This window comes from Ictalurus furcatus, chromosome 19 (assembly GCF_023375685.1).
Source record: "Ictalurus furcatus strain D&B chromosome 19, Billie_1.0, whole genome shotgun sequence".
Lineage (NCBI taxonomy): Eukaryota > Metazoa > Chordata > Actinopteri > Siluriformes > Ictaluridae > Ictalurus > Ictalurus furcatus.
The window spans coordinates 8402025-8546203 of NC_071273.1; the positions used below are offsets into that span (position 1 = coordinate 8402025).

At 38.3% G+C, this 144179-nt stretch overlaps 2 protein-coding genes across 3 annotated transcripts; both read left to right on the forward strand.

Moving 5' to 3' along the window:
* The first annotated feature begins 25835 nt into the window (after positions 1-25835).
* Positions 25836-80084, forward strand: nell2b (neural EGFL like 2b). Its single transcript, XM_053650016.1, has 18 exons — positions 25836-25984; positions 30028-30201; positions 30316-30412; positions 30647-30719; positions 32104-32186; positions 32839-32967; positions 33098-33200; positions 37155-37246; positions 37705-37807; positions 41001-41135; positions 42970-43095; positions 47036-47158; positions 48769-48864; positions 66845-66985; positions 69396-69589; positions 71021-71197; positions 76776-77003; positions 79593-80084. Exons 1-18 carry the CDS (start codon positions 25836-25838, stop codon positions 79632-79634), a joined length of 2265 nt encoding a protein of 754 aa, XP_053505991.1. The 3' UTR covers positions 79635-80084.
* Positions 80085-112319: 32235 nt separating this feature from the next.
* On the forward strand, positions 112320-126494 carry LOC128623588 (twinfilin-1). 2 transcript variants are annotated; one of them, XM_053650706.1, is made up of 9 exons: positions 112320-113339; positions 115494-115571; positions 115689-115862; positions 117775-117870; positions 119348-119452; positions 122206-122331; positions 123563-123713; positions 125062-125183; positions 125266-126494. In XM_053650706.1, exons 2-9 carry the CDS (start codon positions 115533-115535, stop codon positions 125431-125433), a joined length of 981 nt encoding a protein of 326 aa, XP_053506681.1. In that variant the 5' UTR covers positions 112320-113339; positions 115494-115532; the 3' UTR covers positions 125434-126494. The 2 variants fall into 2 exon arrangements, with proteins under 2 accessions (XP_053506681.1, XP_053506680.1); XM_053650705.1 differs by having other exon boundaries at positions 112321-113339; positions 115684-115862.
* The last annotated feature ends 17685 nt before the right edge of the window (positions 126495-144179 follow it).

Consider the following 144179-nt stretch of genomic DNA (forward strand, 5'->3'; position numbering starts at 1 on the left):
GGCAGATAAAAGCAGATAAGGACAAAGGTGGCAAAAGGACAGAAAAAGCCAGAAAAAGTGGTCAAGGGCAGACATGGGTGTACAAAGGTGGACAGAGGTGAACAAGGGCAGATAATGACACACAAGGGCGGTCAATGGCGGCCGAATGTAGACTGAAGCTGCATAAGGTGGTCAAGGGCAAACAAGTGTAGACAAAGGTGGACAAGGACAGTGGATTATTTTACATAGATCATTGCAGTGTATGTTTCTTTTCCCCCCCCAATGGTAGCTCTAATCACAAAACTACCTGACCTTTGATCCTCTGTTACAGCAGTACCTGGTAATGTTTAACAGTTTAAGCTGAGTGCTTGGTAAATAAGGAAACATGTGATCTTTTCCAGCAGGTGGTGAACTGGAGCTGTCATCACAAAGATTAATTGAAACCTGTGAAGCGTCTATAATTATGTCACGATCTGCCTTCTGCTGTTCTAAAAGCCTAACACCATGGCTAAAAGTGCTATGTGTACATTTTCAGGGAAGTCACACATTATATATATTTTTCCTCTCAGACCAGGGCATAATGTAAAACATTTGAGTGTGTGTGTGTGTGTGTGTGTGTGTGTGTGTGTGTGTGTGTTGATGATATAAGTGCTTCAATAAATCCTATAAATTTGATGGTAAAATCACAGTAATCTGAGCTCATGCTGTAGATATAACTATCCATCACAGACAGCTCTCGGTCTCCTGTGTTCCATTATGAAGAACCTGAGTCGGAATAGAGGACACAGCTCCCTGTGTATATTGCATTTAATGCTGCCATCTGTCTGTGATGCCTCAAGCTATAATAGCAGGTGCTGGAGGGTGCATGCCGATGACTCCAGTGATTAGAAATCAACAATTCACTTCTCTCTCTCTCTCTCTCTCTCTCTCTCTCTCTCTCTCTCTCTCTCTCTGCCAGTACAGTTTGATTTGAAGCATTAGATACCATTTCTGTCCCCACAGTACTTTAATATATAATGGTCTCTGTTGATATAGTGTAATTGCGTTTTTGACTCTGGTACCCCAGGGACTTGATGTGTGAAATGTAATACTTGCTTGTCCCTTGTGGTAAGGAAGTGCCTTTATGGACTTTTCAGAAGGTGCACATACACACCACCACCAATATCTTTGTCAACATCAATCCATTTTATTATTTGAGAAGTAAGTACAACAATAAAAGGTTATAATAAATTGAAAAAGAACTAAAAAAAAAAAAAAAGCATGACTGAAAAGATTAACATGGGCTTTAAATACAAAATACACATACATGTGTATATAGTGTTTTTGTGTATTAAAAGGTGTATCAACGTCCCTTGACTTTCGTGCCAGATGATATATATCAGCTCATTTATTTCTTGCCAATCTGCTATCTACTCATCCAGAACCTAGGTTCATGCATCTGTAACAAATACATCGTTCCAGTAGGCGAGATTACTACTACTAATAACGATATTTATTCAAATATGCAAAACACTGTTGATAAATGGTTGGTTAGCAATAACTTAATATATTTCAAAACTAACCAGGTTTATTTAAAGAAAATACAATGTCCCGTACACATTCCTCAGAGATGCACTGTTGGATACTTCTGTCAAATTTTTTGCTCCAGATTGACCGGGTTGAGGTCAGACACCTGAAAAACCAGTTCATTACTGACAGCACTGCCTATTTTCTCACTTTTTTTCTTTTTCACAGCTTTGAAGTGAATTTTACTCACTGAAAATGAAGCAATAAATAGCAACATTAAATAAGATGTAATTACTACAATAATTGCGGTGCACCAGATTACAGTAAACATGCATATTTATCATACATGATGATCTTTCATGACCTTGAGTGTAGTATAGATTTATCACACAGCTGTGTTCTCTACATTAACATTGCCATTTTGTTTTTGTATCATTCCCGTGTTTTCTGTGCAGGTCAAGACTGGGGTGGATATAATAATTAAAGTGTTAGAGAGGTCAATAAATGGGGGCAATGGCTCTCTCAGCATCATCTATCATTCCTCCACCCCTCCCCCTCTCTCTCTGTGTTGTGGAATGGCAATGAGTGTTGTGTTTTGCCTTTGCAAACTCATCAGCAGGTAACAGATGTGTGCTTAATACCCTCTGATGGCGCTTGAAGCCAACAGTTGAGCAACATATTAAATGCTCTTCAAAGTGGGTTGTAGCTGCATCAATCCAGCTGTTCATGTGGAATACATGAATTTCTTATTTCACTAATGACTTGTGCTACACGTTAAAGGTATAAAAGATTGACGCAAGGTCACAACCATCAAAGCTAGGACATTCGGTGCATGATGATAATATCAGAGGACTGACATGCATTCATAAATGATATGTGATTTATTATATTTGTAACAGAGTCAGCTAGAAAGATTCAGATGCTCCAAAAATATATCATATAATTGTCTATTAAAAAATAAAATAAAATAAAAAAATAAAAATAATAATAATAATAATAATAAAATAAATAAATAAAAATATATATATGCCTTTCTATAACTTGTACTTATAACAAGGGAAGATATTTTGAAGGAAAAATATCAGCTGCTCTTTTTCCAATCTTCAACTGTCCAGTATGGATGAACCTCTGCCTGCTATAGCCTCCGATTCTTGTTCTTGGCTGACTGGAGTGGAACCCGATGTGGTCTTCTGCTGCTGTAGCCCATCCATCTCAAGGTTCAACATGCTGTGCATTCTGAGATGCTTTTCTGCTCACCACGGTTGTACAGAGTGGTGATATGTTACCATAGCCTTTCTGTTTGAACATCAAACCAGTCTAGCCATTCTCCTCTGACCGTCCGTATCAGTAAGGCACTGAAATCCCATTCTGAGGTTTCATGTGAACCTGTATGTGCAGGATTTTAATTAAACATTGCACTGCTGCCACATGATTGGCTTGTAAGATAATTACATGAATGAGCAGGTGTAGACATGTTCCTAATAAAGTAGCCAGTGAGGGTATATATTAATTTATTCATTCATTTTCAGCTACTACCCAGATAGCAAGCACATTTGGGCCGATTCAGGTAGAAATGCGCCACTGTCGGTTAAATGCCGGTATCGGTGGAAAGGTAATTGCCCAGAGCCCTTCAGACTGTTCACACCACTTCTGGCTGACAGACGGTTTTTGCTACGTGGGCCAATCTCGACTGGAAGCAGGTGTACTCGTGGCAGCTCCATACTCGGTGTAGCTGTGTGTGTATACTTTCGTCCCGAGTTCGTTAAGTCACAGTCAGGTCGATAAGTCACTTTAAAGTGTCTGGGCCGGAGGAAACTAACGGTATGTGTCGCTTTTCAGTGTGTGGGCCAGTTTTGGGCCGGGGACCCAGGCGTACACTGGGCCAGAACTAAAGCAAGTATGTGGCCCACATGTGGGCCAGACAAATTTTTCAATCTGTGTAGTTTACCTTGTCAGGGTTAAAAGTGTATTCTATGTGTGAGGCAGTCTGCTTTAGCCACATTTACCTCAGTGAAACACTAAAGCAATAAAAGCAAAACAAAAAAAAGTCTCGGCTGATCGACTGATTGAAAAATCGGTGTATTAGTACTTCCCGTTCCAAATCAGTCTTCTCTCGTTATGTACCACAGTCTACCGGAAGAGGGCAGGAATGAGTGTGTGTGCGTGTCAGTGTCTGTTACACTGAGCTCGTGCAGCGCACGCACTCCCTTCACACCCGGGCCGGAAAGGAGTGTCTATGCACCTGCCTCTCTCCTGGTCATCCCTCTATGAGAACCGGACATTTACGCCCTGTTGCTTTTACACCGGACCACACATGGTGTCTCTTGTGGAATCATATCCTGTTCTTCTGTATTCTCCTCCACTAAGTTTCTGCACTGTTGGGATGCTCGCGCGCGTGCTTGTGTTCCAGAGTGCTCAGTAAAGGCGCGCCTCATCGCTCGCGCACCAGCAAATGGACTAGTCGTTTTTTTCCCCCCTGCTTTTTTATTTTTATTTTATTTTATTTATTTATTTTTTTATTATTTTAATCACTTTCATCCACAATGGCTTTATTCCAGTTCTGTTTTGCACTCTGTGTACTATCCGGTAAGTGAATGAATTGAACTGTTATATAATGATATAGTGAGCGTCCAGGCTCCAGGTTCTGATGATAACGCAGCCTACTTTAATTGATTGGCGCGAGCTCGTATTCAAACAGACTCACAATGGCGTCAGCGTTATGCAGTTAGCTTGAATTTCATCTGGTCTGATGTACTGTTCCTCTTGTGTTTGTTTGCTTCAGTGTGTGCTGTGGAGCTGGATCCTGCTCTGCGTGTGGACATCCTGAAGGAGCTGAATGTAGGAGAATCTTTCACTGGAGTTTCCCCAGTGCAGGGTTTCCACATTGACACCACTGCATTTCTGTTTAAAGGTACTCCATTACACAAGTGCGCTCACATTTATTATCATACTGTCATTCCTTCCATGCATAGTGTCTGCACTTCATTCAGTTTCAATATATATTAGGAAAATATCAGATGTAGGATAAATGACCTCCAGATCACTTGAGAGCAGAGCATTACTGTAAATGAATGACGACTTCTCAGGACGTATTGTCATTCTCAATCGTTACTCATTTTCTACATAAAATAAATAATAATAAGAAAAAGAAGTGAAAAATGTTTTAGGACCAGACTCCACTGAATGCCTTAGAATTGTTTTTTTTGTTTTGTTTTGTTTTGTTTTTTTTACCATATTATTTAATTTTTATTTTTTTAAAAATGTATTATTAAAATTTTTTATCATGCAACAGTCCTAAATTGCATACATTTTGTGTACATTTCGGGGGAACAGTGCTTTAGTGGTTAGCACGCTTGCCTTGCACTTCAAGGGTTGGGGGTTTGACTCCTGCATCAAACCTATGTGTGTGGTGGGGGCGGAGCTTGCATATTCTCATTGTACTTTGGGTGTTTCCTCTAGGTACTCTGGTTTCATCCTCCATTTCAAAGACATGTGTTGTAGGCTGTTTGGCATTTTCAAATTGTGTGTGTGTGTGTGTGTGTGTGTGTGTGTGAGATTGTTGGTATCCTGTCCAGGGTGTCCCCCACCTTGTTCCCCAAGTCCCCTGGGATAGGCTCCAGGCTTTCTTCAATCCTGTGTTAGAATAAGCGGTAAAGAAAATGGATGGCTTTATTTCAGGCACACTCATGGACAATCCATTCACTTTTTAATATTTGATATTTAGACTGAATTCATCAATCCATCCATCCATTTTCTGTACTGCTTATCCTACACCGGGTCACAGGAAGCCTGGATCCCATCCCAGGGGACTTGGGGCACAAGGCAGGGGACTCCCTGGACAGGGTGTCAACCTATCACAAGGCACAATCACACACCCATTTACACACTACAGACAATTTAGAAATGCCATTCAGCTTACAACACATGTCTTTGGACTGGGGGAGGAAACCCCCAAAGCACGGGGAGAACATGTAAGCTTCGTGCACACAGGGCAGAGGTGGGAATTGAACCCCCAACCCCGGAGGTGTGAGGCAAACGTGTTAAACACTAAGCTACCATGCCTCCTGATTGAATTCACGTATCATACAATTCTAAGTTTAAATAAACAAGAGAAAATCTGAAGAATCTGGATATGTGTATAAATAATTTATGCACGAAAGGGTTATGCAAAGCAACTTACACATTGCACTGTATGGTTCAAGTACATTGTCTGACCAGCTACCAGCTGCCAAAACACAGGCTAGAGCTGGCAGACCGTCTTTATCAACTGGTGAGTTATTTTCCAGGTTACTTATCTTATTACTGAACTAAATTAATCAATAAATGTTTGAGATTTTCCATTTACCTTACTGTTGTGTTATTTTCACAAAAATGTAGCCATAGTAGCAGTTATACAGAAAGGGTTTCCTTTTTACCAACACGTACCAGCTGACGAAGATGGTCTACCAGTTTGACCAGCTTGACCCATGGTTTTCCAGCTTGTGTCTGCTAAGACTAAACTGGATTTTTTTTTTTAGCAGGTTGAGGACTAAGAGTCTTGATGAAGGGTTCAGGAGTGGCTTTCGGGCAGTCCAATTATTTTTCCCCTTCTCACTCTATCCCTTTGGCTGTCTCTTGTATTATTGAACTGCACAGCATAAAACAGCCAATGATTAATTCTTTCATGAAATTCATTCTTTGGAGAATGAATGCAGCTGGTTAAAACCATTAAAAAGAAATGCCACTGAATTTCATGAAAAGATGTGACAGAAACATGACCTTAAGCTGTGTTACACTACATGGCCAAAAGTTTGTGGACACCTTACCAATCACACCCGTGTGTGCTTTTTGAACATCTCATTCCAGATTTATTCCCCCTTTGCTGTTATAATAAACTCCACTCTTCTGTGGCTTTCCACTAGATTTTGGAGTGTGACTGTGGGGATTTGTGATCATTCAGCTACAAGAGTATTAGTGAGATCAGGTACTGAGGAGGTCTGGGGTGCAGTCAGTGTTCCAGTTCATCCCAAAGGTGTTCAGTGGGGATCTTCCACTCCAACTTTGACACACCATGTCTTCATGGAGCTCGCTTTATGTTCAGGGGCATTGTGATGCTGGAACAGGTTTGGGCCTCTTAGTTCCAGTGAAGGGAAATTGTATTGCTACAGCATATAAATACATTCTATACAGTTGTGTGCTTCTAACGTTTTGTGGAAGACCCACATATGGGTGTGATGGTCAGGGATCCACAAACCCATGGCCAAAGAGTGCATCTTATTTATTTATTTATTTATTTATTTATTTATTTATTTATTTATCTATTGTCGTGAAACTAAAGTAATGTTAGATATGCTCCACTACAGGAGTATTTTCCAGAAATGTTGGGGGTTGGCCTTGAGGGCAGTGACATTAGCTCAGTCAGGGAGCAGGGCTTGCTCATTCCCACACTGTCAAAACACACCTTTGTGCTGGTCTATCAAACACAAACATGCTCATCTACCTGACACTAGTGAGAGATCACTGAACATCAGGCCTGGTAAATGTATAGTTTTAGAGATCAGGTAGTGGCGAGAGGTTTACCGGTACACTATAAATAAGAAACCAGACAAAACTGAGGATTTTAAAATATTGTTTCCTCTTGGGTAGTTATAAACCATGAAGGCAGCTGATTTATTTGTCTTAACAGATAACCTATTGCAAAGCTCTTGTACGTGTGCCCATGGCTTCTAGGGTTGTATTTTATTCATTCGATCCATTTATTTAATTATTTATTGTTTCACTTTCATAGTTTTCTATATTTTCTGCATTTTCTCCCACATAGTTTTAATCCTGAGGTAGACTTGGTCCACTTCTATACTTGCACTACTGCAACTCAGTGAGAACATGATTAAACCCTGATTCATCCCCAACTGGAGGAAGTGAACCAGACATGCTGCATATTTATAGCTCGTGGACGTGCTGCTAAACTGACACACAAGACTCAAACTAAGGACAGAGCTGTGGTGTTGCAAAAATGTCAGTACTTTTTTGAAAAAACAAAAGCTGGATACTGTTACTGATGTTAAGCTAGTTATTTGTATATAATTACCTGTAATCTCCATGCATGCTTTGCGAAACATTTGTTTATACTGTTCACTGCTGCATTTCTGAGTCTGGAAAACTACAACCCCGATTCCGAAAAAGTTGGGACAGTATGGAAAATGCAAAAAGCAAACAAAAAGAGTCATCTGAAAATTCAATTCAGCCTGTACAACATTGAAAACACACTATTAGTTTTACTTTGTGAACATCATTTCTGAACGTATACACCCATTTCAAATCTGATGACTGCAACACACTACAAGAAAGTTGGGACAGTTTACCACTGTGTAACATCACCTTTTCTTTTAATAACACTTATTAAGCAGTTGGGCACTGAAGACACTGGTTGGTTAAGTTTAGCAAGCAGAATTTTCCCCATTCATCCATTATACATTTCATCAGCTGCGCAACTGTACGGGGCCTTCATTGCCTTATTTTGTGCTTCATAATGCACCACACATTCTCAATGAGAGACAGGTCAGGACTGCAGACAGGCCATGCTAGCACCTGCACTCTCTGCTTACGCAACCATGCGCTTGTAATCTGGGCAGAAAGTGGTTTGGCGTTGTTCTGCTCTGGATGGCGGCATATGTTGCTCCAAAATCTTTCTGTATTAATGGTGCCCTCACAGATGTGCAAGTTACCCATGCCATGGGCACCGACACACCCCATACCATGACAGATGCTGGCTTTTTTTCCAAAAATTATTTGAAATTATTTGACTCATCGGACCACAAAAACACGACTCCACTGTGCTACTGTCCATCTCAGATGAGACCGAGCCCAGAGAGTCGGCGGTGCTTCTGGACAGTGTTGATGTATGGCTTCTGCTTTGTATAGTAAAGCCTTAACTTGCATCTGTGGATGCAGCGGCGAATGGTGTTGATTGACAAAGCTTTACCAAAGTGTTCCCGAACCCATGTCAGGATATCCATTACAGACTCAAGACGGTTTTTAAGACAGTGACATCTGAGGGTTCGGAGATCACGTGTATTCCAAAGTGGTTTTCGGCCTTGCCCTTTACGCACCGAGATTTGACCGGATTCCTTGAATCTTTTAATTATACTGTTTACTGTAGAGAAATGCCCAAAATCCTACTGACTTGTCTTTGGGAAATGCTGTTCTCAAAGTGTTTTTTCAAAGCTTATTCGCTGACGTATCGAGCCTCGACCCATCCTTGTTCTTGAAGGACTAGTCCTTTTTTGGAAACTCCTTATATACTATGATTAGACGATTGCCTCACCTGTTTCACATCACCTTCTTATTTCAACTTGTCACATTGCTAATAGTCCTAAATTGTCCCTGTCGCAATGATTTTGGAATGTGTTGCATGCATCAATTTAAAAATAAACATTTATCTTAAAAAAAAAAACAACAACTATGCAGTTGATTAGGTAAAACATCAAATACCTCGTCTTTATACGTTTTTTTTTTTTTGTTTAAATACAAATCAAAGTACATTTACAAATCACTCCTCTTTGTTTTTATTAGCATTTTCCATACTGTCCCAATGTTTTCGGAATTGGGGATGTATATGAATTAGTGAAATTGCAATTGCACAAAATTGTTTTGTATGCTCTAACCTTCTACGTTAAACTTGTCACCTGGATCTGTTGACATACAGACATTTCTCCCTCTCAAAATTACACACCGGATCCATTTATTTTCACTGTAGTTATTAAATAAATAATAGTTGCTACTGAATAATTCATAGCAGCACTTACTGAACTACATGCTTTAAGAGGAATAACTAAATAATGAGCTGAAGCCTTAAGGGGTTAAGCAAGCCTTAACCTCATTACTCATCAGAATGTGTTCAGCCAGTCATATTAACAAGGCATGTATCCCCATTGCCTTAAAACAGTTATTGTCAGGCTCTTGATAAATAAAAGCTAAATGGCCTTTGTTGTATTTAATTACTTTAGTCCAATCTCCAACCTTCCAATTCTGCTGGCTATAATAATGGAAAAGTAATTAAGCAGTTGTCACAATTGAGGATAGTAGTGAAAATATTTTCTTCATATATCCCAGGCATTATTTTAATAAGCATAATACTTGTATGAGGTTTGCAGTTTACGATTGCAGGCTTTTCCTTTTACCGTTCCAATTAATAAAAGACAGAGGTTCCCAGGGGCGTAGGGGGAGTTAACCCTCCCCAGTAATCAGAACTTGCAATTACAACTCCCACAATATTTACACCTCGATCAAGTGAAACATATGTAGAAATCATTTATTGTGTAACATTATTGGTGTTTTGAATCGGTTGTGAGTTTGTCATAATAATAAATGAGATAACAATACTAAACCCTCCACCTCCGTTGCACAAGTTGGTATTGCCCAACAATTGCCTCGCAACACAACTACAGTTAGCTTTAAAGATGACGTGAAGCTATTTTACTTTGCTGGACAGAGAGGGACAGTAAAAAACAAAACAAAACATGTACCCAGAAGGAGGTAGGATAATATGGTGTAATGTAGCTAACGACGCTCCACATATATTGTAGCTATCTAGCTAATTCATTGCAATTTAGCCATAACTATCAATATAACACGTTAGCAAAAACAGCCTTGCGATATGTTAGCTACATTTTATTTTAATAGTTCCCATTATCATCAACAACAAGGTTATTCACACTGGACGTCGTGTTCACCTGTACACTACAGTGGCATGTTAAAATCTCACAATAAATTATGTGTTTAAGTTTTAATCAGTTACAATGTTCATTCAATTGGACTATTCTTATGCCCCGTGATTGTTTTAATGAAACAATCATTTGATCATAAATCCTTGTGGACGATAGATAGCTAGATGAGGCAGATAGATGGATGGGTAGATAGATAAGCAGCTCGAGATTACGTAATGACTCTGCAGATATAATAAAGCCGATTTAAAAAAATATATTTTATTTTATTTTTTTATTAAAAAATATCAGGAAGCGTACCCATTCACATTTCAACCCACCCAATGTTCAACCCAAATCCTTTGGCATTCCTCTGATCAGCTAAGCAGACGCAGATATAACACACAACACTGCAAACCCTGGATCTCAGTTCAATCCACTTCTCAGGTACTCATAGCTATGCTTTTAAAAGGGATAAGCCATCTACTTTCCAAGTTCAAATATATATTGTCATGGCTATTGCTTGACTACACAATTACGACAACACCATTAATATTAAACAAACAGGAAATCCTACAAGTTATAGAGTCTCAAAAAATCTAATACTCTATAATAGCCTTGATTTTAAAAGCAAAATGTTTAAAAGGAAAATAGGCTTGGTGGCCAACAGGCATAATTTGTCCAAAACCCTGCTACAGAATAATGCAGTTATAAATGAAGAAGTTGGAAAAATTCTGGTGTAGTATAAAAATTAACTGAGAAGCAGGATGCTTCATGCAGACATCTTTCATTAACAGTACAATAAAAATATTTTTGAAGCTCTAGGACATTTTGACTATTAAATTTTGATTATTAAGAAATGCCCACTGGATCCTCTCCTTTACCTCCTGATGCAATTTGCTTGCACAATTGATGAAGACTTCTAGTATTTATATAAGGGAAGGTCACTATTTCATTTCCCAAATGTATTTTAAAATGACATTGAAATAGTCAATTCACAGCAAACATCTGGCTGAAAAGCTGCCAGGCTAAGCGTGCAGCTGCTTCGGAATGGCACAGATCTGCTCTCCACTTAATCTTCATCTCTCATAAAATATGGATCATAAGAGCAGCTGAACAGCAGGCAGGATGGTAAACAGGCCAACAGCCACCTGTGCTGCTCCACAAGTAAATCCATTACTACGTTTAGTAACTGCTATTACACAGCAGATATGGAGTGCTGTAGGCAGAAATGGGTGAAAATAATATAAAATTCTGCAACTGAAAAATATATCAGAACAAAACGCACAATTTTGTAGTAGGGAATAAAAGATCAGTATTGCCACTGTAGTTGATTAGTATAACGTTAGAGTTCTGGTGAAGGAATACTAATACTAATGTTAGTTACGTGCCTTTCAGAAACCACTAGGGTTATATAATAATAATAATAATAATAATAATAATAATAGTTTTGCTTCCAGAGTTTGCATGTTCTCACAGTGCTTTGGCGGTTTCCTCCGGGTACATCGGTTTCCTCCTCCACTACAAAGACATGCATTGTAGGATTGCCATTTCCAAATTGTATTTAGTGTGTGAGTGTGTGTGATTGTGCCCTGCATTGGGTTGGCACCCCGTCCAGGATGTCCCCCGCCGTGTGTCCGGAGTTCCCTGGGATAATCTCCAGGCTCCATGTGACCCTGTGTAGGACAAGCGGTATGGAAAATAGATGGATGGATGGATGGATGATTTTGCTTTTATTTCACTTGCAGTAGCTACACTACATTAATTTTATGTCTGGTCACTCTCAACCAGTCCCCTTATATCTGGAAACAGAGACCTTAATTGTGGAGGGAGATAACAATAAACTTCAATTTCATGTTAGTTACACCTACAAGTTGTTATACTGTATTTTAACCACTGAACATAATATACTTTCACTATTCACCATAAATTTCACTCCATCCATTAATAGACTTTCTTTAATGATTCAGGTTTAGTTTAGTTAAAGGAAGGCGATGGGCTGAGAATGACCAATCATAGACATAGAAACCTAAGTCTTATTCCAGTCAATAAAGTCCCAAAATTCAACTTGACTGATGAATGCTTGTGAATAGCTTTATGTGCTCACAATTCCTGACACCGTGCATGTTAATTTTTAATAACTACGCTCAATGACACAACTCCACATGCTCAGATCACGCTCTCAAGTCCAGATACTTTTTAATCACCATTGTTTGTTCTGTTACTTTATAATAGATGTACTCTGATTCAACACTGCCAGGAAGACAATTAAGTGGCAAATTGGCTTGACCATCTCATGCTTCAAGATAAGCACATGAATTCATTCATTTAATGAATTTAATGAAATCTATCAGTGACTCCATCCATCCATCCATTTTCCATACCGCTTATCCACACAAGGTCGCACCTTCTCGAAAAACAATGCAGCTGCTTGATGTTGTTCTAAGAGGCAGGATCGAGTTGCTGCTAATTTACTGGCTGTCTGAAACTGAAGCCTGAGGCTGGACGTTAGCTGTGTGTGTGTGTGTGTGTGTGTGTGTGTGTGTGTGTGTAAGTCTTGTGTTGAGGCAGTCTGCCAGCAGACACAGTACACCTCGTCTCTACTTTTAATGACATCATCCTGACCTTCCGTCTATTCTACTGCAGTGATGTACTTATTACCGGTACCTTCGCATAGAGTGACACACTTGAACATAAACTAACATACCTACACACACACACACACACACACACACACACACACACACACACATCTCTAGTATTACCCGGTGAACCTTTCTTTAGTTTGGTGGTGGTTAGAAGGAGAATGAAGGGATGATGTCTCCTTGTCAATTCCATGCTAATTGAAGCTGAGACATTTGTTTGCTGTGTCATTGCAATTATGCATGAATTATTTATCACATGCAAATATGTGCAGTTTTATGAAAGGAATGTGAATGAATCAGTGTGGGTTTCACTGTTTTACATGTGAGTCATAGATGACAGGCCAGTCAAGTGCAAACCACACAACCATGGCAGCCATCACCAGTGGTTTTTTTTGTTTTGTTTTTTTTCCATTTTTTTGCATCACATTTTGCTCAGTGGTGATGTTTTTAATAATGTGACATTTGTTAAGCAACAAAACAAATTTATGCTGTATAAAACAAATAAACAAACAAACAGACAAAAAAAAAAAGTACAGTTATTGACTCCCTTCAAGAGAATGGGCAAATATATAAAATAAATAAATAAATAAATGCCACACACATAATTATACACCATGATTCAAAATGTTCAATATTAAGTAACTGCTTAATATACTTTACATACTATTACTAAGGAACTTGCACTTAAAATATAGAATTCTCTTAATAATATTTTCTCTGACATAATGTAAAATGCTAAATCTTTCACTGCCTTAAAGAATATTTGAGAAATATTTGACGTCATTGAAAACAACAACAACAATCTGTTTTTAGTAAGTTTAAAAACTATCCAGAAACTATATTTTCACTTTTGACTATGCCTTTCCCAAAGGTATAAATATGATACTGCTGTAACATCCATGGTTGCAAAACCATCTCCAGCTTGCCCAAGGGCAACCTCAGCTGAATACAGACTCTGGACTTGAGCTCAATCACACATCACTCACACATTACTCATCTCATTTACCGACACAATTTAAGGTTTCAGGTTTGTCTACACACTTTGCAATGTCTTGCCAAATACATTACAATAATCTGGCCGTGTTTGATTGCTGTTCCTACCTTTCTATTTTGAGGTTGGGTATGCTATTTGTTCCTTTTTGCTGTGCTGTGATTGACTATTGACTGCTTGTTGAGCGTGTTGTGTTACAGTTGCACGTATCATGATAGGTACAGTAAGTACAGCTGACAGAGTGATGTAAGTGCAGAAAGTTGCCAAATCAGGAGGCAATCCTCAAAACCAACAGGCATGAGGTCAGGCGAACAAACTGGACAACCTAAAAGGAAAACCAATGAAACCATGCAAGATCCCTGAATGAATACACTAAATCAGACAGGCAAATAGAGTGACTCAGTAACATCCCAGACAAGATGGAGAATGACTTCACAATGAACATCTTTCTTGAAAGTGTGCAAATTGAAAGCAGATGTGTGTAATTAGAAGTCCAGTGACCGTGATCCATAGGTTGTTTGTGAGTTTAATGACTGGATGTGGAGTTTGTCAGGTTACTTGAAGAGTTGGGAACTGAGAGTTTTGCAGCACTCTTGACTGGGTGTAGAGCCGTGAGCGGGTCTGCCAAATCTCTATCTAACATTACAGTACTACATTAACTCAGTAACAATTTTTTTTTAAATTGGCCACCAATAGTTTTACTTTGTATCACTGTTTTGTAGCTTGCTACTATTTTTGTGAAACAGAGCAAATTTTTAAATTTAAACTTGATGTTAGCAAACTAGCTAGCTCTACCTACATATAGCTGTACTTATACGCGTTTTCAGTTTTGTTTTGGAGCTCGCTGCTGTTTTGTTATGATTGCTGATGTAACAAGTTATTAGGGCATGTACTGAATAATATAATCATAATATCAGGAGTATACTGATTAAACGCATGCAATAGGAAAACAAACACTTGTTTGTACCATACAAGGCTGCGGGCGGAAAATAAACATGGTGAAGGAGAACTCAAACATCAACGAATATACACAAAAGGAGACAATGAATTTTCAACGCAAAACGTTCTATGGTGGGAAAACAGTGGAATGAGATTCCTTGGCAATGGATGCAAAAGATTAGTAATCAGTATAAAACAAACAAACAAAAAAAACATGTAGGCAACTAAGGCCAAGTTTCAAACGCCTAGAGTAGATTATCAGGAATGGCATCAGTGAGCATACTGCTTTCCTGTACAATGCAGAGGACTGTGAGAATGGCAAAGGAGAATCCTAGAACAGGAAAAAAAACGTAGGAAAAAACAGGAAAGCAAGCATTTACACCATTCCAGGTCTAAGTAGAGTAGGGGAGGGCACAATAAAATCAGTTGTGCAGTCAGGAACTGCTGGCTGGCAGTGGCAATTGCAAAAAAACAGCTGGATGGTAGATTTTTTTTAGGTGATTCTGAAGTAATGTTCAGTAAACTGTAGAAAAAAACCTGTACTGTAGAAAACAGTACATTTTCAATATAATCCATTTACAAATCCAATGTCTACATGGCTGACATTTTTCACTGTTGATGCTGCTGCTGCTTCTGCTTAAAGTGTTTGGAGAGCCAAAAAAGCATATTTACTCATTGTCTAATTATCATGACCACTATAATTATTTTATTGTAGGACTTTTTAATCTTTTTAAGTCAAACTTCTTCATCCATTTTACCTTTCTTGCCAAAAACAAAACCAAAGTGCAGTTTATGAACATTTTCGGCCAAAAAATTCCCATGCCATCCCTAATACATATACCCAACTAGTGTTATATACTATAAACTTGTCTAATTTTAAACAAGTCGAACATTCATTGATAGGTTTTGTTTCATATTAATTAACTCAAAACATTCTCCTTTTACCTTGACAGAAAAGGGTGCTTTTCTGAAGAGGGTGTCTTTCAAGTGGGAAAATTGAGATGAAATAATGTGAGACTGGGGAAGGGGGCGGGGCTAATCAGTTAATATCGAAGAGTTCAAAACACCTGCACAAATTATTCCAGATTCACATGTCGATTGGCTTATCTTTGTTTTATGAAGCAGCAAAATGTGTAAAGATTGGTAGGTCTGGTAATATGATAGTAATTACAGTAGAAATATAATTTCAGTAATATAACTGAGTAAACATCATTTCATGATATAGTATAGAGCTAATGAAATTGCAAAAGCCTAGTTATCTAATCTTGTTAGACATTACAGGAAAATACTAGGTTCTTTTGTTCTCTATATGTCGGGATTTGGTAGCGGAGGCTGATGCAAGTGCAGAATTCTATTTATTTTATTGAAACACACAAAAACAAAGACTAGGAACATGAAACAAAACAAACAAGCACTAGATATGCATGGCAGGAACGTGAACACAACGTGAGCTAACTGAAATACAGAACGCCTACAAACGACGAAAGCTAGACAGTGAGACACAGAATCCAGAACTTACTGTAAATTAGGTGAAACAGGAAACAGGTGCGGGTGATAAGTGAAGCATGTGACATGGTCATGTGATGTGCTGGGGCTGATGGGTAGTAGTTCTGCTCTGTATTCTGCACTACCATGACACTCTAGAGAAGGTTTCATCAAATAGTATTAATGTTGAAACCAGAGAAGAAAATACACTACTATAGCGTGCCCCCATATATTTAAGCTCAAATGATCAAATTACAATTACGCATGTATCCATTTGACAGCATAGATTTTGTTGTTATGGTTCGGTTATGCTTTACTGACACACAAGTTCTTCTTGTCCCGATTAATTATTTTTTAAATGGTGCTGTAAAAGGAGACGCCATGTCTTCCCTCTCCATCCACTCTTCTATGTATAGAGGCCCTGTATATATGTATATAATCCTGAAAAATATATCATTATTTCCCGTCACACAGAGACATACTTTTTGAGTGCACACTTCCATTCTGCCATTAGCATCATTCTGTTTGGAGCTCATTCCTAGTTGTCAGCCATCTTTTATCTGGTCCCTCTGCATTTTGAATGACTTATTGTGGAGGGTGACATGAGGTGATTGATTATAAACTCAGCCACCAAAAGCAAGGAAGTAATGTGGATAGGCTAAAAAACACAGCTGAGATGGAAATTGAGATAATACCTTGAGACAATAGCAGTGGATGGTTACATTGTTTTATGTAGTGAACTGTGTGTGTCATTATCGAATTGTGATAGTGTGCTTTGTTTCGTGATTCATTACGTTATTCATCATCACTTAAAAACTAGTCCATCTGAAGTCCATCTGAATCAAACCACTGCACATTTCCTCCTTGTTCCAATTTGATTAGTCAGGTAAGAACACTTAGGTTATGGACCAAAATAACCTCGCTCAGATGGTCTCAGATGGATTCCTACTCTAGATTTGACCTGACTTTCAGGATGTGAACCAAACATGACATGCTTTTGATTGTGGGCTACATTTTTCAGTAGATGTGAGCTGCCAAACTGAGCTGTGAGGTACAAACTGAGCCAAATGACACAGATGAAGTGCTGCACAAATACCATGTGTTCTGGATATTTGGATCAATATAGAAAAAGAGAAAATAAAAGCTGGATATGATACACACACTCGCACACCTCGGCCAACTCTTTGTATTTTTTATTTTTGGTTTGTTTATATTGGATTTTGGATACAGTGGATTTTGAAACTAAACCAAACCGAACCAAAAGTATAATTTTGCGCTCGTTTGGACCGATAGGTGTAAAATCACCCTCAGAGACACTGTATAGCAAGTGATTGTTTATTGGGTCACAGAGCTAAAGCTGGGATGGTAAAACATGTACCTTCCTCATTAGTTTAAATATCTTTCATTGGAATATGGCATTGCTTATGAAAGCATGAGTTTCAGCTAGTTAGTGAACACATTACCTTGTGTTAGTTAATTTCAAAACAAATATGGACAAGTGGCTTATTAGTCGCAGTTAAGCCAGTTGTGAACAAAAGTCACGTGACTCTTGTCCAATTAACTGTAAGACCTACAGTACATGTACACTACATGTGGCTAACACTAGCTGCTGCAGGACCTGTGTGCAAATCACAAGCCTGTGATTGTCCTGACAAAAACCCCCACCCCATTATTGTTGGCTAAGTTGGTGCCCATGGTATGATTTTGAGCCCTGCATTAAAATCATTTACTGTAGCAGCAGAATAATTGTTTAGCAGTCAATCAAATATACAAAATGAGATAGATAATTTGCTTCATGTTCAGTTTTTTTGTTGATTTCTGTTGTTTATGTGGCCGCAGGTGATACTTAAAATGGGCAAATCAAAGCCATTGCAGGGTCCAGTAGAACAGAATCTGTGCAGTAGTGTCACCCAGTGCTGTAATACTAATTGAAACATTTTCATCTCATGTTATTTTGGACAAATGTAGGGTACCACTTTAGAACAAATTCCCAGGTTGATTTTTGTTCCCATTCTTCTGGACAAATATGGTGATTACCGTGATGGAGTTATACATTTTGTGCTTTTAAAACATGTTCAACAGCTTATGTCTGGACAGGAATTAGTGTTCTGACTAGATGATAATATTTCTATGTCTGATATACACTGCCAAACTGAAAATATTCTCCTCCTAAATTAACGAATTATTCACTATTTTAACAAACACCAAGACCAAGAGTGCCATTTTGTCTAAGTAGTACTTTCAATAACGTGTTAAAATGGTCTCTTATTGTACTGTAATTTCCCGGCTGAACAACAACAAAAAAAAACCTTTTAATGGTTATAATGGGAATTGCATTGGTTTTAATGGAAACTGTAATGGTTGCTTTGGGTCTCTACTGGTAATCGGTTGCCTTCTATTGGTGGCATGTTATGTCTAGTGGATACCAATAATGGTAATGTAATGGTTTTAATGATTAGCTGATGGTTTGTAATGGTATTTGTAGTGGAAACCATTAGAATTTGTGTGATGGTTTCTATAGTTTTTTATTTTTCAGCAGGGCTATTTTGTCATGAATAAATGTCATATAGAGAGAATTGACTAACCAGGAAATGAAAAGTCAACTCAGGGTTACTGAGCATTTCAAAAGCAGGCTAATTTTGTGCGAAAACCATTAACCTGGCAACCTTGGTTCAACCTTCTTGTTGTCATTTAGGACATATTAGAATTTTTGACATATTCTACAAATGTAATGTGGCCACATGCAACATTACTTAACTTCCATGTTTGAGTAATTGGATCACATAACTCATTTGACACTGGTATTTAGATGTTAATACCGGGTTTGAATTATCCCAAAGATTTCACGTGGTTGGAAAGGGGATTTATTATTTGTCATACATTATGCCAGCTAGCAAACTGGGTGCTAGCTAGCAGATGAAGTTATGACCATATGGTTGTGTTAAGCTCATACACATGGGAGAAGTATTTAACAGCAGGTCAACATTGGTGCCTCAGTAATACTATAGAATTAAATCTGACCTCATGCTAGCAGGTATTATGAAATATACCTAGCATTAGCTATAATCCACAAGACCACTAACATAACTGTAGTGTATGCAGGGTTAAAAGAAAGTACATAGAAACTATACTTAAAAAGGATTAACATTTAAACAATCCAGACGTGAATTTTAATTCACTGACTGGATGCTGAAGTGGCAGAAACAACAAAACAAAACTAGCTAGCATATTTACCAAGCATAACGCTAACTTACCTCAGCATGCTTTAGACTTGATGGCTAAGGATGTTTACTTGAAGACAGATTAGCAAAGTCTGTCTGTCTGAACAAACAGATTAGGCTCAGCTCTTTTTCACTCAGTTTAGAGATTCACTAGGGCAGAGTGTAAATAATGAGCAGAAGATGCACTGTTCTCCGTGTGTGTGTGTGTGGGGAACTGTAAGTGAATGTGGAGACAGGCAGAAGGCAAACGTCTGCAGTGTTTTCACAGCGCTGATTTAAACACTTTTCCCAAAGGAGACAGCCAACAACGTGCAAATAATGCTCTCTCTCTTTCTCTCTCACTCTCTCTCTCTCTCTCTCTATCTATCTATCTATCTACCTTTCACTCTTATACACACACTGTCTCTTTTTTCCCTCGTTGACTCTCTCTTTCTTTCATTCAGCTCTATTCTCACCACCTCACTCTGCATGCGTATATGTATGTGAGTGCCTGAGTAAGTGTGTGTGTGTGTGTGTGTGTGTGTGTGTGTGTGTGTGTGTGGACGTGCGTTACTTCTCTCTTGCTCACAACATTATTGAATAATCTCTGTGGATGATTTGTGTTGGTGCTGATGTGTGTTGGTTGACGTCAGTGGCTGGCAGTAGGTGATAAAAGCAGCCTTTAGATTTGATCACTTCAGAGAACCACATTACGAGATTACTATTCCTCCTGATCACAGCAGCAATTTGTGAGATGTCTTTGATGTATTAATGGTGTGTAAGATCTAGATCAACAATATTTGATAGAACTAATGGACTGAATATAGATGGTAATATGCATTTTAATTTATATTATGATTATCAAGGGAACTATATGCTGGGTATTTATCATCCGATTTTTTTATGACTGGGATTGTAACTCTGATGAATGGATGTGATTTGGTGCTACACTGGTGTCAAAGTTGGACCTGATGTGGCTCATATTTTGTAGTATCAAGTTGGATTTGGTTTGGTGCTGACTATTTAGAGTTTTACCATTTGGACAGTGAGTCCCTATTTTCTCCATTTCACTCATCAAAGCTCCTTAGAGCCCAAGGCTGCTATGGATAGCTGTCCATCTGCTGTACTTCCTTCATCTGAAACCTTCACTATTCAAGCATCAGCCATCAGTACTGCTCCCAAGCTGTCCGTCTTCTGCATTAAGGCTCCTTCCTGCAAGAACTAACTTTTTATTTACTGAAAATGTTCATTTAAATTCAATACAATAAAATTTTATTTATATAGCGCTTTTAACAATGGACATTGTCACAAAGCAGCTTTACAGAAATCCGGATATGAATTTAGATTTATTCCTAAAGAACAAGCCAGAGCTGACTATGGCAAGGAAAAACGCCACAAATGTATACTATAAATTCAAGCAGTACAAAGTGCATTGAAAGGATCTTCAGTATGAACATCAGTCATTTTTTATTTCATTAGTGTTTTTAACTTTAAATCAATAGTATCCATGTTATCCAGTTAATAATGAACAAGACTTGAGTGTAAACTGTTTTCAGTAAGTGCAATCTTTAGGCTATCCATGTATACCTAACTCTTGGCAATCTCCTCAAAAGCAGCGAGTGATTCTTAACTGAAGGAGGCTACAGGCAGAACTAGAGGAAGGATCAGTCCAGTCTGGTGGGTAGATAGAGTCAGAGTCAAAAATGATCATCACACCCATATGTGGTTCTTCCCCAAACTGTTGCCACAAAGTTGGAAGCACACAATTGTATAGGATGTCTTTGTATACTATAGCATTACAGTTTCCCTTCACTGGAACTAAGAGGCCCAAACCTGTTCCAGCATGACAATTCAATTCAATTTTATTTGTATAGCGCTTTTTACAATAGACAATGCCCCTGTGCACAAAGCGAGCTCCATGAAGACATAGTGTGACAAGGTTGGTGTAGAAGAAGTCGAGTGTCCTGCACAGATCCCTGATCTCAGTCCCACTGAACGCCTTTGGGTGAACTGGAATGCTGACGGTGTGCCAGTCCTTCATTCCCGACATCAGTGTCTGACCTCACTGATGCTCTTGTAGCTGAATGATCACAAATCCCCACAGTCACGGAAAACTTTTTTCTAGTGGAAAACTTTCAAAGAAGAGTGGAGGTTATTATAACAGCGAAGCGGGACTAAACCTGGAATGGGATGTTCAAAAAGCACATGGGTGTGAATGGTCAAGTGTCCACATACTTTTGGCCATATAGTGTATCGATCATATAGTAAAGTTGTGTGTTTGTATAAATTTCCACCAGATTTAGCATTTAGATAATGCTGATTGTCTTTGTACTCACATGGGTATGCTGGTAAATGCCAATCACCTTTAAAGCACCAAAAACATTCACAGCACAACTGATTTGGATTTAGTGATGACCATAAAAGGCAAAACTCGCAAAGAGCTGAAAATAATCCATTGTGTAAATATCCCACTAAAGCAGCTCAGCCATTACAGTGTACACATACGCACTAGCTCTTTCTCATTTTATATGGCATCATTTCTTTTGTCCTAATTGAATGTCTAGTTGTGTTTGTGTTCATTTATAGATTTGTTTTGAATAGCTTTGAATTGCTCTACCTTAGTATTTCCAGAATAGGCTCCTGATCCGTTGTGACTCCAAGTGGCTACCGAAGATGAATAAATAAATGAATGAACCTAGTAGTGTCTACTAAACATGAATCGGACAACTACAGAGGCATTATTATGCACCTGACATTATATTATTAGTTAATAATCAATAAATTGACTAAAAAAAAACTCAGGAAATACCAGGCGTACCAAATTCTTTGTCATTGTTGGGAGACAATAATAGCAGTTATAATCACAATGTCAATGTTGGTATAATGTTTTACCTGCTTCCTATGGTGACAGTGCTGTTGTCGTAGAGTGCCTCAAGGCCAGTTCACAATGAAAACATTTCTGAGATGCTGTTATTCGTCCATCTTACAGAGCAGATCCTTTTCCATTCTAACCAGAGTTTAAATTCAACTCATTGAAATGCATGAAATCACCACCATTCTGTCCTGATGCAACATCCATAGAAATTTATTCAGCACTGGAAAATTGATCTCTCAGCAAGTAAAGATGTTTTGAATAAAGGAAAGGTAATCTAATATTTACCATTAGGAGATTATTATTACCTAACAAATATATTAAACCTGAATATAAATATAAATATAAGACCATTAAACCTGATTCTTGACGTATTTACTCTTTTCAAGTTTGAGTAAAATGCTTAGAAATAGGTTTAAAAATCTTATATTTGTTTAAAAACAATGTAACTAAGAGAAATATTAATTGAATTTGCCTATATTCAAGATGTTTACTTGCTAAGATATCTTTTTTTTTTTTCCAGCAAAATCGCATATTTCCACTTTCTAAACTATATTTAAAATCATAACCAATCAGCCATAATATTAAAACCACTGACAGTTGAAATGAACAACATTGACTATCTCATTATAATGGCATGTGTCAAGGGGTGGGATATATTAGGAAACAAGTGAACAGTCAGTTCCTGAAGTTGATGTGTTGGAAGCAGGAAAAACGGGCACGTGTAAGGATCTGAGCCACCCCCCCCCCCCCCTTCCTTTGACAAGGGCCAAACTGTGATGGCTAGACCGGGTATTCCCGGTATGCAGTGGTTAGTACCTATCAAAAGTGGTCCAAGCAAGGACAACTGGTGAACCAAGGGTCATTGATGCCTGTGAGGAACGAAGGCTAGCCCGTCTGGTCCAATCCCACAGAATTGCTACTGTAGCACAAATTGCTGAAAAAGTGTATGCTGGCTATGATAGACAGTGCATCACGGGTTCAGGGGGCTGCATAGTCGCAGACTGGTCAGATGCTGACCCCTGTCCACCGCCAAAACCACCTACAATGGGCATGTGAACATCAGAACTGGACCATGGAACATTGGTAGAAAGTAGCCTGGTCTGATGAATCACGTTTTCTTTTACATTATGTGGACAGCCAGGTGCGTGCGTGTTGCTTACCTGGGGAAGAGATGCACCAGGATGCACTATGGGAAGAAGGTAAGCCAGTGGAGGCAGTGTGATGCTCTGAGCAATGTTCTGCTGGGAAATCTTGGGTCCTGGCATTCGCATAGATATTACTTTGACACGTACCACCTACCGAAACATTGTTGCGGACCAAGTACACCCCTTCATGGCAACGATATTACCTAATGGCAGTGGCCTCTTTAAGCAGCATAATGTGCCCTGCCACAGTGCAAAAATTGTTCAGGAATGGTTTGAGGAACATGACAAAGAGTTCAAGGTGTTGACAAATTCCCCAGATCTCAATCTGATCTAGCGTCTGTGGGATGTGCTGGACAAACAAGTCTGATCCATGGAGGCCCCACCTCGCAACTTACAGTACAGGACTTAAAGGATCTGCTGCTAATATCTTGTTGCCAGATACCACAGCACACCTTCGCAGGTCTTGTGGAGTCCATGCCTCAACGGGTCAGAGCTGTTTCGGTGGCACAAGAGGGACTTACACAATATTTGGCAGGTGGTTTTAATGATACGGCTAATTATTTTAATGTATGACAGTGTTAGTGCTATAATGATATTGTAATAATTGTAATAATTCTTATTTTCTGTTCACTGACCTTTTACTTGTTTTCTGTTTATTGCCTTTGGATCTCTGGATTTTGGAAGCCGTGCTTGTAATACAGCCTTTAAAGTGATAGAAAAGACAGAAAATACATTTTCTTGTAATTTCAAGTCCATAATTTTTGGCACCCTTGTGTTTAATTAGCCTAGTCTTACATTGAATATATGAGAGTAATGTATGCATTCATCTTCAGTAACCACTTTATCCTGGTCATTGTTGCAGTGGATCCAGATAGCGATAACACACATTCCCACGTACTAAAAATTTTATAAGGTTGTAGTAGGCACCCGGAGAAGCTGGTGCAATCCCATAAGGACAAAGAGAAGATGCAAAGGAACTGAACATTAACAGTACAATGGAAAAAATTAAGTACCTGGTCAGTCAGATTTAAGAAAAAAATATTACGTATAGTATATATAAAAATATTATTATTTTTCAGCAAAATGTTCTCATCATTGCTTATACTAAAATTAAACAAGTTTCTAATTCCACAGCAAAATCACCAGTGTTGATTTAACACCCACAGTGTTGAATTCACACCCTACAGTGTATATATAAGTCCATTGGACTCATATAAACACTCTGGGTGTTAATTCAACACTAGGGATTTTACTGTGTACTAGTTTGAATTATGTAGAGTGAGCGTGATCAATACACATGGTACTGACATAAACCAATTAGATTATGCATTACGTTATTAATGCAGTTAAACAGTGTGGTAGATAGTGCAGCGGTAATGTGGCTGTTGTAGAACACACGCAACCTGGGTTTGGGTGTCATGTATAGGGAGTTGAGACGGACACAATTGCAGTTCACGCATTTTATTCGAGAGGCAGGTGGGAAACAGGCAGAGGTCAGGTGATCAGTGAACAACAATGTCAAGGGGACATCCTAAAAACACACAAAAATGAGATACAGAACAAGATCAAGAACCAACTTAGCGAGCGCAGAAACAAAAGGTTTAGTAAAGACACGCAGAAAAACGCTGGACATTACTTTGCACAGGACAAAGACGAAAGGGGGTTTAAATATACAAACCAAAGAAGGGTGAAACTGAAGACAGGTGGGAGCAATAAGGACACATGAGTGAGACAGGACATGACATGAATCAAAACAAAAACACACATTGTAATGTAAACAAACTTAACAACATGGCTGTTATGCGCTGCTTGCAGAAGCACACAGCGTGAGGGGGAAATCCCTGACACTGGGTGAGAGTGTGGAGTTGAATCTTATTCAGGGCTTTGAGAATACATGATCAAATCTTGTTGGAATTAATCTAAATTGGGTTAATCTAACTTAGTTCAATCAGGTGGAACCCTACACACCTTTCAGTTAAGTAAATTCAATTATATATTTTTTTTGCCAGTGTACCTGAGCTCTGGATTGACTTGGAGAAGTGAAATAAAATGTACTTCAAATAAAACTTTCATTAGGCTCATATTTTAAGTGTGTTTAAGCTAATTAATCACAAAGGCAATATTTTTTTATAACCTTTCTTAGCCAATAATTTATCTTAGCTGGTTTTAAAAAAGCAGTGTAAAATTGAATCATATATCATTATTAAATGGTCATTTGTGCACACACTCCTTTTTAAAAGGAATGGGACATGCTAATTAGCATGTCTAACCACATTTTATAATGCACAGTTCTTATGCACTATTTTTTGCACTTGTGCAATAAACTGCACTGCTGATCCTCTCTCTCTCTCTCTCTCTCTCTCTCTCTCTCTCTCTCTCTCTCACAGGGATGAGGAGGAGTGTGCGAGCCTCAGCAGGAGTTGCAGAGCGAATTCTGCAGAAGCTCAGAGGCAGAGTGGAGATCTCCCTACTGCTGACACTCAAACAAGATAAATTCAACTCGGGAGTGTTGCTGTCCATCCATCATGGAGAACAAAGGTACATGCTGCACTGAAATGAGATCAGTGGAAGGGGAAACTGTCAAAAACTCTTGATTATTGTGAAGCTGTAACAAAACACATGAAGCCTCAAACATCTAAAAAGATGATATTATCCAGGTTCTTAAGTACCAGCTGCAATCACTTTTGCAGTAAGTTCATATTTTATTTTATGCATCTGTAGCAGTCTTTCAGACCAAATACATGTCTTTGGTATACATTCACATTTCATTTTGGAAAAATGCTTCCATAAAGTCCCAGCTGTAAATAAAGTACATTTATATTTAATTAAGGAACAGTAACGAGCTCCTCATGCTGAGTTTTATGTTTAAGATGTTTTATGAGGTTAATTGTATTGTGGCAAGATGCTGTAGTTCCAGTATCAGTATTAATTAATCCTTATAAATGAGTATAAATGGAATCTGATTCTACTGCAGTCTACTCCTAATAGTTTATAGTACATAACATCCTGATGGAAGTATTAATGCTTCTTCTGAGGTGTCTGAGGACTTTTCTGTGTAGCTATGATAAATTGCTTGGTGTCACAGCTTATCAGAGCTTCCACATCACACAAGAGCAAAACCCAGGGCTGGAGAACCTCCAGAGACAACCAAATATCAAATATCCTTGTACTTGGTTTTACCAAGCTTGAACCTTCAGCCATAAAACAGCCCCAAAGCATCACTAATCCTCCCCCGACATTTACAGTGGGATATCAGATGGTTTTCCGTGGATGCAGTCCCCTTATGTTAACAAACATGCTGATAGTGATCATGGTTAAAATGTTTGATTATAGTCTCCTCCTCCGACAACATAAGTTTTCATGTTTGGTTCCACACACTTGGAAGTTCGTGAGCTGCATTTTTTCTGTTCTCTCAGAAAGGGCAAATTATTCGCAGCTCATCCAAACAGCTTGTTGTTATGGAGGTGGCATCTGATATTTGATTTTGAAACAAATCTTTAAGGTCTCCTCAGTATACATGCACAGAGTCGACTACATGACAAAATGATCATCTGTGAGGATTATAAAATTGCTTTAGGGCACTAAAATGTTGCCCGTACATAATTTTTAGAATCAATGCTGACACGTGAGCCGTGGTGGCTCAACAGTTAAGGCTCTGGGTGGGTTAATGATCAGAAGGTCAGGGGTTCAATCATGGCTGACAATAACAACCTGGGATTTGCAAAGAAAGAAATTTTGCTGTAATTTATATTAGACATAGACACACCACTAAATCCCTCATGGTTCGCAATACCAGGAGACACTTATAATTATTTCACCATGCTGACCCAACTGTAGAATTGTGATGTCAAAGGGTTAGGCAATGATTAAGCAGGTATTGCTGATTGTCAAGTTTGATTGATTGATCCTCTGATTTCGATTGAGTATCTGATTGCATGGGTTCTTGCTGTCATGAAGATGGATTGGCAGATCAATGGGAAAATATATAGTTAAATAATCAGACACACACAGCCAGACAGTGTGATAGTTTAATGACTAGCTGGATATATGTGACATAATGTAATTGATTGGTACCACACTGGGGCTTTATAGCTAGAACGATGGCCAGCGATTCCAAATGTGTCCAAATTAATTATGAGCCACATCTAGATATAAATTCGTTAGCTGTCATTTTTAAGCTTTGGCACTGCAATCACAAGTGTGTAGCTGCACTGATCCATTGTCTTTAGAACCGGCCCATATTGTTACAGTTGGTCATAAACTGTGTTATTTTAAACCAGATGTGGGAGAGACCAAGTTCAAACCAAATTGTCAACAACAAAAAAAAGGTTTCATTAAACAAAAGTTGTTGTCACCACACTGTTTTTGCAAAAGTGGGAAACATAAAACCATGTACAGTCCGGTACATAAATATTTGGACATTAAGTAATTGTTATTTCAGCTGTCTACCACAGAATATTGGAGTTAAAATTAAATAATGGATATGTTCTCACCAGCACTTTTTATATGCGTAGCTGTTCAATAACATCAGATGTGTGTTATTCCTACATTAATTCACTTACAAGTAAGCAGAGAAAAGGTCTAGAGTTGATTTCAAATGTGGCATTTGCATTTTGGAATCTGTTGGTGTTAACTCTCAATATGAGTTGACCAAAAGAGTTGTCTCTGCCAACCGTGAGGTTGAAGATCAGATAAATGAAAAAAAAAAAATCTGGTCTTTTTCCAGTCTTGAACAGTCCAGTTTGGGTGAGTCCGTGCAGATGATAGCCTCAGATTCTTGTTCTTGTTCAGTAGTGGAAGCTGATGTGGGCTTCTGCTGTTGTAGACCATCTACCTCAAGGTTCGATGTTTTGTGCATGTTGAGATGCTTTTCTGCTCACCACGGTTGTAAAGAGTGATAATATCCATCCATCCATCCATCCATCCATCCATCCATCCATCTTCTACCGCTTACTCCTTTTCAGGGTCACGGGGAGTGACAATATGAGTTACTCTATCCTTTCTGGTAGCTCAAACCAATCTGCCCATTTTCCTCTTATCAAAGGCCAGATCTGTCGCTCACTCAGTGTTTTTTTGTTTGTTTGCACCATTCTGTGAAAACTATAGAGACTGTTGTGTGTAAAATTCCAAGGAGATCATCAGTTTCTGAAATACTCAAACCAGCCCGTCTGGAACCAGCAACCATGCCACGATCAACGTCAGAGATCACACTTTTTCTTCATTCTGATGTTTGATGTGAATATTAACTGAAGCTCTTGACCTGTATCTGCCTTACTTTTTTTGCATAGTGCTGCTGCCACATGAGAGGCTGATTAGATAACTGCATAAATGAGCAGGTGTACAGGTGTTCCTATGTTCCTATTAAAGTGGACTGTGACTATAGTTCTGGTGACTCAGGAGGCCACTGAAGTACACTGAACTCTCTGTCATATTCATGGTTTATTCACAGTTTGAAGTGACTTCTGCTTTGCGAAATGGTGAATTGTGGCCATAAAAGGATGCACATGGTCAGTAGTAATACTCATATAGGCTGTGGCATTAAAACAGCGTTTGATTGGTATTAAGATGCCCAATGTGTGCTGAAAAATCATTCCCCACACCATTAAACCACCTCCCCCCACCAGCCTGAATTGTTGACACAAGACAGGTTGGGTCCATGGATTTATGTTGACACCAAATTCTGACCCTACCATCTGCAGGTTGTGGCTGCAATTGAGATTCATCAGAACGGCAATATTTTTCCAATCTTCAGCTGTCCAATGTTGGTGACTCTGTGCCTCAGATTTCTGTTCTTGGAACCTGATGTGGCCCATCTACCTCAGGGCTAAATGTGTTGTTCGTTCTGAGATGCTTTTCCAACCACCACATGTGTAACGAGTGGTTACTTGAGTTGACCATTGTCTTCCTGTCAACTGTGGCTCACTGGAAGTTTTTCACACCGTGTAAACTCTACAGGTTGTTGTTCATGAAAATCCCAGGAGCTCAGCAGTTTCTTAAATACTCAAACTTTTTTCAATGTTGAAGAAAAACATGTGACCCGTGACTTGACAGAGCTGCTGTTGTCCAGTCCCTTCAGGATCACAGAAATGGACACAAAATCATCCAAAAACACTCCGCAATATTTGGAAGAGCTTGGCATTTTTGGAGATTTTGGGCAAAACAGGTCACGTGATGTCATCACGACACACATACAGTCAAAGCCCTCTTCGATTCACATGCGTCAAACGTGAGTACAGCTAAAAGTTCTCATTTAACAACAAACATCACTGTGAAAGACTGCAATTTCGCCAACTCAAGTAGTTTTTGTCAAAAAAGCACCAAAAAGTCAGCAAATTGCATCGCAAATTCTGAAGAAGAAAAAAGCGCAGAAAAATCAAGCATTTTTGCCCACAACAATCACAAAAAACCTCTGAAATCCTGTATGGACTGATTGTAGAAAATTATTTTAGTTTTATAACACCTTCTGACCAATCATAATTGAGAATCCAACAGACATGTGGAAAGTTTACTATTACGTATATAAAGAGATAAGAATGTATTCCTTTAACCATGTGCTAAATTGAAGCCAATCAAACCTACAGGTATCTGGAGCTTGAGAGCAACGGGCAGCACAGTGAAATCCGGCTGCACTACCGGATGGCAGAACAGCAGAACCGCACAGAGATTTTTCCCTACAACCTGGCAGATGCTCGCTGGCATAGAGTTGCCCTGACACTCAGCGCTACTCAGCTTGTGCTTTATGTAGACTGCAGCAGGTGGGCAAGATGCTGACATTATTTTTATATGGCTTGATCACTTTGTCTAGCAAGCATACTTTGAAACAAATAAAACCCAAAAATTATTTATTTATTTATTTATTTATTTTTTAGAATTTATGAGAGGATTGTGGAGACACCATCTATGGACATTCCTGCAGGTACAACTGTGTGGCTCGGGCAAAGAAATAACGTTCATGGATTCTTTAAGGTATGGTTATTGCTTTGATGTCAACTCTGTGTGATTTATATTCAGAAACATTTTGCCATGCCAATGAAGTGTCCTAAATGAGGAAACCCATTTTAATCTGGGGCTATGATTAAGCCAGCTTCTGTCAAAATGTTGACGTTAATGAACTTCTGTTAGACCTCCAGTGAATAGTTATTTGTGTCAGACTCTGTCTGCCCATATTTAGTTTTCTCTCTGCCTAATTCCCATTCCTAGGGTGTGATGCAGGAGGTTCAGTTGGTGTTCATGCCTCAAGGATACATCTCACAGTGTCCTGATCTCAACCGTAGTGAGTGCACATCATTGCAAAGAACACGTTCATATTTTTTACTAGGCTTGTCACGATAATTACTTTATCAACTTATCATACGATATATGGACATGACCTCGATCATTTGTGCTGCCCTTGATATTTGTCCATTGTGTTTACATGCACGTTTGTTTACATAAGAATGAATGTCACCAACCTTTTCGCCATTCGCTCTGCTTCTGTTCTCTCGCCTGCTTCCTTAACTTTGAATATTCGTTGAATTTATGATAAAAATGCACATTCTAATGCAAAAACTGCATTCAAATTTAAGATGTGTAGCAAGCACTAGCAACGATTTTAATTAAAACATACTGTTGGAAAAATGACACGCAAGATATTAACAATGCACTAACAATGTTTTTTGAAGAACAAAAATCTAGAAAGAATAGTTCTAGTGTTTCAAATAATCTAGTCGTTGTCAATAACGTCGGGGATTGAGTCGCTTAAGCTGCAAACACTGAAGCTGAACAGTGAAGTGAAGCGCTTTACTAGCGGGTTAATTAACTCACCCAAACACATCCTATACACATATGAGCTTAATCAGACATTTACGCACATCCTACACATGTATGAGATTAATCAGACATTTACACACATCCTATACACGTATGAGATTAATCAGACATATACACACATCCTATACACATATGAGATTAATCAGACATATACACACATCCTATACACGTATGAGATTAATCAGACATATACACACATCCTGTACACGTATGAGATTAATCAGACATATACAAAACATAAACCTAATATTACAACTTGCTTCTGCACAAAATGAACTCAAGTAAGGCGCTAGGTAGAACATTAAGTCACGTTGTGAATATGCTCTTTCCATAACAACGCACTAAAACATGCACAATAAATAACTAAAGCATAAAAAAATCACAATATTTACTATAGCAGTGTACTCATTTTAATGTTATTATTTCAAGAGATCAGGTTTTCACAACAAGGGCAGTCTTCACATGTTTTAGTTGATACATGTTCAAGGTAATATATAAAATGTGTGAATATTTGGTTTAATTTTTGCATTTTCTTATCAACTAAAATGCCGTTGACTAATATTCAATGCCATTCTAGTCAGAGTAAAGTTTAATAAAAATGTATGAATATAACATGCCGAAATAGTGACTACATTTAGTAGTCATTTGCTATTATATCTGTGGCATATCATGGTCTTAAAATGTCAATAATGTTGTTTATTGCAATTATTGTTATATTGCCAGTTATTGTGACAGGCCTATTTCTTATGTTTTTGTATGGTTATAATAAACCTGTTTGCTAGAATACACTAAAATGAGCTATAATTCATTTTAATTATTCATTAAGCTATCCTTTGTTGATGTTTCAGCTTGTCCAACCTGCAATGATTTCCATAGTCTGGTACAGAAAATCATGGAGCTGCAGGACATTTTGGCCAAAACATCTGGAAAGGTAGCTGTATTTTTGCTGTACGGAGCAGCCAAGATTGCCTACTGACGGAGTAGTACATTTCAGCTTGTAGTTGTTTATTAAAGCAAAAAAAATGTTTTATGTTTATGACAGATAAACCTTAGGCTTAAACATGCATTTTCTGCATTATTTAGTTTGTAGCATGCACAAATTAATTCTGTTACTTACGGAAAGGTTGGCTACACTGTGAAGATTATTTGGAATATCTAAATAAAAAATGGCACCCTAGTTATACAATCAGGCATAAACTAAAGGATGATCATAAAAACGTACTGGGTTTATGTGTTTATGTTGATTATCACTTTAGATTATTAGACACAGATTTAGAGCTTTATCATATAATACTGACTGAATAAATTAAATCTTTTTTTTTTCTTTTTAAATCCATGCATAAGTGTTTATTTCCAGAACAAATCGATCATTATAAATGATATTTCAGTCAACAGGCTTTATGGGTTTTGTTCAACATTTCATGTTGAAAACAAAATATTTTTAGGTGTTTCCGTCGTTCTTACGAGTTAAAAACGAGTCTAAATCCTTTAAATCTGGTTTGAACATGTGTGCAGGTGTCTGATGTACTGAGACTCTCTTCTTCTCTCCTCTCATCATGTAATACTGTTGTGTGTGGTGGCAGCTCGCCCGTGCAGAAGAAAGAATGAAGACTCTGGATGGCTGTTACTGTGAAAGGACCTGCTCACTTAACGGAGAGATCTACAGAGATGAGGATGTCTGGATAGATGGATGCAAGAACTGCACATGTTTGGTATGGGGTTTATTTATTTATTTATTTATTTATTTGCCTCCTATAAATAAAAGCTATTTTAGCCTCTGAAGCAATGCAGAAGGTTAGCACTGTCTATGCTAACTTTGTCTTAACCTTTTGTACTCTGTAGAATGGCAGTGTTGAGTGTGAGAGCATCTTCTGTCCTGCACCACAATGTCCTCCAGATACTGCGCCAGCCTACATTCCTGGAGCATGCTGTAAAGAGTGTCAGCGTGAGTATACACTCACAAACACACACACACACACACACACTAACACACAGTCACGGAGACTGAGCTAAAACTGGATGGAAGCTGTTAGCTGCTGATGAAATACTCTTTCGGAGCCTGTGTTACATGATGGGTGCTGGGGAACCGGAGACAGTTAAGGAGAGACATGCACTGTATTTAGAACTTCTATTTTTCACATTTTTACCAACTTAGGTTAGGTAGCTTGCTTTTTAACTAGGCATACACAAGATGGCTGCTGTGCATGTCCTGTGTTCATTCCGTGCATTGTTTATCAATGTCCAAAAAAATAATATTAACATACAGTAAATAGCAGGGGCAGTGTAGCAAGATGTGACGCAATTTCTGCAAACAGAGTTAACAAGCTAGAGCTGAGTCTGCAACCGCTTTCTTTTATCCAATTCTAGACAGTTTTTGTGTATGAATGCTAACTGATATTCCTGTTATAGATGTTATAGTGTTTGAGTTAAAAAAAAAAAAAAAACCTTTTCATTCAGCCACGAAAGGATCTGTTTACCAATTGTGATTTTCTAGATTATCATAATGTTCTACATGAGATTCAGAGGATTCACATGAGAGGATGGTGTTAAAGACAATCTAACAGAGCTTGGACATGTGTTCAACTGCTGTGTTCTGTTGCTCAGAGACAAATACGTGTCCCAAAATAGTCAGAATGAGATCGGTAAACATTTTACAGGATGACATGGAAACCTGACAGAAGGGATGTTTTGGCTTTGACATGCCATCTTGTGGATGTCACTTTTAATCCCCCAGACGTAAATACGGTATGCAGGCAAGTGTGTGAACAATGGTTCTTACATTGCTGCTGTGTCTACATGAACCATCATGTATATACCAGGAGTCTCATTTATTAACAGTATGTATGTGAAGTTTTGTGTGTAAACTATGTATACGCATGTTTACCCATGCTATGTATACGCAATGCATTTAATGTGAATTAACAAGTTTATCTTGTGCTTGAACATGTGTCTATGTTTATACACACTTTTTATGTATACACTTGACCATACATGAAAATAATTGAGACAGGCCTGGCATTTTCTAACCATCTACTCATAAATATTTCTTACTTAAATCTTAGACTACCACCACTCATAAAAAATACCAAATAAACAATTTTTTGTTTTACTCTACTACTCTACTCTGCTAGAAGCAGCCATGAAAGCCCAAGTCATGACACTACCTCCACCATGTTTGAATGTGTGGGATGTATCACCGGCCATTGTGTAGACCCGTGTGTACGCTATGTGATAAATACCATTTCTTGTGCATGCTGGCTTTTCGTAAGAACAAATGTAGAACTTAATTTACACATGTTTTGATAATGAGACCCTAGGTCTTATCAGTCTTATTTAATACAATTATCTTATACTAATAAAATGCCTTCTTTTTAAAAATCCTAGTTTCCATCTTCAAAATGCACTTAATTTTGACTGGAGAATGACTGCATTTGTCATTATAATTGGACTACATGGCCGTTATGTTTATAAATGTATAATTAGCCTACAAGAGTCTTTTAGACTTTAAAAAACATGTAAAATATAAAGTTGTATCCAGCTAGCAAAGCATTCGTAAATAGGAAAGAAACATTTTACAAACATTTCCTGTCTATTTGATCCATCTATCCATCCATTTTCTACACTATTTGTCCTGGTGAGGGTCACGGTGGCAGCATACTAAGTAGGGCAAACCAGACCTCCTTATCTCTTGGGGGATTCTCAGGCATTCCCAGGCCAGCTAGGAGATATAATCCCTCCAGCGTGTCCTGGGTCTGCCTCATGGTCTCCCCCCTTTGGGGCATGCCCGGTAAAGCCGCACAGTTAGCCTCCCAGGTGGCATCCTTACCAGATGCCCAAACCACCTCAACTGGCTCCTCTCGATCCGGAGAAGTAGAGACTCTACTCCGTGGCTTTCCCGGATTACTGAAGTCCTCACCCTATCCCTAAGGGTGAATCCAGCAACCCTGTGGAGAAACCTCATTTCTGCCACTTGCACCTGCGATCTCATCCTTTCCGTCATTACCCAACGTTCATGGCCATAGGTGAAGATGGAGAGGTAGATTTGACGTATAAATGGCCTTGTCCAAGGACTCAGCTCCCGCTTCACTACCATGGACCGATACAGCACCTGCAATACTGCAGACGCTGCAGCAATCCTTCTGTCAATCTCCCACCCCCCTTGCCATCACTCATGAACAAAACACTGAGGTACTTAAACTCCGCCGCTAAAGGCAGCTGCTACCTTCTAACCTGGAGAGGGCAATCAACTCTGTTCCGAGAGAGAACCATAACCACAGATTTGGATGTGCTGATTCTCATCCAAGCTGCTTCACATAGCGAAACACTCGAGTGCTTGTTGGAGATCACAGTCGGATGGGGCAAGAAACAGAACATCATCAGCAGAACAGCAGCGATGCCACCTCCAAGCCCCCAAACTGGATAGTCTCTTTACTTTACCACCATAGAGACCCTCGACCGCCGCAGCAACCTCAGCTACAGCGATAGATCTGATCTTGCTGGAGCTATCCAGCATTGCCTCCTGCACAGAGGGCATGCCCACTGGGTTGAGGAGATCCTCACAGTGTTCCTTCCACCTCTCAACGATCTCCCCAGTGGTGGACAGTGTTTCCCCACCCTTGCTGAGAACAGCTTGGGCGCTGTCCCACTGTTCCCTCCTAAGGCGCCGAATGGTTTGCCATAACAACTTTGCAATTCTGTCCAATAGTAATTCTCCATGGCCTCTCCAAACTCCTTCCATACCCGAGCTTTCACTGTGGTGACCTCCCCTGTTGCCGCCCTCTTGGCCAGCCAGTACTTCTCAATCAACTCCGGAGACCTATATGCGTGGATCGCTCGGAAAGCCTCCTGCTCTTTCCCCACCAGTGACATGACATTCCACATCCCACAAGCCAGTCTCCATCGCCAAGGTCCAGTCCATCTAGGTCTATCCATACTGCTGCCAATCTGGCATCGCACCCAACCCCAACCCTTTGCCTTGCAGGTGGTGGGCCCACAAGGCGGCTCTACGCATCCATTTCGGGCGGAGCCCAGCCAGGTTATGAAGCTTGCCTGGCCACCAGGCGCTCGCCGATGAACACCACCCCCAGGCCTGGCTACAGGGGTGGGTCCCGGTATCCCTGTTCTGGGCGAGGTTCTCTCTATCTTAAAAGTCACCATCGTTACTCTCCATTGGATTGTAACCTTGTTGTGGTGGAAGGGCTTGTGTGGTCCTGTGAAACTTGGAGCTATGTTGTCTGGAGGCTAGTACTCCTGGTAGGGTTTCCCTTGGCAAAAAGGTCTGAGCCGAGGCTCCAGAAAAATATCGATCCACCTAAAGACCCATGTGATGGTCTATTTGATGATAAAACAAATACCTTTTATTATTGGATGAATAGTGTTTTTTGTTGTTGTTGTTTCAGAAACCAGATTATAGACTAAGCAAGGTTATCATAGTTTACATGAACGGCATTAGAACATAAAGGAATATACATTTTATTATGATTGTGTCCTCCGCTTTCTCCTGTTTGCTTCTGTAACCCAAAAAACATGGCAGCAGGTGGATTGGCAACACTGATGCAAGGATAGGCTTTGGACAGGCTCCACTGCCACCCTGACCATGATTAAGCAGTTACTGAAGATGAATGAATTATGATTTTTGTTATAAAGCTTTCTGCCGACCTTAAATCCAAGTTAGCTTCCCTGCCATCACACAGAGAACGCACCGAATCCTCCAAACACGATTACACAATAATTCAAAGATAATGTGTAACTGAGCAGTGACATGTTTCAGTAAACGTAGTTAATGACTCTTTGAGTAATGACTAAATCAGTTACTCAACTCAGTGGAATGCTAACTAATCTAAAATGCTGATCATGTCTCTCCATGTCTCTCTTTCTCTGTGTTTGTGTGTGTCTCTAGCGCTGTGTGTTTTCAGGGGGAGGGTGTATGTGGAAGGGGAACGGAAAAGCATGCGTGACTCTACGGGAAACTGTCTGCTTTATGAGTGCAGGGTAAGCAGGAGCTGCATGAAATATTAACATTAATGCCTGATTCAAAGCATGTTTACAATAAAATCAGTCTACAAGGTTTGTCCTTGTTACAAATTTGAGAATTTTTTAAATATATCTAGATATCTGTAAATAAAACATGAAGTCAATTAGAGGTCAAAGAAGCTAATTCAACAATGTAACTTCCAGCTTCTTAGCATAATACTCAGTTTATTTTTACTGAATATGAAGTTTTAGACACTATTCTAAAATGAAAGATTCCAGATGCCAGATTGTTCATTAACTCCCTGCTAAGTTATAAGTAATTAAATGTTATGTTTTAGAACAGTTTACTGAAAGAGTGATTTTCTGTGTGTAGTTTATCTCATGACAGAATTTTAACACCAATTTAAGGTACTTATGTGTGTGTGTGTGTGTGTGTGTGTGTGTGTGTTTGTGTGTGTTTGTGTGTGGGCGGGCAGGACCGTAAAATGCGAAGAGTTGAAAGCATTGCTTGTCCAGAGCTCAGTTGCCCTGAATCAGAGCAGATAACCCTCACAGACCGTTGCTGTAAAGTGTGTCAAGGTAAGACACACACACACACACACACACACACACACACACACACACACACAGGAGCTGACAGAAAAACGTTAGTTCACCTGAAGGCACCTACTGGACAGAATAAATCGGAAGAAATAAGACTGAATGAATGCCACAAACCTGAAATGACTAAAACTGAATATTAACAATCTAATAGTAATATTCTATTAGATCTTCTATTAGTAATAATCTATTAGTAATGAAAGATTGTTCATTGTCTTCTCCTCTTTGAGTCTGGATTAATCATGTATACTCGATCACATTTCATCGGATTGCCATAATTTCACTAATTATAGTATATCATAGCTAATTAATGTGGAGGCGAGAGACATGGTGTGTTGCAATCACTCATGTGTAATACCAAAGGTGATTAAAATGACAAAAACACTCTGTTCCTGTTATATGATCATGCTCATGCTCATGGTCAAAGAAAATGAAACTGATTAATGTTACATTCGAACTAACTCAAAAGTGCTAAGTCTGAACTTTATTACGTAGTTACGTATAAGTCAAGTCAAGTGAGCTTTTATTGTCATTCCTCTAGCTTGTATTCATTGGAACGAAATGTCGTTTATCCAGGACCGTGGTGCAACACAAAACTGTATGCAAGACTACATAAAGTGCAAATACACAACAGTGTGAGACGAGTGCAGGACAATCAATACACATTATAATATATACACAGGACAATTTCAGCATGTTTGAGCTACAAACTGGGAAACAACATGGACGCCCCCACGAAAACGTGTTTGTTTTTTTAGCAACAAGTTAACCAGCTAAAATTAGCGATCATGAGTTTATTATGCATTTACATTCCCTAAACATTGAACTGTGAGGTAAGTGAAGTGATAGAGATGTGATATTTCATTTACTGGTGACAGTGTGAGCAGCCATGTTCACCTGATGACATATGCTGAACTCTGGGTTCCATTGTTGACTTTGATTTGTGCTTTGGGTCGTTACCGTGCTGGAAGGTGAAACTTTTCTTCATCTTCAGCTGTCTAACAGAGGCCTGCAGGTTTTGTGCCAAAATAAATTGGTACAGTGTTTACAGCTATCCATGATTCCCTGATTGACAACAGCCCCAGTCCCAGTCCCAGCTGAAGAGAAGCAGCCCCATAGGCTGATTCTTCCACCACCATGCTTTACCATGGCTATTGTGTTCTTTGGGTGATCTTTAGCTTCTAGCTTGGTGTCATCTAATTAAAACATTTTGCCACATGGTTTGGGATGCTTTATGCAGGCTTGGATTTTTATTTATTTATTTATTTATTTTTTGATTTTGTAAGAAAGTTTTTCTCTAGCCATCCTACCCCATAGCCCATAAATGTGAAGAATACAAGAGGTTGTTGTCACATGCAGGGAATGAATAGTACGTGCCAGATATTCCTGCAGCTCTTTTAATGTTTCTGAAGGTCTCCTGGCAGCCTCCCTGGTATGTCTTTGTCTTGTCTTTTTGTTTGGAGGGATGTCCTGTTCTTGGTAACGTCACTGTAGTGCCCCATTTTTTTCCACTTGTTGGAAATTCTTTTGCACCCTGCTCCTGGTCAATACCTTACGACAATGAGAAAATCATACAGAATCACCTGATCTTTATTTGACTAGTAGTAGATTTTTTATGTCCACTGCACAAACTACATAGAACAACATCATAACAGGAAAAACAAGACAGTAAACTTGTGTATGTAAAAAACCAAGGAGCCTTAGAACTTGTCACAGATGGTAGAGTTGAGTACAGAACTGAGGGTGAATAAGGTACATGACTCCTGCATTGATCTTTCTTTAAGAGACAAGTATGTGTAATTCCATCATGGCCCGTTTGCAGCCAAGGTTTCCAGGCCACTGGTTATGTTACACATGTTACACATGTTACACATATACAGTATAAAGATACGTTCTTATACTGTGCATATTGTATCTATGTGGTGGTCTGGGAAAACCCACTGGATGTTGCTGTGGCTGACAACAATTATTGGGTTTTGGCCAAAATTACTTAAAAAATGTTTTAATTTATTTTTGTAACTTGCCTAGGCTTTCTGCAGAGATCGTATTGGGTTACGTGGCAGTTTGTGGTAATGAACATGGTGGTGAAAACAGTCAGCCTGCCTAAAGATGTTGAAAACCTTGCTGCCTAAGTGTTATTTCCTCACACAGTAAATGTCAGGCTTGGATCAAGTTGGCAAATAGATACATGGCACAGTGAACCAGACATAAGACTAATTAATTCAGTTTCTAATCAGACACCATCTGTCAAAATGTCTGTGATGCTCCTGTGTGGCAAATAAAGTAAAAACTTTTTTTGGGTTTTTTTGGTAACCTAAAAAGTTATGGTTGAAATACGTGCAAAAGAGAAATGTATTTCAGATGTTTTTTTTTTTTTTTTCGGATTAGGGAAGCCTGTATTTTTCTGAAATAGATATTAGAACTACATACTAGAAAATTTCACCACACATATCCTCTTTATACACACACACATTTGCACATGTGTGTGTAGATTCTAAGACGCAGCCTAATAAGTACATAAGCTGAGATGCGCTTTTTCATTATTATTATTATTATTATTTTGCTACATAATTCTCTGTAAAAGTGTTTACAGTGAAATAAATAGAAATGAAGGTAGAAAGAAAGTTCTCCATTGCAAACAGCAGTCCACACTGCAGATCAAAAACATAAAAAAATGACTGATAAATCGATGGCATGTTTTTTTTGTATAATATTCCTTGTAGCTTTTACTTATTTGCACTTACTTATTTAGTTATTTGTTTGTGCTTTCTTTGAAAACTTTCATTTTTGACCCAAAGGAATGCGAAAACAATACTTTCTAATTATCTCTAATAAATCATAAGGGTAATGAAGGTATTTGAATAGAAAGTTTTACATTTAAACACTTGGAAACAGTTTCTCTCTGTCTCTTTCTCTTAGAAACACACACACACACACACACACACACACACACACACACACACACTTTTTTTCTGCTAATTAGTTCCTGTTTCAGATTGCTACCTCAGCTCGTTATAAACATAAACAGTGAGCATAGTCATTGTTTACCCGTTCATGTCCCTGACACCGCCAAGCTACTTTTAGAACACATAGACATTCCCCTACACACACACACACACACACACACAAACCAATGTGTTTTTAAGTGGTTTATCTACTGTCTCTCTCACAGGACATGATTTCTGTGCGGATGGCTACAGCAGCAGCTGTGTGGAGAACTCGGAGTGTGTGAATCTGGAGGCAGGAGCCTGCTGCAGCTGCAAAGATGGCTACCGGGCAGTGAGGGATGACAGCGCATATTGCCAAGGTACTTAATACATGCTCATGAAATGAGCAAACCTGCATCAGCAGATGTTTACAGTAATATCAGACACATTTGGAGCACATTTTCTGGAAATTAATTTTTTTATTAAGGCTGTAAAGCAGAGCGTATATATGAATCCATATATATATACACACACACCAGCCAGCCATAACATTAAAACCACCTGCCTAATATTGGGTAGGTCCTCATTGTGCCACTGAAACAGCTCTGACCCGTCGAGGCATAGACTCCACAAGACCTGTGAAGGTGTGCTGTGGTATCTGGCAACAAGATATTAGCAGCAGATCTTTTAAGTCCTCTAAGTTGCGAGGTGGGACCTCCATGGATCAGACTTTTTTGTCCAGCACATAACACAGATACTCGATCGGATTGAGATCTGGGGAATTTGGAGGCCGAGTCAACACAATGAACTCTTTGTCATGTTCCTCAAATCATTTCTGAACATTTCTGGCAGGGCGCATTATTTTGCTGAAGGAGGCCACTGCCATTAAGGAATACAGTTGCCATGAAGGTGTGTAACAACGTTTAGGTTTGGTAGTACATGTCAAAGTAACATCCACATGAATGCCAGGACCCAAGGTTTCCCAGCAGAACATGCCAACACAAGACTGTTGACTTGCTGCCTATATATATTCCACCCCTTGACAGGTGCCATTGTATTGTGATAAACAATGTTATTCACTTCATCTGTGAGTGGTTTTAGTGTTATGACTGAGGTATATAGATATACAGAACATAATGTATGTAGTATTTAAGTAAGAAAAAAGAAAGCAGCCTAAATAACCTCAAAATCTTAGATTCGGAATATTTGGTTAGCAGGTTATAACAGAAAATCAGGCAGCACTTTTTTCCCAGAACTTTAACTGATTTGTGCTTTTGACTGTGCTAAAGATCCATCTCATGCAGAGTAAAGAGAAAGCAGGCTCAGAGATTTCTAATGAGAGAAAAGTAGTTCTGGTGAATACTTACTGTCCCAGTAAATGACTATATCATTATGACCAGCATCCTTGTGTGTCTAATCAGTGCGCTGCTTCACATGCTGGAATGTTTGTGTGTGTGTGTGTGTGTTTGAGTGATTGAATCAGTAAATGTATTATGAGCGCTCATACTCAAAACCCAACATATGCAGCAAGTTAAATAGCACATTCGGGAGTCAACCAATTACAAGACAGGGGTGGAGACAAGGCATGAATAAAATAAAACCCCACAAATGGCAATGTAAAGAAACATTTAACAACGAGGAAGTGCGTGTCATAGTGCTGCGGGCTGCTCATGCACGCTGAGCGCTTCTGCACACAGCGCTTGACGCGAGGGGGAAATCCCTGACAGTGGCACAATAAACCTGGACTTTCGTTCCTTTATTTTCCACTAAGCATAGTCCCAGGAAGAAAAAAAAAAACCCAATAACAAAAGACAATTAGTGTATGTAATGAATTTAAAGTTTATTATGAGAAAATAATTTTATATTAAATAACAAAACCACAACAAAAATCATGTACATTACATTTGTAGTATTTGGCAGATGCCCTTATCCAGAGCGACTTACATTTATCTCATTTATACAACTGAGCAGTTAAGGGTTAAGGGCCTTGCTCAAGGGCCCAACAGTGGCAGCTTGGTAGAGATGGCATCTGAACTCACGACCTCCTAATCAGTACATTAAAGTTGTTTGTTGTGTTCCAAGAAAAAAAAAAGACTGTTAGGTCATTAGGAAGCAGTGTGTGAAACCCTTACATGTTCTAATATAATCCTAATAAAGTCTTGTGTGAGTTCATGTTGGTGCCGTGCTCATTCATTTTTGGGTGTTGGGTTGCAGATATTGATGAGTGTGCAGAGGGGAAGCACTACTGCAGAGAGAACACAGTGTGTGTGAACACGCCAGGATCATTTATGTGTGTGTGTAACAAAGGCTACATCCGGATTGATGACTATTCATGCACTGGTGAGTAAGCGCTAATTTTTCTTGGTAGTTTCTGTAAGGTTTCATGCGAGTGTGTGTGTATGAGCATGTGCAGAAGGCACGGCACATGAGTATGCATTGTGTCTCTAAATATTTTTTTTTTCTCTTTTTGTATAGCATTGTGTTCCTCCTTCTGCTAAATTGTTGTGGAATAAGCCTTCTGTTCTGTAGCTGGGGGCTTAATTGCACCAAGACGTGCTAAAGACTTCTTTGTGTTGTGTATCCCATTAGTTCCACTGAGTAATGTTATTTTTTTTCAAAAGCCAATCATCCACTCAGTTTAGAGATGCCTTGGTGTATATAATGCTATTACTATTCTCTTTGTTTTTAATATATGTTACCTCATAAATCGAATTATGAAAAAACCAGTGGAATTCAACCCTATTATTAATGCAAGACTGAATGCTAAATTGCTCTGCGCCCATTTCTTTTACTGAACCGATGATGGCAGCGTATAACTAATTCCAGCACGCGTTAGCTTTAGGAATGTTTATTACATTCCCTGTGCAAAAAAACAGGGAATCATTAGCACTTTTCAATTATTTATATGCACAACTGCCCACAGAGAACAGTGTCTATTACTCTTTGGGGATAATAATAAGATAATCTACAGGCTAGAAAATAGATTAAAGTAGTATTACCTGTAAAATTTCTGCAACAATCTCAGCAGCTCAGAGAACACAGCAGACCCATGGGCTTTTTTTTATTTGTGCTAGTGTCTTTGGGACCATGGATAGACAGTAATATAAAACTTTCTAAACAGAGCTTACAAAGTATGTACAGGACAGAGTGCTGTATTACAACACTGTAAAACCGGATAAGTTCATTTAACTCCAAAAATTTGAGGAAACTAATTACCTCAAAAATTTTCAGTTGATAAATCAGTTTCTTTAAGCCAAATACACTTAAATATAACACGTTTGAGTTAAAAAAAATTTTTTTTTGCTATATTTAAGTGTATTTCGCTTCAAGAAATTAATTCAAGTAAAAGGTGCTTTAACAAAGTGTTAATTATGAGGAGTGCACACATATGCAGCCAGGTCAATGTAAGTTCTTTCTTTCTTTCTTTCTTTCTTTCTTTCTTTCTTTTTTTCTTCCTAAAACATTTTTATTTGTTTTTCACTTGAGTGTGATTGGATGCTATATCTCATTAAAGGTGGAAAAAGGTCTGACATGAAATGACATGAAAGATCTGACATATCAAAAAACATATCAAAAAAAGTGTGTCACATTAGTGCTCCATTACCCCTCTAACACATATATCTTCATCAACCCCCATCCCCCCAACCACCTCAAAAAATTCAAATAAAATTCCACCTCCACAGTATCGTTTTTGATAATAAATGGAAAATTATAATTGAAAGTGAAATTATAATTATATTTAAATAGGCAGACATGTCCATATCTGATGTGCTGATATTTGGTATTTACACCACAACTACAGTAGTGCTACTGTAATAACATCCCTCCTTGCAACTAGAATGAGTGCATTACTGGTTTAATTGCTATCTTGAACATGGTTCCAGTTTCCCTGCTTTCATGTCATGTCTTTTGTGTGTGTGTGTGTGTGTGCGGGGGTGTGTGTATGTGTGTGTGTGTGTGTAAGTTTAATCACTGTGGATTCAAAAGAGTTTTAATCTGAAGTAATTAAAGCTTTATGAAGGCCATTGGTATCATTTCTGGCGGTTGCTATCATAATTAGTTTTTTTTTTTTTTTGCATTTAAGTTCAAAGTATCAAATTATTTTTAACTACAACGCTTCATGCAGTGGAGTGGAACTTTAAAAGTCAACCATGAACATCTAGGTTGTGGCTTCTGAATGCTCTGGTGCTCAGTGGTACTGTGAAGCCCAGATTCACAAGGTTTTTATGGGTGCATGATTATCTCTGATTTGTTAAGGGTACTTTTAAAGCTTTCTTATAAACTCTAAAAAAAAATAAAAAAATAAAAAAATAAAAAATAAAAAAAAATAAAAAAAATAAAAAACCAATAAAGTCTCAGCAAATTACTTCAGTTAATTCCCTTATGCAGAATTAACACGTTGTTATTGTGTCACTATTATTTACTATTATTTGTACTTTTTCATATATGTGGGCTGTCAGGTAGGTTTGTGTTGTGTTTGTATAGCTTGTTTAGTTTGTATAGTTGAATTTGTGTTATGTTTGTATTTCACTGTAGCTTTATGAAGCATTATTAATGTTTAAGTACAGGTAAAGTATATGGAACTTTGGACAGTTATGATGATTTATGAATACAGGCTAGTCTGTTGCTTTTGGGACTAGGCCCTGCTTAGTTGTTCTGTTCTCTCTGAAAATTGGAGAGGAGGAATGGAGTTAGTTATCTTTCTGATTACCAGCTAATGCTGTGTGCAGCTTTTGCAAAAAGATTTCATTAGAGCTCAAGCCATTTGTTATATTCTGAGATTACAGAGCAATTTGTTATATACTCTCTGTAAAACAAACAAGCAAAAAAAGCCCAGACATCTTAACAAGTGAAAATATCTTAAATATATTCAAATTAAGCTAGTCTTTCCTATTATAAGATTACAATAAACCAAAAATAAGATTATTAAAGCTATATCAAGTCATTTTTACTCATTTAAAGCCTTTCATTTTTTTTATTCTATTGGTATAATATAATATGATATAATATAATATAATATAATATAATATAATATAATGTAATATAGGGCACACGGTGGCTTAGTGGTTAGCACGTTCGATTCCCATTGTGGCCCTGTGTGTAAGGAGTTTGCATGTTCTCCCCGTGCTGCAGGGGTTTCCTCCGGGTACTCCGGTTTCCTCCCCCAGTCCAAAGACATGCATGGTAGGCTGATTGACATGTCCAAAGTGTCTGTAGTGTATGAATGGGTGTGTGAGTGTGTATGTGATTGTGCCCTGCGATGGATTGGCACCCTGTCCAGGGTGTACCCCGCCTTGTGCCTCATTCTCCCTGGGATAGGCTCCAGGTTTCCCCGTGACCCTGAAAAGGATAAGCGGTATAGAAGATGGATGGATGGATAATATAATATAATGTAACTTTTTGGAAATAAATGCTTAAAATAAACCCAAGAATAATTTAAACGCAGAATAGCATTTAGCCTCCTGTTAAAAATAAACAAATTGTAAGCATTAATGTTAAGCATTTATTTCTTAAAAGCAGCTAAATTATTCTGTTATACCCACAGAATAAGACAATTTATATATGTATTATATTAAATTGGGTATTATATTAAAGCCATTAAAATTAGATAATTAAAGCCATGACTCATTTCAAGCTTTAAATTGTCTTATTCTGTGGGTATAACAGAATTATTTATCTTCTTCTTTTTTTTAAAAGTTTTTTTTATTTTATTTATTTATTTTTTATTTTTTATTTTTTTATAAATATATAGTAATCTTAAAATAAATAGGAAACAATAGGAAATGCTAGATAGATTTGACTATGTTCAAGATATTTTCACTTCCTAATATATAATTTTTCATTATTGCAGTGTTGTCCATCTGGGATAAGTTTAACAGGTACACTGTTTCTTACTGTACATTGTTTCCTAATCCTGTATATACATTAATTCTTATTATATAATTCAGTGATCTTCTGACTTGTATATACAGCTCAGAGAATTTCAAGACTCGTTAATATTAATGAGAGTCATTTCCCTGTAGCCGAGCTCTTACTCTGTTCTCACACTTGAGAAATGACTGCTTTAGAATTTGAAGTTTTTCCTTTCGCTCTACACCCATGGGCAGCCTTTGGGCTCTTTTTCCCAAGCACAAATATTAATGAGCTCATGAGACACCTGATTTTTTTCCCCCTTGTAGGCTAGGTCAGAGGTTTCATTCAGGTTTTAGTTAGCTGATGGAGGTGTGGCTTAATGAGATGCAAATTCTCATAGTTCTGTGGTGCCTGTGTATATTTTCAGAGCATAATGAGTGTATAAGTGGACTACACAGCTGCGATGAGAACGCACTCTGCTTTAATACAGTGGGAGGACACAGCTGCACCTGCAAACCAGGGTACCTGGGTAATGGTACCGTCTGTAGAGGTGAGCTACCAACCATTTGCATAGCACCCACATCACCAAACTAGACATCCATGAAAGATGGATTAACATTAAAAACGTTAATGGATTTATCTATTATATCAATGGTAATAATGCCTGAATTCAAGTCTAAGGATGGGCAGGGACTGATGTGAGTGCCTTTAGCCCTCAAATACTTAAATCCTAGTAGTTGAGGGCTAAAGGCACTCACATCAATCCCTGCCCATCCGATGGTCTCGTTTTCTTCGATGGATAATCTCACCTGGACACTGTAGACTTGTCCCAACTATAATCGTGTCCACCTGACCATCTAATCACTGCCTTCCGAACAGGACAAAACTTTGCTATATTGTTGACTTACTGCATTGGAACAGCCTCTATAAAGATATGTTCAGTTAAATGTCAGTCTCAGCTCTATAATGTGAGTCTATTTAATGAATATTGAAGTTATTATAGAAATGACAGTTATTATAGAAAAGACAAAAAAATTGTCTTTATTGTTTAGGTGTGTAATGTGTCCATAACACACCTAAACAATAAAGACAATTTATTTAATAGACATGAATGAGAGGGTCATACGCACCGACCCCATCGGGGATTCCTATACGCCCAGTGTGGGGGAACGAGTGAAAGTTATATAGAGGTTTTAGAGCGCTAACGTTTCAGGTTACCCACTGGCCCACAGGATTGTCCAGTGTTGACACACACACACACAGACACACACACACACAGACAAGCCCAGACCTGAATCCAACAAAAAAAAATCTGTGGGGTGACGTGAACTCAGAGATGGGTTACTGCAGACCAAATCAGGGTTCTTCTGACTGAACACTTTTATCCTATAATGAAACATTTCTATCCTGATGATATGCTCTCTTCCAGACTGATAATGGTCCCATTTACAGGGCACGGGAACTCACTGAATGGTTTGATGAGAATGACAATGGTGGAAATCACATGCTATGGTCTATGCAGTCACCAACTGACCACCTATAGGTTTTGGGCTGACATGTTTAACAGAGGGAATATCTTTAGGAAGAATGGTGTTAATTTCTCCACTACCATTACTGAGACATATAGAATTAATGCCAGGGTACATTGAACCTACAATGGTGCTTGAAAGTTTGTGAAACCTTTAGAATGTTCCATATATCTGAATACAAAAAAAAGCAAAGGTTCACATACTTTTGCCACTCACATATATGGAATGTTGGATCATTTTCCTTAATAAATAAATGACCAAGTATAATATGTTTGTCTCATTTGTTTAATTGGGTTCTATTTGTCTACTTTTAGGACTTGTGTGAAAAGCTGATTACGTTTTAGGTCATATTTATGCAGAAATATAGAAAATTCTAACCACCACTTTCAAGCACCACTTTATTCTGGCGGCTCATGGTGGCCTGACACTACAGTGGCACTGAATTCTCTTTTATTACATGTATCACTAGCTGTCACAATTTATCATTGTCATTATTACCAACTGTTATCATTTTAATGTCGTAAACCTTGATCAATTATTAGAACATCCTTAAAGATGTATATTTTTTATCTGATTTCTCTTAATTGGGTTGGTCCTAAGTACGTGTATATGTTGGTCTTTGTTGCTGCAGCACAGTGTGATGGATTGTGCCACAACGGAGGCTCCTGCGTGGCTCCAGACACATGCGTCTGCCTACAGGGCTTTACTGGGAAGAGATGTGAAACAGGTGAGTTTGTGTGACCAAATGCTAGGTTGAACTCAGCTCACATAGATGTGACGAGATGTGGAGGAGACTGACAGAGGCTCTAAAACTGATCAGAACATCCATTAGCATCTGTAAGGTTCTTTGCATGATATTAGATATTGCATGACACTGGAAAACTCTTTTGAGGTAGAATCTGACACACAATTTATACAGTGCATTCTGGGGCAGCAGAATGAGGTAGAAGCTCTTACTGCCACTCTTTTATCGTGTAGGATGCTGTCTGTGTTGTTTAATATCTCTAGACCTCTGGTCATTTGTCTAAATAGGGGTTCCAATACTGGAAAATTACAGCCTCTAAATATATGTGAAATAAAAATGTAAAAAATTAAATAAATAAATAAATAGACATACGTTTTCAACATTACCGATGAGATCAAATGAAAAAACACAAGCTAATATAGCAGAGCTGTTAAAAAACATTGTACCAACATTAAAATAAGGGTGCTTTCACATCTGTTAGTTCAGTTCCTGCATCCGAGTGAGAGTGAAATTGATACTTTTGGTTTGTTTGCTTTGGTTTGTTTTCTTACCGTAAGCATTTACACAAATCAAAAATCAAAAAAAAAAAAATGTTGCTGAAGAGTTTATTGGTCATTCATTGGTCAGGAAAACACTAATGGAAAAAAGTAAACAAACTTCTGCAAATTGTGCTGGGAAATCCTAAAAATCACCCCAGCAGAGCTGCACTCTATACTAGTTACTAGTTTATAACATGTTGTGTATCACATCCACTGTTCATTTTCTCTTTTTGTTCATATGTTCGAATCTCACGTCACATCACATTTCCGCAGCACTCAGCTCAGTCTTCTGGCTCTGGTTTGCGGCTCGCGGCTCAGTTTAGCAGCTCACATCTACAGAAAATTGTCATCGCAACCCAAAACACATGGCGTGTTTGGTTCACTTAATGTATTTGGGTCGATTCAAGATCAAAATGCTTTTTCACTCTAATCAAACGGAATGGAACTCCATCAAGAAGGTCTCGGATCACTTGTTTCGGTCCGTACCTGAATCCAATTGCTGTGTTCTCCCCTGCACAAATGAACCACCCCAAAGATTAAAATGCACCAGGGTTTGATTCAAATGGACTAAACACTGCATATATGAAAGAACCCTAAGAAATCTACAGTAATTCAAATGCTATGGTATTACACCTATTCCTTTCACAGTCCTGAATATCAAGACTATATTATTCACAATTTTGAAATAGCCAGTGAAGTATTTAGTTGTATGGGAGAAATCCTGCCTTATTTTTAGGAATCTTTAGCCCTAGAACACTTAGGCTCTGATTTACTAAATGATGATGTACTGTATGTATCATTTACAGACTTGACAACACCCTCAAAAAAACATGGGGATGTTTTTAAAACAACATTTGGGATGTTTTCTTTTTTTTGTTTTTTTTTGAGTACAGTATAGTTTTAGATCTTCAAACAAAATACAACACAAAACAAAAGCAACCTGAGTAAACACTCAGTACAGTTTTTATTGATTTATTATTTTTTTATGGAAGCAAAAAAAGTTATCCAACACCAATGTGAAAAACTAATTGCCCCCTTAAACTTAAAATCTGGTTGTGCCACCTTTAGCAACAATGCCCTGAAGCAGCAAAGCATCCCCACACCATCACACTTCCACCACCATGCTTGACCATAGGTATGATGTTCTTTTTGTAGAATTCTGTGTTTGGTTTACGCCAGATGTAACAGGACCCCTGTCTTCCAAACAGTTCCACTTTTGACTCATCAATCCACAGAACATTCTCCCAAAAGGTTTGAGGATCATTAAGGTGTGTTTTGGCAAAATTCAGACGAAACTTAATGATGTTCTGGGTTAGCAGTGGTTTTCACCTCGCCACTCTTTCATGGATGCCATTTTTGCCCAGTGTCTTTCTGATAGTGGAGTCATAAACAGTGAACTTTATTGATGCAAGAGAGGCCTGTAGTTCCTTTGACGTTGTCCTTGGCTCCTTTGTGACTTCCTGGATGAGTAGTTGCTGTGCTCTTGGAGGAATTTTTGAAGGTCGGCCACTTCTGAGAAGGTTCACTCCTGTGCCGAGTTTTTTTTTTCCATTTGGAGATAATGGCTCTCACTGTGGTTCTTTGGAGTCCCCAACTTTGGCATAGTGTGTTACTGGGTAAGACCTTTTCATGCTGTTGAAGAAGTTCTATTTAATTGTTGATGTGATTGAACAGGGTTTGCAGTAATCAGGCCTGGTTGTGTCTAGTCCAGCTGAACCCCATTATGAATGCAGTTTCATAGATTTGGGGAATTGGCAACTACGGGGCAAATACATTTTCACACAGGCTCAGATGGTATTGGATAACTGTTTTTGCTTCAATAAATAACATTATCATTTAAAAACTATATTTTGTGTTTACTCAGGTTGCCTTTATTTAATCTTAGATTTTATTTTAATTTCTGAAACAATTTAGTAGAGATATACCCACACAAAAAAAGAATAAATCAGAATGGGACAAATACTTTTTCACATCACTGTGTCTGCCACACTTTCTCATTATATTCCAACAGCATGTAAACAGGGTCTTTGAAAGGGTTCTCATTCATACAGTATTTACCTTATTAACAAAATGCTATCTTGTGTCTTCCTGCTTTATACAGTTATACTGTATTTCTGACATGTCTCACCACCTTTAATCAGCTTTATACTTGAAGATAAAACAAAATTGACTTTTCTGGGAGACTTTTTCTTTAGAGAACTTGTTTTCTTAATCGCCCAGCGGCACCTAGTTTAATATTAATGAAGTGCTAAAAAAAAAAAAACATATGTAAAGCTAAGATTTTGCACAGAAATCCTTCTAAAATTATGTTTACGGCATTTGGCAGATGCCTTTATCCAGGGCGACTTACATTTATAGATGAATATAGATCACATTTATACAACTTTACACAACCTTCCAATCAGTCGTCCAATGTCTTAACTACTGAGCTACCACTGCCAAGTGTTACATTAAATAACAAAACAAAAAAATGGATCTAAGAGTTAACAGCATACAAATTGAATACACTGAGTTACCCCACATACCAAGACCCAAAACGTTCTCTCATACATACGCACATATGCACACACACAAACCCATAGATATTTATAGTAATACTGAAAGAAAATGGCCAGCTGGAGCATTCACAACATGACTGGCCGATCAGCAGGAGCCTTTTCCAGTACTACTGAAGAATGCAATTTACAAATTCTTCTTCTTGTAATCAAACTCATTGAAATCCATCACAATGACTAAACAGATTACAATTGTTTGTTCATTATTTAAGGGTGCGTGTAGAAAATTTAAGGGACCCAGAGCTGTGCCAAAACAGGTTAGGTAATGTCACTGCTTATTGCGTAACTCTGTCACAGCGGGACATGTGGCTGGAGTGTTCACCAGCATAAAGAGTGGCAAGACAACACCTACACACTTATGTGTGAGGGACAGAGCCATGAGAGAGAGATTGGACACATGGAGAGAAAAAGAGAGAGAGAGAGAAAGCTAGAGAGAAAGACTGAAAAGTTCATGGTGTGAGAGCAGCCAGGATGTGTGTGAGTGAAATTTGCTGGCATTCTCTGGGTGTGTAATTCTGGTGTTCTTGGAGAGCACTGACAATGACACTCATAAATTGACAGTTATCTTTTATTTCTCTCTTGACAGATGAGTGTGCGTGTGAACATGTCAGTTGTTAAAGTATGTACTGAGTGCATTTGTTTCTGCTCTGTTTCTAGTTCCCAGGATGATAATACATGTGAGACGGTTTGGAAATATCTGTAGTTAGTTGGTAGGGATGAATTCTGGAAAATTAAGAAAGATAAAAAAAAAGTTTTTTTTGACCAAAAAATGAGTTTTTCTCCCAATAATATACAGCACTTTGACATTTATATTGTAAAAAAAAAGAAGGACAAAATCATTAGGCTATCTGCTTGCAAAGATCATGTTGTGTTTAAATGCCTTTAAGTGGTCAGCCTAAAGATGTCTAAAACCTTGTTAGCTAAGTGTGCTTTTCTCATGATATGATCAAATTTTTAGAAAGTTACAAGGAGTCCATGCTGGCTGGCAAATTGTCCACAATGCTCCTGCACCATCGCATCATCATCAAAACAGAGAAGAGCACTTACACACCCACAGGTGTACAGATGACAGCCTTAAAAACGTCTTACAAATCTTTTAATGTCTTAATAAAAATACATTGATACGAAAAGTGTAGAGAACAGAATGGAATTGACTGAAATAATCGAATTGAAGTGAATTTTCAGAGTTAGAGTGAACAGTGATCAGTCTGTTGGACAGACGGTGAGGCTCAGGTTTAAATGCCATGAGCGAGTTTTACCTCAGTTGAAGAGACAGAGACTGATGTGAATGATGTTGATGATCAGTGATACAGTAAATCGTATTGTACACCAAAGATGGAAACTCGAGTCTGTGATTTGGACTCGAGTCGCACTTAAGTAGCAAAAAAAAATACTTGCGACTTGACTTGGACTCGTGAACAACTGACTCAAGACTTGACTTGGACTTAAAGACAGAAACTTGTGAAAAACACAAGTCATTTTGGTTTGGCATTCCCGATTACACTCTCTCTTTACTACCCCACATGACAGCATCAAACACCACATTTTATAATTCATTCCTCATTCATTCATCTATATGTGCTGCAGCAGCAAATATCACAAAAATTCATCTCTAAACACACCAAGCCAGCATTATTATATACACGTGTGACGCCTCTGAAGGCTGACACATTGGAAAAGTGCTGTAATATAAATGAACAACAAACAATAACAATATAGCCAAGTCTATCACCTTGTGATAATCTTCGTGTCATTTAATTTGAAAAGCAATCAATTAATCCAAAGGGAAGCTGTGGTGTTAAACAGCTGTCAGGGGCTTGCTTGCTGTCCATTTTCAAGAAGTATAAATGTTTCCACGTCCTCTTCATGTTTTTTCCCCCCCAAGTATTAGCTACCATATGCATATAATATCCAAGTTTACCAACTTAAATTGCATCTATACATGGGGGTTTTGGTAGCGCTCACTGGAAGACTACCTTACCCATCACTGCTTGAAAACTACAGCAAACTACGGCAACTCAAATAGCTCAAAATACACAGGCTCTGTGTTCCAAACGGTATAAATCACCCTCTGAAGGGCACTTTGAAGGGAGAGTAATCAAGCTAGTCATGCTGTAAGATTGCTTCAAACTGAATTTCCAATAAAACTGACTTAAAAATTGAGTTCCGAGTGACCATTATTAATAGTTTGAAAGAATTAGTATTTTGATTGTGTATAAAAATTTAATGAATGATTTAAGCAAAACCTTGTGTGCAATTTTGAATAATTTTGAATAAATGAAAAAGACTGTAGAAGTAACTGGCACGCTGTCCAGGGTGTACCCCGCCTTGTGCCCGATGCTCCCTGGGATAGGCTCCAGGTTCCCCGTGACCCTGAAAAGGAGTAAGCGGTAGAAGATGGATGGATGGATGGACTGTAGAAGTAATCAGTTTTAATATTTCAAAATTTATTTAGCCTCATACAATGTTAATTACAATAACTAGCTGAAACTTTAGCTAAAAATAGAAGAAAGACTTGAGACTTGACTTGGACCTCAGGGACTTGAGACTTGACTTTGACTCCACCTCAGAGACTTGAGACTTGACTTGGACTCCACCTCAGAGACTTGAGACTTGACTTGGACTTGGACCTCAGAGACTTGAGACTTGACTTTGACTCCACCTCAGAGACTTGAGACTTGACTTGGACTCCACCTCAGAGACTTGAGACTTGACTTGGACTTGGACCTCAGGGACTTGAGACTTGACTTGGACTTGGACCTCAGGGACTTAAGACTTGACTTGGACTCCACCTCAGAGACTTGAGACTTGACTTGGACTTGGACCTCAGGGACTTGAGACTTGACTTTGACTCCACCTCAGAGACTTGAGACTTGACTTGGACTCCACCTCAGAGACTTGACTTGGACTTGGACCTCAGGGACTTGAGACTTGACTTTGACTCCACCTCAGAGACTTGAGACTTGACTTGGACTCCATCTCAGAGACTTGAGACTTGACATGGACTCCACCTCAGAGACTTGACATGGACTTCTAATTCTGCAAAATATGATGTTAATGCTGTTTTTCCATAAGTAGATTAGACAGTAATATGCAAATATTCAGGGACATGCTCATTGGTATCCTCTTATTCTGTCAACTCAAAGACTTCCCATTAATAATCTTCATCCTTTGGCAGTGAACCTTGTTTGTTAATTCTAGAAGATTTCTGTTTATTGACAATATGTGCTTGCTCAGATTAGAGGAAAACAATCTATTCATTTTAATAGATCTTGAACAAAAATAATAATAATAATAATAATAATAATAATAATAATAATAATAATAAATATAGTTATTCGGCATGCAGCATGTGTCCTTAATGAAAAGCTAAACCACCATGTAATGTTCTAGCTGCACAGTCAAGCAGAGAAACTTAATGAATGTTTCCTCCACAGGAGTAAACCTCTCTCTCTCTCTCTCTCTCTCTTATTATCTCTTATTATGAGGCTGTAGGAGATGAGAGCAAGTGAGTGGAAATTGCCTTTTTAACTGGTGCAGATTGGCAGATGTGTCACAAGGGCAGGATGCCTGACTAAACCTATATAAATATTTCCAAGTCTACTCCGGCACATTCAGTTCATCAACACTTCATGCACTTACTGCGATTAAATCTGTTGTTCTAAGACAGGACAGGACATGACAGATGGGTGATTGAATTAAAATGTAACTTAGCGTCATGTAGCAGAACACAGAATTTTGATGTTGTTAGCAAGAGCCAAGCTAATCACATTTTAATCAGTCTGTTTTAGATAAGACTGTATAGTAAAGCCAGTCTACAGGCTTTGTAGATAGAGGACAGATATAAAATTAGATGATAGCAGGCCTACCTGAAAATGCTGGTGACTCAATCTCACTAAATTCTTTCATAATCAAATTTTCAGATATTTGATGCAAGTTTCAGATATTTCTCCAACTCAGGGAGCTTCAGGGGTTGGATAACTTATATATTGAATCTCATACACTCACATCTCACTGATAAACTCATATCTACGAATGAATTAACATTTCTTATGGTGGGATTTAGCATTTAGAAAGGCAGAAAGAAAGAAAATCATGAAACAATTAGGGTTAGGGTTAGGGAATAACAAGTGTAAAGGAACGTACTAGGAATGAGTGGTTGAGCAAGTGTGCCATGCTCAAGTAAAAATTGAAAATAAAAGCAAAAATAAAAGTAATTAACAGTAATTAAAAGTAATTAGCAGTTTTGAATATCAATATTGCTTTGATAACTTTTGTTCAGACAGGTCTCAAGATGATGGGAGCCAAATTTGGTGAAGAGTGGACAAAATTTGGATGGGAGTAGCTAAAAAGGCAGTTAGATGTAAGAATGTTTAGCATGTTATTGTTACTATTGCCCAGTGGTGCTGGCATGAAATTTGTTGCAATGACCTATGTCATCCGCAAAGTTGTTGCTGAGATACAGCCTCACTTCCTGTTTGGTGGCGTTGCTGTCAGTTTCATTGGCCCAAATCGTTTAGAGTATTCAAAATTATTTTTGACGTTTGTGAGGCTTACTCTGAAGATGATGTCTGCTGAATTTGGTGATGATTGGTGATGAAAAATATTTTTTTGACAAAATCTAAGATGGTCAAAAATTGAATTATTCAGGGATGCCTGGCTTTTGAACTTTGGACACACGGTTCAAAAGTCATGACCATAAACATACTTCTGAATTAGACCCAGATGTGACCCGATGGTGGCGCTAGAGTATTGGCAGCACTTGGCCCAAATTTGTTCAGAATGTTCCTCCCCAATCAGACTGCTAAATTTCTAGCACTAGAAAAATCTTTTCACCGGACGGTTCTATGGGCTGCCATAGACACCCTAGCCAGAGTAAGAATAGGTAGAATAGGTATAAGAAAAGGTAGTATCTATCTATCTATCTATCTATCTATCGATCTATCGATCTATCTCTATCTATCTATCTAAATAATTGATGTATTTATTTTACTTCTGTTGAAACCAAGAAGTGATGTTTTACAATGAGAACAGTGTTTGCTACAAACTAATACACTTTTATTAGGAAAATAGAGTAAACAAAAATATACAAATAATATTTTGTAGCAGTGTCTTGAAAAATAGTGCTAATAAGATCCTCACATAATGAATGTTTTACACAGCAGTGTTTTTAGCGTGATGTTGTTTTTGGGGTAATAGCCCTGAACTTCCTTGTTTAACCTTGTATTTATTCTAAATTAGATATAATGCCACTAGACATGACTACTGTGTTTTAATCTTCGTACTCGAGACTCTGGAGCCCTTCAACGATTCCATGGTCATTTCTTTTAATGATGCAGCGTTTAAGGGCCATTTGTTCATAATGCAGTGCTATAAAGCTAGTGGTATCTAATCCCAGCATGTATTTGGAAGCAAGAGCTCCCTGTGTAATTAAGACGGTCCCTTATGAGACCCCTTAGGTGATAATGGTTTATATGCAGAAAGATAATAAGTGGCTGATTTAATAGTATTATATATATATATATATATATATATATATATATATATATATATATATATATATATATATATATATATATATTATTGTTATTTTTGTACAAGGCAATTTTATTCTAACTATAACAATTACCCTTGGACAGTGTCATAATTTGTGTCATAGTGGCATTTTTATAAATAGTGCACTTTTTTTATGGACCAAAAGATGTTGTTGCCTCAATTTATCCATAGCAGTACAACTAAAGGTCTGGAGGTAGAATTTGAAGTATCTGGAGTCTGTTGTCTGTTCTCATATTTAATACCAGTAAAGCAGGCCTATGATTATGAGACTAAGTATTATTAGGGATAATACTTAGGGAATTTTTTCTTAGACGCAATCCTTTGAGTGACAACATACGCAATTGTACACACAGCATATTCAATCACACATTCACATACGTAGATACATCAACATTACATGTACTATTGTCATCATTTGAGTTAAAACAACAGTGTTTCACAGCGAGCCAGCCTACAAAGCCACCCTGCTGGTTAGCACATGCCTGTTATTGTTACACAACAATTGTTGTTATTGCACAGCCCCATAATTATTGCACAGCCCCATAATTATTGCACAGTCCCACAGTTATTGCACAGTCCCATTATTGGTGCATAATTCTGTTACTTCACAAGTCCTTAATTGTTGCGCAATCCCGCAATAACATATGTTAAATGTAATGGAGGACATCTGTAGTAATTATATTTGATTAGCAAGCTACTGTACAAGGGATGTCGCTATAAATCACAGAGATGGGAGCATCGTCATGATTTTAATACAAGCTGATTGTTTTGATCTTTTGTCTTAGTGCAGTGGGATGTGTTGCCGCCTCACATCTCAAGGGTCTCTGTTTCAATCCTGAGCTCGCAGTGTTTCTTTGTGGTGTTTCTGTGTGTGTTCTTCCTGCATTCATTTGTATTCCTCAGTCTGAGTTAAAGAATATGTCTAGCCTTGACTTTTGCTAGTTTCTGTATTTTCTGCAGATTAAAGAATAAAGCTGTTACACAACGTGTGTGTGTGGAGACAGGATCACCACAATTACCATCTTTTTTCATACATAGGCCCTAAAATAACTAATAAATAAATAAATTTTTTGGTGCTCTGTGACCAAATCTCCCACCATGTGAATGTACAGTATACTTCAGCATGTGGTGATTATCTGAAAAGGGTCTTAGTGTCTATACATCAAATTACATTCCCTGATTACACCTAAATGCAAGCGTGGCTGTTTAAATAGTTACATATCTAAATTTGAAACTGAATCTGAGGACAGACTGAATCCCAAATAGCTTTTTATGGTACACACTACATGCACTGTGGAAGCCATCATTTATGCTAAGTTCGTACTAATGCACTTGTGTAGGAAGTAGGGAGCTATATGGAATGAAGCCAGTTTTTTGGTTTAGTTATGTTCGCTGCTGTATTTGTAATACCGATTATGCACATGGCAAAAATAGCGACGCACCCTGCAAATAACTGTTTATAGAAATGACTCGGTCATAAAACAGACGAGAGAGAGGAATAAAGCTTCTATCTAATCCTCAACATGACAAATGCTCAGTCCAAATGTGTTGAAGAGAATAAAACTTAATCATGAAGAGCATAAGACTGGGGTTCCCAAACCAGGGATCACGACCTCATGTGGATCGTTTGGTCTACAAATGGGATTGTTAGGACAACTCAAAATCTCTTCAATCGTTTGCAAGTGAATATTAACAATATTGAAGACAGATTTTATGTGCTAATATTCTGAAATGTTACTAGGAGTCACAGTGAGACAAGCCATGTTTAAATGAATAGGGTACATGTTAAGTTATTGTAGTCTTTTTCACTGTTCTGACAAGCTGCACTAGCATAGTTTAGCAATAAAAATGGACCAATATCCCTGTCCATCTACCTCCACTAAACAAACTAGCATTGTGTCTCAAATTGTATGCTTGTGTACTATTCAGGACTGTGTAGTGAGCCTAGGCTGTGGCAGTTTGAGCACAAACACACAGGAGGCCACTTAGGTGCAGAACTTGGAGGGGATTTTTTTATTCAAAAAAGTGTTTGAAGGTGGGAAATGGGGAGGTGGAATGAGGTGCTCAGGGGTTGGTGTCTTCCTCGTTGGTGTAGGTGGCATGGTGTGGTCTCCCAGGGGGCTTGAGACCTTTTCTGGAGGTCTGGGAGCTCTAGGGAGGCAGCCGGAGAGCATGGTCTTCCTCTGAGGCGGTATCTTCTGTGGAAAACAAAGAGAAATGCATAAGTAGGGTGTTTGAGACGGCCGCTCCCTTTGTTAGATTAAGAAGGCCCTTTTATATGCTCCCGTCGGCTGCTGAATGGTGGAGAGCTGCTGCGCTGATCATTAGCCGCCAGCCGTGTGTGTTTATGCGTCCCCGTCTTGCAGCCGTGCGCTCTCGGGCTGTCCAAAACATTAGTGGTGCTGAAACGCAGCTGTTCTTTCAGCACCACGGTGTCAGTTGCAGGAGGAGCGCTTTTCCTCTTTTGTGCGCGTTATTAAGTACTAACGCTAACCACGTTTCCTATTACAGTTAATGAATCTTAAAAACCTCTCATGCTGCCTTCAGACTTAGCATTTCTCTGTTAAAACACATTGTGGAGATGTTTTAATCATTTACAATCTACAACAGAATGACAGGTTCAGCCAAACTGAATTTTCACCCTGTATAGGGAGCAAGAGCCATGATAGGTTTATTACCAAATACATATTTTTGTTAAACTAACTACAAATACAGCAACAATCATGTGTATAGAAGCATGAATGGCTGATATACCCTTTAACTAGGTTCTAAAAAATTATTTCAAAGGTACACCAATGCCCGTATGCTTGAGCTATATATCTTTGAAAGGCACAGTAAATCCTCTAGTTCCTTCATTTAAAGCTATAAAAGTATACCCTTGAGGCAAGCGTTTGAATTCTATATTATAATTGTAGCAGTAAATTTTTTTCGGAGAGTGCACAACCTTTGGTGCATCTTGGAACAATGCAACATATTTCACTGAGAAGACTCAGAGGAAGATATGCAGAAGTCATCCACAGGGAACATTAGTCTTTGATGTGAGTTGTGACACTAAGGAATGAAAGCAAATACTTTTTCTGAATGGAAAAAAAAAATCATGGAAAAATGTGTAATTAGGAAATATTTCAATAGCGCCTTAACACCTTGGCTTTGAAATGAAAAGTATTTGCAGATAAGCTGTTATTCATTACCCATTTCCATGCTTTTCATGGCCTTGGTACATTTGAACTCCATAGTGAATCCAAATGTTATTCTATTTTCATTCGAACACTGAAAAACAGCCTCAGAGAACTTAAATTTGTTACACTTACATTACATTGTTCAGAAAGGACCATGTAGTCACTACAAAACAGTTCCGCTGCACAGTCCATGGTTTGGTCAGGAGCTCAGGTTACTGTTTTACATGTTCTCAGCATATTTGTGTGAGTTTCCTCTGGGTTCTCTGGTGTCCCCAAACAACAAGCGGGTAGATGGTTTGGCTATACTAAATTGCTCCTAAGCACGGATGAGTGTGCGAAGGTATACAGTGTATATGGTGCCCTGTGGTGGATACTGATGCAGGGTGTATTTCTGCCTCTTTCACAGTGTTTCCAGGATAGGCTCTGGATCCACTATGACCATGATAATGCCCAAGATAAAACAAATAAATAAACAAATCTTTAGCCTAGAAATGTATACAAATAATTGAGGACAATTTATATATGATAAATGAGGACACTTTATCCTCTTTATTGTAAAGCTTGATAATGGTATGCATGGTTATCATTGTGTAGTGTTTGCATATTTATCTTCCACTAACATCCACTTATTTGTATACATTAATACATTTTTCTGTGGTCTTTTTCACTGAAAATAATGGTTTCACCAATGATATTAGGCCATTAAGTTTCTTTTTCTTTGTGGGAAAATAAGACAGAAATTAGGCATACTGTAGTGCCGTCTAACCATGACATTGCCCGACTAATTAAAGCCAACAGTTCTCACTCCAGGGTCTCTGCTTGAGAAATTTGGATTTTGAATATGCTGAAGTCTATCAGTCATTTTAGCATTATGACTGATAAATAAGGCATTACAACTGAAGGCCTACTCTGAAGGAATGGATAAAAGTTTCGGCATTTTTGAGACCAAATGTGTGAAATATATATACTCAGCAAAAGAAGAAATGTTCCTTTTCAGGAGACTGCATTTTAAAGATAATTTTGTAAAATCCAAATAAGCGTTACAGATCTTTATCTGAAAGGGTTTAAACAATGTTTTTCATGTTTGTTCAGTGAAAGTTCAATGCACCTGTGGAACAATCCTTAAGACACGACCAGTTTACAGGTCGTAGGCAATTAAGGTCACAGTTACAATAACTTAGGACACTAAAGAGGCCTTTCTACTGACTCTGATAAACACCAGAATAACGCTGCCTAGGGTTCCTGCTCACCTGCGTGAACATGCAATAGGCCTGCTGCAGGGAAGCATGACGACTGCAGATGTGGCCAGAGCAATAAACTGCAATGTCTGTAATGTACGATGCCTAAGACAGTGGTACAGGGAGACAGGAAGGACAGCTGATCGTCCTTGCAGTGACAAACCACGTGTAAACGTGTCCCCCCCAGACGTGATCGAGAATTTGCAAATGCCTTGGTGGAAGAGTGGAGTAACATCTCATAGCAAGAACTGACAAATCTGGTGCAGTCCATGAGGATGAGATGCACTGTAGTACTTAAAGCAGCTGGTGACCACCACATACTGACTGTTACGTTTAATATTGCCCCCCCCCCCCCGGTTCAGGGACACATTAGTTTCTGTTCATCAAATATCTGTGAAACTTGTTCAGTTTATGCAGAGTAGAAGTGAACCTCACATTGGAAGCTTCTGTAAATGGGAGGGCTTGACTAGAGTTCTGTCAATATCTTTTGCATAATCCAACAGAATAGAGACAGGTTTCAGATACAAATGATCATAACATCTGTTTTGTAATAAAATTAGAAGATATTAATTGTTTTAGATAATGGGTTTTATATTGTGGATATGGCTGTGGTAGAACTACATAGCAATGAAAACTAATGGCTTGGCACCAAATTAATTAACCAAGTGGAAGCATATAAATCGTAAAGGAAAGCAGGACAATTCAAGTAAGCAGAGCGAGAGAGGATTTCTGATTGGGAATAGAAATAAACTGTTGTAAAGCTGGAGAAAGGTGTGCCAGAGGAACCAATAGCTGAGAGGTGGGAAAGAACTGTGTTGTGGCAGTATTTAAATCAGAGCCAAGATCCAAGAGAATAATGTTTAGAGCACTAAGGAGAGCACTCATGTCAAGGTGAAATGGATGAAATAATAAACACACTAAAAGACTCGTAGAGACTATTAAAGACTACAGAAATAGAGGTGCCAGCATCTGTGGTTTAGCTGTAGCATTTACAGTTTTTGACCTTTTGCTCTCAGCTAATAGTAGTGGTTGGACCAAATATGAATAAAATTCACCAAGCAGAAAAGCCAATTCAGTCAAGGGGAAAGGATGCAAGATAAGAAAGACATGCTTTTGCTTTTAGTAGCGGATACTTTTGCTTTGCACCAAATTTATTTAAGTGAACGCTGACCTGTGAATTCATGTACCTTAGGCTTTGGAGCCAACAGAAAGCTACAGTGGGGGAAATAAGCATTGAACGTGTCAACATTTTTTTCAGTAAATATATTTCCAGTGAGGCTATTCACAGGAAATTTTCACCAGACTTTTCACCAGTCCATAAATGAAGTTATGTGTAATAAAGAGGAATGACAGGAAAATTGTATTGAAAATTATTGAACACGCTAACTGAAATTTATTTAATACTTAGCGGAGTAGCCTTTGTTTGTAATGACAGTTTCAAGACGCTTCCTGTATGAAGAAATTAATCAGCCGCAGTATTCAGGTGTGATTTTGGCCCATTCTTCTAAACATATTGTCTTTAAATCTTGTTCAATTAGATTCAAGTCATGTGATTGACTGGGCCATTCTAACAGCTTGATTTTTTTTTGTCTGAAACCAATTGAGAGTTTCCTTTACTGTATGCTTTGGATTGTTGTCCTGCTGGAAGCTCCACCCACGTCTCATCTTCATCATCCTGGTGGATGGCAGCAGAAACTTGTCAAGTATCTCCCGGTAAAGGGCTCCATTCATCATTCCTTCAATTATATGAAGTCTGCCAGTACCATGTGATGAAAAACAGCCCCACACCATGATGCTTCACCTCCAAACGTCACTGTTGGTGTAGTGTTTTTAGGGTGATGTGCAGTGCCATTTCTTCTCCAAACATGGTATGTAGTATGACAGCCAAAAAGTTCAATTTTGCTCTCGTCTGACCAGACTACACCCAGTATTTCATAGTCTTGTCCAAATGAGTTGTAGCAAACTCTAAACGAGCTTCGACATGCCTTTTCTTTAGTAATGGAGTCTTGCAGTGTGAGCATGAACAGTCGAGTGCATTGCCTATTGTGTTCTCTGTGACGATGGCACCTGCTGCCTCCAAGTGTTTCTGGAGCTCTTTCTGAGTATTACTCTTCTGACTATTCTTCTGAATCCCTGGTCAGAAATCTTGCGAGGAGCTCCTGTGTGTGGCCGGTTGATGACGGAGTGATGTTGCTTCCACTTGTGGATAATGGCCCCAATGGTGCTTACTGGAGGATTCAGAAGTTTTGAAATACGTCTGTATCCGATTCCATCAATATGTTTCAAAATAATAATGTTGCGAAGGTCTTTGGAGAGCTTTTTGCTTTTACTCATCATGAGATGCTGCTTGTGACCTTGGTAACGGAAAGCCTTTTTATAGACCATCAATTTACTAACCCAGCTGATATTAATTCGCATAGATAAGGGGTATAATTACTTACGGATTTCAGCTGGTTCCTTGCTTTACCTTGCCTTGGAGAAGTGCTTTTTCTTAGCGTGTTCAATACGTTTATTCTGTGTCATTCCACTTTATTACACATAACTTTATTTATGGACTTTAATGTTGTGAATTCTTTATATCTGCGGATTTCTTGAGTTAATACTGATGTCTGGTGAAAATTTCATGTGAATAGCCTCATTGGAAATATATTTACTGAAAAAAATGTTGATGCATTCAATCCATATTTCCCCTACTGTAAATGGGGGAACTGTGATTTATGTGGTTGCTTAAAAATTCCTGATTTAACTTTTGTCTTTAGTTAGAAGTCTCAGGAGACTGGTGTGTCTGAAGCACATGTCCTAGAATAATAAGTGTGCAAGACCAAGCAAGATAGCTCAATTATACTGGACAAAGAGCAGTGTGTATTTCAGATGCGTATCTTGAGGAGCGATTAAAGTAATGAGGATGTCTAATAGAAAGGGGCATACAGATGTCATAGCCCGTGAGCTACAATTTCACAGTGACAGCGAATGTGAGAGAGGTGTAAACAGAATATATGCTAAGGATACTCAGGACTAACACCACCCAGCCACAGTACACTGTGGTGTACCCACTTGTCATATTTGAGACTTCAGGGTGGAAAATTACCAATCATGGTAGAAGGTTTGGATATACAAAAGCAGGATTCAGAGGAAGTGCGGTGGTATATACAGTGGTAAACTGTATTCTAAAAAAAAAAATCTAAGCAAATGAATATATTGATCAGAGTAGACCATATACTGATGAATGAGGTTGGGAAACAGAAAACACCAACACCTGACATCTTAAGATAAACCAATATTGACCAATTGTCTCAAGAGATGTCGATTTTTGTTTACATAAGGCTATTATGACACATCTGGGGCTAACTTAAATTAGAACCTAATGAGAACAGGCTTAATAACTTAGAGTATTATAGCTTCTGGTATTTCAATCACATAATGGTCATGATGTGACATGGCAAGCATCATGGCTAATTTAGAGTTGAAGAACTCAATGCTCTAGGTATAAAGAAAAATCTTATAAGCAGAAATGGGTAACACTTATGTTATGTAATTATGACACTGTTGAGTATTTACTATGTACACGTTTGCCTCGCACCTCCAGGGTTGGGAGTTTGAATCCCACCTCTGCCCTGTGTGAGTGGGGTTTCCTCGGGGGACTCTGGTTTCCTCCCCCAGTCCAAAGACATTCGTTGTAAGCTTATTGGCATTTCCAAATTGTCTGTAGTGTGTGAATGTGTGTGATTGTACCTGACGATGAGTTGGCATCCTGTCCAGGGTGTCCCCCGCCTTGTGCCCCAAGTTCCCTGGGATAGGCTCCAGGCTCCCCCGCAACTCTGTGTAGGATAAGCGGTATGGAAAATGGATGGATGTATGTATGCTTAAACTGAATGCTGAAAGTAGATCATTTTTATTTTCTGTGAAACCAAGAGGCTGGGACTGATTTTTTTTTCTAGCCCAGACTGTAGCTTTATGTAGCTGTTGATAAAAGTGATTAAACTTAGTGAAACACCCCTACATTGCATTGATTTCTTTCTCAAGCACTGATTTTTCAAAATGTATTTGGAGAAACTAGAAGTAAATAAACTAAGAAATTATTGTCCAGTGACAGTACAAATCACACAAAAAAACAAACGAAAGAATAATAATTTTTCACTTAGCAAAACAGCTAACTGGAAGTACAGCTTTTCTGTTTGCCATGTTTGCTATTTGGAGACAAGTCATGATTGCAAACTCTCATTGTTCATTAAAAACCACACACCTTACACTTTAAATAAGCCCCAGAGGTATATTATCTGCGATAACCAAGACAAATTCAAAAGCAGTATTATGCCCAATGGTAAACTCCAGGTATGTCCAGTAACCACTCTATTCCTCTTAACTGAATAGTTTGGCATCTGAATTGATACATTCCATCAAGGCCGTTAATAATAGTCCTTTATAATGCAAGATTCAAGGACATAGAGGATAAAAGAAAAACTAGTTGAATACGTGTGTTTAGTAGGAGACTCCGCTGAGCTCAGTGGTGGTGACTGCAGGCAGGATGGCCTTGATTTTTTTTTTTTCCATTTGTGTGGAGGTGAATCAGGTAGTCTGGGTGGAGATAGTAGCTTTAGTCTCAGATTCTGCTGCAGTGACAGTGTATTTGGGCTACTATTTTCAATGCCAGATTGGCACACTGGACTTAACACTTGCAATGGCAAATGCGATGAACTGGCATTTTGCAGAATTGGGCTTTCAGTAGCTAATTAATTTATTTCCTATCTGAGCAAAAAAAAAAAAAAACCTTTCAAATGGTAGGCATTATATTCTATTAATGAAGTGACTATATTCAAATCTAAAGGACAGAAATTAAATTTATAGAAATTTTGTCTCACTTTTGTCCCTTTGTTTGTTCTTTGACCGTGCGACAGACATTGACGAGTGTTTGAACGGTTTTGTGGAGTGCGACAGTCGAGCCACGTGTGTGAACCTTCCAGGCTGGTATCACTGTGAATGTCGTGATGGCTACCATGACAATGGAATGTTTTTATCAAATGGGGAGTCTTGTGAAGGTAGGATGATCCAAACGATTTTCTTGATCTCTCTAGTTGTTTTTATCTTGGACATCTTTCTTCTAAAGGTCAGATGTATACTATACAGTGCTGTGAAAAAAGTATTTGCCCCTAACCTCATTGCTTCTGTTTTTGTGTATATCTCATAGTAAATTGTTTCAGAAATGAAAACAAAATCTAAGATAAAATAAAGGCAGCCTGAGTAAACACAAAATACAGTTTATAAATTATAATGTTTTTTTATTGAAGTAAAATGTTATCCAATACCAACTGTTACAAATTCCCCAAATCTATGAAACTGCATTCATAATGGGGTTCAGCTGGACTAGACACAACCAGGCCTGATTACTACAAACCCTGTTCAATCAAATCAAGACTTAAATTTAAAGTTTTTCTATTTAGAAGTTGGTTAAAAGGTCTTACCCAGTAACACACTGTGCTAAAATGAAAAGAAAGTCCAGAAATGATGAGGAGGAAGGTGATTGAAATACATCAGTCTGGGAAGGGTTACGAAGCTATTTAAAAGGCTCTGGGCCAAACACAACAACAAAGGACTTACAGGCCTCTCTTGCATAAATAAAAGGTCACTGTTCATGACTCCACCATCAGAAAGACACTGGGCAAAAATGGTATCCATGGAAGTGTGGCAAAGTGAAAACCATTGCTAACCCAGAAGAACATCAAGGCTCGTCTGAATTTTACCAACACAAGCCTTGATGATCCACAAACCTTTTGGGAGAATGTTCTGTGGACTGATGAGTTGAAAGTGGAACTGTTTGGAAGACAGGGGTCCATTTACATCTGGCATATACCAAACACCAAATTCCACAAAAAGAACATCATACCTACGGTCAAGCATGGTGGTGGAAGTGTGATGGTATGGGGATGCACTGCTGCTTCAGGGCCTGGGAAACTTGCCCATAATTGATGCAAACATGAATTCTGCTCAGTACCAGAAAAATCCTAAAGGAGAATGTCTGGTCTTCAGTCCATAAGTTGAAACTCAAGCGCAACGGGATTATGCAGCAAGACAATGTTCCAAAGCGTATGAGTAAATCCTAGTCCTAGACGCAAGTAAAAGACTGATCTCCAGTTATCTGAAGCATTTGGTTGCAGTTATTGCTGTTAAAGGTGGCACAACAAGATTTTAATTTTAAGGGGCAATATTAGTTTTTCACATTGGTGATAGATGTTGGATAACTTTTTTTGCTTCAATAAATAAATAAATAAAAACTGTATTTGTGTGTTTACTCAGGTTGCCTTTGTTTTATGTTGTATTTCGTTTGAAGATCTAAAACTATAAGAGGTATGAGATATACACAGAAACAGAAGAAATCAGGATGGGGGCAAATACATTTTCACAACACTGTACATAACCTTGACTTTAATTACTACCATTCCTGCTTTACTGTCATGTTTTGTTTGCTAATTTGCAATGTACAATATGTACTGATGAATTATTACATTTGATTTTGTAACTGGAGAGTTGCGGAGATCCACAGGTCTAAAGAGAAGATGTTCACAGAACAACCAGAGCCAGGGCACAAAAGTCATATGAAATCCCAATTTAGGAGATTCCTCAAACATGTGAAAAAAGTTTCTCTGATCTGATGAGACCAAAATTTATCATTTTGGCTTTGGCACACAGTGCTACATTTGGCAGAAACCCAATGCTGCACTTCACTAAGAATACTGAAGCATTGAAGCATGGTGGTGGTAACATCATGTTGTGGGGATGTTTTTTTTTTCTTTTTCAAAAGGGACTGTGAACCTGGTCAGGGTTGACAGCAAGACAGATGGAGTTAAAACAGGGCAATCCTAAAAGAAAACCTGCTCCAGTCTGAACAAAGATTAAAAATTCCATTTCCAATAGGACAACAGGTCTGCCGAAGCTGGACTGGAGTCGTTCAAAACCTTGAACCTGAATAAGACCCAGCTGAGGTGCAGACCTCAATCTGATTGAGAATCTGTTGCAAGTCTTGCTGTTCAGCAAATGTCTCCATTCAATCGGACAGCTTGAATGCAGCAAACAGAACGCTAATTAACACATATCCCAGAAGACTTTAAGCTGTAATTACAGCTGTAGGTGATTCCACCAAGTGTTGGCCTGGGGGAAAGGGGAAGGGCCGTGAATAATTATGCAAATGTCTGCCTTTTCAACTAATTAACCTTATCACAGTAAAAATCTTCAAATGTTAGATATTGTACATAAAAATGGTTTAAGACCTGTATTTTTTTTTTCTCTTGTTATTCTTAAGTCAGAGTCCCTGAACATGATATCTACTGCTTTTCGTGTATTGTTTAAAATATAATTTAGTATTCATTAGGAAAATTAGGCCCTTCTATAACCGCTGTTTATCACACACAGATTTGAGCTAACAGCAGCCCCTGTTTGTTGGCTGTTTTGCAGATATTGATGAATGTGAGGCAGGGAGGCACAGCTGTGCTAATGACACAGTGTGCTTTAACATGGATGGAGGCTATGACTGCAGATGTCCTCATGGGAAAAACTGCACAGGCGATTGTTTTCATGATGGAAAGGTGAAGCACAACAGGCAGATTTGGGTGCTGGAAGAGGACAGGTGCGCTGTCTGTTCCTGCCAGGTAAGCACAAGGACACACAGTGTAAGCATGATGGAGTGATCTTAGTCTTACCTTTTCTTTCTCTAGTCTGTTTAAATGTTTATTAGGTTATAGATCTATTAGTGACTACTGACTTTTATTTTAGCTAGTTGCAGCCACATAGTCATGTACAAAATGTATAAACCTGTCAGGGTTTATTTATGCTATATGGAATATCATAACATATTGTAAAATTGGCATCTTGTTGGTGCAATTAGTGGCGTTGCTTCATCACAGATTAAATTTCCCTGGTTTGATCTTGAGCTCGCGTTAATGTCTGTGTAGAGTTTCACATGTTCTCCCCATGTCCGTCTGGATTTCCTCCAGGTTCTCCGGTTTACTCCCAACACCTAAAACATGCCAGTAGGTAGATTGGTTTGTTTTTTTGCAATGTGCCCTTTGATGAATTTGTATTCCATCCAAGATGTATTCTCACCTCATGCCCAGCATTCTTGGGATAGGCTCAGGATCTACTGCAACCATGACCAGGATAAATCAGTTGCTGAAAATGAATAAATGAATGAACCAAAGAAGGAAGAAAAGAAGGATTCGAAACATTCTATATTGACATTAAAGATATCAGTTAAACTTAGATTAACAATGTGTATTGTCATTTGGCACTGCATAAATGTTTCTAACATAATCGGATCATATTATTAGGTCTTACGTCAATTTAGAAATAGATTTACTCTTGGGGACACTGTGATTTAGTGGTTAGTACATTTGCCTCACTCCTCCGGGGTGAGGTTTGAATCCCACCTCCACCCTGTGTGCACAGAGTTTGATGTTCTCTCTGTGCTTCGGGGGGTTTTCTCCGCGTACTCCAGTTTCCTCCACAGTACAAAGTACATGCATTGTAGGCTGATTGGCATTTCCAAATTGTCCATGGTGTGTGAATGTGTATGTGTGCGATTGTGCCCTGCAATGGCTTGGCACCCTGTCCATGATGTTCCTTGCCTTGTGCCCCGAATCCCCTGGGATAGGCTCCAGGCTCCTCCGTGACCCTATGCAGGATAAGTGGTACAGAAAATGGATGGATGGATGGATTTGCTCCTTGTGCAGTGGCACTGACACTATGAAATATAATGTTTAAAATATCTTAACATTTTTCAAACAGGATTAATTTTCACCATTCCATATCACACTAGAAAATGAAAACTACCACACACAAATGTCTTATTGGTCCTCCAGAGATTTGCAAAAATAACTTCAGATAAGTCTGATACCATTTTAGTACTGTGTAATGTCCACTAATTATGTGAAGACCACTGTTTTATGAACATTCTTTGAATTCACAGTAAAACAATAAGATGGAAATCCATGATGGTGATGGAGAACTTGAATCAGTGTTTAATCAGTGTATCAGTTATAGGATTTATGTAACGGACGTATTTGTTTAATTTCTCTCCATAGTCAGGCTTGGTGATGTGTAGGCGGATGGTGTGTGACTGCGAGAACCCGACAGTGGACGTCTCCTGCTGTCCAGAGTGTGACCCTCGTCTCAGCTCTCAGTGTGTGCTCTACAGTGGTCTTCTGACTTACAACAGCGGTGACACTTGGGTGGAGAAGTGCCAGCAGTGCCAATGCATAGTGAGCCAATTAGAATGCTAACAACCTTTACCAAAGCCACAGCATGCTAATTCTATAACACATCCTAATGCATTTGCTACATTTTTATTAGTTTTATTTGCTACACCAAAGACACATCATGGTCATTTTAGATGTCATCATGCATAATTTAGATACTACACCAAAGCCACATCATGCTCTATCAATAAGGTAGACTTTGAGATTGAGGAACTAAAGTTTTAATACGTGTGAATCATGTTGAAGGCTGTTTAGCAGGGTTTTTTTTTGTTTGTTTGTTTTTCTGTATAAGGCTAAGAACATATAAGAACATCTCACACATTCTCTAAGCACAGTGTGTCTCTTATATGTCTCCATTAGTCTCCGTCTGTCAGCATTCGTACATTAACTGCACTGCCTCACTGCTTCTCTGCTCATTTCACACACTAATTAAAACATTAAAATGCACGGACAAGGGTTTCGGATGCATGTAAATTACCACACATAAACTTGCAAATTATAAACAAGGATAAACAAACATTTGCTGTTATTATATTTCTAAATACATAAGTTAGGCAGAATATACACATATCACTTCCTTCGAGTAAATCAAGGTGAAGCGTTGTGAAATGGTTCTATACAAATTGTTCGTCAGCTTCACGTTTTGGAGAATCTTCTTACAAAAAGGACATAAAGAGTTTTATGGTTCATTTGCATGATAAAAGGCAGGCTTAATGAATAAAATGGAACAAAAAACAGGTTTTAATTAATCTGTACAGCAGCAACTGTCATTGAAGTACTAGACAAAGGTATAACAGTCAACATATATTAACAATTAGCACGGCGCAGCGAGGCATCGGTAATTATGTGCAAAAATACAGGTACAAAAATCCAAGGTGCAGAAGGATAAACATCAGAATAAGAGTAACAAAATAGGTGCAAAACTACAACTAGGCAATATTGTGCCAGATCGTGAACAGAGATTAGAGTACCGAGCCTTCATTGTGAGTATTTTTCCCTATAAAATTAGATTGGGAAGGTCCATTCTGAAAATTTCTCTAAAATTAGATTATAAAGTTCCGTTGTTTATGGAGTGTTTAAATCCAATTATTTGAAATGTATCAGTTCCAGATATTTCTGCCTCAAGGCTGCATTTGATATGCTGTTATGATATTAAAAATATGCTGAAACTGCTAAGGTGTTTGGAACAGCAAATACAAAGATATTGTATAATATTTGCATAACATTAGTCTGTCATATATGAATGGATATATTAAGACTATATATAAAATTAAGCCCCCAAAAATGAGCAGAACTGAGTATTGGCATTTGTCATATTGCCATTGGGATTTGCCATTTGGTATTACCAATTCCCACCTACCAGCTACCTCTCTCTATCCCCCAACACCGACCAAGGGAAGTTGGGGCAAACATGTGCTTCCTCCAAGACAGCTGAAGCCAACCTCTGTGTGTTTTAGATCTGCTGCGTCACATGGCAGCATAACACACTCAGAGGAAACACTATCTACTCTCTTCTGCATACATGAGCTCACAGATCGTGAGAGTAGTGTTGAGAGTAATGTTATCCCTTCCCACCCAGAAAGCACGGCCAATTATTCTCTCTTGACTCTTTGCCATGGATGACTGTGGCATCTTCGGGATTTTAATCTGCTGCTGGACTTTAGCTCGTAATTACGCTAATCTATAACATTGTATAGGTCTGTGAATAAGTATCTGATTTAATAATTATTTAAGGTACTCATTATTTTTGGCATTTATGATATATTTAGGGTAGTCTTGAATAAAATAAATACTTCCTACCTTTACTGGTAGCAACTCCGTAATGTTATAGTGAATGGATGTGGTAGACTATAACATCACCTGAATAGTGATTGTAAAACAAATTGTGAAAGCACTAGTAATTCTAGATTTAGTAGCCTAGATTTATTAATTGCCATTGGATGGGCAAGGTTAACATATTTCAGTGTTTCACTGGAGTATACTTTCGTGAGGGTCAGGGGAACGACAGTGGGGAATATGTAGAATGTTTTATTTGTCAGTTTGCTAAATTATATTAATGGCTATAGCAATCAAGCAATAGAGTAATTAACATTAAAGCATTAATAGGAAAGGAGAATGCTGACTAGCTCCATCTCTTTCTTCTCTCATTAGTTATGTTGCTGTTGTTCTGCCCCTCCCCTTCACTGCATTCTCTCTTTCTCTCTCTGTCTCTCTCTCATTCTCTTCCCCCAAGTTACATTCACCTCCAAACTGGAAACAATGAGCATTCTTGGAGTGGATTGATGAATAATGTTTTTTTTTTTTTTTTTTTTTTTAATATATACTTGAGTTGTCGTCACTATACTACGTATCGGCTACTTTATTTGTGTGAAACACTATATTTCAAGTCAAGACAAGCTTTATTGCCAGCCTTTATCTCACAGCCATGTGTTGTCATTTAATACACAGTTCCTTAAGAATCACTCTGCTACGTTTAACATGGAACAGCAAGTGAGGATAAAGCAATACCTGTACAAGCTCTTTAAAATGAGGGCTGTCTGGCAGAAATAAACGTAGGTGTAGGGAGTTTGTGCATCAAATCACAGGCTCAGATCTTCCAGATAATGCCACTGCTCCAGCTCAGCCTCGGCCTCCCCTGGGGATTTGTCTTTTTCTTTTTATTCACAAAGCCTCTGCCTCTCCATGCGAGATTGAATCATAAAGTTCAGCTTGATCATAGACAGTAAATCTCAAGTGTTATATCGATCTGGGCACAGATACAGGTTACTCTCTTGCTTTCTTTGCTTTTCTTGCTTTTGGTTTTATCATATCCCAACGTACTTAATGGTTTCGAGGTTGCCAAGGCATTACAACACCATCTTTCTTTTCAGCTCACTCTCTGCTCTGTCAGCTCACAGTATTTTAGCCTCAGATATCATCTGTGCAAATCCTGGTAATGCTTTCTGGTTTTAAGTTAGGGCCGCAAGTAACGATTATTTTCATAATCGATTAGTTGGCCGATTATTTTCTCGATTAATCAGATGGGGGCGGGGCAAGCTTTCAGTACCTTTTTTTCTCCCCCGTTTATTTCAAATTAAATCCACAAACTGAGTGTTACAAATATATAAATATTTGTATAAATAAATAAACTTTACACAACTGTTTGTCTAATTATATAAGACTGAAAAGAACTCAATACACACAGACACACATCAGAATATATATTATTAATTTAGGACTGTAGTTTAATTCAGTGCCATAAAAAAAATGCATAAATATTTAGATTTAATTAGACATTACAGATCTTACTCGCGCTCCCTCTCTGTATCAGTGCGTCTACACCGTGCGTGAGGAGCAACGTGGCCTCGTTACTAGTAGATCACTACAGTTATAATAAAGAACATAAGTTACAATGAAACAGCATATAATGTCAATAAACTTAAATTAAACTAAACCTTTTGAGCAACTCGCGACCGCGTCACTGTCGTGCTGGTGATACACAAACTCCACTTTATAAAGTTTATAAATCTTCTCTGCGGTGTTTAATATAAAATGCTTCACTGCCTTAGAGGACTTGGAGGTCACACATTTTCTTCCTCAGTCACTTGACGATTTCTCCTCCGTTTGATGGTCATTGAGAGAAAAGAATGTCATATACGGTGACTCTGGGTATTAGGCCAAAGCTAGCGCCGTCGCATTACGTGCGTGTGACGTCATGTAGGAAGCGGCATATACTTGCGGTTAGTAAAAACCCGCTCCATTTGAGATGATATTACCTTTCTAAAATCCACACACACTACACGGTAGTGCAGAGTGCACAGTGTAAGTGTACAGGACATCATTTGGGACACAACTTTAGTATTTACTCTCCGAAGCATGTTTTCAGTACAGAAGTTACGTAATGAGTAAATCTCCCCCGTGCCGCGCGCAGACCAACTAATCCATAATGAGATTCGTTGACAACGATTTTCATAATTGATTATTATCGATTTTATCGGTTAATTGTTGCAGCTCTATTTTAAATACTAATTTGATCTTGCTTTAATTCACCGATTCATAAATATTTGAATCATGTTCTTCTTCTTTTTTCAATTATTAATTTCTCATTCTGTGTTCTTTTGTCGTGTTTGTTAATTTTTCATGTGTCACAACATGCCACTCTGTGCTAGTTGAAGTCACAGAAAGATCTGATTTGAAAGAATCTCTCAGCCATGTTGCTTATTAGATTGTTTAATATCTCTCCCTCCGAAGTAGAATAAAGATGAAATAAAGAACTTGAAAGAATGCCGATGATGAAAGACAAAGCGAAATGAAAGATGAAAAGTGTCATGAGAAGGTCTATGTTTGCGTGTGTGTATGGAATAAAAGAATAAAGACGCTGCGCCAGAAGTGGCAGACAAATGAGGAAGAGAAAGAAAAACATTACATCATGCACATTATAACCAGAAACTTTGCAGGAGTTAGTGCGCTGTCTAATAGGAAAGGGATAACTAAGAAATGAGAGGTTAAACTGAAAATAATAAAAAAAACATATATAAAAACATGTTAGATTTTCAAACATTAGTTTTCTAGCACAAAATTAAACATTACAGAAAAATGTTTGTGTGTCATTAAAGAAACCAGCATATTAAGTGGTAAGAGACACGTTTCAGACCAAAAAAAAAAACAAAACACAATGAAGGCTGCTGGATTTTACTGCAAAAATAAGAAGCAAGTGCAACAGTCAAAATCTCCAGAAGAACCGTAGCTGGTTATGCAAGATGTTCAATAAAACTTACAGCTCATTTCCTTATAAAACTGCACAAATTGTACCTGAGACTACTTTTAAAAAAAAAAAAAAAAAAAAAGCAAAGGGTCGTCACACCAAATATTGCCTTTGTTTCATTTATTACTGTTTACTGCTCTTTAAATATATGTTTTAATGAAGAAACATTTAATTTTTATTATTTTTGAGGGCATCTTTGCGCTACAGCATTTCTTTGCACAGTACTGTATAGACAGTCTTTTACACTGATCTCCATGAAACTAGTAACAGGATAAAACACTTAATGTCTTTGTCTTTAAGAATCCTATTGCACAGTTCCTTCAGGGACCTAAAATAATGAGCTTTTTTTCCTCCTTGTAAACCTGTAATGATATTTGAATGAGGAGTTTGTCCCAAGAGCTCTATAACAAACCACTGTAGAAGCAGTGTGCTACCGCGAATAGACATACTATTGTATGTGGTGCTGTTTAGTAACTTGGAGCCCTGGAGACTCAACAGCCAAATGAATTCACACGTTTCCTGGACATGAGAAATATGTGCTTGTGTGTGTACTTATATTAGATGCCACGTTTGGGGGGCGGGGGGGGATTTACATCTGAGGTGAGCAGAAAAGCATCTCATGACAAACCTTAAGGTAGATGAGCTACAACAGCAGACGACCACATCGGGATCCACTCCGGGCAGCTAAGAACAGGAATCTGAGGCTACAGTAGGAAGAGAGTCCAAACCAAGATTGGAAAAAGACCAGGCGATGTTTTAATTATGGTATATGATTTCTGATTCCTAAACAGGTGTGTGTGTGGTGCTAAACTATTTGTACATATCTTTCTGTTGCAGCATGGCGAGGTGGACTGCTGGCCGATGCCCTGCGCTCCATTGACCGTCTGCGAATTTGTGGCAGTGCCTGACGGCGAGTGCTGCCCCCGTTGCATTTCTGACCCATGTCAGGCAGACACATTGTTCAATGACGTCACCAAAACATGTGTGGATGAACACGGTGCCACACGCTTAAGCGGCTCTACCTGGAATAAACATGCCACCGAGTGCTCCATCTGCCAGTGCAAGGTAAGACACACAATTACATACAGCTTTACAATTATTCACTACTGCATCTATTTTCATTTTTTTTCTTCATATTCTTTATATATCCTAATAAATACAGTTACCAGTATGAACTAACAGGAGTTGATTGGAATTCTTTCTTAGAGCTGATATTGTAGAGTCCAGTTTCCCAATACCAAGAGTAATTGATGCCAAGAGTAATTTACTCATGTTTGATGTATAATCAAGATTGTCCTATGGAACTGAAATATCTAAATATATATATGTATATATATATATATATATATATATATATATATATATATATATATATATATATATATATAGGCAGGTACATTAATATTTGGACATTGACAAAGTTATTACTATTACAGTTGTCTACCACAAGATACTGGAGTTCAAATTATGTAATGAATATGAGCTTTTCAGGGTGTTTACATCCAAATTGGGTGAACGGTGTAATAATTATAGCACTTTTTTTTTTTATATGTGAACCCCTCCTATTTAAGGGACCAATAGTAATTGGAAAATTGCCTGTTCAGCTGTTCCGTAACACCAGGTGTGTGTTATTCCCTCATAACCCTCATGTGGCAGCTGTGGCTCAGGTGGTAGAGCGGGTTGTCCACTAATCATAGGGTTGGCGGTTCGATTCCTGGCCCACATGACTCCACATGCCGAAGTGTCCTTGGGCAAGACACTGAACCCCAAGTTTCTCCCGATGGCAAGTTGGCGCCTTGCATGGCAGCTCTGCTACCATTGGTGTGTATGGGTGAATGAGACACGGTGTAAGGTGCTTTGGATAAAAGCACTATATAAGTATTCCATTTACCACATTTTATTTACAAGTAAGCAGATAAAAGGTCCAGAGACGATTTCAAGTGTGGCATTTGCATTTGAAATCTGTTGGTGTTAACTCTCAATATGAAGTCCAAAGAGCAAGTCATCATTAAGCTGAAAAATCTAAACAAACCCATCAGAGTGATAGTGAAAAGATTTATTGATCATGTGACTGCTGACAAAAGCAGCAGGATTATCTCTGAAGTGCACCGGTCTATAATATCTAATCAGATTCAGCCAAATGCTTTAGAACTTTTTAGTGGACAGTGCTTCACACTGCAGATGGGCAGTGATATACAAGTACAATGTTTTGCAATGGCCAAGGCAGTCACCTGACCTGAATCCAACTGTGCTGCATTTCACTTGCTAAAGGCAGTTTGCCCTAAGAACAAGCAGGAACTGAAGACAGCTGCAGCAAAGACTTGGCAGAGCATCACCTGTGAAGAAACCCAGCGTCTAGTTATGTCTATGGGTTCCAGACTTCAGACAGTCATTGACTGCAAAGGATATATAAAAAGTGCTGTAATTCCTACACAGTTCACCCTGTAAAACAAAAATAGCAACTAAAATAATAATAAATTGGTCAGTGTCCAAATATTTATGGACCTGGTTGCATATAAAATGTATACAATATTTAAATAAATATATCATGTTTACACCATTTACCTTATATTGTTGGTCATGTAGTTCATCCTAGTGGTAAAACACATGAGCATCTAACACCTACCATTAACTATTCTTGTCTCTTAATGGGTAAAATCTCATACTGAAACAAACACCGCACAGTTGCGGTACACATTAAGCATGATCATCTCTATTCTGTTAAATAACAACCAAGTTGTTTTTTTTTTCAGTTAAGAATCATGATATATACACACACAGGGTGCTGACTACGAATACATTCATTTTGCACAACAAATGCACTTTAAATCAATATCTCTCAAAATAGTCATATGATTTTTCTAAATGATGACTTCATGTTATTTATTTATGCATTATGTATTAAAGTTAATTGTACATGTATATTTGGGATTGGCTGCATGCTCGCACCTACAATAGCAATGGATTCATATGCAATTACGTAAATGCGTGGCAGGTTTCATTTTTACTCTTCCAGGAGTCGGCATGGCTATCAAGACCAACCAGTAATGCAAAAACCTTCTTTAAACATTGTCTTCTCTGCCAGCTTTAAATGTTTGCAGGCACAGTTTTTCAGATTGCACACGCAAATTATCGTTCTTTATTTGAGACCTTAGTTACTCAGGGCTTTTGAACCCTTTTTTGAACATTCTGTATGTGTTACTCACCTGAAAACTACCAAGAGATGGAGAGATTCTCAATGTGAAAAAGCAAAGTCTAGTCGCAGAGATGATTAAAAAAAAAAAGGATTTTAAATGAAGACGCGTTCTTCATGACAGTCTATTTATTTCAAGTCCAAGCTTTATGATTAGAAGCAGCAAGTTGACCCAAGACTCTGAAAGGTGCAGTTATGAAACCATATTTAATGGTGCAGTGGTCTCAGGTCTCCAGAGTCAAAAGCATATTGATCTTCTTATTTAGACTGTCTTGGCTTTTACAGTCCTACGCACACCTACACATTGCTATAGCAAGCAAAGATATAACATAATTTGCTAGAGGGCATGAAAATGTTTTAACTTTGTCAAGTTTTCTATACTGATATTTTCTGTTTGACTTCTTTGCTCTCTCTCTCTCTCTCTCTCTCTCTCTCTCTCTCTCACTCTCTCTGTTTTACAGAATGGGCATGTCTGTTGCTCTGTGGATCCTTTGTGCCTCTAGTGCCATTCAAAAGGCAACTGTCTATCTCACTGCCCTTTTCTCTTTTTCTGTCCCCTCTAATTTCTTTGTCTCTCTGCTCCTTGCTTCCTCTGTATCTCCCTCTTTCTGTCTCTCTGCTCTTGCCTTTATGTACGCTTTCAGATTATTTATTTATTTATTTATTTATTTATTTATTTATTTTACATGTACTGCATCAGAAAGACATAACAGATTTCGCAAGATTCTGCTACTGATTACGGCAATGGATCACATGTATCAGAACCAAGCTACATTGTGAACAGCTTTTGATACTCAGATTGAATTACTTTGACTACAAGACACTATCCTGAGATTCTTAATGCATGGAGAAAAAGGCTTTAAGCGTAATGATCAGAAATCCAGAAGTCCATGCATTCCACTGTAAAATAACCACTTTCATCACTCCATGAGCATGACTCAATCCAGCATTAGCCATTCTGCAGTATTGCTGATCTATCCATTTCTAAGAGAACATAAAAGACTTTGGTGTGTTATCTTGCTTGAGTTTTTACTTTTTCTTAAACCTGAAGCCTACATTTTTGTTTTATGTTGTATTTTTTCTTGAACTGAGGTTTAATTAATTCAGTGGCTTGGTATTGTGTAATAGTGAAATAAAGATTTCCATTGAAAGAATAACCTTGATTATCATTAATTTGGCATCTCATCATTTAGCTCATTATTAACTCAATTCCCAGAGATGTTGACCTTGTTAATATTATACTGGCTTTAGGGCCAGTAAAAAGTACTGCACATTTTTATTTCCCAAGATACAAACAATTTAAATGTATCCTCAAAGATGCAAGTGTTGGTCTTAATGGACAGTTTTTTACTAATTCCATACACACAAAACTCATTTAGTTAACGTTATAGGAAATGCTGACTTGATTTAGTTCCTACACTAAATGTTTCGTTAACAAGTGAACAGCATATAGAATTTAATTACTGTAATTACAAAGGCCCGAGATGTGTTATACTCACATACATGCACACTCATTCGTACCTCACATGTAACTATAGACTACAATCTAGATGTTTATTTTAACGCTTGCCATCTTCTCATTCATATCTTATATCATTGTCTCTTGCTTTTTTGATACATCATATTACATGTGTCAACAAAGAAGAAAAAAGTGATCTGCTTCTTCGGCCCATATTTTTTACCTTGAGGTTTTGAGAGGATGTAAGGCAAGTGCTTGTGTTTAAAGGCCATGATCTAAATGCTATTTAAAAATTCCTTCTCTGGCACATCTACTGAAAAAAAAAAATCTGGCAACCGAAGAGGCATAAACTACATGCAGACGATTTTAATATTCTGGTGCCAAGAAAATTGGTGGATAACCAGACCCTGAATATGCATAACTTCCAGCATAAATATTAAAGTAACTCTGAATACAGAAAACTTCAGACATTAATTATAAATCTTTCACTGATGACTCACTAAAATATTTTACAACTTGCTACAACAACTTCATGTTAACTATTTGTTCATTTCAGTAGACAACCAACATGCTTATTGTAATAATGTTACTGAATTCAATTTAATTCAGTTTTATTTCCACAGGGCTTTTCAAAACAGACTTTACAGAAATCTGGATGTAGATTTATATGATGTTATGATGTACCATACTCATGAAAAATAATGTATTTTTTGTTATATTCCTGTGACAATCAATCTCACCCCGAACTTGCAGTAATATATTACACTATTGATGTAAAAGACTTTAAAAACAAAAATGTATGAAAAATGTGATCATTACAGGATATTTGTAATATATATCATATAGAATATGCCAATGATTATGCCATTTAGCTGTTATAACTTCATCAATAAAGTACATCTATCGATCTGTCTATCCAACTAGCCTTATGTTAGTCAGTGCTAGACTATTTCCAAATTAGTGTCCCTCACTTGAGATGGCAACGTAGAAATCTGCAATTATACCACACTTTAATGATCCTGAACAGGTGCTCAGTTTCATTGCCAGTCAGTTTGATGGACCGGGACATCTCCATGGTTAGATGGATAGATCGATGGATGGATGGATGCACTTTATTAATCCCAAAGGGAAAAATATAGTCAGACACTACACAGTCACCTAAGCCCAGGCTTGAGCCCACAACCTTAGAGCTGTAAAGCCATAACTCTACCATGGCACCAGCTACTTTCCATTAAGGTACAGCCTGATGCATACTATGTATGTCCAATAATGCATTTCAACATAGAAAAATGTGTTGTGATCTCAAGAAAACAGCTTTTGTTATCTTGAGATCACAAGGAAAAAATAATAATGCATGGTTTTTCTGGACTTCTGTACTGTATGTTCCGCATGTGCTTCTAAACATAAGCAGTATAATGGAATAATGTGTACCGATCTGTATAGAAGCTAAAGTTGGACATTGAACCCATCAAAGATGGGATACACTACAGTGTATAAATCATCCAGTAGATTCTGTCTCTCACATATTTACCCATTAGTTTATTTTTATTTGAGTATACTACGAAAATACTAAGCCAGGCATAGAAAATCCACTGAACACGTGCACCTCACTTTACACCACCAAGCTGACAAATGTGTTACACACAGTATGTGCGTGTGTACATATCTACGTCATAATCTGGTTTCTTGTTTATTTTTAAAAATGTTTTTTAACATTGAGTGCATTCAATTCCATATCAGGTTTAACATCGAGTGTATTCAATTCCAAATCAGGTTTAAGGTTATTGTGAACAGAAGTCTAAGCAGTTTTTATCTGGAAACTTGTCTGACGTAACATTTTTCACTGGGTGTCAGTGTTCGCTGTAGCTGCCTGCTCATGATTTCTTCTCTTTTTTCATTTTCTGGCTAAGTAAACTTCCTTTAATCATTTTGACATTTTCAGCACAGTATGGAGTCCTGCTAAAGTAGTGAGTTGGGTTCCTGCCAAAAACATGTCACTGACGCTATCCTTTAGTGCCAGCAGAGCTTCTTGGCATAATATCTGTCTGCAGGTCTAGTCTGAGAACAGGAAATGGCCAGGTTTTTACTGAAAAATGATCCCTGGGTGAAAGTAAGGGAGAAGGAATGAAGATGGTGGAGTGCAGAGTTGAGCATGAGCATGCAGCAGTGTGGGCATCGATGAAGAGCGCATCGAGGGCACAAACGGGGCGCTCGCGAGAACTTTAATTCAACTACATATTCTTATCACCCTGGTAGACATTGTAAACAGACTGTGTGTGATCACAATAATGTCTGCAAGTCAGTAAAACTATTAATTTCATTTGGCAGCAGCATTGCTTGCTGAACTGTCTTTTTATATCACAGTTTTTCATATCACTTAGGCTACAGGACTAAATTTGCCATATTAGTTAACAAGGGGCAAGTTACTCTATGTACAGCGCATCTGGAAAGTATTCACAGCGCCTCACTTTGTCCACATTTTGTTATGCTAAAGCCTTATTCCAGAATGGATTCAATTCAGTATTTTCCTCAAAATTCTACAAACAATACCCCATAATAAAAGAAGCTTGTTTGAAATCTTTGCAAATTTATTTTAAAAAAATAAATAAATAAAGCACAAAGGATTATTTTTGGCACATTAATAATTATTTCTGTCCACTGCAAACCTTGTGCAAACCTGCTTAAACATGTAATGTGGTGCTGCGACAGTACACATATGGGTCCTGTTTTACTGGTGGTCATGTTCGGGTTCGGACCAAATTTTGTTAGGATAAGGTTGAGTTTGGATGGAAAGCTTGGTGCTATCAGTTGTGTCAAGTGCAGTCGGCTTGCAATCAAAATTTCAAGCATGATTAATCAAAGAATTCAAACCAGTCAACAGTATAACTATATTGATATATCAAATTATTATTATTATTATTATTATTATTGTTGTTGTTGTTGTTGGAAATTCACAGACGCACTGTCACAACACTTGGTTTGGTAATATGCGAGTGGAAAGTTCATGGAAACAACAATTATCAACCCCGGACAGGTGCACCACACAGGATTAATAGTAAAGAAGGTAAAAGAGAAGCCAGCAGTCACTTAAAAAGAGTTGCAGAATGACCTGAAAGCAGCAGGAACAACAGTTACACAAGGAACGATAAGCAATGAACTGCACTGCACTCATCTCTATGCCTACACCTTCCTCTGCTAAAGAAACACAGAGATGCACATTTCAAAGAATTTGTGCAAATCAGAACACTTTTGAAATAAAATCTTCTGGTCGGACAAAACAAAAACAGAATTCTTTGCAAAAATGTTTGGAGAAAGAATGATGTTCTTGAGATCATATGCACAGCCTGTGCGTATAATAGTAAGAACATCATACCCAGAGTAAAGTACAGCGACGGGAGCATCATGATATGGGGCTGCTTCTCGCAAACAGTACTCTGGCATTACACATCATTGAAGGAAACATGAATGGAACAATTGGGACATGTTATATTTCATTAGCCAAGATTTTATTGTAGGTTTCAACAAGACATTGACCCCAAACATTCAGCCAAAAATAATTCAAGAAGGCTTGTAGGCTCTAGTCACTCTCCTGACTTGAATCCTATTAAAAACTTTGTGGAGTATTTTGAAAATGTGAGTCCATCAGTCAGACCCTTGTAACCTTGGAGAACTGAAGATGCTTTGGCTAGAGAAATGGGCAAAAATTTAACCACAGTGCTGAAAAAAGCTTATTACTTCTTACCATAGACGTCTCAAAGCTGTAACTGCCAACAACAGTACTAATGTTGGTAATTTGTGGTGTCTGAATACCTACAAATTTTGTTCTTACACTATGTGGCCAAAGGTTTGTAAACACCTGACCACACCCTTATGTGGTTCTTCTCCAAACTGCTGCCACAAAGTTGTATAGCTGCACACAATTCTATAGGATGTCTGTGCATTACAATTTCCCTTCACTGGAACTAAGAGGCCCAAAGAGGCTGTTCCAGCTTTACGCTACCCCTGTGCACAATGTGAGCTCCATGAAGACATGGTGTGCCAAGGATGGAGTGGAAAAACTTGAGTGTCCTGCATAGAGCCCTGATTTTAACCCCACTGAACACCTTTGAGATGAACTGGAACACCAGCTGCACCCCAAGCCTCCTCACCTAACATCAATGCCTGATCTTGCTAATGCTCTTGTGGCTGAATAACCACAATGCCCCACAGCCATGCTCCAAAATCTAGTGGAAAGCCTTCCCAGATGTTTTAAAAGCACATATGGGTGTGATGTTCAGGTGTCCACAGACCTTTGGCCATATAGTGTATCATTATTATCCTTATGAATACATTTGCTTTTGTTCATATTTATAAGTGCAAAGTCAAAAGACACTGTGAGTAAATGAAGTGGATATATGCACTGGAAGTATAATATCTAACAAAAACAAGTGTCTAAGTACTTCTTTCCCCTCACTTGAAGTCATTTTGCATGAAAGCATAAACATAATAATAAACAGAAACATAAATGTCTTAATGGGTGCAGTTTAGCTTAAGGATAGCATGTACTGGTGAGGTCCAAACTCATATTAGTCAGTCAGTCAGTCAGTATTTCTCTTTCTCTCTCCCTCTCTCTCTCTCTCTCTCTCTCTCTCGGGTCAGAAAATGAAGATGTAAAACAGCCATAATACCATAATGCTCAGCTACTCTGTCTATATATAGTCCCTGTCCCAAATGGCACACTCCACCCTTGTGGCCCTCCTCCGAGTCCACACTTGGGTGATGTCAGCTAACGCAGACCTATGGGGTGCTAAGTTGCGAGTCCACAAGGACGATGGGGCTATTAATAGATGGCTTTTGGACGCAACGTTGTGACAGGAAAGAGGAAGATGTTGCCGGTTGTTGTTGTTTTCACTGTGGTACTAGCCAGATGGCTTGCTATGCAGAGACATCAGCAGTGTTTTTATCAGATAACCACTGACAATGGTCATAGCCTGAAGTTCCATCCATTTTAATTGACTATAATTTCACGTTTTTAATCTTCAAACTATATAATGAAATATTAATTAAAGCTACAGTTACAGTTCAATTACATTGTAAATCATTGTTAATTATATATATATAAAAAAAATGTCTCTGTCATGTTGGCTAAAACCTCCAACTGAAACTCCTCCTCCGCTTCCCATGTCAACAAAGTTCCTCTGCTTTCTGATTGGTCTGTGGCAAGCACTGTTAGCACTGGGTAGGGGACAGCGATGAGCATGCAGCAGTGTGGGCATCGATGAAGAGCGCATCGAGGGCACAAACGGGGCGCTCGCGAGAACCCTCACAAAGTGCTAAGATCACAAATGGGACACAATACGGACTCGTAGACTTTGCGAGCGTGCGCAACTGAAGGCCACGAGACCACAAGTCCACATGAAGTCTGCCATTTGGGACAGGGCCGTAGAAGTTCAAACTTATTTCCCAAGGTTTGTCGGGTGTAAAGTATAAACTTCAGAGTTTTTTGTGTGCATCATACATTTATTCATACTCATGCATAAGGAATTCATGAATAGAATTGGTATCGTATTGGTAATAGAATAGATATGTTGAACTCAGAATAATAATTTATTCTAGAGAGTCTTTCATGGAGGCTGTCAGCATCTCCTCACTGCTTGTTTTTAACCTTTTCTCTTTTTTCCTGTCATCACAATGTGAAATGCAGATTTTCAGACATGTGATTTAGTTTTCAGAGATTATGCGTTGATTCTTTGGTTCAAATTAAAGTATAATTGTTTTGAGAGGATGTCTTCACTGGACATTAACCGTTATGTGCAGATGAACTAGAGCATAAGAAAAGACATTTCAGCTTTGAAGAAATTCACCAAGCATGATAATTGCGGCTGACTGCAACAAGGAACATAGTAGCCACTGATTAACATAATGCAATTTGCATAATGTAATGTTCTTCATTTTTCAAGCGTCAATCTGCCATCTAATCTATGGGTCCCTATCATAAATGTCATGTTTGAAGTATACTTGCTTGTTTATTAATTCATATATGCATACCTCATGTCACTAGTGAACCATAACTCTGTTTCTTCCCCAGTATTATAATGCATTGTTTTTCTTAAGGTTATACATAGGTTCCTTAATGGTTCCTCTTAGAGAGACAAAGACCCCTCCCCCACCCCCCATCATGCTTGACGAAATATGTTTCTATAGGTAGTTATGAAGCACGTTTTGTAATTTGTATCACAAGCTACATTGTATAATTAACAATATACCCTATATAAGAAAACCATGTTTTATGAAGCTTGTAGATAACTTAATGTTAGTGTTGGTTCTCTGACAACTTGTGGTATTCGCATAATGTGGAGAAACACTTATGCATTCAAGACCTATAGTATTTTGGAGCTGAAATATAAAACAAAATCTAAACATTCACAAACATCTAAAATTGTACATTATATTATATATGTGTGTGTGTGTGTGTGTGTGTAATAATAATAATAATAATAATAATAATAATAATAATAATAATAATAATAATAATAAAGATACACTGTGGTTTGATTAGCCAAGGGTCATGGGTCATAATCTTGGAAACGTTAGCATATTTGATTGAACGATTCTATTTTATTTTCATAAAAATAGACGTTTTGAATGTGGAAGTACGACATAAAATAATACCAATCAATGCCTTTTGACCCGAATTAGCTGTGAAATCAGGAATCACTGACAAGACCATTTGAGACAGATATCATGGAACCAATTTTACTAATTAAGAATTTTATGTCCAGAATAAAAAATTCACTTTTGTATGGAGTCACAAACTGGTGTTACATTACTGATATAACTAATCTGCACTTCCTTTTTATCACTTATATGGCAATTAATTCTGTGTTTCAGTTGCAGGATGGTGCATTTTACTAAGCACAAAAAAACACAAAATCACACATTTGTCTAATGTGGAAATTGAAAAATGTCACCATGTCTCGTCGACAGGATTTAACACTATGACTTGCCCTAACATACAAACTGCACACTTCTCTCCCTCTCTGTGCACTCTGAATGCTAATGCAGGTTTAACACTGCGCTGTCAGAACTTTCTTTCTGCTGGAAGATTGCAGCAGAAGGAATATTGACAGATGGTTCCAGTCTCTGCTTCTAGAGGAGGAAAGGGCAGTTTTAAATGGAAGTTTAAAACTGTCAGAGTGCTTTCGTGTCAAACATAGCCCAAACCCATCATTATCTCCAGCCATCTTACAACCAGCCTCACTCTCCATTTCTTTATCTCTACTTTTTTTCTCTCTTCCTCTAAAGACCTTTCATCGTTGAGCTGCACTATGGTGCTGAAAAGCGTCACTCTGAGGTCAGAGATCATGGTTTATTTACAGCTCTGCCTCTCTCCCTTCTATTATATCTGTGGACAATGATGCACTGAGCACTGGACTCCTCCTCAGGAAAAAGGTGTTAAGGTATATCTTTAGTTTCTTGTGCAGCCTAGAATCAGGACAGTCAGAAAAACAATCAAGTACAAATATTTTTAAATATTTAGTGATTTTATATTTATATATATGTATGAAGACAGGAGCACATGCTAGATTTTGCTAATACTCAGGAGAGCTACAGAATGAATCACTATGCAGTCAATAACACTATGAATGATACAGTCAACGAGCAAGCAAGACAGGTCATCAATCACCTCAAATGGTAACATTAAAAGAAACGAGGCCATACCTAGATAGACAAATGCATGCACACATACTTGGAAATGCACTGAGGCAAATAATAAGGAAGGGTCACTCTGGTCAAAAGGTGAAAGGGGTACTTAGAAGTATTATTATGGTTTGATTATGATGTTATGATTCTCCAGTGTAATAATATATGTATCATAGCTAATGTTCAAGATTGGAAGTGATTTCTAGATTAATTTAATGATATGCCTAAGTGATTAGATTAGATTAGAATAGATTAGATTTTGCTTTACCTGATTATTGGTGTTTTGATGAGTGTTAGAAAAGGTGAAGGTGTTCTATGCTTCTTATAGCTAGAACTGAGAATAGGGCTTAAATTAAGTGCTTAAATTGAGTGGAATGACTCAGATGTATTACCAGAGGTAGAACCAGTGGTACATTTGTATTCAACAGGCATCTGACTCGATGTCTCAGCCTTGGTTAAAATCACAGTATAGCAACACAGAAATTGGCTATTTACTTCTAGAGTCATCAGTGTCGGACTGCTAAAGCAGCTTTTGAACGGGAGAGTGTTGATGTCATTGTGTCTTTTATCATAAGAGTTAGAAACATGGTGGAGGTAAGGAGTAATAAATATTGACAAAAGTAGTGGGAAGGGGAGAAGTAAAAGGGAGGCATCTGAACACCACACAGTGATCTGTCAAGAGAGTGGGACAGCCATGCTATGAAGATGGAGTATAATCAGCCTACGTTTAGGGCACTGTGAGTGGGGGTGTAGTTTGATGTTAGTGGGCAAGCATGTGTGTGGGACTCTAGAAATAGCATGTGTTGCTTCACTGTAGGCAGTTTAACTGGGGGAGGATGCAGCTATATACATCTTTATAAGAACTGTGAGTCTCTGCATTCAGAAACAGTGGTCACAGCTCCTCCAGGCCACAGGCATGTAGTCAAGAATTCAAGCAGTAGATAAAGAAACGAACAAAAGAAATACAGTGGATATAAAAAGTCTACACATCCCTATTAAAATTGCAGGGTTCTTTTTGTGATCTAAAAAAAATTAACGCAAGATAAATCAAGTCAGAACTTTTTCCACGTTTAATGTGATATGTGATGTGTATAGCAATGAATAAAATTCAAGTGAAAAACTAATAGAAATGTTTCAAGGGAAAAAAGAAGAAAAAACAAAGAAGACAAATCTGGTTAATAATACTTTGTTAAAGCACTTTTACAGTGCTCAGTCTTTTTAGGTATGAGTCTACCAATTTAGTACGTCTTGATTTGCCAATTTTTATTCCATTATTTCTTGCAAAAATGCTCCATGTCTTTGAAATTGTGAGAGGATCTCCTCTACACCACCTTCTTCAAGTCATTCCATAGGTTTTCAATAGAATTTAGATCTTGGCTCTGATTTGGCCATTGAAAAAAATTTGATCTTCTTTTTCTAGAGTCATTTCTTTGTTGCCTTTGATTTTTGCTTTGGATCATTATCATGCTGGAAGGGCAAATTTTCTCCATCTTCACCTGTCTAACAGAGGCCTACAGGTTTTGTATCAAGAATGGATTGGTATTTATTCCCTCTATCTTGACTAGAGCCCCAGTCCACGCTGAAGAGAAGCAGCCCATAGCATGATGCTGCCACCACCATGCAACATGTATGTTGTTCTGTGGATTGTAAACTGTCTTGTTTTTGTGACAAATATATCTTTTGGAATTATGTCAAAAAGTTTGTCCAAGTAAGACCCAATTTTTTAACCCCAGTTGTTGATGAAAATGCCTTATTTTCTAACCATCAAACTGAACTAATATGGATGAACGCCATCAATCACCATAGTACAGTAGTAGGACAGTACAGTACTTTTGTGTACAATACATGGGCAAGGATGCTGCTGGGATCAGGAAATAAACCAATCATTCTGATGTTTTTGTACTTCACCTTGTAACTGCTAGAGCCCTGATTTTAGCTAATGCACTTTTAAAAAAACAAATAATACAACCTTAAATCAAATTTGAACGTGTACTGTGAGATCATGGTCAAAAACAAGAACTGAAAGAATGTATTCAATGTTTTACATACTGGAAGTAACCTAGCTGCTGTCTTTTAAAACAGAAGGAAATAAGACAAAGAAGATTCACACTGCATTGTAGTCATTTAAATTTGAATGTAATTGAGCTCATACTGAGATTATGCTGTATTTTGTGTAGGCTGAGTATATAGTTTGTGCATGTATTAATGGAAATCCTTCCTTGCTGCTGTTGACATAGTGCCAATACCAAATTATGACAACAGGTTGCATCAGCTATGTATTTAAAACTCCATATGAAGGTGGCTCAAATCAGATTTGAAAAGACCAAGACCACTGTTTATTAATGTGGTGATTGTGGAAAGCACAAATCTGCATATATGTTGTGTGTACAAACAAAAAAAATTGATCAAGTTTGCATAGATTTGTGCATATATTTATACACAACTTTATCCATACATATGCAAAGCATTTAGCCATTAAAAAAAAATTAATCCACAAGTAAACTGCCGTAACTCAGAAGCACTTTGCAAAGGAGCTTGTTTAATCATGGGTCTTGACAATTATTCATTTGAATTATCTGTGAAAATCAATTACTGCTTTTTGCTTAGATGTAATTATTGCTAAGTACATAGCTGTTTTTAGTTACGATTTAATCCTATTAAAAAAAAAAAGATTAACAAAGTCAGCATGGTAATGAATGCAGTATGGCTTACCTCGCTCAGCTGGAATGATGTCGTGTGACGTGCCATTCTGAGAGAGTGCATTTTCAGGGACCAGACCAATTTGTAGCTGACAGCTCCAAGTGCTTTATCAGCAGGTCTGTCTACCATCTCATGAAACCACTACTGATAAATCTGTGGCATCAGTTTCACATCGGTCACACTTACAGTGTTTCACATTAGTGCGGTTGCACAGTTGCAATAAGTCCACAGACAGGGGTAGGGGTATAGTGAGAGTTTATCAACCATCACTGAAGAGTATTGCGTGTAGTGTTCTCTTTGCACCTCTTTGTTTCTGCAACAGTTTCTTTACACGGATACGCAACAGGAACCTGTGAAACACGATTTGTACACAATTCCTGGTTTTACCATTGTCACTCAGGCTATTAATTTACACTCATGTTACAAATGATAATTTAAATGATGTTAAATATACAGGTTTCCATGACCTGAATGTGTGGCTGATTTACAGCATTTCTTTGAAAAAGTAACGACTAATGACTTTACTGATCAACTGTCTTTTGTTTGCATGCTTTAAAGAGGCATGCTACATTTACAATCAAAATTATTCAACCCCCATTGCAAATCAGGTTTGTTGTCAACATTTACAGCTGTTTGCAATGAACAAATCAAACAAAAGCAATTGAAGTAGTTCAACACAATGAATACTTAAAGTGGTTTCAGCAAATTCAACTGAAAATGCAACTTATAATGACTCCTCCAGTCTCAAAATTGTTCACCCCCTTCGTGGCAACCCCTTTAGTAATTAGTAAAGCATCCATTTGCTGCAAATGAGATGCATAGTCAGACACCAGGTTCTGAGAGCGTTCCTGAGGAACCTTAGCCCATTCTTCATGAGCAATGGCCTCCAGTTCAGTAATATTCTTGTTTTTGCGTGCTGCAACCGCCTCCTTCAAATCTCACTAGAGATTTTCTATGGGGTTCAAGTCAGTTGACTGTGATGGCCCTGTAGAATCTTCCAGGAATTCTTCTGCAACCAAACAGTGGTGGAATTTGAGGTATACTTGGGATCAATGTATTGTTGGAATACAGTAATACAGTACATCCTGCATGGAATGCCAGTACATTGCAGAGCACCATGTACATACACGTTCACACACACTGTCACATAGGGGCAGTTTAGCATAGCTGGTCCACCTACTGCCCTGTTTTTGGACAGTGGAAGGAAATCCATGGTGAGAACCCGCAAAACTTGGCACAGACAGTAACCTGATATTAGCAGCGCTACACTATACACCCCTCACAATTTTATGCAAAAGAACAAATTATGCCTTTTTTAAAAAAAAAATTATTTTTTCATTGTTACTTAATGAGGAAAACAAAACATTTGTGTCCCATTCATGCATGAATATTGGATTTGTAAAAATTCTAACTTGTAATGTAAATATAGCCAAAGAAGAGGGGGCAACATGAGTCTCTGTAAGAATGTGTCCATCCATGAGCTAAGTTTGACCCCCTGAGTCAGCACTAGAACTCAAACCAGAAAATCAGGGAACTAGAAGCAAAGCTTAGAACTGAAAATCACAAGCAAGACTTCATCAAACACGAGAGGCATATAAATGAAACAAACTACGCTCAGATGTATCTTTGGATTGTGTCCTGTCTGTAAGGAAAAAATAACTTCTTGGTGAAAATCTTTATTCCAGTAACAGCAGGAGTGAAGCACGTGTGAAAAGCACCTAGGAGTCAACTGCGTCAGTCTGAACCCTGCCCATCAAAAACTTTTACCATACAGTATGGTATCTTGGTATCTTGAGTATCTTGAGCAGGAATGATCACCCGTATGTGAAATATTTGGCCTCCTTTTTTATTCTGCTTCTGTTCCCATGCTATGATTTGCATACCTTCTTGATGAATGTAAGGCTGGATGTGAGGACTTTTCTTTGTGACTGTGATGATTGGGACATTTGCTGTAATGATTTATCAGCTGTACAATGTGTGAGAGAGGAACTCAGAGTGTACAAATTCTGACTGCAGCAGATCAAAACCCACCTTTCTGGCAAACACTGAAATTCCTTACATGTGTTTTTTGGATAAATGGTTTGCCATTTAGTTAACCTTTATCTTGAGAGGCCCTTTGAAGTAAACTAGCTTATAAAGGAATGGGTTTCCTTCATGTTATAGGTGAAATTTTGTTACTATTATAATGTTATTATTGCCACTAAAGCCGCTGACGTATAGATGTAGATGCGGTCGTTGATATTGGTCATCAACAAGGAACCAACAGGAGAAAAAGTTAGGGAAAATGCTCAAGACAGCTCAATTAGAAAGGCATTTATCAGTGAGAGGCAGTTGCCATAGCTAAGTGTGACAGTGAATGTGTGTGTGTGTTTGTGTGTGTGTGTGTGTGTGTGTGCGTGTGTGTGTGTATGTGTAGGACTGAGATAATCACCGGCACACACTTCCATCCCACTACCAGGGACAGCAGACTGCATTAACCCAAGCCAGAACTGTTACATAACGAATGTGCCTATCAAACTGCACCATGTTCTCTCACAAGCTCAAATACTTAACCAGACAAAAGCAATTCCATTAGTTTCCACACCATTAAAATGCAAGCTAAACCACTTTATGACATGGGTATGAATACAGAATAGGTAGGTTGATAAAATGTAACTCTGAACTAACTGAAGGCATAGAGAAGAGGCACAGAGAAGAGGAGGATAACAGTTTTGGAAAATGTTCTGAACATTTCTGTCTATCTAATACCAATAGCATGGTCTCTAGGAGCAAGGTTAATCGATGTATTGGGGCATATTTTCTACCCACTGCTATCAGGTTCCACAATGCCTCCATGTGCCATCCTGCCCTGATTCTCAGAGCAAACAACAGAATATAGTATGTAAATTAATATAATTTATTAAGCAGAACATCTCTTTTTTTCTTCTTCATTTTACACATATGAATGTTTTGATACAATACCTCACATCTAACAAGCACAATGTAAATGTTTCAGTGTTGTATTGTAATTTCTTAATGTTTTTCTTGTCCACTGTATTAGACAAGGCTGTGTTCTTAGACGTCTTAGATATGATTTTTAGATATCTCTCTAAAAACATACCAATGTTTACAGTGAAACACGACATCATCAGCTGTGCAAGGAAAGTGGACATTACAGGTAAGGAAAATAAAAATACATAAGCAGTTATTCCTGTCCCAGGAATTGGATCCAAAGTGTACAGTACTATATATACTGTACACTGTGTGGACAGTGGTGAAGGAGTTCTCAGTTTAGTTGATCCTTGTTGTCAAATCACGACTGCTTGGAAGAATTACAGGAAAGAAATCCATCCTTGCAACAGTCATCTCAGTCTCCAGATTGGAACACTAATGAATATCTGTGGTCTGAATCCAATGGAGCTGCATGGAGAACTGGACCAGAACCTACTAGTCTGTTAGACATTAGAGACTCAGTGCTGTTATTCTCTCCAGGCAGCACAAAATATTTATGGTAAGACTACGTGTCATTTTGAAATCTGGGTTTTGTAGAAAAAATTGCTTGTTTATGTTTGAAAATAAACATGCTTAAAACTATACAATATGTCTTCCATCCATCCCATTTATCCTACAGAGTTGCGGGGGAGCCTGGTGCCTATCCCAGGTCACTCAGGGCACAAGGTGGGGGACACCCTGCCAACTCATCGCAGGGTACAATCGCACACACATTCACACACTATGGATTTGGAAATGCCAGTCGACCTACAAGGCATGTCTTTGGACTTGGGGAGGAAACCCCCAAAGCACAGAGAGATCATGCAAACTCCATGCACATAGGGAGGTTGGATTTGAACCCCTAACCCCGGAGGTGCAAGGCAGACATGCTAACCACTAAGCCACCGCACAGCCATGCATCAAAATCTAGTGGAAAGCCTTCCCAGAAGAATGGAGGTTATTATAACAGTAAAGGGGACGTTCAACAAGCACATATGAGTGTTAGGGTCAGGTCTTAACTTATGGCCATATATTGTATAAGAGAGCAGCAGGTGGGGAGTGAACCCTAAAAATAGTCTGCCTAGTTTAATCTTCCCATTTAATCCAGCCCTGGCTATGATCTAGTGAAAACCCTGATATTGAGTTATATAGTTACTAGAGCATAAACCTTTCATCCTGTTTCACTTTTAATCAAGGTTTATTTAAATATTGGGCATGTTTAGTTAGGCTAGTGGTACTAGGCATTGGTCTGCCAGAAATGGAACATTATGAGAGTTCCCTCCACTGCTTCTCCTGCTAAGAAGGAGACAGACAGTGTATCAAAATGCTGTCTGTGCATGTGTGTGTGTGTGTGTGTGTGGGTGTGTGTGTGTCTGTAATGGACCAACCATTTATGCTTGGGTAGTAGTTTCATGCAAATATACCAAAGTTGGCAAGCCTGGACTTTCATTGCTGCCCTACGATTAGAGAAACAGGTTTCAAAACATGAACTTTTATCATAGAACACAAAATAAATGCAAATGTATCATTCCACTTTCTCAGACTGCATACTATTTCAGTTTTGACTTGACAAGTGTGAAAAATGGACAAGTTATTGAATCAAAATGCTGTTTTCTGTGTGCCATTTTCCCCCCAGGGAGCAGCAGCTGACTATAGCCCACACACGCATTACACCTTTCTCTGTGCCAGTGCAGTGCGCTTTTTTTTTTATTGATGAAACACTTTATCATGGATTTCTCTGCCATTTTTCCTTTTATATCTTTCAGTTTTATCTCTCACCTGCTGCCATTCTCCCTGCTTTGGTCTCCGTTATTCAAATAAATTAAAAATAAGATAAAATAAATGGAGGCAGAGATTGAGAAAAGCAGACATAAATATATTCAATCTATCAAACACTAAATGGATGATTCCATGATTAGGGTGTCATTTACAGAATTTCCCAGTGATATTACAATTACAAATATGTATGTAATTTGAAGATAAAAGGTATATAACACGTAGGTAAAATGTCCTTCATGACATCCTATGTGCATGTTTCAGATGAATAGCAATAAAACAATAATAAAACAGCATTTAGAGACTAGCATTTATTGTCTGTCCTTGTGCACCTTAATGTTAGGTTATGCAAGTAACCATGTTCTGTGAACTCCAGATACCTGCATAACCTTACATGCTATTTCACCCCTCCTAACTGACATCCACCTGCTCCGAGCTTACTTTTGGGTTTTGGCCTGCTCTTGTCGTCATCGTTGCCCGTTTGTGCCTAGCAGCCTCCCAGGGCTGTGGTGCTCAGGTCTTTTCTGACTCCAAACTAGTGCTGCACGATTATGGCCAAAATGATAATCCCGATTACTTTGATCAATATTGAGATCTCGATTATTTATCACGATTATTCATTGATTTTAGTGACAACATATTTTTATTGCACTTTCACATTTATTAAGTTTTCTCATGCCACAATATAACACACAAGTAGGCATGAGAAAACTTGAGCTTGTCAATTATGACAGAATTTAGGAACATAGTGTGAGCCATGACAAATTAATTTACCTGCTGATAAACTAAATTTAATATTTTCAGTTAATTATACAGACTGTATGGAAAAAACAACAACCGTTAACCTGTTCCACCTTGTAAACAAATACAATAAACATCAGTGTTCAGTGTTTGAAGTCTGCTCCTCTTAAATATATTTAAAGCTACACTATTAGACATTTTCCGCTGTCATGGTTCTGGGCTGGAGTCAGTTCTCGAACCGCTCTGTGTATATTGTATATATATCTGAATAATCTTATATAGGATGTGATTGGGTGAGTTCATTTACCCATCAGATGGGAAGCGCTTTAGGTTAATGGTGTTCATTACTGATGCTCCGATCAGGATTTTTACGACCGATACCGATCCAGATACCAATCTTTTTTGTTTAAACTTTAATCAGGAGGTCTATCACAAACAGTTAAATGTAAGCTCTCTGCTCATGGTCACTGTTAATTGAGATTAAATCATAGCAATGAGATACTGTTGGTTAATTGATAAATAAACAAGCATACAATATTTATTTTTAAATATCTTTAAAAAAAAAATAGAGAGTCCTAAATAAAAGTAGACTAACACAAAAATGATCCATATTAGGAAAAAGGCTAATAGCTTTCTAAGGAAATAGCGAACTAAGCTTAATGTCAAATTGATATTAAATGCAACCCATATTAATTAAACATTATTTCATTTCTCATTTTATTTATATTTTATGAAGTTATTATAATATCTATTTTTTAAATGATTTATTTATAACTAAGCACATTTTCTGTCTTTACATTTTAGTAGTTTTATTTTTGTTTGTTTATCAGTTTTAGATCGGTTCCCCAGTACAGTGTCCATGTCTGCTGATAATATTGTGTTTTGGGGGGATTAAATCAAAACATGGAAACTGGAGTTTACTTTTCTAGTCATACCTGGCAACCGTGAGTTTAAATGAAGTGAATTAGAGTTAGTGAAGGAGAGCAGCAGCGTACTTTATATTTACAGACTGAACAGTTGCTACTCTTGATTATGATTGGTGAGGAATTTTTTAATAAAGAAGTTTGAATTAAACTCACCTTGTAGCGTTAGCATTATTATTAATTTACTCCGCCCGAAACCGCTGTGTCTACACGAGCAGGTGCAAGTTCAGGTCATTTTGCGGGATCAATAAATGATTGGGAAGTTGAAGCAGATGATGTACACAGTTACTTGTCATAATAATGGCTTCTTTGCAGTATTTCCACACTTGTTCGGTTGACCGAGGTGCTGAAAAGCAGTGTGAAAGTAACTGTTGCGCAGTGTAGATGCATTTTGGAGTTGTAGTTTTTATCCCGATTGTATTATACAACTCCGAACAGGTCACTTGCACAAGTGCGAATAAATATTTATTCACAGTCACACAAAATACTTTTCCATCACAAATGCGAGTGAAATGGTCTCACTGTAGAGCCCTGACTTTATCTGCAAAGTTTTTTCCTGTTCGGCGTGATGACGTTTAATGTCCCCCACAACCTCTGTAGTGCCATTTAGTATCATGTTAATGTCATGATTTCCCCTCGCGCAAAGCGGTGGAGCTCGAAGTAAAGCTGGCAGCTCGAGGGCTAAAATGCTAACTCTGTTTCGGGGTTTTGGCCCTACAAAATGACATCATCCCTGTGCCGCTCTATGGTGATTGGCTGTAAGTGTAGGAAACGCTTGATTTGATCTGCAGCAGAGTTTTCTATTAGTGGAGGACAAACTTTAAACATTAATATCGCAGTCGATCATGTTCATTTAATCGTGTGCAGTCAAAATCGTAATCGCGATCGATATTCAATTAATTGTGCAGCCCTACTCCAAACTGGGTTGTAGATCCACCGGGCGAGTGAACTATGTCATCACTGAGCATTCTGCAAATGAAACGTCTGTTCCATCCACTGCCTCTCTGAGATGATCAACACAGAGGCATCTAATACAGTACCGGTGTCTGTCTTGGGCCTCTAGAGAGCCCAGACATTTATCACATTAATGTCTGCCTGTGATTTCTTTCTATATTTTGATGCTTCTCTTGGTGTTCCTGCATGAAAAGCTTACATTTCAAATGATTACAAAATTCTTTAGAAAAAAAATTCCTTAGCCTAGTGTGAAGAACGCTGGACTCAAAGTGCAAAATGTGTCAGTTGTAACCTGTTCCTCCAGACTGGCCTAATTGTGAATGTTTCTTCTTTTATTGCTGCGGCTGAAACATTAATGAGCCGGCACTGGCTGAAGGGAAACTTCTGCGCAGGTGTCTTTCTTTCATGTAGTTGCCCCACTTATGTGGGTTTCCATGTTTAATCCAAATCAAGACAAGCCTCATACATTCTCATACACTCCGCACATCAGCATTGATTAGCCATAACATTAAAACAACTAACAGGTGAAGTGAATAACATTGATTGCCTCGTTACAATGGCACCTGTCAAGGGGTGGGATATATTAGGCAGCATGTGAACAGTTAGTTCTCAAAGTTAATGTGTTGGAAGCAGGGCAAATGGACAAGCATAATTTATCTGAGTAACTTCGGTGAGGTCCATCGCTAGATCACTAGATGATTGGGTCAGAGCATCTCCAAAACGGCAGGTTTTGTGGGGTGTTCCTGGTATGCAGACCAAAAGCATGTGTGTCGCTTACTTGGGGAAAAGATGACACCAGGATGCACTATGGGAAGAAGACCAGCCGACAGCGGCAGTGTGATGTCCTGGGCAATGTTCTACTGGGAAACCTTGGGTCCTGGCATTCATGTAGATGTTACCTTGGCACACCTACCTAAACATTGTTGCAGACCAAACACACCCCTTCATGGCAACGGTATTCCATAATGACGGTGGCCTCTTTCAGCAGGATAATGCGCCCTGCCACACTACAAATATTGTTCAGGATTGGTTTGAGGAACATGTCAAAGAGTTCAAGGTGCTGTTCATTTAAATTGTCTATACAATAATATCATTGAGTTTACATTTATACATAGCAGCCTTTTCAACTTTGCTTTTTAATATCTATCCAAGTAGATATATTTCACTATGGCAATTCATCAATGATCTCAGGTCCATATTATTCACTTAAACTCACACAGGCTGTTCCAAAGAGCTCCTGCAGGGTTGAATTAACATGGTAATTCAATAAGGGCAACAGGGGGCATTCTGTAATTCATGGAGACCATTCATTGATGCCCAGCAAAATCAGTTTGTGATTAAATCTGATTTTATTCTGTGGCAGTTCATTCATCAAGTGCAGTCTGAGAAATGACCACTTATCTGTTGGACAAATCATATACCCTGGAGTAACATGATGTGCTCACGAAAAGGCTACAGCTTCAGAGGTGCAGGACTGATTTAACAATGTTCATTCATTAAAAAATTTATAAGTATTCCAAACCACTGGTCAGAGATAAAACCCAATGGACTGCACCAGGTCTGTGGTCATTTACCAGCACTCAATATTGCAGATGTTTGGAGATGCTGTTACTAAACCACCCTGCTTAGTATGTATGACCTACTCTCTCCACAGAGAGAATATAAAGCTGTCACAGACAGCAGTCGCTCTCATTTATTAAGCGTCCTCTACTCCCCTCAATCTTGCATGGAGGACAAGCTCAATATCTGCAAGGAAAGATCCCTGTTTCCCTACAGGCCAGCTTGTAAAATCTCCATTAACTTGGTGTAGTATTACGTTTCCAACTCTCTAATTGTTTCTCAGCAGTTCCTCCAGCCTCCCCTTGTGAACGGAATGGGCCTGTTCATATGATGTCATGCATCACTCAGTAGGCAGACCCTCTGGGGTCTTCATTAGTGCCACGTTTCCTGACTCTGTGTAAGCCTGGGCCAGAATACACAATGTACCCCCTGCTTGGAGCAGAAATAAATTGGCCTGATTGTAAGTGCAAAGTCTGAGAAATTGTAGAGGAGACTCCAAGTTAAAGGTGGAATTGCATAGATTATTAAGGAAACAAACATGGAAATCTATGAAGTGAATGAAAGTTGCCCTTCAAACAGTTTTCATAAACAATATAATATCATTTCACTGTAATTTTCCAAATTATAGCGCTAAATTACTAAATTGCAAACCCACATTATGCTGAGGTTTGCGATTTAAATGGCTTGTTAAGCTTAGGAAGGCAGTTTTAATATAGGTCTGGAAGAACAAGATGAGGATTGAGAATAAAAGAAGAGGACAAGAGCAGATTGATGAGTATGAGAGATTATTATCAGCAGCGAGATTGAAAATAAATGTGTAGAAATTGCTCTTAACCCAGCCCTGACCCCCCCCCCCCCTCTCATGGCAATGCATACATCATCCCCCAAAGATCTCTAGTCATACGTACATCATACACATACTGAAATATATCCTCACGCTGTGTTCTATTGCTTAAACATGCAGAGTTTAGAAACAGTGAGTGATGAATGTGCTGTGTGCAAATGGGCTGATGTTCATTAAACGTGTGTGGGGGATTAAAGCATGATTTATGCTGAAAGCAGCACTTCTTGAGGACAGACTGGATGGGAGTTCTACGGTGCAGCATAATTTACTCGGTAAATATGCAGTATAATATCAAGGGGTCTGCTGCAGAGAGCCATTTAAGGGGTGGGGCTGCAGACAGACAGAGTACAAACTCAAGAAGAAAAAAAGTAATAATTGATGACACTGAGATTCTTTATTGAGCACCTCAAAGCCAAGTTGTGACTCTGGTTCTCTTTAAGGATGTTATGACATTTTAATATTTCATTGTTTTATGGTAAATTGTCTTACAAAAACAATCCACCATTAAATAATAGGAACATTAGGACCAACATCTATTAAAGGTATTATTTGCACACTGGAAGTCATGTAATTCCCCCTTAGCGCAAACAAACACGCTTCCATTTGTTTTGATTTGTTCACTTCTCCTGTGCATTTGGTTTTGATTTAAGTCCTTTACATTTACATTTATTCATTTAGCAGATACTTTTATCCAAAGCTACTTACAAATGAGAAAATACAAGCAAAGCGATATATCAAGCAGAGAACAATACAAGTAGTACTACCATACAAGATCCATTAATTGAGTTCCAGAAGAAACAAAGTGCGCAGAGTAGAGGTGTAAGTGCCAGAGTAATTTATTTATTTATTATCATTATTTTTTTAATGGGTTGGTTACGTGTTCAGGAAAGAGGTGGGACTTTAGCTGTTTTTTGAAGATGGTGAGAGATTCTGCGGACTGGATTGAGGTTGGAAGTTCATTCCACCACTGAGGGACAGTTAGTGTGAATGTTCTTGAAAGGACCTTGAGCCACGTTGAGTAGGTACTACTAATTATTGGTCGTTGATTGATCGCAGATTGCGTGAGAGAACTTAAGCCTTCAGGAGAGAGTTGTGGTAGGAGGGTGCTATTATAGACAAGGTCTTGTAGGTGAGCATCAAGGCCTTGAATTTGATGCGGGCGGCTACAGGAAGCCAGTGGAGGGAGATGAAGAGGGGTGTCACATGGGTTCTCTTGGGCTGGTTGAAGACGAGGTGTGCTGCTGCATTTTGAATCATTTGAAAGGGATTGATGGAGCTGGCTGGGAGGCCCGAGAGTAGTGAGTTGCAGTAGTCCAGTTTTCAGATAACAAGAGCCTGGACTAGTAGCTGTGTAGCTTGTTCGGTGAGGTAGGGTCTGATTTTCTTGATGTTGTACAGGATGAAACTACAGGACCATGCAGTTGTTGAGATGTGGTCTGTAAAGGTCAAGCTGTCATCGAGAATCACCCCAAGGTTCCTGGCCATCCTGGTTGGCTTGAGTGTGGTAGAGCCGAGCTGTACAGTGAGGTTGTGGTTGATTGAGGGACAGGCTGGGATGACGAGAAGCTCAGATTTTGCCAGGTTGAGCTTAAGGTGGTGTTCCCTCATCCAGACCGAGATGACCGACAGGCAAGCAGAGATACGTGCAGAGACAAATGGATCGTCAGGCTGGAAGGACAAATAGAGCTGGGTGTCATCAGCATAGCAATGATATGAGAAGCCATGTGACTCAATCACCTGCCCCAGAGATGTAGTGTAGATAGAAAAGAGCAGTGGACCCAGAACTGACCCCTGTGGAATGCCAGCTGTGAGTTGCTGAGTTTCAGAAATACCTCCCCTCCATGATACCTTAAAGGATCTGTCTGAGAGATAGGATTCCACCCAGCGCAGAGCCGTCCCGGTGATGCCAAGGCTGGAGAGAGTTGACAGGAGGATCTGATGGTTCACAGTGTTGAAAGCAGCAGAGAGGTCGAGTAGGATGAGGACAGATGATCTAGAGGTTGCTATTGCTAGACGTAAGGCTTCAGTGATGGAAAGCAGAGCAGTCTCCGTGGAGTGATTGCTCTTGAAGCCAGACTGCTTGGTGTCCAGGAGGTTGTTCTGTGTGAGAAAATTGGAGAGTTGATTAAAAACGGCTCTTTCAAGAGTTTTGGAAAGAAAAGGGAGGAGGGAAACAGGTCTGTATTTGTCAACCACAGCAGGGTTAAGTGATGTTTTTTTAAGCAGTGAGGTAACCCAGGCCTGCTTAAATGAGGTAGGGTATGTGCCAGTAGAGAGGCATGTGTTAAAGATGTGTGTGAGTGCAGGTAATAGTGTGGGAGAGATGGACTGAAGAAGGTGAGAAGGGATTGGGTCAAGAGGACAGGTTGTGGGATGGCTAGAGAGGAGGAGTTTAGAGACATCAGTCTCTGAGAGGGGAGAGAAGGAAGTCAGTTAGGAGTTACATGGAGGAGGAGCCGGTCTATGCATGTCTGGGGTTGAGAACTGGTTCCTGATTGATGTAACCTTGTTGGAAAAGAAAGTGGCAAAGTCATTTGCAGTGAGAGAGGTAGAGGAAGGGGGAGGAGGGGGGCAGAGTAGAGAGGAAAAGGTTTTGAAAAGAGTACGGGTGTTGGGAGAACTGCCAATCTTCTCTTGGTAGTATGTGGCTTTAACAGTGGAGATGCTATTGGAAAAAGAGGAGAGAAGTGTTTGGTAGTTGGTTAGGTCAGTTGGATTGTAAGATTTAAGCCATTTCCTTTCAGATGTTCTTAGTTTTGCCCGGTTATTACACAGAGCTTCTGAGAGCCAAGGGCTAGAGGGTGATGTGCGAGCAGGTCTAGAGATTAGGGGGCAGATGCTGCCAAGAGAAGATGTTAGGGTGGAACATAGCATGTCAGTTTTAGTGTTTAAGTCCAGTGAGGAGAGGTGGCTATCAGAGGGAAGTAAGGTTGTGACAATGGAGGAGAAATGTGAGGGGGGAAAGGAAGCGAAGATTACGACGAAAAGAGATAGAATGTGCAGACAGTGAAGGGGGTGAAGGGAGAGAAATAGAGAACTGGATAAAGAAATGGTCAGAGGTGTAGAGAGGAGTAATGAGAAGATTGGGTGTGGTGAAATTAGGTGTGAGGATGAGGTCAAGCTGTTTGCCGGCTTTGTAGGTTGCTGGTGTGGTGAACTGTTTGAGGTCAAATGTGGGAAAGAGAGCGAGAAAGTCAGTTGCATGCGGCTTGTGAAGATGAATGTTGAAGTCACCAAAGGTTTATTGGTCTATTGCCCTATTGTATATTGCTTGTTCTCTCCTTTTTTGTATTACTTTCTGATCAGTTTTCTATTTTAGCCCTTCTGTTTCCTTGGCTACATTCACACAGCAGGCAAAAGTGGTCCAAATCCGATCTTTTTCTTCAAATGTGACAGAGATTTGTTACTTGCATGACTGTGTGAATTAGGTATCAAATTTAATTGTGTAGAAAACCATCCATCCATTTTCCATACTGCATATCCTATACAGGGTTGCAGGGGAGCCTGGAGCCTATCCCATGGGACTCGTGGCACAAGGCAGGGGACATCCTGGATGAGGTGCCAGCCCATCGCAGGGCAGTTGCACACACACACTCACACACCCATTCAAACACTACAGACAATTTAGAGATGCCACTCAGCCGACAATGCATGTCTTTGGACTAGGGGAAAAAACCCAAGTACCCGGAGGAAATCCCCAAAGCATGGGGAGAACACCAACCCTGGAGGTGTGAGGCAAACATGCAGGTTCTTGTGATGTAAAAAAATGAAACCAAGATAAATCATGCCAGATATTTTTCCACCTTTAATGAGATACAGCAGCTAACAATATTCAAGTGATAAAGAAAAAACTTACAATAAAATGGTTGCACAATTTTTTTTTTTTTTTTGTATTCCACATATCTAAATTGAATTGTGGTTTACTGGCATATTAACACTCGGGAACATGCTAACAATGGCAGCCATGAGTTAGCACACAAGTGTGCGCTGAATAGCAGTTTATCACTTTAGGTCCCGTAGGACAGCCTGACTATTTCTTGTGACGAATGAATCTGACTCCATGGTGACCAGCATGACAGATGAGGTGATTATGCATCCACATATCCACCCCCACCCCCTCCCCCAAGAAAAAAGAAAAATGATAAGAAAAGGGACAAGAAAAATCACCTCTTCCTCCACGAGCGGAACTAAACATGTGCACTACCATCCATTTCTGGAATGGATGCTGCTGAAATATATGAGTATAATAACACAGGCTGTGGTGCATTGTGCCAGAATTCCAGCATCACTCATACAGGGATAACTTAAATACTGTAGGGAGTTCAATTATACTGCCGTACTTCACAAGAGCACACTGAGAGTGAGGGATTGTTCATTTTACAACACTATGAGAATAGAGAGAGAAGATAGAGGAGAGAGAGAATTCTTCTGAAAATAGTAGATTAGCTATTGTTTTATTTGAAGCTAAAAACTGCAACTCTACAGTAATCCTCTCAATCTTGGTACGCTTCACCAACAGGGTTGCGTGAAAATAAGAAAATTCACAGTATGAGAACAGAATTACTCAAAATAAATGCTGTTGGTATATTTTGGTGTCTGCTTACAACTTGGCTTGCCACAGTGATGCAGCAGGAAATGTCTGTGCCTCATAGCTCCAGGGTGCCATCCAGAGTTTTGCATGTTTTTTTTTTCCCATCTCTGCATGGGTTTCCTTCAGGCACTCTGGTTTCCTGTCACCTCCCAAAAATATGTAGTAGGTGAAACTGGCTGTTCTAAATTGCTTAAATTATGTTTGAATGTATATATGGTGCCCTGCAATGACTGGCACCATGTCCTGGGTATATCTCTGGGTATATATGGTTCCAGGATAAACTCTGGATCCACTGCAACCCTGAACAGGATAAAAATGAAGATATATACTGTATACAGTATATAAAAATTACTTCTTACAGTTTCACTTCAAAGATAGCAATACATGGAATGAGAACAGTCCCACTAAAATGTGAATTTAATTTGAGTAATGATATCTTACAATGCCTGTTGTTTAGGCTAAAGTATTGTTTGTGATTACGTTAGCTAACAGCTAGTGGCTGGTATATACTACACAACTGTAATGATAATACATGCTAATACTCTTTGAGATGCGTGGTTATCCTTGCCATGAATCTTCTTTCAATGCTTATTGGCTGAAATGGTGATGATCAAAACTATGCTCCTCTTCTTTTCTGCACCTGTTTTTTTTTTTTTTTTTTTTTTAAATAATTGTGGAATACACTTTCAATTTGATGTAATACAACTCCAAAACTTCACTTACAAATTCAATTGAAGCCATAAAAATTCAGATTTGTACATTTTAAAGTGGCACACTTCTCATTTGTCATTAAAAGGACCAGAGGGCTTTCAAGGAGAAAATATATAAATACTAGACCCAATGTATCGCATCCACATTGTATTATTTACTCTTAACACAAATAAATAAAGTAGAATATGTTGTACTTTTGTAGAACCAAGCACAACATCTCCATCAATGGTTGTAAGTAAAAATACACAGAATTGTATGAAGCAGATACTGGGGCTGATTTCCTTATACAGGATGTCCCAAAATTCTCCAAACAAAATTAACAGTTTTTAGCTAAATGTCTTCCAAATTTTTTCATACTTAGTTTATATTTATATATAATTCTTTTCAGATAGTCTTTAAGAACGCCTTTGATAAAAGAAAAACGTACTGAAATCATTCTCATGGCTGGATCGGGAAGCTGTCGTAAGGTTGCGATGGACTTTAACAGGAAACATGGCGAGCACATCACACGCGACACTGCTGCCAAACTGATTAAAAAATTCAAAAAGACTGGAAGTGTTGCAGTCCAACCAAGAAGTGGACGTCCACCAACATCCACTGACGAAAGCTCAACTGACGTGGTGCTGGCAAACATAGTCCCCTGTGTATGGAGTCTTTTGGGACTTTTTAATAGCAGCAATAGTCGTTTGATATTGTCTGCCTGTTATTGTATAGTAACAATTCCCAGATTGACACCTAGTTTTGTGACTTAATATACATCACATCACACACATATCACATGTACCACAGTGCAAAATACGAAGTACACATTTTTTTTTCTGATATGACTCATGCTTTGTTGTGTTCTTTGTGTCTCATTTCATTCTGAAAAACTGTGCAAGGTACAGTTGCTCTAATAGAGGAACAGACTGATTCAGGTATTCGCTCTCATTAGAATGCATCCATGGACACATCCACACAATTCAACAAACAAAAATGGCCTTGGGCTTGTGGATATAATATACCAATATTATTTTTATGGCTTTTGATTACCTGATGTGGGTGTGCGTACATGCGTGTGTGTGTGTGTGTGTGTGTGTGTGTGTGTGTGTGTGTGTGTGTGTTGTAAACCATCAATGGCCTGGTAACACTCATCCAATCTGGCAACCCTGCAGCTTATTCTAAAAGCAGGGCCAATGTAAAAGCGGTGACAGATGGACACAAGCACGTTCACAGCTTTTCCAAAGACATAATACCAAGCCAACCATTTTATGCATCAATGATTTTGCCTTTTTAGGTGCTTTATATAAACATGATGTCTCTTTGGGTTAGCTTGCACATTTCAAATATGTATATCATTTCCTGTGCTGTATGTGTTTACAATACATGCCGCGTTTAAAACATGTCTTGTTACATGATCTATTGTAGTGCATTTCAAATATTTAGTAGCAAATATCTGTCTCTCATACACACACATAGACACACAAACACACACAGACACAGACACACACACTCCTTCATAAACACCTGATGCCCTGTTTTAAGTAATTTGTGTTGTGTGTGTGTGTGTGTATGTGTGTGTGTGTGTGTGTGTGTGTGTGTTTTCTTAAAGTCATTGATTTAAAGTTTATTGATTGAGTGCTATTTTAAAAGGTACATAGTCATGAACAGTCATTGGTCAGAGTAAACAGTCAGTGCTATACATTCTGTCTATATTAAAAGGAAGATTCTTTATTATTCTTTCTGTTTTCACTTTTTTAAACAGGAGCTGTTCATCCATGGGCTGATACCAATTTATTGAAGTGCTCCCCATAAATTGTTTGGAAAACGTTGACATCTAGTGGTTATCTCATGTAAACCCTTTGTTGAGGATCCACGAATAGGCAGAGATGACTTGACTCATCATGAGTGTCTATGAGAGCTAAAAAAAATTTTAATTTGAGTTACTGACTGGCTTTTCTATAGTATACACACACACACACACACACCATGGGGGCAGTAGAGCGGGTTGTCCACTAATCGTACAGTTGGTGGTTCGATTCCTGGCCCACATGACTCCACATGCTGAAGTGTCCCTGGGCAAGACACTGAATCCCAAGTTGCTCCTGATGGCAAGTTAATGCCTTGCATGGCAGCTCTGCTACCATTGGTGTGTGTGTGTACATATATAGTGTGTGTGTCTAAAGTGTAATCAGTAGTGTAATTGCTTTTAGTACAAAATATTAAAACACATATTTTGAAGATGTATTCAGAAGACATTTACCTGTGTGGTGTGTGAATTATCTAAACGCATTTCTGCAGCAGTTCTAAATTGCCCAGGAGATGTTTTTCCAATCTTTAACTCTGCAGTTTCAGTGAACCTGTGCCCACTGTAGCCTCAGATTCCTCTTCTTACAATTACATTTATTCATTTAGCAGATGCTCTTTATCCAAAGAGACTTACAAATAAGGAAATACAAGCAAGCGATATATCAAGCAGAGAGCAATAGAAATAGTGCTACCATACAAGATTGTTAATTGAGTTCTATAGGAGAAAAGTGCACAGAGTAGAGGTGTAAGAGCAGATTTATTTATTATTTTGAGATAGGACAAGTTAGTGGATAGTTAAGTGTTCATGTAAAAAAGATGGGTCTTGCGCTGTTTTTTGAATATTGTGAGGGATTCTGCTGTCTGCACTGAGGTTGGAAATTCATTCCACCACTGAGGGACAGTCAGTTTAAAGGTTCTGGACAGGGACCTCATGCCTCGCTGAGTAGGCACTACCAGGCATTGGTTCTGATCACAGGTTGTGCGAGGGAATATAAACCTCAAGGAGAGTGTTGAGGTAGGGGGGTGCTGTACCAGACAAGGTCTTGTATGTGAGCATCAAGGCCTTGAATTCAGACAGCTACAGGAAGCCAGTGGAGGGAGATGAAGAGGGGTGTGACGTGGGTTCTTTTGGGCTGGTTAAAGACAAGGTGTGCTGTTGCATTCTGAATCGTCTGAAGGGGTTTGGAGCTGGCTGGGAGGCGTGAATAGTGCATTGCAGTAGTCCAGTTTTGAAATAACAAGAACATGGACTACTAGCTGTGTGACATGATCAGTGAGATAGGGTCTGATTTATTAATTTTTTTTATCTTATACAGAATGAACCTACAGGACCATGTAGTTGTTGAAATGTGGTCTGTAAAGTTCAAGTGGTCATCGAAAGTCACCCCAAGGTTTCTGGCTGTTCTGTCTTCTTGGCTGACAGGAGTGGAACATGATGTAGTTTTCTGCTGTTGTTGCACACCTTCCTCAAGTTTCAGCATATTGTACTTTCCATGATGCTTTTCTACTCATCACAGTTGTAAAGAGTGGTTATTTGTGTTAATGCATCCTTCCTGACAGCTCGAGCATGTCTGGCAATTCTCATCTGAACTCTCTCATCAAAAAGGCATTTGCACCCACAGAACTGTGACTCACTGGATGTGTTGGGTTGTCCTCATCATTCTGTGTAAACGCTACCATCTGTTGTGTGTGAAAGGAGATCAGCAGTTTCTGAAATACTCAAAACAAGTCATCTGGTACCAGCAAACACTGAGCTCACAATATGTCCCTATTCTGATGTTTAATTTGAAGCTCTTAACTTCTATCTGCAAGATTTTATGTATTGTGCTGCTGTCACATGACTGCCTGATTGGATATTTCTATGAATTAATAGGTGTACAGGTGCTCCTAATAAAGTCTGCGGTGGGTGTACATACAAAACTGCACAAGTACACAGCTATGTTGCGCTGTTCTGAGTCATGTTTTAAAAGTTTGAAAAAAAGATTTGACTTCAAAGTCCACTACACGAGTGGCCTGTAAACTTGGATAAAATTAAATTAGAATAAAATACAAAACTTGTTAAGTCTGTACTGTAGTAATTACGCCATTATGCTGACTGGGACACTCACAGGGTGTTGAGTCTATTCTACTTCTGTTCTACAGACTGGGTGTGGAGATACTGTAGAAACCTCTAATCCACAACATTCATTGCTATCCTACCACCCCTTCCTCCTCTTTGTGGTATACACACACACAGGGAGAGAGAGAGAGAGAGAGAGAGAGAGAGAGACAGACGGGCAGTGCAGATGAAAACCAACACTAAAGTGTAATAACGTATTTATATAGCCAGATGTAGGGTGGAGTGCACAGTCCCACACCCTGCACTTCATGGTCTGTGTAGACTACAATATACTACAATAATTGTCCTGGGAATAATTCAGTAATTTTTCTTTCTTTTTGAGTAAAAGCTTATATAAAATCTTTCATTAGAGGAACTCTTTTGTTTTACGCAGTCCATCTAATATATGGAGCCATTTTTAGAATACTGAAACTAACTCAAGTACAAATTTAAAAATAATACATAATATACAAACCACTGACAGGTTGAAATGAATAACATTGATTATCTCATTACAATTGCACCTGTCAAGGGGTTAGATGACTGGGTTAGAGTATTTCCAAAACAGCACGTCTTGAGGGGTGCTCCCGGTATGCAGTGGTTAATACCTACCAGAAGTGGTCCAAGGAAGGACAACCAGCAAACCCAGCGACAGGCTCATGGGCACGCAAGACTCACTGATGCAGGTGGGGAGAGGAGACTAGCCCGTCTGGTCCGATCCCACAGAAGCGCTCCTGTAGCTCAAATTGCTGTAAAAGTTAATGCTGGATATGATAGAAAGGTGTCAGAACGCAGTGCATCACAGCTTGCTGCGTATGGGGCTGTGTAGTCACAGACAGGTCAGACTGTCCATGCTGACCCCTGTCCAGGCCTCCAGACTGTTAACTATACATTTAATGTAATAGGTTAATAATATAGCGATAGCATAATATAGCGAATATTAGTACAATTGTTATGATTATGATATATGTGTTTTTGTCTTTTATTGTTGTGGCTGAGGTTTTCCCATAGATACTCCACCTACTTTATCATAACTAATATTCTAACTGTGGAGGAATCTTCTTAAGAAGACAACTAATCCATAAACTGATTTAATAATTTTCAGTGATTCAGTAGAAAATAGATATCTATCTTACACTTTCATGTTATTTTTACTATGAATGAATTCATATAATCTTTTTTTTAGGAAACACAGCCTGCTTAAACTATTAAACTATTGAATTCAGGCAAAATATTACTATAAAACTACTGAACATTAGTAGATATTTTCACTTATAATTACACCATTATCTTAATTGGAGTCTGATTTCAGGCCAGTGTTCATTTAAATTTCACTCTGTAGCTAACCACAAGATAAACAAGATAAAAAGGAAGAGTCTTTAGTCTTTAATTAAACCATTAATTTAACTTGAGAAATATGCACCTATGATAACATCTCTATGGTCAGCAAGTTGGGAATATTCTTTGTCTGGCTCAAGGAATGATATGGAAAAAATTTCTGTCTTATTGAGCTAACACTGTGTAGGAGGAATACAAATGCCACCAAAGTATCACATGCTGTCTTTAGTGTTTAAATAATTTGAACGAATGACACCTGTTAACTTTTAATCTCACCTCAACATTTTATGTAATTTAATGTATTTTCTTCTTTTCTTCTTCTTCTTCTTCTTTTTTTGGACATGCTGGGGTATGCGAAGAAAAGAATTTCACTGTGCATATGTATATGTGATTAAATAAAGACTCTATCATTATCATTAACGTCAAGAGGGGCACTTTTAAATAATGTAGAAATTTAGAAAAAAATATTTCTTTTTTTTCTTCCCTTCTGGCTCTTGGTTTTATTTGTATTGTTTTCGTGATATATGGCTTGTTTTTTTTGTTGCTTTTGTTATGATTAAATAAATAAAAAAAATTAATAAAAATAAAAATAAATACATTTAAGACTGGCTCTCGAGAGAGCAAGTGACATGAGGTAGAGAGAGAGAGAGAGAGAGAGAGAGAGTGTGATAGAGCACGTATCCTGATTGGTCTCTTTTTCTGATAACTAGAACGATAAGTTTTTCCCTAATTTCTCCATCTGGGGATTAATACAGTATTATCTTATCTTTATCCGTGGGCAGGCTTTACAGTCAACCTCTCTCAGGTCAGTGTACGCCAGCCCATCACAGGGCACACACACATACATACATACATACACATAGCAACTTGGAGATGCCAATCAGACTACAGTGTATGTCGTTGGACTAAGGGTACCGGAGTTTTAAATATACTCAAATGTTAAAAAGAAATTCATGCGTTTTACGAAGTTAATTATTACTTATCTAAAACTGTTAGAAGATGATATTTAGTATAAAGCAACTAGACTGTACAATTTTGCCTGAAAACATCAAAGTGTCTGTAGCCTTGCTGGTCATATGCTTGACTAATGCTACATAGTTTACTAATGAATTTATCAGAAGTTATATCATGTAAATAACCCATTAACTAACTCAACATGTCTTTTCAAATGAGATGAAGTTCTAGTTCTGCTAGGGAGTTAAAGGACACACTTAATTTTATCCGAGTCTTTGCTTACACCTGCATACTAAAACACTTCACTGAGTTCGTGCGCATGCGCAGTAGCGCTAGTTCGCATGACTAACATAACAAAAGGTGAAGGTCATCCGTAGAGGGCTCTCAAAATGTGATTATTTAATATATATAGGCAAAACTACTTTAAATTGAAACACTATCTGAAATAATTTAGCATTTCTCTCTCTCTCTTTTTTGTAATTTAAACAAGTTGTAATTATTTATAAATAATATTGAGTATTTTGTTAAATAGTAAAATGGCATTGGCATCGTATGACAACATGTGATAATGCAGCTATGGTATGTGCATTCATGAATTGAAACTGGCCTACATAGCAAGAAAAGACACTAGGCTATGCATCTTCAAATGTTCGGCATGATGTGTAAATGAAATGGTAAAATAAAATCCCAGTTAAATTTAAATTCCAGGTTCTAACACTACAAAATGTGAGACAGCGTTTCGACCAGGAGAGGTCAATATTTATGAAAGGCATTGTACACACTAGAGCTTTTTTCATTTACATAACGCCTTTCCTTTACACTATTATAAGCGCTATTAAATTAGTCACTCTTTTTTTTTTTCAATTTTTTTTATTTGGTAATTCCGGCCAGGTCGGGATGTAGCCTGTTTTGCATAGTTAGCTTATCTGGTGGGGAAAATCTGTCAACGACGTTCTGCCACGTCACGTGACTGAGGGCCGCCCTACGCGGTGACGTCACGACAGAGGCCGGTTCTCTTGGGCTAAGTCGAGTGTAGTTCTTCACTTCCGCTTTTCTTCTGCTTTTAATTGCGAAAGGCTGAGGAAGCGGTAAAATGTCTCATCAGACCGGCATCCAAGGTAAACTCTTTCATCAGTTCTTATGAAAAAAGTTTCTGTTAGGAGCCGCTTCAAGCGACTTAATTCGCTGTATTGTGGGTTGTGGAGTATTCGCTGCTGCGCACGGGCGTCAGTTAACGTTTCATTGGGAGAGAGTGTTAAACACTAACCAGGACCAGATCCATGGAGAGAGCAATCTCTGCCAAGTGTCATCCAAGTTTTATTGCTCATATATAGCCATGCAAATGAAAGATTGTTTGGTCGTCAGTGCAGCTGCATCAACAGCTCGTTTCCCCGAGCGGTCAAAGGTTTTTTTCTTTAATAATAATAATAATAATAATGATAATAATGCACTGGACTCTGGACTCCTTTAGCTGCCTGGCATCCTTTTTAGGAAATCATATTATTGTTTATTTCTAGAAAGGTCGCAGTCTTTTAGATAACAGAATATTACTTTTTAACTTTTTTTTTTTTTTTCTTTTTTCATGAGGCATACTGACTGCAAAATCAAAAATCGTTTGTTTTTGGATGTTATGAACCACTAGAATGCAAAATCTGGGATACAAATGTATAAACAGTGGCCCTTCAGAGGTTTCTACTTTACTTCTTAACTCTATTATGTGTGTGAGAGAATTATCTAGAGGTGGACCGATAGTGGATTTGGCTCATACAGGTAACTAAGCTGGGCAGTACCTGCCGATAACCGATTAATCAATTGATATTTTTTAAAATTGACACTGAATGAAAACATAACACTCAAAGTAAAATATTTAGGGATGCACCGAAATGAAAATTCTTGGCCGAAGCCGAATATAATGAATAACTTGGCCGAATACAAAACACGTTTTCGTGTTTTTTCCATTTATTTTACCATTTTTTTTCACTATTGCATAAACTAAATAGTCAAAATGTGCTTTTTACTATTTTGTCTTGCTTTTCAAAGAAAAAAATCAATTACAGAAACTACAATTTCAAAGTATTTATTTAACACTGAACATTTTTTTTTTCATTCCAGCAGGCATAGGCTACCAACAAGGCACAATATAACTTTAAATAAATAAATGAGTAAAATAAAAATATTTTGATGTGGTCATCTTTGATCCCCCTTGAATAGCCGATGTTAGGCCTATAACTGACTGCTGAAAGATTGTAACACTCTGTAGCCTACAACAAAAAAGTGCATTAAAAAGTGCATTGACAAGAGTGCAGAAAATGGTTCTATTCGGTTCTATACGGCTGATTATATTGGGGATATATACTGCTCGCATCCCTGTACACCTCGCGGAGTATTATAGTGGATATAGTATAGTTAGATACGTTGTTAATGTTATGTTCCCTTAAATAAATAGGTCTTTACCTGCTTCCGTACTCTACTCTCTTACGTCTCGCAACGTGACAGGATACTCCAGAACAGAAACAAAACAAACGCACGTGTCCACAGTAAACAATGTCACGGTTGTCAACATCCGAAGAGCATGCGCTCGTGCACGTAGCTCGTGCATGCGCGTGCCCCCTCATCGCTCCAAGCGCGCTGCTGTAAGTGGAGGTCGTGAAATTTGTGCGTTTCACACTGGTTGCTAGACTATTTGGTGCATTCATCAATCTCGTCATTGTTCGGTGAAATTTATTCGGCCTTTTCACTTATTTGGCCGAACACCGAAAATGCTTTTGTTGCTATTTTCGGCCGAATAATTTAGGTTGCCGAACATTTGGTACATCCCTAAAAATATTGCTGAACTTTATTACAAAAATAAAAAGTCCTGACTGTACCAAGAAAATGTACTGTAGTTTTTAAAATTAAATAAATGTATAAATAGTTATATATATATATAAAACTACACTACACTATATATACTACACATATACACTCCAAATAACAAATAAAAATGGAGACATTCAAAATTAATAAAAAAAAGACACTTCAAATAACACAACAAAATTTGCTAGTTTTTATTTTGCCTCTAGAGGCTGCTCTAATACTGTATAATGACAGCAGACCCTTCTCCATCTCTCCCACAACAGAGACAACCGGTAAAAACTGTTTGGATTTTGAAAGCACTTATTGGTGCTGATTAATCGCCAAAAACAATGAATCAGTCAACTTATTGATCTGATTAATACTTTCTTATGTACAAGTGGTCAGATTGTTTTGTTGTTTTTGCTCTGTATCAACAGCCACGGCAGAGGTGAAGGAGATCTTCACCAAGGCACGGAATGGAGAGTACAGACTCATTAAGGTGGTCATTGAAAACGGTAGGTTTGAAGGCTGACTCTAAGCTCTGTGGTTTGGTTTGTGACTATCAGAATCCATATAAGGTGAAGAGAGATCTCCGTGTTGAGCCTACAGTTCTGCTGTGTTCTTCAGAACAGCTTGTGTTGGGAGGAACCAGAACTGCAGCGCAAAAATGGGAGCTGGAATGGGACAGTTACATCCTGCCTCTCTTGGAGGATGACATGCCTTCGTACGTCCTCTACAGGCTGGACAGCACCAATAATCAGGGCTATGAGTGGATCTTCCTAGCATGGTCCCCGGATCATTCTGCCGTGAGTATAACGTAGTGTAAATATAGTGTCCCCAGGAAGATACAGGACAAGATTTTATATGTTTAGTTAAACTTAACAAGCTGTAACACATTCATCTTTGAATGGAGTCCTCTCTGAGGAAAAAAAACGGTTATGGTACACTTATCAGTACATAAGACACTGTTTTTGTTCCCTGAGGTACAGGTTAAATGTGTCCTCAAGGATTCACTATTGTGAACCAGGGCAAAATAGCTGCCTTTATATTCTTTATTTATTTATTTATATTTTTACCCCCTGTACATCCGAAATCTGTGCCATAAAAGCATTGTAGCTTGGCTAGAAACCTATGCTTTGAAAGACCCATGTTGAATGTAAAATATACAGAGGGAAAAAGCTATATAGTGTGTGTTAGTGAGTTTTTGGGTCACTACAGGTCCACTAGAACAGCTACAATACACATTTGCCAGAGTTCTACAAGTCTCTCTGACTGTACTAACTATTCTTTCAAAAGATATTCCTTCAACTGGTGTTTTGATATTGATGATGATGATGGTGTTGAAGGTCATTGTCTAGCATTGTCAACATCTCCTGTAGTTGTTCAACTGGGTTGTGATCTCATGACTGCGAAGGCCATAGCGTATTATTTACATAATTTTTATTATTAGCCCTCGGCAGTAGGTAGATGAGGCATTTTGTTTTCAGGTTGTTCATTTATCCATTTGTCGAATAAACTTGAATGTTTGTATGATTCCTACGTATTTATAATTGTAACCAGAGGATGAGCTGATTAGATTTTGGAATTGATCCAATCAGGGCCTAGGTCACAGCAAGATCAAATGATTCACTGATGCATGTAGATGGGGCCATTGATCCTGGAACAAAACAGAACAAAAAGGTTTCATCATAAGATAAAGGTGATCAGTCAGAGTAACTTTGTATTGATTAACACTGATGCTTCGATTGGAGTCAACCCAAACCATGCAAGCAAGAAACAAAAAACACAGCATAACAGGGCTGTTTTTTATTTTGACACCCGTCTGTAGAAACAGGCTTTCCAAATATCAACAGTCATTCAGTGTATCATGATAACATTATTAAAAATAAGCTAAATATTTCACACATTTTTTAACATTAAAATAGTAAATTGTGTATATAAGAACATAAGGCCCAACTACTCACTGGTTACATTAAAAATAGAAGCATAACTGCCTTGTGGATGTGGAGAGTTAGACATATAATTACAAATATATACTTATACAGATGCAGCAGGCTCCATGGTTTTTGTTGTGGGCAGTGTCTCGGGCTGGAAAAGTTTTCTCCTAAGAGTAGCTATTAAAGACCACACATGGTGCTTTGGCACCGTAGTAATTACAAATGAACTCCGCAGGCCTGAATTCTGTTTGAGAACCACTTCAGTTTCAACTCTTTGGCACGCAGTATTATCTATTAATAACTAAACATTACATTGCTCCAAAACATTATGATGTAGCTGATAATGTTGAAGTATTATTCATATAGATGCGGGGTCAGACACAGAAAATAGATTGTTGTGATTTCATCCTGCTTTGCATAGAAAATTTGCAATTCTAATTTTTCTCCCGCCGGGTTTCAATAACCCAGTTGTATTTCACAGCCAGCAGGAAGATAGCAAGTTCCAAAAACCAAAAACACACATCACTGTGAAACTAAAACATTTCCTGCACATGCTTCAGTTAGTATATGTATTATATTTACATTTATTTTCAATTCAGTTCAATTGTTTTGTTTGTACAGCGCATATAACAATGGACATTGTCCCAAAGCAGCTTTACAGAAACATATAAATTCAGGATATAGATTCTAAATTCTTCTTCTTCTTCTTCTTCTTATTATAATATTACTTATTCTTCAACTAATTTTCGATTTGTTTTGCCCATTGTAATGGTGTTGTCAGGTTCGTCAGAAGATGCTGTATGCTGCTACTAGGGCCACACTGAAAAAGGAATTTGGTGGCAGCCACATAAAAGAGGAGCTCTTCGGCACAGTAAAGGTACTGTCTAAGGGAGGCAGATTGCGTCTGTGTAGTCATTATAAAACCTTTGAATTCACATGCATGAGGACATTTTACAATTTGAAACAAATTACACAATATCCCTGCTTAGCCACTATTGTGGATAGGAATGGGGACAGCAGTAATACAGATTTAAGTGGACATGCAGACAAAATGTTAAATATTCCCATTTCGGCTCTTGATGATATAAGGATCATGATTTTTTTTTTTTTGGCTTAGAATTGCTATTTATTAAATTCTCACTGCAGCAGAGCATGGTATTCTCCTAGCAGATGTTCGTGAATACAATTTGTTTACATTTTGAATTATTGATGTACTGCACATTTGTACTGGAGCAGCCTAAAGAGCAAAAATACAACAGTAACTGCTATTGAGAACGAAATTTTAATTAAGATGCCAAGAGCGCAGTGTTCTCCCAAAGTCATAATTTCTTTCTATTCTATTGCTGATAGCAACTTATAAGCATCTTGTAGGGTATGTGTATCACGTCACTCGCCCCGTTCATTTTTTTTTTCATACGTTTATATGTTGTTTGCTTATTAATTGGGAATTTAATATTCCCTACATATTATTACATTTCTGTTTAGGAAAAACGAGTTCATTCTCACTACACTACACAATATTCAGTCATAGTTTAGCTTTCCAGGATTGTTTCTCCACTTCTTTTTTTTTTTTTTCATATCCTAACGATACTTTAGGTTATTATCATATGGTATAATGCTAAAGGTCATTGAGGGGAGAATGAGGGAGCTCTTGAATCTAATTGCAGTGAGAAATGAATCAAGATCATGATTTTAAAGTAATTTGTGACTACAGGTATATTATATGTGTATATAATACTGTAATAACAGTTATGAAAACTCAACTAATCCAAAGTGTGAGCTCCATGTACTGATGTCATATTTCACTATGCAGGAACAGTGCAAAGTGCAATTCATTTTAATCTTGACAGAGAGGCTAGTGCTCTATTATGTGCCTTCGTAGAGTGTCATATAAAATCAAAGATGAAGACACCAAGCAGCTACCTTTTACCTATTTAACTTTGATTGTCTGTAAATGCTCAATTAGTATGTAATTCCTTATGTTATTAGTAGTGCATTATTCCTTAATCTTATATAATATGTATGTATATATAATGTATATGAGAGAGAGAGAGAGAAAGATTAAGGAATAATGCCACAAAGTATTGAGGCTGAATTGAGAGCAAGTGGAGGCCCTACCCAGTATAAGTATAGTGTTCCTAATAAAGTGCTTGTTGAATGTGTGTGTGTGTGTGTGTGTGTGTGTGTGTATATATATAATGTGAGAACTTTGTGACTTTTATTTTATTTAGATGTGTATCCTCTAAGACTTTGGCATAATAAACAAGTTGTTATTGTTGCTTTTGTAGTATGTTGTTGCTGATGATAATAATAAGAAGAGGAAAAAGAATACTAACAGTCCTGTCTCTGTGCAGGATGATGTATCACTAAACGGCTATAAAAGGTACTTGGCGTCCCAGGCTGCTCCACTCCCACTGACTGCTGCTGAGGAGGAACTGAGGCAAATCAAACTCAGTGAGGTACCGCTGCATGACATCTAGTAAGACCTAGATGCACAGAACTTAATTTTGTCGGCCGAAAATAAATAAAGCCATCGCTTACACTGTACTAATAGGCTCAAGTAAAATAAGCGCACCAATTATATTGATTCAACTTTATGATTTCTACAAGTTACAGACACACACGGGCTTTACTGAGTAAACGTTGTCCTTCAAAATGGTGGCTGGGAGCGAACATGTGACCATTGATTTTGCACTGCATGTTGAATAGATCGCTCGCTGGTTTAGATCTGGCCTCGATCACTGTTTTATTCTCTCAGCTGTGGATGGTCCCATCTGTCTCCATATCTCCAGTGCCTGCATGTTACAGCTATGGCAACCAGCGGTGATGCTCATACTCCTAGCACGTTTCAGTGTTGTGTTTCGCGTGCCTGAAAATACATGCAGGCAGAAATTATTGGCACCCCTGGTAAAGATGTAAAGGTTTATGAAAAAAAAAACTATATATAAATTTATTTTTAACAAAACCATCATATCAGTTATTTTCACCAGTAGAAATATTATCAACAAATTGATTTAAAAAAAATAAATAAATAAAAAAGTGTTTAGGAACTCTTGCAAGGCCATCCATGACTTCAGGTTTCAGCAGGGTGTAAATCTGAGGTGACTATGGCCAAATTTCCGTAGTCATTTATTAACATGGGGAAGATTAGAGAATGCACATATGAAATGAGATAAGAGTGTGTTGGCCTTCGTAAATCAGGCAATGGCTATATACTGTACAATCCCCTCGAACGGCAATGCCAATGCTTTTGTCTTTGCTTTTCACTGAAGACGTGGGTTTGAGATCAAAAGATGAATATGAGACAATAGGAGTTTCAGCTTTCATTTCTTGATATATATAGTATCTCACAAAAGTGAGTACACCCCTCACATTTTTGTAAATATTTGATTATATCTTTTCATGTGACAACACTGAAGAAATGACACTTTGCTACAATGTAAAGTAGTGCGTGTACAGCTTGTGTAACAGTGTAAATTTGCTGTCTCCTCAAAATAACTCAACACACAGCCATTAATGTCTAAACCGCTGGCAACAAAAGTGAGTACACCCCTAAGTGAAAATGTCCAAATTGGGCCCAAAGTGTCAATATTTTGTGTGGCTACAATTATTTTCCAGTACTGCCTTAATCCTCTTGGGCATGGAGTTCACCAGAGCTTCACAGGTTGCCACTGGAGTCCTCTTCCACTCCTCCATGACTACATCACGGAGCTGGTGGATGTTAGAGACCTTGTGCTTCTCCACCTTCTGTTTGAGGATGCCCCACAGATGCTCAATAGGGTTTAGGTCTGGAGACATGCTTGGCCAGTCCATCACCTTCACCCTCAGCTTCTTTAGCAAGGCAGTGGTCGTCTTGAAGGTGTGTTTGGGGTCGTTATCATGCTGGAATACCATCTTGAAGGCCATCTTTATGTAGAGCCACAATTCTTTTTTCAGATCCTCAGAGAGTTCTTTGCCATGATGTGCCATGTTGAACTTCCAGTGACCAGTATGGGGGAGTGTGAGAGTGATGACACCAAATTTAACACACCTGCTCCCCATTCACACCTGAGACCTTGTAACACTAACAAGTCACATGACACCGGGGAGGGAAAATGGCTAATTGGGCCCAATTTGGACATTTTCACTTAGGGGTGTACTCACTTTTGTTGCCAGCGGTTTAGACAGCGGTTTTGAGGAGACAGCAAATTTACACTGTTACACAAGCTGTACACTCACTACTTTACATTGTAGCAACGTGTCATTTCTTCAGTGCTGTCACATGAAAAGATATAATCAAATATTTACAAAAATGTGAGGGGTGTACTCACTTTTGTGAGATACTGTACATCTAGTTGTGTTAAAGACTTAGAACATGGCAACGTTTTGTTTGAACCCATCCATTTTTAAAGTGATCAAAAATACTGGAGCATGTGACTGACATGTTGCCAAGGTGTGCCCTGTTAGATATATTGTTTAAACAATTAATAACACTGAATGTCTACTGATGGTTTGAGCCATGGACATGCACAAGCATTGTGTATAGTGAGTACAACAATTTGGAATGTCCTGAAAAAGAAAGAAACCCCTGGTGTACTAACAACCAGACATCGAACAGGTTGACCAAGGAAAACAGCAGTTGATGACAGAAACATTGTTTACCATGGATGCCAGTAATTCTGGAACTGACTGTAGATGCTCTCTTGTTTGCACCAACTCCTGGAGCCAAATTCGGAGCATGCAGCACAATGTACATGCTGACAAATAAAAATACAGCTTGTCTTCATTAAGTGACCATGTTAGATGGACAGGCAGCCATTTTCAAAACATTTCATTGAGATTCACAGGGCAGATCTCAGTGCAGTAAGCTATATTTGGGGCAGAGTAAGGCCACTTTTACTAAGTAGATGGACGTAAAAGCAGTTCCATCTCCTGCAGCCTCTGTAAAATGTATGTTGTGTGTATGGTAGAGACGAATACTTTATTCAGGATGAATAGATAATGTGTTCTAAACAAATACAGATGGAGGCATTGTGTAGTGAATGGAGGAATAGGCGGAAGCACTTGTCATTATATAAACTGTTCCCTACATGTGTTTGGAATAGGAGCAGATTTTGATGTTGAAATTGTACTCAAAATTTATACCAGCACAACTGCAGTCAGCGTGATCATCACTAATTGTGTGTGCGTGTGTGCATGTGTGCGTATGTGTGTGTGTTGTATGCTCTTACAGGTGCAGACAGACATCCACTTGGACACAAAGCAGCAGACTTTGCAGGGCGTAGCTTTCCCCATGCAAAGAGATGCCATTGAGGCCTTGGAGAAATTCAGAGACAAAAGGATTAACTATGTTCAGCTCGTAAGCAACTCCTACTTATTACACAAATGTACCACTGTCATACATCTACCTATATAATAACTTTCACTTTAACTGAGCATTTGAGAATGTCATTTGATCATTTGCTTTGAGATGTTGACAAACTCAACACATGAATATATCAGTGTTGTCAGAAGTGTTTTCTGTTGCATGATAATGTCTCCAGGTGTCATCTATGCCCAACACTGACCTCTAGTGGATTCTTACAGTAATTTCTTGTGAGGGTGATTAACTTTAAGCACAACCTCACACTACAGTTGCAATCAAAATTATCCAACTCCCATTGCAAATCAGGTTTATTGTCAAAATTGACAGACTTTCAGCTGTTTGCAATGAACAAATCAAACAAAAGCAATTGAAATAGTTAAACACAGCAAATGCTTCTAGTGGTTTCCCCAAATTCAATTGAAAATGCAACTTAGAATGATTTCTCCAGTTTCAGAATTATTCAACCGCTTCATGGAAAGCATCTTTAGTCCTTAGTAAAGCACTATTTTGCTGTTATGACCTGCTGCAAACGAGATGCATAGCCAGACACCAGCTACTGGCAGCGTTCCTGAGGAACCTTAGCACATTCCTCATGAGCAATGGCTTCCAGTTCAGTAATATTCTTGGGTTTGCGTGCTGCAACCGCCTTCTTCAAATCCCACCAGAGATTTTCTATGTGGTTCTTAGTAGAGCACCCTTTTGCTGTTATGACCTGATGCAAATGAGATGCAAAGCTTCTGGTAATATTCCTGAGGAATCTTAGCCCATTCCTCATGAGCAATGGCCTCCAGTTCAGTAATATTCTCAGAAATCTGGTTGCAGCCATTGATAGCTTCCTTCTTCTAATTTCAGGAATTTTCTGCCCCTAGCCAGTTCAGGTATTTCATGTGTTCCAGCTCAAGCACACCTGGTGCAACTAATGAAGCTCTTGATTAGAAACAGCACCTGTTTTGCATATTTTTGCTGTTGTGAGGGATTGTATTCAGGGGGTTGATTAATTTTGAAACTGGAGAAGTCATTAGAAGTTGCATTTTCAGTTGAATTTGGGGAAACCACTTGAAGCATTCGTTGTGTTGAACTATTTCAATTGCTTTTGTTTGATTTGTTCATTGCAAACAGCTGAAATTCTGTAAATTTTGACAATAAACCTGATTTGCAATGGGGGTTGAATAATTTTGATTGCAACTGTATAGTGTATATTATAATTTGAATTTGCTTGGTACAGGAAATTGATTTTCCAAAAGAGTGCATCAAGTTAACCAACACGGCTCCGACAGAGTTACGTGACCTGCCTAAACGAATCCCTAAAGATGCTGCACGGTACCACTTCTTCCTCTACAAACACTCACATGAAGGAGACTACCTCGAGTCCACAGGTAAGACATTTGCTGTTCATTTATATATATACTCAGTAAAAAAACAAATGTCCCTTTTTCTGGAGACTGTATTTTAAAGGTAATTTTGTAAAATCCAAATAAGCTTTACAGATCTTTATTGAAAAAAGGTTTAAACGATGTTTTTTCATGCTTGTTCAATGAACTGTAAAGAATATTGCACATGCAACTATGGAACAGTCCTTAAGATACGAACAGTTTACGGGTGGTAAGCAATTAAGGTCACAGTTACAATAACTTAGGACACTAAAGAGACTTTTCTACTGACTCTGAAAAACACCAGAAGAAAATGCCTAGGGTTCCTGCTCACCTGCGTGAACATGCCATAGACCTGCAGATGTGTCCAGAGCAATAAACTGTAAAGTCTGTAATGTAAGACGCCTAAGACAGTGCTACAGGGAGACAGGAAGGACAGCTGATCATCGTTGCAGTGGCAAACCACGTGTAACCGTGTGTCCCCCCCAAACGTGATCGAGAACTTGCAAATGCCTTGGTGGAAGAGTGGAGTAACATCTCACAGCAAGATCTGACCAATCTGGTGCAGTCCTCTGAAACTTGTTCAGTTCATGTCTCAGTTGTTGAATGTTTTTATGATAAAACAAATATGTACACGTTAAGAAATTTGCTGGAAATAAAATATATAAAATTTATACAGAATTTATATATATATATTTATATATATTTGTTGAGTATGTATGTATACATACTCCGCAGGGGAAGTGGCTTGGCGGTTTAGGCTCTGGGTTACTGGGTTACTGATCAGAAGGTCGGGGGTTCAGGCACCCAGCACTGCCAAGCTGCCACTGTTGGGCCCTTGAGCAAGGCCCTTAACCCTCTCTGCTCCAGGGGCACCGTATCATGGCTAACGCTGCTGTCTAACCCCAACCTCCTAACTTGCTGGGATACGCGAAAAAGAAGAAAAAGTTAATTCTGCCAGCTTTACACAGAATTCGACAGTCATGAACCAGTGTTGAAATTGCTAGCATCTGAAATAGCTAGCATGTCCTAGTCATAGGAAATACTTAAAGGCATGCAGCTCTAGGAGGTCCGTGCCTCCCTACCCTACCTCCCACTACCCCCCAACAACAACTATTAAGACAATATTTTCCTAATTTTCTAAGGCCAATGTGTGATTCTGTGATAATGGTCTTGAGATATGTTCTGTAAAATTAGGAGCTTGTGATTATCAGGGAGAACATGTTAATTATGTTTTGAATAATACTGTTTTCTAATACTGTTTTTATGTGTAGTGGTTTTTTGTGTTAGTTTTTCCCCCCTCTGTAATTAATGCCATTCTTTAATGCCAGTCATGCATTGTGCATGTTTGCAGTGTTTATATACTCGATGCCTGGTTACAAATGCAGCATTCGGGAGAGGATGTTGTACTCCAGCTGCAAAAACCCCCTCATAGACACTGTGGAAAACAAACTGCAGATTGACATTGCCAAAAAGGTAAAGACATGGCATGCACAAGCAATTTTAAAAATACACCTTGGGTATTGTCTATTTCAAAACCATTTCTACATTTCTATAGTTGGAGATTGATAATGGTGATGAACTCACCAGTGACTACATGTATGAAGAAGTGCACCCAAAGCAGCATGCGCACAAACAAGCCTTCGCCAAACCCAAGGGTCCCACTGGGAAGAGGGGGGGCCGCAGAATCACGCGTGCTCCGGGGGATGCAGGGGATGATGATTAACACTGCTTAGCAATGGTCCAGCTTGTATGATGAACCTTTTTAGAACTCCTACTCTACCTTAAATCCGTTAACTCGTGTCTCCATAGAATTGTGTATCTATGCACAAAGGAAAACACTACACTAGGATATAGCCTGAATGAGCAGCTCGTTCAGGGATCTGTGAAATTAATGATTACACACTACATGTACTTACACTGCTTATTTTGGAAATTGATTCACTTCTCAAACACATTTTAAACACATTTTAGCCTGAATGATGTTTAAAAGCAGGTGCTAAGTTCAGAGTTGAGATGTTATTTACAAAGCATTTAGTAGAAAGGTGCAGACATGCTTTGTGTATATGGGCCTCTGGTTTTATGCCTGTTTCTGACATTCTATGCCTGTTAACATTCTAACTGAGAGTGATAAACTCTCTTTAACTATTGAGTATAATTCGTATTTGAGTAACTTCTCATTCCAGGCCAACCAGTTAGATCTGTTTTCTCATTTCTTCAGATCAGTGTGTTTGCTCCCAAGCAACCGAAATAATGCCCTGAAGCATTTAATCAAGTTAATCAATAATGTCCTGACATCTAGGCTGAGTAGCCTCTTCCACTGAAGTCATGTTATTTTAATGAAGGAGTTTAATGAAGTGCCACACATGATGAAGAATTTAATTATTTTATAAGTGTAGGTATATAAATAACAAAAAAAAAAATTTATAATGTAAAGTTGTTTGATAACACAAAAAGGGAATTTTCTGATAAGAAATCTTGTTGAAATTCTATTTTTCTAAGCCTGAACGTTTGGTAATGTCCAGATCATGTTGTTTAACCTCTTCAATCAGGTGTCATTTGTCTTAGCAGCCCTCCTTTTTGTCTAATATAATGTTTCAAATACACTCCATGACATTTATGTCCACATTATATATACATTGACTTTGTTCAGCATTTCTGTGAAGATCTATGACTTTTAAAACATCTTCTAAATGAAGGGGATACAGAACAGGAATCCATCTACTGAATAGACAAACCACTATTATTCTTGTACTAGTGTGTTAATGAAGTAAATACAGTCTGGTACATTTTGTCACGTCTCAAATGTTTTTTAACAAATGAATTTAATGACATAGGAAGATTAAAATATTTATATCATATCCCTCAATCTTTTTGTTTCAGTTGCACAAATTGTGTGAATGGAGGTTTGACAGGCAAATTTGGGGAATAATAGGCATATTTCTGTCTTTTTTTGTTATACTCTTGACATGCTTTGACTAGGCTGAGTAGGAATGTTAAACTCTGTGTGATATTAATGTAGTGAGGCACAAAAGAACATGGACATGTGTCCTCCCTGATGAATACCATTGAAACATAACTACCACTTTCTTAAGAGCATCACCAAACAGTCAGTCTGGAGAGCATTTTTTCCAAGTTCTTGCCTCACTTTGTACACATTGGCAACAAAAAAATGCATTCAAAAACATGACCAATTTCAATTATGATGTTAGTCTAGCCAATATACCTACTGGAATGTGTTTGGGAGCTGGTAGGACACCCACGCATACATGTGGAAACATGAGAAACTCCAAACACTCAAGCTCAGGATTGAACCAGGGACCCTAGAGCTGTGAGGTGGCAATGCTACCTGCTGTGCAACAGCACTGCTCAATTTGTATACATATACAGTGCCCTCCACTAATATTGGCACCCTGGGTAAATATGTGCAAAGAAAAATTGTCTTTATTGTTTAACCTTTTGATATTTTGTTCAAAAAATTCACAAAAATACTCTGCTCTCATGGATCTCAAACAATTGCAAACAAAACACGAGTTTATCCAATATATAATTTTACATATATATATATATAGAGAGAGAGAGAGAGAGAGAGACAAATGCACCGATGTATCAGCCGATAAAGGCAATTTTTCACGCCATCGGTCATTTAAAAACATCCAATGTTCAGGGCCGATTATATCCTGTCAATCAAAAGAGGGCGGGAAAACACATAGATATCGTGCCGTTTGTAAAGAAGATGTCTCTTGTGTGGAATGACGACAAAACTGCAGTTTGTAAGCTCTGTAATCTCTGCACCGCTAAAATTTTACACCAGAAGTGAGCAGCAGTGAGGCGGAAGTTTTGGTGTCGAGTCAAATTTTTTGTTTTTTATTTTTTGCCGCGCTGAATTAAAGGACCAGTACAACGTTGAAAGATTTAAATGAAGATGAGTTGATATAAAAGTATATATTGCACAGAAAAAATATATTTGTAGTGTATTTCATATCCAGTTAATATATATAAAAAGTTTATATTATATATTACCAGTTTGATGTCAATGATGAAGTAGAAATGCTTTTGTTTGTGGCGAGTGAATGTGAGACTAACAGGAGGATTTTTACAATTCAGTCAGTTCGGTCAAATCTTACTTTAATCTTCAGAATTTAGTTCATGTGTTCATGTTAAAGTAATGTGTTTTCTGTTTATGAGACCAGTTACTGTGAAACAACTTGGTGAAAGGGAGAGAATAAAGTTTTTATTTGCATTTCCTTTAGAATTATGGAATTAATTATTATTCATTTAAAAGAAGGCATAAAAGGCAGAACTATCGGTATGGGTTATTGGTATCGAAATGTGGTATCAGTGCATCTCTTATATTTAACTTATATATATATATATATATATATATATATATATATATACATATAAGTGTGCAACAATTATTGGCACCCCTATGCATACATATGAGAAAAATATATTTGAAGTATATTCCCTTCGATATTTTAAATGTTTTTAGTACACCTGAGTGACTAAGAACAGGAAATTGTTCAACCGTGACTTCCTGTTTCACAAAGGTATAAATATGAATGTAATACATAGGCCAAATCCCCTTAGTCATTCATAACAATTGGTAAGACCAAGGAATATAGCTGTGATGTGCAGCAAAAGGTTGTTGAGCTTCACAAAATGGGAAGTGGCTATAAGAAAATAGCACAAGCATTGAAAATGCCCATTTCCACCATCAGGACAATAATTAAGAAGTTCCAGTCAACTGGAAATGTTATGAATCAACCTGGAATTGGACGTGTGTCTATATCGTCTCAACGCACCATGAAGAGGATGGTTTGAGTGGCCAAAAAATCTCCAAGGATCACAGCACAGAGTTACTTGCGTCTTGGGGTCAGAAAGTCTCCAAAACTACAGTCTGAAGTCACCTACATCACCACAAGTTGTTTGGAAGGGTTTCAAGAAAAAAGCCTCTACACTCATCCAAAAACAAACTCAACCATCTTCAGTTTGCCAGACACTACTGGAACTTCAAATGGGATCAGGTTCTATGGTCAGATGAAACCAAAATAGAGCTTTTTGGCAATAAACACCAGAGTTGGGTTTGGTGCACACAGAGAGGTAGCCATATTGAAAAGTACCTCATACCCATGATTAAATATGGTGGTGACTCTTTAATGTTTTCCTGCCAGAGGTCCTGGACATTTTGTTAGGATACATGGCATCATGGACTCAAATATCAACAGATATTAAATGAAAACCTGACTGCCTCTGCCAGAAAGCTTAAAATGGGCCATGGTTGGATCTTCCAGCAGGACAATGATCCAAAACATACATCAAAATCAACACAAAAATGGTTTACTGACCACAAAATCACGATCCTGGTATGGCCATCCCAGTCCCCTGACCTGAAACCCATAGAAAACCGGTGGGGTTAACTGAAGAGGAGAGTCCACCAGCGTGGAACTTGAAATTTGAAGCATCTGGAGAGATTCTGTATGGAGGAATGGTCTCAGATCCCGTACCATGTATTCTCCAATTATTCTCCAACCTCATCAGGATTATAGGAGAAGACTCAGAGCTGTTATCTTGACAAAATTTCGTGTTTTTTTTTCACACTAGGCTCTTCTGGGCCTCAGCGAAGAGACTATGTCCTCTATCTAAAGACTTATCCATTTTAAACAGTCTTAGGTTTTATCTTAGGTTTTATCAGCATATGGCTGATAACCCCCCACCCCACCCACCCCCCAAACCAAGGGGGCCAAGGCCCCCAGTTTGAGAAACACTGTTGTAGTGAACGAGACCAGGGGCCATTGTAAATGGACAGCCGGCTCTGCCTCGTACTATCTCTAGAGGGAGGCAGAGAGCTGCCAAAAACATTGCTAGCCTGTCTTCTGCCACCATATTGAGGCAGAGAGCACTGTCTTAATTGTAATCAGCCTGTGCGTGGGTGTATTTAAGAAGAGCCCTCCACCAATCAGTGCTTAGTCTCGTGTTAACATTGCTTTGTGGTGCAATTCTTAGCTGGTAATGCTGGTAAAAATAAATAATAATAAAATAAATTCCTGGGTGCATCTTGGTAATATGCACCAAAAAAAAAAAAAAAAAGTGGGGGAGAGCAATGTGTTACTTTCTATTCTCAGCCCAGGTTTTAATAAGCCTGAGGTTTTAGTTAATCCTTTGGCTTGCTCTGCACTTGAGCCCTGTATCTGTATTTGTGGGTGATTTGCTTGAATGAGTTCTTGCCTCCAAACCCTGGAGACCAAGGTTCCAGCCCTGCATGAGTTGGCTTCACTGTTACAAGCCATATTAACAAAGAATCCTGAGTCTGAAAGTAGCTCCTTATGAACTGGTTTCTCTCTCCCTCATTCTTTGACGCTTTCTTTCGCTTTCTTTGTTATTTCATTTCTTGTCTCTGTCCTCTCTTTCCCTCCTACTCTCTGTCTGTCTCTCTTTAGTTCTCCAGTTCTCTAGACACATCATTAACCCTCATAAATATATCATTCTCTCTTATATGCCCTCTCAGTTTTTGGGTGATTAGTCATGCTGGAGGTCTGTGCAGCTTTGTTTTACTACTCTAAGCTTATAGAACACGCATTAATCAGCAATTTTGAAATATTTAGTTGGTTCTAGTTTTACAGTTTATGGACAGAAGCTGGTTCTCTCTTCATGCTTGATCTGACTTCTTTAAGTGAAACCCTTTTTCTTCTCTGGTGGGCTGGTTTAAAGTTTACAAAGCTTTGACTTTAAATTCTTCCCTGTTCCGTTTTCACGTATAACACATTCCCATAATGATACATGAAAAAAGCAACCAAGCAGCTAATTGAGAGCAGCACTGAAGGGGCCTGGCAATGTGAAGGGAGCCATCTGCCAAATGTTCAACACGTCGTAGCTCATTTTGCTCTGACATCCCGAAAAGCCCCTTTAGACAGGACCTTCTGTACAGCGTCAACCTCACAGAAGGTTAGAGTGTGTGTGTGGCAGTGCTTGTGGCAGTGCTCCCTTTTTAGGCATGTTGGTGTAAGTCTTAATAATCGTTTTTATGATGAGTTCTCAAAGTGCTTTACATACAAATTATTACAATATCAAAACATTTTGTATGATAAAGCACGTTTAAAGAATGAATGTAAATCACGATGAAATAACATAGTCTATGAGAATTACAATGCACCATGAGAATTTGTACATAGTAAGTCCCAAGTCTAAGAATAGGTGGTAAGATGATGTTAAAGAAGTATACTTTTTATTAGATTTAGTCCTTATGAAGTCGGAATTGACGTTTTGTAGCTTTTAAGCTAGTGTGCTTAAACAATGACAAAAATCACATTTAGAAGATAAATGCATTCAAAATATATAGTCTCTCTCTACCACCAATCAACAATTTTGATGACATCATTCTGCACTTCAGCTTCTCATCAGATTTTCTGTCCAGTCAAATACTTTCTAGAATCTGAAGTGTCCCTCCGCCAACATTCTAAAAATCACGTTGCCGAAGTTATTGTTGAGCAAGAGAAATCATATCAGCAAGCATGGGTTGTAAATGTGTCTCTTGCTTTTCGAACGTGCATGTTTTATTCTGTTTTCCAACTGTAAATTGGTTAAGAAGGAAATGGCTTGAATTCATTCAATTTATTGCTCGGGTACTGTCAAGTACCTCTTAGCCTGGGCTGTGATGTAAGCTAAATGCTATTGGCTATCTACAAAGGGGGGGCACTCGATATGTCCCGACCTGACTTCCGGTTTCAGTGTAAATGACCTCAATACATTGAAAAATGCTGCACCTTTTAAAAGCACTTCACTGGGACTTTAAAACCAGTTATACCAGAGTGGTGTTTAATTCTTGAATCTGATTCAGCACGGCTCTTGTAGTAGTACTGGCTGCAATTCAGATCACACGTTCATAATAATAGTCATTCTAGCACATCAATATTTCTATAGTGACTCATTCACTTGTATTTCTAATAATACATGGATAAAAAAATTGAATGTAATTTAACACATCTATAATCGTTGATATGGCAAAACTTTCTGTAAGATGATTTCTATTATAGTCTTGGGTGTCAGTGCTTTGTAACGTTCCATAAGTTTTTGGCCACAGGAGAGTCTTCAGGAAAGAGGATTTTGCAATTTTCAGCACCACCCAGGTGTTGATTGATTATTTTCCTGTAACACTACACCCCGATATGTTTTTATTCATTACCTATAGAACAAGCATTGTTCTCAAATGTTCTCTCAAACACTATTCCAGAGGTTAGGTGCAATGTAAGAACTTGTCTGTCTAACCCAACTGTGTCTTCAAGCCTGTCATAGTCACTAGTGTCAAATGCTGTGCTTAAGTCCAAAAGTACTAAAACACAACCATATCCATAGTCTTAGGCAATCAATATGCCACTGACCACTTTTAGCTAGTGCTGACTCTGTTATGATGCTTTCAAAATCCAGATGAAATAAATCATGCTTGCTATTACTACTTAGAAAACAGCATAGCTGTTGGGCAACAACTTTCTTCAAAGGTCTTAGAAAGATAGCTGGAGAGATCAGGGGGTACTTATTTTGTCATGTGACGAAATAAGTACACCCCATGGAAATTGTTGGTTGATGTATTTGGTCATGTTTCAAATCAGGGCTGCAACTAATGATTATTTTCATAATCGATTAGTTGGCCGATTATTTTTTCGGTTAATCGATTAATCGGATGGGGTTGGGGCAAACTTTCATTGCCATTTTTTGTGTTTATTTCAAATAAAATCCACAAACTGAGTGTTACAAATATAAATTCAGACTAAAACGTTACACAACTGCTTGTCCAAAACAGAAAAGAACCCAACACACACACACGAATATATATTATTAATTTAGGATTGTAGTTTAATTCGGTGCTTTTTGTGAATCCAAAAAAAAAAAAAAAAAAATGCATGAGTACCTATATATAATATAAATATTAACTAACTAACTAACTAAATATATATATAAATAGATAGATAGATAGATAGCATTATTTTTTATGGATGCACAAAAAGCACTGAATTAAACTACAGTCCTAAATGAATAATAAAAACTCCCTTTCACTGCACCTTGTGGTTTCTATTACTCGCTGCCTTTAGACATGTTTTACTTTTGATCATAGTGATTTAATTAGACATTACAGATCTTACTCGTGCTACACTCTGTATCACCGCGTCTACATCATGCATGAGGAGCAACGCGGGCTCGTTACTAACACATCACTTCCGTTAACAGAAGTTACACTGCAAGCACGCAAATACACCATATAATGACAATAAACTGGAATTAAATTAAACCTTTTTAAGCAAGGTTTAATTTCTTCTTTTTTATTTATGCCCAGCACATATATACCAAGACACAAGCTTACCACTAACCCTAACACTCCTCACAACATAATCACCATTGAACCTCTGTTTGTGTCACAGTAGTAAGTAACCTCCTCCTGTAGCTCCTGGCACTCAGCCTCACTGTAATGGTACAGATTGAGGGAGGAAGCCTCTGAAGGCACACCTTCTAGCCTTTCTATCATTAATCCAACCACTATTATGTTCACCTGGAGGATCCATCCTAGCTCCTACAGCTGGCTCTGGAGCAGGGGTGACATGAATGTGTGAGACTATGGCTTTGAAACAGATCTATAAAGAGAATTATTCTCACTGAATTACAAGTTTGACCTTGCAAGTTTCAACTGCTACCTGTTTGTTTAACAAGCTGTTTTATCGAACCCCCCCCCCTGCGCCACCTTCCCCAATTACCAACAACACCTGTGTATGCTGTTATCGCACTCAGAATGATATAAGCTAGCACCTTCATTCAGGGAACTGCTGGGCTAAGGTTTAAAATTAACCCCATGGTACATGTAACATAATCAATGTACTCTTTCCTCGCCTCAGAAATGGCTGCAGCAGACTGACCTTAGCTTCCAAAATTAAAAGAATTTAATCATTAATGCTCTAGAAATAACACTCAGCTAAAAAAAAAACAAAGAAGTACAGCACACAATATTTCTACTGAGTAAAGACCTAAAATAATTCCAGTCACTTTAAAACCATTAAAAAAAAAAAAGAAATAAAAAAAAATAAAATAAAAAAACCTTCTACTTGCTGCTGGACCAATTATGTGCCTGTGACCCAAACTGCCTCAGTTTTGCTAAACTCAAGATATTAATATGATAGGAGAACACATACAAAATATACATGCTACATAACCTAAGCAATCAGATAATTCCACATGTGTTGAGCAATTATTAGATCAATTTTAACCTAGGTAATGTAAGAGAAAGGTATTCTGTAAATTATTTTTGTATGGAAAATCCCACTTAAAACAGCTCAGGTTAAATGTGTCAGGTAGCAAACTAATTCAAAAATAGTTCAACCTCAATGCTTAAAAGAAATAACATACAGAAGCTAAGAAAATGAAAAACTCTCAGACTTAATAAACACAGGGAGATAATTCACTGTAAAGCTACGATGTAACAGTCAGATAACTATATACTGTATAAGAAAAACAAAAAGGACAGTGCTATAAGGTGGAGCAATAGCCTGCACACGTATGCTAAATAATTTGATATAATTAGCTCATTATCATTTTATAGAATTGCATTTCTAATTCGAAAACAATTGTAGTTTTAATGAATTTTGCATAATTTTTATATTGGTGTCAAATATGTGTGTAGTTTTGTACCAAGGTGCACAGACAAGGTGCAGAGCATTTTGATGCTTGGAATGCAAAGTGGAGTTCTGAATGTATACTTTCTGCTATAAGCAGACAGTCGATTGACCTTAACAGTGAGGGTCAGATGAAAGAATTTCAAGGGGTTATGAACCAGGTGAGCAGCAGCATTCTGAATGCTCTGAATAGGAGATTTTGCGTATGAAACCAGCAGGTAGAGAGTTGCATTAGTTAAGTCTAGAAACTAGACTGGAGCTTGAATAAAAAGTTGAGTGGACTAAGGGTGATTTCACACTTGGCCTGAATACTTGAGTCCATACCCAGAACCATTTCTGTGCTTGTTGAGGGGGTGGAGCTAATAATCACAGGTTTGCACACACATCCAAGCTGTTGATCGCACACATTTTAGCAATGAAGAGCAGCGCTTTTTAAATGCATGGTATGTCAAAGGTGAGCTAATTACAGTGCTCCAGTCCTATGAAAGGCTATTTTAAATATCAATAAGGCCTTCATCCTACAGTCTGTACTGCAATAAACCTTTTCCCACTGTCATTGAAACAGTACATGATGCGACAAATTAAACCAAATGTTGCTCGGTATGCAGTGCCATCTGATGCTTACTGCACTATGTTTCATTGGAGGTGAACCCCAGACCATCTCTTCTGTGGTGGTTCTCTTTATACGGCGTGCTGCGTGCAAACCGTTTCTGAATGCATGTGCGTGTGGGTGTGAAGTGTGAACGTGTGGGTGATGCATTGTTTCAGGAGATAACCCAAGTCCACTCTACTGCTGGTAAACCTGAGCCCTGTAATTTGTTTAAAGTGTCTTTTTGTTTGATGTCTGCTTTGGCAGTAGCAAATTGTGAGCGTGCTGATTGTCCTTGAGTGTAATTGACATGAAGTTCTGCATTTTATCTTAATCTGAAAATATTTTTATCTGAAACTATTTATTGTTGCTCTAATAAATACATCTTTAGTAATGATATCCAAGTCTCAAGGTCCCTCTTTGAGAAGTCGAACCTGTGTGTCCTTTGGGTATATCCGTGGTATGTTCACCAAGATAGCGTAGGCGGTTTTTCCTTATTTTCTTATTGTATTTATTTTTCTGTCTTTTCTTCTCCAAGTCCCTAGTGCCATATTTTGCCACCCATTTCATTTTTACCAACTGCATCCTTTAGAGAGGTTGCCTGTCTACCTTCCCAAATTACTCCTGCAATGCTACATGTACATCTGTAAATACAGAGCCCTCCACTAATATTGGCACCCTTGGTAAATATGAGCAAAGAAGGCTGTGAAAAATTGTCTTTGTTGTTTAAACTTTTGTTCTTTTGTTCAAAATATTCACAAATATACTCTGCTCTCATGGATATCAAACAATTGCAAACACAACACAGGTTTAGCCAACAAAAGGTTTTTGTTGAATATAGGTGTGCTACAATTATTGGCACCCCTATGAATTCCTATGAGAAAAATATATTTTAAGTATATCCCCATTGATATTATACATTTTAGTACACCTGGGTGACTAGAAACAGGAAATTGTTCAACCATGACTTCCTGTTTCACAGGGGTATAAATATGAGGTAACACATAGGAAAAATTCCCTAAGTCATTCATAACAATGGGTAAGACCAAGGAATATACCTGTGATGTGTGGCAAAAGGTTGTTGAGCTTCACAAAATGGGAAGTAGCTATAAGAAAATAGTACAATAATTGAAAAATCAACACAAAATCAAAATCAACACAAAACTGGTTTACTGACCACAAAATCAAGATCCTGCCATGACCATCCCAGTCCCCTGACCTGAAACCCATAGAAAACCTGTGGGGTGAACTAAAGAGGAGAGTCCACCAGCGTGGAACTTGAAATTTGAAGGATCTGGAGAGATTCTGTATGGAGGAATGGTCTCAGATCCCGTACCATGTATTCTCCAATTATTCTCCAACCTCATCAGGATTATAGGAGAAGACTCAGAGCTGTTATCTTGGCAAAGGTAGGTAGCACAAAGTATTACCTAAAAGGGTGCCAATAATTGTGGCACACTTATATTTAACAGATATCTATATCTATCTATCTATCTATCTATATTATATATATATATATATATATATATATATATATATATATATATATATATATATATATATATATGTTTTGATAGACCTGTGTTTTGTTTGCAATTGTTTGATATCCATGAGAGCAGAGTATTTTAGTGAATTTTTTAAATAAAGTTCAAAAGGTTAAACAATAAAGACACTTTTTCACAGCCTTCTTTGCTCATATTTACCAAGGGTGCCAATATTAGTGGAGGGCACTGTATACTCCTCAGTCTGGGGAAATGTTTTGTCTGCCATATTTGTGAAATTCTTTCATGGACCTTTCTGCTGGTAAACAAAATTCTAGGATTGCATGCACCTGTCCTCAAATGTGGCCAAAATAGCTCCCTGAGACAGCATGTGATTTACAAATAGGGAAGCCTTTAACTTGGGAGCATGCAAAATCTGCCCAAAATTTCATCAGAACACAATGTGAAGACGGCTATTTCATTCTAGCTCTCAGTGTCCACACTCTCACATAGACAAAACAGAAACAATGTCCTCCTCTTCTGCCCTTTGCTCCCTGGTGGGGATTTGACCTTGGGCCTGTGTGTAGTATGAATGCTTTCTCTCACTCCTGTGGACAAAACGCTTTTTCATTAGATACACGAATCGTCTCTCCTGTGGGACTCACACCTACTGCTGCAGGCATTTTATGTCTTCATAAAGGTTTCTTTCTCCACTGACAATATTGAGAAGCTAATACTACCCCTGGCAAAAGTTATGGAATCACCACAAATAGAGGATGTGAACCCGGCTTTTTTACTTCATAGCAATAAACAAGTCACAGATATGACAAAAAATGATTTTTGTTTAATAGCTGAATATTCTGGCTTCATGAAGCATACCTCAAACAAATTAAATGACATTGTTTAAATTAATGGCATTTTTCCCCCAGATCAATTAGAGGAAAATAATTAAGGAATCACCTTGTAATTTGCATTTCTAAAACAAATACCAGCAGAAGTCTAAAAATGCAAATTAGTCTGCAGTTAAATGAGTGTGCTTACACACCTTAACCTTGGACTTTTTAAAAGGAAATGTGGCCCCAACAAGAGAGTTGTCAGTTGAAACAATGGAAGGTATTATAAAACTCCTTCAAGAAGGAAATCCAACATGGAGTGTGGCAGAAGATGTCGGTTGTTCCCAGTCAGGTCTAAAATTTGGTGCAAGTATAAACAAAATGGGAAGGTTATAAAAGGAAAACATACAGGTAGATCAAAGAAGACGGCAAACATCAGGATAGAAAACTCAACGCAATACGCCTTGAAAATAGAAAATGCACTACACAATAAAAAAAACAAAACAAAAAAAATAAATACTTAAATACACAATGAAATGCATGCTAGGACATAAACTTAAACAGCAGTTAGAAGGGCGAACAGAAAAAAAGGCTAATCGTTATGATTCAGTAGGAAGGCCATGATTTCACAGCATGTATGACATATATTCTTACTAGAGGTCGACCTAGTAAGGCAAATGTTTAGGCAAAAATCCACACCATTTTGCGAAATAAAAGCTATCACTGACAAATGTTGTTGTGTTATTTTAAGTGTTTTTTTTCTTTTTTCATTTTGGATGTCTCTATTTTTATTTGTAATTTGGAGTGTTACTTTTTGCTTCAGTTTGGCTGTATATCTTTCATTTACTTTAATATTTATGATTAATATTTATATATTTATTTCATTTTAAAAACTACAGTATACTTTCTTGGTACAGTCAGTACTGTTTATTTTGTACTAAAGTTAGGTAATATTTTACTTTGAGTGTTATGTTTTCATTCAGTATCAATTTTACAATCTATTGGTTGATTATTCACTTGTCAGCAGGTACTACCCAATTTAGTTATTGGTATCAGTAAATTCCACTATGCTGGGGAAGCACTACTTCTTATCATTTATTTATTTATTTTTGTTTTAAATAGTGTGGCTTGAGTACTATTCAATTTACATGTTATTATATGGCGTTCTTGACATTATGCTAATGTGAATAAAACAATCTAATCTTTTATGTAGATAAATGTTAACCAAGAAATATATCACTATTTCATAGTGGCTTTTCAACCACAATTTTCACCTCATGCAAAACACATTCATTAGGTTTGTGTGATGAGATCCAGCCTTAGTAAATGAACATGCATTGCAAACTGCATTACAAATGCATTCTGTGGTCACATTAAGTGCACCTTGTGCATATGAACAGATGACCCCCTGTGTGAAATGCTCTGAATCACCCAAATAGACTTGGATAGATAAGATTAAGTAGCTACTATAGAAGTTCGATTTTTATTGCTGATTAATCTGTTTCAAAGACATAAAGTGTTACTCAGATTATAGTGCTAGTTTCACTTGCTAGAACCCTCAACCAAATCTGATGAGTCATTATATTATAGCCTCTGGGCTGATCGTAGTAAGAACTGGCACTCTAAAAAGCCATGTGTTATTTATAACACAGATTTTAATGAGGGAATTGTGTTCAGTATATCACTCTGATTTGTGTTATCTGCAGCTACTTTCATTCAAACCTCTAATGAAACTTTTCAATTCTCATCTCGTCTTAGGGCAAATAATAACTGTTTTCTTTTATATAATTGTAAGAAGAAAGGATTCCTAGTATCTGGGGGCTGTAAGCCTTCTGTAATGGTGAGCATTTGAAAAGAGTAATTATAATTCCAACTAAGCTGAAATATTGATTCTGATTTGTGATTCAATGTATGACGCATAGCAATTGGATTTGCTAGTATATGATGAGTGACCCATATGAAAATGCTTCTTATTCTCCAGGAAGGAAGGACTTTAGTGATCTGTGTATAAAGTTGAGTGATTTACCTGTGTGGATTTGTTCTAAAAAATAGTATACAGTTCCCTCCACTAATATTGGCACCCTTGGTAAAGTGTTGATTTTAATGTCTGTTTTTATCATTGTCCTGCTGCAAGATCCAACCACTGCCCATTTTAAGCTTTCTGGCAGAAGCAGTCAGGTTTTCATTGAATATCCAATATTACTGGAGGGCACTGTATATATTATTATATAAATATACTGATTGTTAACATGTTAACATGAATTAAGCTGATGGATATTGATTATTAATATTGATATTGAAATAAAATAAAGTACATCTTGATATGTCCATGAACCTCTAAAGACAGCCACAACAATGCTGTAAATTGTATCTCCCTGTTAATGCAGACATAAAGAAATGGTTGGAAAGCGAGAAATGACCACATGTTGCTTAGCTGAAATGCCTTATTTTTGTCTGGCTTTTTCAAGTAGTCAATACTCTGACCATGTACAAGCATATTCAATCTTAAATCCCAATTTACTACCCATTTAAAGAAACACTGTAACCGTAGATAACAATTTTGTAGATTTGTACAGGCATAATTACTTATAAAAGCAACCCAACTTGGGTGCAAATAATAACATTGTTTCCTATGTGATGCCCTGGGCAATTTTCTGCTGGGAAAACTTGGGTCCTGGCATTCATTTGGATGTTATTTTGGCATGTACCACCTACCTAAATATTGTTGCAGACCAAGTATACGCTTTCATGGCAACAGTATTCCCTAATGACAGTGGCCTCTTTCAGCAGGATAATGTGCCCTGCCACACTGCAAAAATTGTTCAGAAATAGTTTGAGGAATATGACAAAGAGTTCAATGTGTTGACTTAGCCTCCAAATTCCCCAGATCTCAATCCAATTTAGGATCTGTGGGATGTGTCCATCCATCCATCCATTCATTTTTGTCCACTTATCTAGGTAAGGGTCCTGGGGCAGCAGTCTAAGCAGAGATGCCCAACCCTTCCTATCCCTAGCCACCTCCTCCAGCATCTCCTGGGGATACCCAGGTGCTCCCAGGCCGAACGAGAGATATAATCTCTCCATCTAGTCCTTGGTCTGCCCTGGGTCTTCTACCCATTGGACATGCCCAAAACACCTCCCCAGGAGGCATCCTAACCAGATGCCTGAACCACCTCAAGTGGCTCCTTTTGATGCAGAGGAGCAGCAACTCTACTTTGAGCTTCCCCAAATGTCTGAGCTCATCACCCTAGCTTTAAGGCTGAGCCCAACCACCCTGTGAAGGAAGCTCATTTCTGCTGCTTGTATCCATGACCTCAATCTTTCAGTCACTACACAAATCTCGTGAACATAACTTGAACTCCTCTGCTTGAAGTAGGATCTCATTTCCGACTTGAAGGGAACAACCCACCCTTTTCTGGCTGAGAACCATGGCCTCAGATTTGGAGGTGCTGACCCTCATCCCAGCCACTTCATATTCTGCTACAAACCACCCTAGAGCATGCTGGAGGCCACTCCTCAATGAAGCCAACAGGACCACATCATCTGCAAATAAGAAAGATTTGATCCTTAGGTCACCAAAAAGGACCCCCTCCACCCCTTGGCTGTTCCTACAAATTCTGTGACAAAGGGCAGTCCTGATTTTACACCGGCACACAAGTTTGACCTGATGTTGGGAATAATCAGACTTTTGCTCTGGTTGTACAGGGACCTGATGGCCCATAATAACAGGTCCAGTACCCCATACTGCCTAAGCACTGTCCACAGGATCCCATGAGGGACACAGCCATATGTCTTTTACATGTGCACAAAACACTTGGGCAAACTCCCATGAACCCTACATGATCCTTTTAAGGGTAAAGTGCTGGTCGATTGTTCTATGGTCAGTCTGGAATCTGCATTGCTCCTCCTGGATCCGAGGTTCGACTAATGTCTGAACCCTCCTCTCCAGTACCCTGGCATAGACTTTCCCAGGAGGCTGAGTAGTGTGATCCCCTAAAGTTGGAACACACCCTTCATCCCCCCTTCTTATAGATAGGGACCACCACCCCAGTCTGCCAATCCAGAGGTACTGTCCATGACATCCACACAATGCTGAAAAGGTGTGTCACCCAAGACATCTCAACAACATCAAGAGCCTTCAGGTTCTCAGGGCACATCTCATCCAGCCCTGGAGCCCTGCCACTAAGAAACTGATTAACCGCCTCAGTGACCTCAGTCTCAGTGATGGGCAAGCCATCCTCCGAGTCTTTCAGCTCATCTTGGGGGCAGTGGTGGCTTGACAGTTAAGGCTCTGGGTTACTGATTGGAAAGTTGGGAGTTTGAGCCCCAGCACTGCCAAGCTCTGGGTTACTGATCGGAAGGTCGGGGGTTCAGGCCCCAGCACTGCCAAGCTGCCACTGTTGGCACCATGAGCAAGGCCCTTAACCCTCTCTGCTCCAGGAGAAGAAAAAGAATTTCACTGTGCTGTAATGTATATGTGACCAATGAAGAATCATTATCATTATATTCCTCAATGGAAGGTGTGTCAATGGGATTCAGGAGGTCCTCAAAGTACTCCACCATCTGACTATGTCTCCAGTTGAGGTCAACAGTTCTCCATCCCTACTGTAAACAGCATGGGCAAGACCTACTTCCTCCTACTGAGTTGCTTGACAGTTTACCAGAATCTCTTTGAGGCAGAATGAAAGTCATTTTCCATGGCTTTACTGAACTCCTCCCATACCTGAGTTTTTGCTTCCACCACTGCTTTTGCTGCACTCTGCTTAGCCCACCAGTATCTGACAGCTGCTTCTGGAGTCCCACAAGCTAACCAATCTCAAAAGGCCTCCTTTTTCAGCCTGATGGCTCCCTTTACCCCTGGTGACCACCAACAAGTTTGATGATTACCACCACGACAGGCACCGACAACCATACAGCCTGAGCTCCGTTCAACCACCTCAGTAGTGGAGGTCTCGAACATCGCCGATTCCAGTTCAGTGTCTCCAGCCTCCCTCAGAATGAAGGAGAAGCTCTGCCAGAGGTGAGAGTTGAAGATCTCCAGGACAGGGGCCTCTGCCAAACACTCCCAGCAAACCCTCAGTACACACTTGGACTTACCAGGTCTGTCTGACATCTGACCCAACTAACCACCAAGGGGTGATCAGCTGACAGCTCAGCTCCTCTCTTCACCCAAGTGTCCAGAACATATGGTCACAAGTCGGATGATACAACTTTATAGGTGATCATCGAACTGTGGCCTAGTGTGCTGTGATACCAAGTATACTCATGAACACCCTTATGTTTGAGCATGGTATTTGTTATGGATAAACCATGATTAGCACAGAAATCCAATAACAGAACACCACCCTGGTTCATATTGGGCAGGCCATTCCTCCCAATCACTCCTATCCAGGTTTCACTGTCATCAGATGTCACTTGCGGCTCACTTGTGGTTTTAATGTTATGGATGATTGGTGTACATATATCCACATATATTATTTAAACTTTGTGTAATATAATAAAAATGTAATACACTTTTAGAAATTCCATTATTTGACATCACTTACATAACAATTTATTAGTGTTTTGTCCTTTTTTGATCCAAAATGTATGCACGTACACAGTGCTTTTAAAGAAAAAAAGTTTAGCAAGGTACACAGGCTTATATGTTTTACCTCTAGCAGACAGAATTTTTCAACAGAGTTGGCTGGAAAGCTTCAATACTTGATGAAGCTACATCTCACCATCACTAGCATACAGTAAACCTTCAAACTCAAAGACAAATTGGTTTGCAGGCTGTTAGTGTAACTGAAGGAAGTGAAGATAAAGTGTACATAGCCTCACTACCCAAGTATAAATCTCAAATTTAAACGGACTGCATTTTGTATTCTGCTACCATGTTTTCCTGAGGGTTAATTTATCAGTTAAAGTTATGTGTTAAATGTCTGTCCTGTTTGCCCCTGAATAGCTGTAAATTGCAGAATTTTTAGTTTAGTTTAGTTGAATGATGACATCCCATTTTCCAGATCTAATTAATTTGGCACAGATTTGATAACAGATTCGATAACATTGGCTTGTAATCTGCTAAAAGAATGCTTGCTTATCTCTTCTAATTTGTCATTCTTCCATGACCTATGTGATTTAGTCATCATCTAAGAAAGCTTTTTGAAGTGATTTGTTCAAGTATGTAGCTAGTTAGTTAGTTTGCTCACAAAAATGCTAGATCAAAAAATAAATGAATGCTTCAATAACATTATTTTACAATGACAGAAATCACTGTGTATACCAAATGCAGTTTGACTTTTTCCATCTGCAGATCATTGAAAGAATATTGTTCATGCTAGGGGAAAAAGATATGTTTCTATATTGTTTGCAATCCACGCATCAATAAGTAACTGGCAAAAAAGTTGCAGGATTCATCCTCTTCAAAAACACAAAGTATTTCTTTGTTGCTGAACCCAATCATACAGAAGCCCTAAGTAGCCATGTATTATTATTATTTTTCTTTGCCTTTATCCTTCCCGCAGAGAGTGTCCCGCAACATGTAAACATGGTTACAACCTTCGGAACATGAACTCATAACACTACCCATTATGCCAGTTCACCACTGTGCAGGAGTAAGCTAAAGTTTAACTAGCTTACCATATGGATTAACTAACTAAGCAATGTTTACTTAAAGTACTGATACATAGAAGTCTTTAAGATAAGATAAGATAAATTTTATTGATCCCACACTGGGGAAATTCCTCCATTACAGCACTTCAATTACACAAAAAATAGACAGGAAAGAATTCACATTAAATAGAAATAGAATTGAAAAAAATGTGTGTGTGTATATATATATATATATATATATATATATATATATATATATATATATATATATATATATATATATATATATAATAGGAATAAAAAAAGAATAAAAGTAA

Bases quoted from the DNA above. Each gene is read 5' to 3' on its own strand.
- nell2b (XM_053650016.1), top strand. From the start codon at position 25,836: ATGAGGAGGAGTGTGCGAGCCTCAGCAGGAGTTGCAGAGCGAATTCTG. The intron at 41,136-42,969 runs GTACTTAATACA...GTTGGGTTGCAG, and splicing joins TGACAGCGCATATTGCCAAG to ATATTGATGAGTGTGCAGAG. The intron at 69,590-71,020 runs GTAAGCACAAGG...TTCTCTCCATAG, and splicing joins GCGCTGTCTGTTCCTGCCAG to TCAGGCTTGGTGATGTGTAG.
- LOC128623588 (XM_053650705.1), top strand. From the start codon at position 113,315: ATGTCTCATCAGACCGGCATCCAAG. The intron at 113,340-115,493 runs GTAAACTCTTTC...CTGTATCAACAG, and splicing joins TCATCAGACCGGCATCCAAG to CCACGGCAGAGGTGAAGGAG. The intron at 117,871-119,347 runs GTACTGTCTAAG...GTCTCTGTGCAG, and splicing joins AGCTCTTCGGCACAGTAAAG to GATGATGTATCACTAAACGG.